The 104,790-nt window shown below is 41.2% G+C and overlaps 4 protein-coding genes across 9 annotated transcripts in view; 1 reads left to right on the top strand and 3 right to left on the bottom strand.

Moving 5' to 3' along the window:
- Positions 1-4,086: 4,086 nt before the first annotated feature.
- LOC311033976 (uncharacterized protein) lies at positions 4,087-16,924 on the bottom strand (the record flags this gene model as incomplete). The annotated part of the gene is made up of 20 exons (XM_084041714.1): positions 4,087-4,899; positions 5,154-5,288; positions 5,726-5,776; positions 5,869-6,159; positions 6,392-6,445; positions 6,576-6,706; positions 7,684-7,882; positions 8,306-8,494; positions 9,390-9,641; positions 10,031-10,906; positions 11,038-11,094; positions 11,208-11,330; positions 11,518-11,634; positions 12,321-12,476; positions 12,585-14,099; positions 14,242-14,619; positions 14,877-15,300; positions 15,475-15,743; positions 16,103-16,250; positions 16,728-16,924. 20 exons carry the CDS (start codon positions 16,922-16,924, stop codon positions 4,813-4,815), a joined length of 5,649 nt encoding a protein of 1,882 aa, XP_083897840.1. The 3' UTR covers positions 4,087-4,812.
- A 2,203-nt stretch (positions 16,925-19,127) lies between these two features.
- jakmip1 (janus kinase and microtubule interacting protein 1) lies at positions 19,128-81,006 on the bottom strand. Its single transcript, XM_084042136.1, has 22 exons — positions 80,693-81,006; positions 41,181-41,511; positions 39,775-40,107; positions 38,721-38,882; positions 37,557-37,769; positions 36,174-36,341; positions 35,450-35,596; positions 33,411-33,581; positions 32,913-32,972; positions 30,393-30,521; positions 30,092-30,217; positions 29,789-29,872; positions 28,722-28,784; positions 27,526-27,624; positions 26,117-26,218; positions 25,540-25,593; positions 25,370-25,435; positions 24,923-24,991; positions 24,629-24,706; positions 22,704-22,913; positions 19,402-19,467; positions 19,128-19,193 (listed from the first exon to the last, which is right to left on the bottom strand). Exons 2-22 carry the CDS (start codon positions 41,334-41,336, stop codon positions 19,143-19,145), a joined length of 2,607 nt encoding a protein of 868 aa, XP_083898262.1. The 5' UTR covers positions 41,337-41,511; positions 80,693-81,006; the 3' UTR covers positions 19,128-19,142.
- Positions 81,007-89,281: 8,275 nt separating this feature from the next.
- Positions 89,282-102,077, top strand: wfs1b (Wolfram syndrome 1b (wolframin)). 5 transcript variants are annotated; one of them, XM_084041093.1, is made up of 10 exons: positions 89,282-89,441; positions 90,777-91,091; positions 93,214-93,287; positions 93,718-93,862; positions 95,569-95,742; positions 96,261-96,341; positions 97,588-97,745; positions 97,944-98,180; positions 98,722-98,840; positions 99,101-102,077. In XM_084041093.1, the coding sequence occupies exons 2-10, from the start codon at positions 90,779-90,781 to the stop codon at positions 100,647-100,649; spliced, it is 2,850 nt and encodes a 949-aa protein (XP_083897219.1). In that variant the 5' UTR covers positions 89,282-89,441; positions 90,777-90,778; the 3' UTR covers positions 100,650-102,077. The 5 variants fall into 5 exon arrangements, with proteins under 5 accessions (XP_083897219.1, XP_083897218.1, XP_083897220.1 ...); XM_084041092.1 differs by having other exon boundaries at positions 90,777-91,100; XM_084041094.1 differs by lacking the exons at positions 89,282-89,441; positions 90,777-91,091 and adding an exon at positions 91,393-91,425.
- A 1,434-nt stretch (positions 102,078-103,511) lies between these two features.
- Positions 103,512-104,790, bottom strand: part of LOC311034151 (serine/threonine-protein phosphatase 2A 55 kDa regulatory subunit B gamma isoform) — a 36,442-nt gene continuing 35,163 nt past the window's right edge. For both annotated transcript variants that reach the window (XM_084041903.1, XM_084041904.1), the window contains one exon: positions 103,512-104,790. This exon is cut by the window's right edge and continues 1,184 nt beyond it. The gene's annotated coding sequence lies outside the window, so the exon portion shown is untranslated.

Below are 104,790 nucleotides of genomic sequence, written 5' to 3'. Positions count from 1 at the left end.
TCTTAATAACTGAAAATACTAAAAATAAAGTTGTAAAGTTGTAAAGTTGTCCATAAACTCCAAAACACAACTCATGTAGGGCTTCAAAGTGTTTTCTGCCGTAATCCATTCAGTGCCTTCCCAAAATATGACCATAGAAGAAGTAACTAAACTTTTAAAAGTTTAAAAGTTAATTTATTTCTTCTGTGGTGATATTTTGGAAACGATTTGCACTATATTTTAGGACTTCACACACAACACAGAACGGACAACATGTGATTTAGGACTTCTAATTTATATGATACTGATTTTAACATTGCTGCTATTTTCAGGCCTTCTGTGCTTTTTATTCTCTCTTCCTTACTTCTAACTCTTTTTTTACTCCTTGAATGGCAAATGTGAAGCCTGCATAAACAAGAGTTTCACCTCACTTTTACCTGTTAATTGTGTTGTGACAATAAAGTTGATTGATAGATTGATACTGTTAATAGTGTTGTAAAATATAGATTTTCAATTACGTTCTATGATCATTTCCCCAGGATATGGGATCTAGGGTAGCAGACACTCTGTGAGGTAACAATTCCATGGTAGGCTTTTACAGTCCTATTACAACCAGGTCGCTCATGGTAAATCTACATTGGATTGTTACGACATTATAGCTGATAGTACAATTCTCTATGGAGAATGAATGAGCTCCACACTGTTGAGCTTTATTGATCTGCGATCAGTCTCAAAATGACATAGTTGTCATTGACCGATTTGAACAATATTTGAGAATTGAGGTCCTTGGCCTGCTGCCAGTGTACACAAGAAATATGATACTCATCCACCAAGTAGTTTGCGAGATTAGCTGTGGGTAGACAAACACGAAACCAGAGACAGACAGACTGAATGCAGGGTCTCTCTACCTGGCGGAGATAATTAATACAACATACTATGCCTACAAAATGTAAAGGGGCGCTCAGCGGAGCAAAAATCTCCCCAGGAGGCATGCCCCATAATACTTGATGCAGTAGCTTTAATCTGTATCCTCTCTCTTTCTCTCACACTCACACACACACACACACACACACACACACACACACACACACACACACACACACAGCCGCATGCACATACACGTTACACACACACACACACACACACACACACACACACACACACACACACACACACACACACACACACACACACACACACACACACACACACACACACACACACACACACCTGAACATATTCACACACACATAGACAGAAAATGGGGGTTTGCATAATAGTACGCACCATTTTTCTGGAGTTGTTCCTTTTATCTCTACATGTTCAGCTCATTTCTCTCTGCCATAATTCTCTCTCTCTTTCTCTCTGTACTTCTCTTGATCAGCTGGCCTACAGGGGGTGAGTCAGAGATGTGCACGTGCATGGCATCATTAACACCCAGCATGGAAAATAATTTACACACAGATCATTAACTCATGTAAACAAGGCCCTCTAAAGACACTTTAAAGCCACTACTACTACTGAGGGATATGTGTTATGCATGTATGCACTGTACATGTATGAGTGTGTGGGGTTGATGTTAATGATGATGGATCTCCTTGGTGGGTGCACCAAGATCCACAAGGGCCTTCTGGGTCTCTCTGGGCTAAATCAGGGTCAAATTAAGCTCCCAGCTGCACTGCAGTTTTAGGGTTATGATATACTTTGTTGCTGCAAGGGCTTGATACTTTGTTTGTGAGCTCTTAGATTGCCGGCACGCAACTAAGTATTACAACTGTATTCAAAACTCACCTCTTTCAAGCTGGTGCAGTGCAGGACAGAGGAACTTTACTCTCCAAAACCTCAGAACTGGCCACCACTCCATCCAGAGCAGTGAAATAGACTATTGGCTTTGAGTAATCGATAGAGGCTTGTAATTAAAAGGTCTTCATCTGCAAATTATGCCTCTTTCAGACAATTTCAGTCTGCTTATAGGTTTTATATTTTTGATTGAGTTTAAGTCTGGCTTTTGGCAGTATTCAGTCCTTGTAAAAGAGCTCCCTTGTTAGAGGGTTTAATCCACCGCTATAAATAAATTAACTCTATCAACCATTAAGTAACAAATACTAATTATTCAGCTAAATTGTAGAAGTGTATGTTTGAAATGTAATAAGACAGGCAGGGAAAAGGCATGAAGGGATTTTTATGAGCACGACACGCGGTAAGAATAGAGGGATAAACATTATATTGTTGTTTTATCTCTTTTCTGTTTGCGTCCTTGATCCTCTCTTCCCTTCTCTCTCTCACTCATTCACTCATTCACACACACACACACACACACACACACACACACACACACACACACACACACACACACACACACACACACACACACACACACACACACACACACACACACACACACACACACACACACACACACACACACACACACACACACACACACACACACACACACACACACACACACACACACACACCTAAGCTGTGAGGATGACATTCTCACAATGAAAATCTTGAGTACACTCAGAGAGTATACAAATGGACCGAGTTAAGTCAGGATTTTACTGTGCAGGTGATTATTAAGCTACTCTGGCTGCTGATACATACTGCTAACTTAATTGTCTCGCTAGCCTGCCAGGCCGAAGGCCAGGGACATATGTTGTTTTCACCCTTGCGTGCGTGCGTGCGTGCGTGTGTGCGTGTGCGTGCGTGCGTGCGTGTGTGTGTGTGTGTGTGACTGGCCGACTAATCTCGCAAACTGCTGCACACAACACATTTTTCAAATCGGCCTCATGGTGATGCTTGCCCGTTTTGGCCTATAACTCTTGAACGATAGGCTGTGCAATCAAAATGTATTTTTCCCTGGATTCCTTTCATCATGATGCAGCTATGGGCCTATTTTACAACACATTGTCCAATAGACCCCATATTTAATCACATATTGAGGGGCATCTACAAAATGCAGAGACAAAAGCCATTTTATTTCGACCATTAGGGGCCACCACAAATGCAACAAATGTCCCTTTTTGTCTTTTTTACCAGTCTTCACCATATTAAGTACATGATCTCTGATCTGTGACAATGCACGTCAAACTGCTTTTTGATATTGAAAAATAATTTAAATAGGCTTACATTGATACCAGAGATGTTGGACTGAATGTGTACCATATCCATCTGCAAGGCAGCATCATCTTGTCCCAAATACTGTGATGAAAACACCTGTCAGATACAATTATTTAGTTCCAATCAGCAGTAAGTACATAACTTGGGGCTACAGGGTATTTGCTTCCACCTAGTGTTGATAAATGGGAAGTGTGTAATTTGTAGGAAGTTGAAATGTTCACTCTTTAGGACAAAATGGTAGAGATTTTATAGTAGACCATTAATTTAGATTTGTATCAGTTTCAAATTCCCCTTTTTACCTTGGATAGCCTATACAGTGGGAGAGAGAGGCATACATGCCTACTGTATCACACTGATGGGACTCAATACTAAGCCACCACAAGGTGAAAGTGGATCCATAGAGGGTGTCTTTTAAAAATATATATTATAATATTTCTTTTTACATTTAATCAGATTCACATCCACATTGTGACTGAATAAGAACAGACTTTACACATGTGCTTTCAAACTCAGTGGCATGAATCCACACACGCATGAACACCAGCAGTTACTATATAAACATTTATTCTCTGTACAGTCAATATCATCATCATCATAATCATAATTTAATGATAGAAAAATACCTTTCCTTACAACACAGTCACTTTCCACCCAAACATAAAATGCTAAATGACAAGATCATGAACATTTTATGAACCTTGTATGAAACTCAAAATAACAATCATACTGCAGGTAATTTCTTTTGAGATAAGCATATATGAACAAAGCAAGTGTGACTCGTACAAAAAGACAGATATACTGTTCATTACTGTATACACCATAGGCATATATCATATTTTAACAATATTCCCTAGAAAAAATATCTGTGACTATCTTTTTTCTTCTTCCCCTTTTCATTTACTAGACCTTATTAGAGACTGTGTGCAAAATTCTGAATTAAAATAAAATCTGGCTTTATTTACAGCAATAACGTTGAGTTGTGAGGAAAAAAACAAAACATCTTTGGAATGAAACATGTCATATTTGGCTTGATGTCTGGAAATCAGGTGAGATGTCCTTCAGGTACAATAATGTTGCTTCAGCGCGTCACATATACTGTAGGTGGTTGTCACAGACACGTTTTGACAAAATGTCCCACGAACCGACGATGCATGTTTGAGTTCACAGAGGCAACAGAATGTCATGGGAAGCAGCTAATTATCCATTTAAACCCTATAAACTTTGTTGACCGGAGTCCCCCAGTGGTCTATACAAAGCCCCAACTTTTATACTTCTACACAAAATCTCTTCACTGAAAATAGCCTCGCAATGTGTCGCAACGTGATACGCTGGGAGCTTTTAGATCTGCTATTTCTGCCAAATATTTGCCCCAGAGTAGGGACGCTAGAGTTCATGTGGCTAAGACACTTAATCCCTCAGCATGTGTCACACAGTGTAAAAGTGTGCAACAGACACACACCTCCTTCCCACTTTTCCTACGGGTCTTTTGTTACAACGTGATTATGAACGGCACATGTTCAGAAATGTTCGTCATAGGCAGCTTCTAATGACATTATTGATCTTGGCCTCATAAACCTTTGCAGGAAAAGTACACATTAACAGTTTTTCTGGCCTTGCACCTGATTCCACTACTTCTGATTGGCAGCCACTCTGGCCATTCACCTGGTAATATATCTGATTGGCAGTTACAATGTCTTATCCGCTCTTTCAGGAAGTGAAGTTCATGGGACGGGACTCTGAAACAGAAAGTTCTTCCAAATAGGCAATGGGCGCCAGTCCTCTCCTGCCATTGACCTTGAAAACACAGACAAACAGAGCATGAAATATGGAACCATGAATTTATCCGGAACGTTATAAGCTATGACTAACATACATAACTTATGACTCTTGAAAACATCAATGAATATTGAATAAGAATATATCATTAAATATTTGAAGGCCTCGGTTGTCTATTTATTCATTCACATCATATGCAGGATTCTAAAATCACTATATACAGTATACTCTTCCCCTGGCAATGTCCTTGACCGTGGATTTCATTGGCTAACCTGAGCCTCACAGAAACCATCATGGCGAGGGTTGCCTAGCAGCGTGACGGTGTCCCCCTCGCGTAGGGCCAGCTCTCTGCTCGGGTGGAGGTTAGGACTGTCCCTCAGAGGGCTGTAGCTATAGATGGCCATGCACTAAAGGACATATGCGTGCGTACACACACACAAAACAGGACAGAGAGGACACATGGAACACAGAGGACATAAAAGAAACTTTGTGAATAGTGTTCTTAATACTTAGCTGAATATTCTTTTATCAAGCATTAAGTGTTTAAAACATTCTCTCAAACCAAACAAAATTGACATTTTAAACAAACATGTCAAGTGCAATCACTAACACTAATCTCTCATCACCACTGCCCTAAACATGTAATGTTGTTGTTAGTAGGAATAAACACAGAAGCACCCGGGAGGAAATGGGCTAAAAAAGGGGAGGAGACAAACCGAGTTCCTGTTTCAAAACAAAAAAAGGAGGTGGTGCATGGCCCCAGAGGCAAAACGTTTCTCAGATTGCGCGCACACACACACACACACACACACACACACACACACACACACACACACACACTTACCGTTTTAGTTTCAGCCATTGGTGGTTTTGAAACAGGAGAGTTGCTCAAACTCTACAAAGAGACGGACAGAATATCATGACGATAATGCCAGCTTTGATGTAATGTAAACAGGCAGTAAATAGGAAGTGAATGTATGTACGTACATGTTGAGTAAGGCCACTGTGTCTGTGTAAAGGGGGAGAGTTATGGTCAGGAGACGCAGAATGAGGAGACATGTCAATGGCAGGATGAGGAGACTGCTCTCTCCTGAAGGAGTCTGTTCTGTCAGACTGCGAGTCAATGGGAGGATGAGGAGACTGCTCTCTCCTGAAGGAGTCTGTTCTAACAGGGGCTCTGTGCACGGTGTGAACCTGATTAGAACTCAGACCGTTAGAACCCAGCGTCTGAACACTGATGTGGATTGGGACACTCGAGTCCATATTCTCCAGAATACACTGAGGTAGAGAGGAACGAACACACACACACACACACACACACACACACACACACACACACACACACACACACACACACACACACACACACACACACACACACACACACACACACACACACACACACACACACACACACACACACACACACACACACACACACACACAGTTTGAGTCGTTTGTGTTTTGATAGGAAAATATGGTAGGCTTAGCCGTCACGCATCATGGATACCTTGGTACACGCTGAACTCATCACAGACTTGTGGAACTCTCCATCTAGGTACACCTTCACAAGGGAAAAGAAACAAAACACAAAAACAAACAATGAGATGAAATCCACATGAAAATAGGGTTTTAAATTGTTGAGTAGTGGTACTTTTTCATATGTCCTGTACTGTCCAGTGAAGGCTGCTTACCCTGTATCCATACACAAATGTTCCATTGCTGCAGCCCAGCTCATCCAGTGGCGGTCTCTCCCAGCCAATCATGAGGCTGCTCTGGCCGACATTTCTGATCACCTCAACAGATCCCACCTCTGCTGGAGCTTCTGGAGGAAGAGAAGAACAACCAAAACAATGATGGGTCATCAATAGGGCTGTCACAATCAGGACATTTTAGTTGACGATTAATTGTCATTAATTGTCAAATAAAAATACAATATATATTTTTTAAATGGTTATGGTGATTCATTGGCTCCAGCTCCAATCGGCAGTGATGGAAGCATGACACCAAGGTAGACACACATTTTCACCCTTCTTCCGGCACGATGCTACAGTATGAGAAAGCTTCTCTGGATTTGAAGGGAAGAGGAAATAAGGAGACCAAAGGGTGAGTATTTCCCTCGCATTTTCCCATAAAAATAGATATGTGCCAACTGGAAAAATAATTTACAAGCACACTGTGTGAGTAAACATTATCTTTTCAATCCAAAGGAAAAGAGAATTTGTTTGAAGTTATTAAACTTTCTTGTAAGCTGCATCCTCTATATAACCCTAACCCCACCCCCATGCCTTTTCATAATCGCAAGCAATGCCAAAACCATTATTGTCATTGCTTTGGATAGTCATTAGTCATAATTATGTATTGCCTCTGGGCAGCACACACCGAGAGAGAGAGAGTGTGAGAGAGAGAGTGAGAGAGAGAGAGAGAGAGAGAGAGAATTAGATACTGTAGCAACAGAGAGAGAAAAAGAGGGAGAAAGAGAGGGAGAGAGCAAGTGCTACTTACTGTATATGCAGGCACTTCACAAATGCACTTATTTCTTATTCTATGGAACACACTCATTGCTGACAAAATAGAAGGACTGATAGAATGACAAACATTCAGTTATTTATAATGGTGGATGTAGCTCCTGGTGTGAGTTTTGTGCCCATATGATCTGGTGCATTGAACATGACGCACGTAAATTGCCTGTTTTAGGAAGTTTCTTTTTTTCTCTCCCTTTTTAAGAGCACAAGTTTGTACAGTGTGTGTGTGTGTGTGTGTGTGTGTGTGTGTGTGTGTGTGTGTGTGTGTGTACTGTACCTGGTTTTGGTCTTTCTCGTTTGGTTTTATCTGGAGGCAGAGTGGACTTCCTGGCGATAGGCCTGCATGATCTTCCAGGAGACGGAGGGGCAGATTTACTGCAGGCTGTCGGTGATGTGAGACCAGCAAAGACATGGGCCATACTGTCCAGGTCACCAGTGATGGAAGTGATAGATTCTGTCATTTCAGAAAGGTTTACCTTGGGGGCAGTTGGTATGCTAGGGGCAGTGGTATCAGTATTCGTAACAGTACAAACAAACACAGTGGGGACAGTGGCTGCAGAATTGACAGTGTTAACTGAGGTAGTTGACCTTGGAGTTATAGTGGTAGCGACTGGATGCTGAGCAGTAGGTGATGCTGTAGGTATAGAAGTGGATTGCCTCGTCTGTTTGAAGGATACTGGTGTAAGTCCACTTGAGGTCGACTTACTAGGTCCCATATCTTTGACAGCATTAGAATAGCTAGAAAGAGCTGCACTCGTGGCAGTGCCTGTGGCTGCTTTTGTGTGTGTCAACTTACTGGGATTGAGTGTAACATTTGCAGACCTAGAGGCAACTGCACTGAAAAGGGTTGCAGACATAGCAGCTTTTATTGGTTTAGTTGATGTTGTTGTTAATGTTACTGTTGTTTGTGTGGTTTGGCCAGGGGCAATGGTGACTGGAAGAGGGGTGGAACTGGTGACAGTGAGGTTCTTAGCCTGAGAGGTCAGGTTCAGGTCTCCTGAGGACAAATATGAGAAGGCTTCCTTAGGGTGCTGTCTTCTCCCTCTGTCACCTACTTGGATGTCTTCTGACTTTCTCCTCACTGGAGCCTTTAAAGATATTAGATATACATGTATTAGATATATTACTTGAAAAAGTGCTCCTCGGAGCACAGGTCTACGACAGGTCAGGTAGGTTAGTGTGGCCTGCTGGTTGCGCAATAACAGGCCAATGTGAAAAGGGTGCCATTTCTTCCTCTGCCAAGTGGGAATCTGCGTGCAAAATGTCGCACGCTGCGTTCATGATTTGAGGCATTTTGTTCAAAACGGACCAATCCTGCAAACTTTGGAAGCCAATCTTAGCCAATCAGGATGGAATATGAAAAATCGGACAGATCCGTCTTGATCACATGAATATAGAGATACTGTATAACGATTTGCATGATGTTTGGACAAAATCTGTAGAGGAATTATCAAAAAATGTGTTTTGTAAAAAAACGGCCTCCTGGTGGCGCTATAACAGGCCGATATAAAAAGATCTGGGCAGAGGTTCTGCTCTGGCATCCAGGGAGTGTGTGTGCACAGTTTCGCTGCGATCGGGCCAACGGTGCCAGAGATTAGCTGGTCACGGACGGACGGACACATACACACGGACCGACGGACAGGGTGCAAAACATAGTCTCGGCCACACCTTCGGCCTGGCGGAGACAATAATCACAATATTAGCCTAATTGATTTGACATTTTACACCTGTGTGTACATATCCATAACAGAGAAAGTCTGAAGTTGACTTACTAGTATGACTACAACTACAAAAAAATGCTAAGATTCACTTCTACTACCTGGCCTGGCAGAGACCTGTGCTCTGAGGAAAAACAATTCAATCCAGCCACCCCTAGTGGAGAATACTAATACCGGTTACTAGGAAATAAACAGTTTTTTGTTTGTTTGTTTGTTTGTTTGTTTGTTTGCAGTATGTCTGCATGTTCAAAGCTCTAAAGTGTACCTGATAGCTGCTGGAGAGAGTCTTCTGCAGTTCATGATGTAAACTAATGATCTTCTCAGGACTACTCAGTCTTCTGCCCAAACTGAAACATCTGTCTGGGGCAAGGGGAGCAGATCTCAGGTAGTTCCTCCCTCTACTTTCTGAACCATTGGCCGGAACTGAGCTGGACTCCCCTTTCATCCCAACATGGTATAGTCCAAGTCTGTCTGGAGAAGTAGGTGTTTGGACTGGTCCACCAGGGGACTGGGGCTTCTGTCATGGAATGGAGGATAGGCTACATCAATTTCACTAGAAACTGTACAATAAACAACAACTACACTGTAAACAAATGGGCTAAACTGTTGGGAAAAAAATAGTTATTCATGGATAGAGACTACTAAATGCATTTTATGTTCTCTGTAGATTTAAAGCTGCACTACGTTACTATCCTGTTCTACACCGGATTTGAACCCAGGTCTCCTGTGCAAGTGCTGACATTTTTACCACTGAGATAATAGAGCCTGCGTTTGACCTTCAGGTCAAAATGTGTGTCAAATCAGAAACAGGATCAGACACCGGATCTAAATGTCTCACTCGAAGAGCAGGGAGACCAATTACAACCGCCCCAATTGTATAAGTTAAATTGTATTAACATACTCTACCTGCGTTATGTTGCATGCTACAGGCAAACTCCTTTTCTCTGCAGGAACAACAGGTGAAGATGGCGTCTGCACGTTGGCATGCTCCGACACTGCTGAAGTTGGCACAGGTGAATTGGCTTGGCTTTTCACTCCAGCCTTTGGTGTAAATTCACTTATGTTTTCCTGAAGCTTTGCAGGGGGTCCAGCAGTGAATAGACTAGCACGGTTTCCCCCAGTGTGTTCAAGGTGTTTTAAACCAGATCCAGGAGTGAGTCCATTTGGATATTCCTGGACTCTTACACCAGGTGGGAAAATGGTGTTGCAGTTTTGATCAAATGTGAATCCACCATTGTAGTCGTGTTGTTGTAAATTTACATCCGGTGTGAATGCAGCAGTATAGTCCTGTTTCTTTACATTAGGTGTAAATGCAGTAGTGTAGTCCTGTTTCTTTACATTGGGTATGAATGCAGTAGTGTAGTCCTGTTTCTTTACATTGGGTGTGAATGCAGTAGTGTAGTCCTGGATCTTTACATTAGGTGTAAATGCAGTAGTGTAGTCCTGGATCTTTAAATCCGGTATGAATGCAGTAGTGTAGTCCTGGATCTTTACATCCGGTATGAATGCAGTAGTGTAGTCCTGGATCTTTACATTGGGTGTGAATGGAGTAGAGTAGTCCTGTTTCTTTACATCCGGTATGAATGCAGTAGTGTAGTCCTGGATCTTTACATTTGGTGAGAATGCAGTAGTGTAGTCCTGCAGCGCTGTGTCACACAGCAGGTGTTCTGCCTGCTGTGTGAGCGTGAAGTCCGCACATCCACTCCTATTCATGGCTCTCATCATCTGGGCCAGTAAACTGTTCCTCTCCTGACACTTCACCACTAGACATGACAGCTTGGCCTGTGTTATATTGGATTAAACAAGGTATGGTATGGTTTTCACTTTCCAAGGTTGAACAGCTTGTCAGTGAAATATTCAATACAATGTTATAGCTGGGTAGATAAATAATATCAAGTCATTCAACAACTTACCTTTAAAGGAGCTATGTCCAAATCTGTCTGGCTCTTCTTTTTCAAGAGAACATCATACTATAGATACAAGAAACAGATTTATGTCAACTGTTGAATAGCCTGAGCTTGTAGGACTTCTTTGACTACAATTCCTACAACAACAGACTACAAAATGGCAGCTGGTTGCCTACTTTAGATCTTATGTCGCCATAGCGTGACCGGAGTGAGGTGAGAGTAGCGCTCCACTCCTCCTTGTTCCCCTGGTCTCTTCTCAGGGATGTGTACTCGGAGTTCAGCTCCTCTAGAGCCACTGTCTGTGGGGTTAGACACATACACATACATCTTTGAAAACATACTGTAGCCATGGATCTACAGTATGGTATGCAAGTGTTTAGAAAAACATACACAGACACATCTCTACCATCAACTATCGGCAACACAATCATTCAATCACAACAATAACGATACAGCCACAACTCCCACATAACAAAACATGGCTACCTTGGCTTTGAGTTGAGCTTGAAGGATATTGAATTGCTCCTCTATCTGGGCCTTCAGTGTCAGAGTATCAGCCTTTTCTCTGGTCAGACCGGCCAGTCTGCTGTGTAGTTCCTTCACCTAAACCAGACCGGTAAATTAATAAACCATCCACAAATCTGCCTTGCAACTTTGTACAGCATGTGTAGAGAATAGTTGAGGTTTGAATACCATATTGTTGCTGTCTGGTAGAAACCTCTTATCTCCATAATTTTTTCCACATCATCATACTGCAGTGTTACACACAAAAAAGTAGCAAAAATAGCAGATCTACAAGCTCAAAAGGCGTGGCATCGCGGCGTATTTTGAGCTTGCAGATCTGCTAATTTTGCTTTTTTATTTTATTTTAATGCTGAAAAGTAACCCTTTGGACATATGAGGTTTGGACAGGGACAATATCTGATGATGTGAGAGTAATCATGCATTCAAGTTGTTGTCATGAAAATAATGTTGGCACATAAAAAGTTGAGGTTTTCAAAGAGCCTCAAGTTCATAATATCACGTTTCCCACTTGCCAACTCTAAAATGAGTATTAACGATATTACTTACTGAAAAGTAATACTGAAAAGGTCCATTTTACAGACCTCTCGTGAGAGAAATCAAATCTGCCGGTCAGCAAAAAGGTGGAAACTTCACTAAAGGCAGCTAGATTTGTTCCTTGGGGGTATTGAAAGAAAGCTAAATAAGCTAAACAAATGTGGTTGGATGCAAAAGAACATTGTGGCGTAATGGCAAAACTCACAGTACAAACTTTTTCATGAATGTACCTGTGCTGTCAAGCTGTCATTTTCCTTCCTGGCGTCTTCCATCTCATTGGTTACATCTGTCAACCTCATCATTTCATTGGCTGTTTGATCTGCCCTCTTCTCTGCCTCCGCCCTCGTAGCTTCAGACTCACACAGTTTACTGTTCAGTCTCTGGATCTGCATGCACAGACAGTTTTATTGATTATGTATAATGTTGCCAGGAATAGGAACTACAGAAGTTTCAACAAACAACATCTTTGCATAATAGTGTGTATGGATGCTCACCTCTAACTGGCTCTGGTCCAGTTCTTGTCGCAACATTCTGAGTTGCACTCCCAAAGCTTCAACCTCCGTCATCAGAGCTATTTGCTCCTGCTTTCCATTCACTTCCACAGTCTTCGTCGCCATGTCAGCATTGTTGAGACCGGACCATTGTTGCGATTGGCTGCAGTGAGCAGCAGCATCAACAACCTGTAGCTCCTCCTCTCTGAGACTCAGAAGCGACAGCCTTATCTGGTGCTCCTCTTTTTTCAAACCAGCGATGGAACGTTCAATCTTATCTTTCTGTTCATTCAAACTGCAAATTGACTGTGACAGCTTGTCTCTCTCTTCCCTGGATTGTTCTTGATCTCTACTCTCTTTTAGACTGTGGAAAGAATCCATAATGTCCTCGCTCTCCTGTTTTAAATCGCACACCTCCTGGCTTAACCGGTCCCTCTCCTTTTGTAAACTTTGCAGCGTTTGTGCGATTTGGTCTCTCTCTGCTTTTTCGCTGGAAAGAGATTCTGACACTGTCTCTCTTTCATCTCTAAGCTGAGATAATGACACGGTTAGCTGTTCCTTTTCATCTTTCAGTCCACTCATGGACCTTATAAACTGGTCTCTCTCATCTTTTATCCCACAAACTGTCCTACTTAGCTGCTCTCTGTCTTGTCTGAGACCAGACAGAGACTGACTGATGCCGTCTCTCTCCTCCTTCAGTCCCCAAACAGTCCGAGTTAGCTGCTGTTTCTCTTCAGTCTGAGTTTGGATCCACAGGGAAACCTCTCTCTGTTCCTCCCTCAGGGACCGTACAGAACCCATCAGCTCCTCTTGTTCTTTTTCCTGGTTCTGAACTGACCTGGTCAGCTGTTCAACCCCATCAGACAATAGACTACCTTGTGGCTTGGCTCGTAGGCTATGGCTTGTTGAGACATCGTGGTCATCATCTTGAGAGCAAAATGCTGAGTCTGTAGTTAAATGGTTTGCTTGTGAATGGGATATGGACTCTGTTCTATCTTCGCTATGTAATACTCTGTCCACTAAAGCGTCCACAATTCCTTCTAAATTATTCTGCTGAATGCCACCAAACCCTAAGTTTGGAGCCATGTGGCCATTTTGTAAATGGACACTCTCAGGTATGTGATGACACTTTGATGATTCTTCTAGGACCTGTTCATTCTCTGCCAGCCTCTGCTGTAACTCCATGATAGTATTAAGGTCATCCTCGGTCTTCCTGGTCAGCTCTGTGATCAGACAACCGTGCTCCTGGTTCTCTTGCTTGAGCCTGGTTCCATCTGCCTCCAGCCCAGACATCTGCTGCCTCAGCTGTGCTAGCTCTTTGGCATTCTCTGCCTCCTGGAGCCCCATGTGGGCCAACATCTCTTGGATCCGCTCTGCTAAGGCCCGGTTCTCCTGGTTCAGAGCCTGGGCAAGGTCATCCTCAGCCAGGGTGAGAATGGGGTCCTCTTGGGTGGACGAACATGAGAGGTGGACAGCGCTATCCTGGGTTGTTGTGTTCTGCGTTGGCACCCTGTGAATCTGAGTATATAGATGAAAGTAGGACTAGATTAGTGAACTATTTTTAGTTTAAAGGCATACATGAAAATGTCTAATTGTTACCAGCCCTGGGGACATCTAAATAAAACATTTAAAAACACAGGTTGAACCCTGAAGAATGTACCTTTTCTTTTGAAGGCCCTTTACTCGGCTCTTCTTCCACTTCCTCTTCCTGTTCCCTGAGTTGTAATTTCAGTTGGCAGTTCTCCTGAGTCAGCGTCTGCAGCTGCTCCTGTGTACGCCGCAGGGTGGCCTCCAGGTGGTCACGCTGCTTTCTGAGGGCCTCCACATCTTCCCCCAGCCCCAGGCTGATGTATGCGTCCCTCAAGGCATCAGATTCCTCACTGGGGCATTCCTCCAGATTCAGGGCCCCTCTGGAGCACCAGGTCCCTAGGCTAAATGCCCCGACCTCCACCGCGTCCGTAGTCAGAGAGAGCGACTGGAGGCTGAGGTTGTGTTTGGAGTTGAGGTGGGCGGAGAGATTCAGAAGGTCTGGTTTGGCCTGGTAGAGACAAGGTTAGAGTGTCCAATTTAGCAGATGAAGAGTGAGATTTGGTGTTGTGTTAGTTGTCTGCTGCGCCCTGGTGGTGAACAGATGTAAGTACAGCTGGGCATGTTTGTTCATTCAGGGAGAGTTAGACCTTCAGTATGTAATTTCAGAGTAATATTTAACACCATATACAGTACGGAATGTTTGTTAGAAAAAATGCTTAGATTAACACAATATTTAGCCATTGCACTTTGGGCCCCAAAACGTACCTTTCCAAAGCTATTTGCTGAACAGTGTCTCATGGCAGTGCCATTTGAGAGGGACAGCGAAGGACAAGAACCAGGTGCTGGACTGGTACTGGTGGGAATTGGGGAGCTAGGCCCAGGGCTTGGAAACGCAGACCCTGCGATAGTGGATGTCTGACTGGGTGTCTGGCCAGTTGCCTCCATATCCTGCTGGAGTCTCTGGTTCTCTTCTCTCAGTTCCTCCACCTGCTCCATCAGAGAGCTCTCGGACAGCTTCAGCCGGTAGACCTCAGCCTTCACCCCCTCCACCTTACAGCCCAGAAAGTGGCCGTTCTCCTGGGCTTCCTGGAGCTGCTCCGTCAGCTCCCTTCGTTCCACCACGCCTTGCTCCTCTCTCTCCAGCAGAACCTTGAGGTCCTCCTGCAGGCTCAGGATGAAACCTTGCAGCCTGACCTCGCTTGAAACATCCCCCTCTTTTCCACCGACTCTTTGGTACCCGGGCACCTGCTTCCTCCTCCTCTCTTCTTCCTCTTTCTTCTTCTTCTCCTCCCCTTCCTCCTCTCCCTCCCCTTCTCCTCTCAGACATGGCAGTCTTTCTATCTCCCCCCTGTGCAGCGCAGACCCAGCAGTGATGCTAACCGCGCTGATACTGGCAATGTTGGTGGCGGCGGCCACTGTCATGTCCAAGAGCTGTTTCTCCAATGTGTGGACACGGCACTGCAGGCTCTGCTCCCGATCTCTGGCCAGGCTGAGTTTGTGCAGGAGCTGCGTCTTGAAGCTCTCAAAGTACTGCGACTGGCGACCCATCTCCTCTTCTTTGACCCTCAGCTGGTTTTGGCAGCGTTGGAGTCGATCCCTCCACACGCGCTCTACTCGCTCCTTCTCAAGAGTCTGGGGAGGAAGGAATGGAGATCAGGGGAGAGAGAGAGAGAGAGAGAGAATGGGAGTGAGGGAAGGGTAAGCAGGGGAAGAGACAAGTGAAACAAATGTTTTGCAACAATGAAATTTAGGAGACTTTCAAAAGCTCACAACTGAAGTTACACCAAAAAAAAACATGGCACGCAAATGTTTTGGCTTCACTGGTACAGAACAGACAGTATATGTGTATTTTGCATTAAAATGTCATTTTAATCAATATCAAATCAGACCCAGATACACTGACAGCAGTCCCTTGTATAGATAGTGTAGTACTGCTAAATGTTCAATTCAGTTATACATAATCTGATTCTGTAGAGACGCAGAAGACTCACCATGGTCCTGACCTCGTCCCTGAGCGTGTGTAGCTTCTGGTCCTGCCTCCGGGTGTGTTGCACGCTGGGCCAGCCGTTGCGTGAGGCAGCGGCGAGCTGGCTGAACTGAAGGAGCAGATTCCTCTCCGACTGCTCCAGCTCTGTGATCCTACCACCAACCACAGCACATGATACACACAAGCTCACATTACCTTAGCGTTAGCACAGAGCAACTAAATCATACTAAATCCACATGCAGCGCTCAGCCAAATTCACACCTAAATTCACGATTACTTACTTTTTACTATTTGAACGCCAAATCGTACTATTAGTGTTTTGCATTCCGGTGTCAGGGAAGTCACGTCATATCGAGGAAGGGGAAAAGACTCGACAAAATTTGGGGAATGATGTGAGCACCGGTGTGGTGGTGTGTAAGCGTGCTGTGCAGTCAGGTGTGTGATATGTGATATCGCCTTGGCCATATGTGAGTCTGTGGGACAGAGTTGTGTTTGTGTGTGTGTGTGTGTGTGTGTGTGTGTGTGTGTGTGTGTGTGTGTGTGTGTGTGTGTGTGTGTGTGTGTGTGTATATGTGTCTTTTAGTCTGTTAGTGGGTCTGTCATGGGATCCCCTCTCCCCAGTCTCTCACCTGTTCCTCAGGTAGCTGCTGCTGTCAGACTGGCTGATTGATGAGGCACTCTGTTCCAGAACCTTCACCCTGTCACTCAGAACCCGCAGGTCCAATAGCGGCTCAGCAGCCGGCGAGCCTATTGCCAAGACGCCGACGTCGGAGCTACCTCCAGTCTCCACGTCCACGCCGTCCGGCGGAGGCACACGATCCTCCATTGGTCAGCCCACTCACACCTGGAGCAGGTGAGCAGCGGTGGACAAAGTACAGTATACTCAAGTAAATAAATACTCAAGTATTCAAAAGTACAAATTACGGAGTACATTTTCTTTAATATCAATGCATTGATTACGGTATTGAAATTCCCTCAAAAATGTACAAAAAAAGTATCATTCAGAACTTTTTGATCTATGTGTTGTGACACGTTGTGAGCTTGTAGATCAGCTATTTTCACTATATTTGAAATAGGGCTCAAGTGGTTAATTAATAATTCAAGTTGGGTCCCAAGAGTCCCTTCCTAGAAATGTAGTGGAGTCAAAAGTACAATATTTCTATTTGAAATGTAGCGAAGTGAAAGTCATGTGTTTGTAATGATTTGTTTTTTTTTATAAATACTCCAAAAATGTCCTTAAGTACTATTCAAGTAAATGTACTTAGTTACTGTCCACCACAGCATGTGAGTTTCTACCTGGAGCACAGAAAACTAATTCATTCAGTTCATGGAGATTACAAATGTTGGTGACAACGATTGACAGTTGTTACCGCACCGCTTCTTCTTCCCCTACCCCCCTTTTAAAGTTCTTTCTTTCCCTATTTATATCACTTATTTTACACTTTAGCTGGACATCAGACAAAAAAAACACACACAGACAAATATATATAGATACACACACATGCTGAGTTATTAATTATTCACAATAACAACAGCTTGGTAGCAAAGTTGCCAACCGCAGGTGTCTATCAAGTTACCCCACCTCCTAACCAGCTAGCCCCGCCCCCTCTCCCCTCCCTACACAGACATTCCACAGATCCCTCTTTTTCCTGGAAACCTTTGCTCTCACATCGCTCTAACTTAATTTGGGTTACTACATAACCTTGTTTAGGACAATGAAACCAATGGATAACTGAGTTCGTAGACTGCATGGGCTATAATGTACAATGTTGTTTTTTTACTATAACCAAGTAAACGTAATTACATACTGTATATTACCTCAAAACATGATATTAGGAAATAGGGTTGGGCGATATGGACAAAATCATATATCCCAATATATTTCACCCAAATACCTTGATATCGATATTGTGACGATAATATCATATTGTGTGATGCTAACATAATTCTATTTTTGGATTTTTTTCCCCCACACGTTTTTCAAAATAGCAGATCTACAAGCTCACAACACATCACCATTGTAAGCTTGTAGTTGTAGATTTTAACTATTTTAGACATTTTTGACAACTTACCAACTTGTAAAATCAGGTAAGAATCACAATATTACGATATCTAGTCTCATATCATGATATCGATATAATATTGATGTACAGTATTGCCCTGCCCTAATAAAAAACTGGATTCTGAAATGATGAGAAGTAACATACTGTACCTGCTTTTTATTCTGGTCCAATTACTGTTATCTCGTCTTCTCAGTCCCAAGGTGAGTCTCCAGTGTGTTGTTTTCTGAACCTGGCTGTACTCTGGTTTCCATAGACACACCATGGACGCTGACCTTTTGCCATGCTGTCCAATGTCCAGGCAGCCAAGCATCTGGGTTTGTCCATTCCTTCACTCCTCTTCATGCCCCAACTCTTTCCCTTTCACTACTCTGTATACTGTACCCATTCCTCCCGTCCGTCCGTCTCTGCCTCTGTGACTGCACTCTTTCATTGCCTGGCTTAGCATTCCGTGTATAATTTCTCTGTATTAAGAGCCTTTTCACTCCGTAAGTCCATACATGTTCTTATCTCAGTTCAGGCTTAGGGTTCCAGGTCCAAGAACCACTAGAGTAAGACATCATCTATTAGAAGAATATAAAAAAAACACTATCACTACCTCACATGTAGTATCTGCAGTTTGTTTTATGTCTTTGAATGCTTCCAGCATTCCAGTTTAGGGTCATCTGCAAAAAAGTGCACGTTTATCAAAAAGGCCATTGGGTATCGACAGCTGTCTAGAAATGCATAAAAAACTAAGCTTGTGTTTTGTCCTCTCTTGCCACCTGAGCGCCTTAGCACCTGAGGAGACAAAACATATTTATACATTTATCATCTTGTACAAATTATTTAGATTCAAATGTCTTACTAGACTGGTATGTGGTATTTACTTAAAGTGCAAATGTACCTGGACAATACAATTCTACACTAACTCTTCATTTTGATTTCTGAAGTGAATTGATGATTATTATGGAATATACCTGATATCGGTCCATGTCTCCTGGATTAAGGCCAAAGAATAAATGCTAAAGAGAAAAACAAAAAGAGGAACAAAAACTAAAGAAACACAAAGGGTTTAACAAACAGGCCAAAAGAAAAGGAAGACAAAGATCATCAATACGCATACAGTATCATCATATGTATGTACACTCTCTGTCTCTCTTGGTATGCATTCTGTAGCTAAACCATCTCCCCAACATGCATGCTTATTCCTTTCGGTCAATGACAGAATTTATTCCCAGAAAGAAACAGAAATAACAAGTACCTTTTCCTCTATATCCTTTATTTGTCTCTTTTGCACATCAATCCTGCCCTCCAACTCTCTAATTCTCTGCAAGGCAAACAAGACAGAAAGAGTGAAATGCTGGTCAGCTGTTCATACTGTATGCATTACACGGCAAACATCGTTACTTTTCAGGAAATGGGAGAAAAGAACCATGTGTTCCAATGGATAAAATGTAGTTATTTAATCAAAAGCTCTTTTTAATATTTTTCAGTGGCCAAATATTTATAAAACCCACAGGCACAGACTTAACCATTTTCAACCTAGTTGAAAACACATTATAGGTGAAAATGTTTTTTCAAACTTTTCCAAATTCTAGCCAAAATATTTCAACAATTTAGAAAATAACTGATCTACAAACTCACAATGCATCACAACAGATCAGCTATTTTCTCTACCTTTGTGCCACTCTATCATAAGACAAAGTATAAAATAGGGAATTAATTCATGGGGGGGAAAAAACATAGAGATACAAGGTATGAGATGTATACAGCAAGGAAACTGCAGCTTAAATGTGACCCTTTCATTCAATTTTATTGAAAAGGCAACTGTGTGGTGAAACAGTTAATGAGAATGTTAAGCCAACCACTTCTGCATCTACTCCCAAATCCTGCCTCCTTCCCACCATGCCCTCGGTCTCCATGGTAGCCGTTGCTCAGTGGCAAGTAAAGCCTAATTTACGCTCGGTCGCGCGGCGGTGACGCTCGCCAAGAAAGGCAGAGAATAGCAGACCTACAAGCTCACAACGCGTCACATCCGCGACGCGTTGTGAGCTTGCCGGTCTGCTATTCTTGCCGCGAGACACCGTCGCGTGACGAAGCATGAATTGGGCTTAAGAATGGGCTGCCATGGCAACTGGAGTGCCAGATCAGTGAATGGAGGAAGTGACTTCATCTGTGAGACGTAAAACCTTGAGTGGCTCATTTGCACACTGGCAGAAAGCAGATTAGCTAACAAGGCCCTATAAACAGTGTTCTTGGCTACAGTGAAAATGTCTCATCCAGCCACTTGTTAAAATTCCCCCTTTTGTTCAACCAAATATGCCTTTCCAATTTTTTGCAAAATAAAAGGGATTTCAATCTCCCCTGGCAAACAAACTAAGATCAGCGTGAAATCATTAAACATGAAACAGGAGCTTTTTAACTCTGAATGAAGGAAAGGACCTGCTTCCAATGAGGCAGGTCGAAAATTGGGTGAAATTCAAAAAGAAAACTAAGAAAGGAATAACAAACGCCTCCGAGCTCGGTACAAGTGAAGGTACGCCACTTCCAGTAGATCACTATGCCATAGAGCCAGCTGGGAGACTAAGGGGGCAGGGGTGTAGCCTACATAAGACCTACAGGGATAACAGGTACCACTTTTATTGGACTTTGAAGTTAGAAGAAATGCTGAATGATAAATGGTCTACATTTCTATAGCACTTTCATCCAAAGTGCTTTACAGAGTGTGTTACATTCACCCATTCACACACCAACCAACGTTGGAGGCAACCATGCAAGGTACCACCCTCATCGGAAGCAGTTAGAGGGCCTTAAGTTAACGGTTTCTAACAGCCACTCTTCCGCTATGTTGTCTAACTTGGGGGGAGTTGCTTTCTATGAAGCTCTATGCAGAAGACATGAACAAGTGACCTGTTGAAAATACTTCCTAATATCTCATTAGCCTGGACTGCAGGTAAACGCCGTACACACTGTCCATGTTAAACCTCTAGTGTTTTGTCCTTCTAAATTCAACATATTGATAGGTTAGTATACTTTGTGGTCAGTTAGGTAGATGTATTGAGTTAAGGGGGTTAGGGATATCATGGTATAGTTAGCAACAAGAGTTTCAAATGAGGTTTGATTGATCTCTTCAGTGCATTCAGGGCATGGGGTCACATGACTATCATGAGGGTTGAGGAGTGAAGGGATGCAGAACACAATAACACACACACACACACACACACACACACACACACACACACACACACACACACCCTCTCGCCCTCCACTTAAACACGAGCAGTCACAGGTAGGGATACTGCATCTTTTTCTCCACACCAGAGGTTTGCTTTTATCAGGATGTCAGGTTGAGAAGTAGGCAGAACTAAGGGGGTGGTTGTTGGGGAGGTGTTGTCTCAGGGCCAGTGGTGGAAAGTAACTAAGTACATTTACAAGAGGTATACTTTTACTTTACTTGAGTATTTCCATTTTTCAATACTTTTATACTTCTATCCACTATATCTCGGGGGCAAATATTGTACTTTTTACTCAATTATCTGACAGCTTTAGTTACTTTGTTGATTTAGATTTATTACACATGCATTAACCACCTTATTTTATACTTCAGCTATTCAAAACTAGCCGATCTATAAGCTCACGTGTCACAGTGCAACGCCTTGTGAGCATGTAGATCAGATATTCTTTTAAAAGTTTGACACATTTTGAAACATTTCTGTACCTTTGCTTCGGTACTTCAAATATATTTTGATGCCAATACTGAAGTACTCTTAAGTAAAATTTTGAATGCAGACCTATTACTTGTAACAGGGTATTTATTTTAAATATATTGTGCTATTGCTACTTTTACTTAAGTTAACCCATTAAAACCAGGAAAGTATCTGTGTCATTTTGATCTTTGCGTTGGTTATTCAAAAGTAGCAGATATATAAGCTCACAGTGCGTCACTTTGTGCCACGCTGCAAGCTTGTACATCTGCTATTTTTGAACATTTGTTCAAAAATAGAATGGAAAAAACAAGTGTTGTAACACAAATCTTCTCTTCTGGGGGTCCCTGGCACAAAACATTTTCAGATGTGGGTCCGCGGCCATATATATATACATTTCAGGGAACTGCTGATTTAGAACATCAGGGCATTTGTAGAATCAGCCTCAGGTCTTAATGGGTTAACCCATTAAAGCAGGGAACGCATGTCATTTTAGATTTATTTTGTTATTCAAAAATAGATCTACAAGCTCACAGTGTGGCACAAGCTTGTAGATCTGCTATTTTAGCAAATTTGTGAAAATTTGTGAAAATCTTTGAATATATTGTGTAAAGCAAACATTTTTAACTCAAATCCCTGGAACAAAGTATTTTGAGATGGGGGTCCGTCGCCAAATACAGATCATTTTGGGGGGGGGGGGGGTCTTAACATGAAACAGTTTGAGGACCACTGACATAGAAACATACGTTTTTCAGAAAACTCTTAGGATTTAGAAGTAGAATCGGCCTTGGGTCTTAATGGGTTAAATAAATTAAATAACCAGAGTACTTGTTCCACCACTGCTCAGGGCCTTCCTTACCTGGTGGGCCTGCTGGAGGAGCTCCATGCGCTCCTGTAAGATCTGACTGTCAAACTGCCGGCTCTGCCGGAGGATCTGCCGCCGCAGCTTGTCCACGGCGAGCCTCAGCTCCTCCCTCTGCCTGTCTGTCAGCGACTCGGCCACGGCCCGACCCGCTGGCTGCTCCTGCTGCAGAGCGCTATACAGCGTGGCCTCCAGCTCCTCGATCCGCTGCAGCCGCCAGCCACGCACGCAAGCACGCACAAGTAGTACACACACACAGGTTCATAAACACCTACACACACCAGGGTTATTATAGTTAACTAAAAGCAAATAACAAAAACTAGACCTGAAAAAAACATTTTAGTTAACCGAAATAAAAATAAGGCTTTTACCAAAAAATATATAACTAACTGAAACTGTGTTGTGTATTATTTACAAAACTAACATCAAAGAGAAAAGTGTCCTTAGTTTTAGTCTTTGTCTGTGTCCAATATGTTTCTTAAAAAATAGCAATAGCTGATCTATAAGCTCGTAACGTGTCGCATTGCAGCGTGTTGTGAGCTTGTAGATCTGCTATTTTCTATATTTTTCGGAGCTTTTTGAATCTTGCCCCCGAATACCCCATATTACAGTAAATAATTAAGCTACCACTAAAATGTATAAAAACTAAAACTTAAAAAAAAAAATATATATATATATATATATATATATAATAAAATACCAAACCCAGTTAAAAAAAATAATCAAAATTGAATTGAAAACAAAAAGTCAAAACAAAATAAAAAACTAATGAAAAATGCTAAACTATAATAACCTTGGAACACACACACACACACACACACACACACACACACACACACACACACACACACACGCACACACACACACACACACACGCACACACACATGTGCACATGCACACATACAAGACAAACATGCACATGCACAGGAAGATGCACAACCACACGTAAATACAGAATTGTGCGCGCACACACAAACACACACCACTGTGACCATGGCAGATATGGAGAACACTGATTCACTGTTTGTAAGTGTTATTTGGGGCTGTTCCATAATGGTACAGTGGCTACACCGTAATAAAAACACCAATATCGTTGTCCATCCCATTCATGTGTGCACCTGTTTGTAGCTCATGGTGCAAATGCTTATAAATACTAAGCTTTCCACTGTTTCCCAGTGTGGGGTTCAGACACCACCGGGGGACCACCATTGGTCCAAATGTAACCTTACAGGTCCATTTGGTTCCATTTGTACACTCTCAGAGTTAAATTAACACATTTTACAGTGTAGATAGGGGTCCCAGAGGTATCACATGGCCTAATGCATAATAAACAGAGGTTCTTGAAATAAACCATAAACACAAACCAACGCGGAAGCAACTGACCAAGTCAAATGGTTCAAACCATGTGGAGAGTGATGCAAGTGTGAAGTTATTCTGCTCGGCTACAGGCTACGTGGAGTCAGTGAGGTTTTAAATCAAGATAACAGAGGAGGGAAATTCATTCACATTGCCCATGCTCTTCTTGAGCTCCAGGGTAAAACTGATTTAGACCAGTGATTGGCTTTATTTGACATACAGCAGCCGTTAGACCAGTGAACCGGCAGCCAAGCGCCCCAGATAAGACCCTGGTGTCTATTGTTCACAGCATGTTGGACGTTATTGGTAAAAGATGCAGTATCCCAACAGAACATGACAAGTTTACCGTTATGGTGTGAATAGGGGGATGATGTATGATGAATTCCTGAAGGCTTATTTTTCATGCTTTAGCCACAATGCACATCTTACGGTGCCAAATTTACTGTATAATAAAGCCATTTGGCCTTGCATGTAACCTTCAATGATGCTGTTAAATAATTGTTTTTTTTTTGTGTGACTGACAATGAACTAGAGGTAGAACTCCATAATGCTCCAGGCTCCGTACCATGTAAGCCTGGTCCAAAGCCTGCTTCCTGTAGTCCAGCTCTTCTTCCAGGAAGCCCTTCTGTTTACTGAACAGCTCCTGCAGAAACACATGGCATTTTATAACACAGGAAATGACATCACAACAGGAAGGCCCAGTACGTATCAGGGGATATAGTCTCAAGTGGACAGACTGTTCACTGTTGCCTCCCACAATTTCCAAATGCTTCCGGTCATACAGCTGTATCAGACTACCAATAAGATCTCTGTCTGGAACTTAAAGATTGTGAATTCCGAAGCTAAATCAGTCCCTCACCTTGTCGTTCTCCAGGTCTATCATCTTCTGAGTAAGGGCAGCCTCTGTGTTGTCTATCTGCTTCAACCACTGGGGGGGGGGGGGGGGGGGGGGATGACACAACAAAGAGACAAGTAAGACAAAAAAAAGTCCTGAGGACTTGTTTCCATTGTGGTCCTATTCAATTCATCAACATAGCATACAAAGATTAACACAATAACACATGTCATCAACAAGTACAAACATTATATGTACAAAGGAGATGGGAAAATTACATGCATCTTCCCTTTTGGTCTCCTGAGTCCAGTACACACACATCACAGCTACATTTATAAACAAAAGTGGCACTGGTATCTGTGCTAGGCAACCAGAATGCTACACATCACACTGGTTCTGTGGCACTACAGTACATGGTGTTTGTCCACTAGGTGTCAGAAGAGTATGTTATAACAGTGGTTTTCTACTGACCTTCTCACACAGGGAGAGCACTGTTCCTGCCTGAATCACTGCTACTTGCTCTTCATTACGGAGATTCTATGGAAAACACCACAAGCTACTGTTGGTATCAGGGTCAAAGGTCAAACACAAGATAACAGATTGATCTCATAGATTTCCATTAGCAGTCTATTTTAACTCACCCCATTGTCTCCCAGGATATCCAATTTCTTCATCAGTTCAGGAATGACCACATCCTACATAGGTTCAAATCCACACATCCCATGTTACTCACTGACTGTGGAGTCTAGGTCAGGTTAGGTCATGTCAGGTCAGGTCAGGTCAAGCAAGCTAGAGTCTGACCCTTGTAAAGCTGCTCTTATGTTTACTGTATACATTTGATGTGTTGTGTGATGGACAGTGAGTGATTGTGCAAATGTGCATGTATATTATTTGTATTGTGGATATTTGTATTGTGGATGTGGAATGAATATCTTTTTTTAGCTGCAATTTGTGGAAAATTGTATGGAAAAGAATTTCACCCAGATCTTTTACACCTGAAACTACATTTACATACATACATTTTTATTTTAAGTAGAATAATATTCCATTTATTGAGGGCAAGAATTAGCACATTTAATCAATAAGACCAATAGCTGAAACACTTTTGATCCGTGAGTTCAGGTAATCTGTTCTCTTATCTTACATTATATATGTTATCTGTTGTTTTTTTTCACTATTTTGCTGAATGTATCTTTGTTTCATGTGAGTATGTGTCACCTTGACCCCCTCCTGCTGACAGTAGACCTGCAGGGCACTGCTGCTGTTTTCAGGGAAGGCAGACATGTGGAGGTTGAGGGCCGGAGATCTGCGCTCCCTCTCCTATAGAGGAGATAGGGCCATGTTACACAAGTCTCTTTCACTCTCTCTCTCACACACACACACACACACACACACACACACACAGAATACAAAGGTTTTCCCTTGGTGAAATGTAAATATATTACAGTGGTTCCAAAACGGTTGGTCAAGGCACATTGGTGAGACAAGTCCAGGTGTACATTGGAATGTATAAATGTTTTCTTTGTGCGCACTTATTTCCCAATACAGAGGCAAATTCTATACCCTAATGTATTTCAATCTGATGTCACTATTTGGGGCATCTTAATTATGTTTAACAACGCTCACAACGCGTCTCTGAGCTTGCAGATCGTCCATTTTCCCTAGGAGTACAGGCGTGCCCTGGAGATCTTTAATTGCCCATTGATGTGCCTTGGACACAAAAAGTTTGAAAGCCACTGCTCTTGTGCAATGTATGTATTATAAATGGTGGTCTGCAGTGACGGAATGAGCACGACACGTAATGAGGATTGGGAAGTGGGTGATTGTAGGATGAAATGTACTCACATGGGACTGAAAGCATGGTCAGGATCTGCCGAAATAAGATGCAGTAGGTGGAAATGCACGGTTTTAAACGGGAGATGCAAACCAAAGCAGTTGGACTTTGAACACACATGCTAAAACTCAAGATAACGATGAATGTGGGAACGCTGTCACTGTAAATGCTCACTGTAAACGCTGTTCTGCCCAGGGATTCAGTTAGAGCAGCAACGTAGATATAGAATAGTATAGTACAGAATTTTATATATAGATATAGATATATAGATATATGTTACGGATATGACAGCTTTTCATTGCCGCAATTAACTATACCTGATATAATATAGTAATATTAGATAATAATAATATAGATATAATCCAAATGAATGGTAGACATGAGATATGATGGTCACTTGAGAACAACTACGTATACTGTTGCATGCGCATTGACTGTAAACATAGAAAACATTTAAAAATGAAGAAAAAACATGCAAGGATGTGAGGCACAAAATGAACAGATAGATATGGGTTGTATGGTGAACTTAAATACATTTTTATTTCATTAAAATTATATTCATCTTCATCTCAACATAAAATTAAAAAGTAAAAAAACAAAACACATTCCAGTTCAGTTGAGGGGGTTGTGTGTGTATGTGTGCAGGCAGATGACATGCTAAAGGATTGCCGTATTGATATGGTCAAAGTGTGTCTATTTGTCTGGTTGGTCACTGTATGTAGGTCCTGCGTCTGGAGGTGTGATTGTTGGTGTCACCCCCTGGTGACAGCTTGATGGGGGTACACTCTCTTACTTCCAGCTCCAGCACCCTGAACTCCAACAGCTCATTCTGGTCCCGGGCATCCTGGACCTCCGCCTGCAGCCGAGATTCTGCCTGCTGCAATGCACTCATCTGCACGCACGCACACGTGTGAACACACACACACACACACACACACACACACACACACACACACACACACACACACACACACACACACACACACACACACACACACACACACACACACACACACACAATGAATGGGCTTAAGAAGGAAATACCACAGTCCTATCGGAGCTCTTCCTGAACTCTGTAATGTGTCCTTGGTGGTGTTGTTTTCTCTTCATTGGGAAGCACATTGGATCAACTCCTGTTGTTTTTAAGTGTGCTATAAAGATAAAAGGTGACGTGACTATTTCCTCCTAACTTAACTAATGATCATTGGGTATTATTATCATATATGGAGAAAGAAGTTCTTCAAGAAAGTGTACAGTAAGTGTTAAAATGCTCTTATTCTGTGAAAACACTGCACAGTTCATTAAGAATTCTAGGTTGGGACCTTTGGACCACCCGATTCATACATATTTCATATTCTGCTGCTACTTGCACAATAGACTCAGGTACTCTGTCATTATTCTTATTTTATTTATTTATTAAACACACACTTTATGTATATTTGATATTGTTTTGATATTTGACATTTTCCTTTTCCCTCTATTAATTTTTCACCAAAGCATAACTCTGTGTGAGGATGGGGACCTCAGGAACACACTGATTTTCCCTGCTGAAAGCAACCAAGCTGTCTTATCACCATTTAAAATTTGGTGCAGACCTATGTTATTGATATTTAATGTAAAGGGAGGTATGGTTTTGGAAAGCAAGAAGTGTAGTCTGATTCTATTTATCCGTTTGACAAAGCACAAATTCATAGGGAAGACATCTTTGCACATTTCCAACCACGGCGGGTGGTCTAAACTCTAGAGGAGTAATGTAGACTCCATAAATAAATCAAAAACTGAAACTTTAATTAAAGGTGTATTCATTGTGCCAAATAAGCCGATAAAATGCTTCGGAAGATTTTAAGGACAAATGAGAAGGTTTAGAGTCTTTTCAATTATTACAGAACATAATGTTCTGACCTATTAACTGTCACGGTAGCAATTATTTAGAAAAGTTGTCAAAATATTGCCCCTCTAAAAGCTTTTGTGTTGATGGTGAGAACCTACCTTTTCAAGGAGTTCTTGGTTAGTCCTGAGAAGGTACTGCTTCTCCTCAATCCATTTGGAGTCCTGCCATCAGAACCACATAAGCACAAAGCCATCATGTAAAACACTCAAAGACACGCATCAAATAAGAGGGAAGGAAGGGAAATTGTGAGAGACGACACTGTGTACCATTAGATGCACAAAGAGCCCAAACTCGCAGGAATGAATGAGTGTAATGAGTATAACCGAAATAAACAAAACCATCTACAGTATACCACTCGTGCATGCAGACAAAGACACAAGCAAACGGGGACAGAATGGCAATAACTCAAGTTTATTGATCCACAGGAGAGACAGTCCACTACCGTGATTACAGATGAGTGAGAGCTCCATTCGCAGTCATTCAGTGTTCACATAAACAGAAGACCAGCTCTCTGGGGTTAACAAAACAGTGGTGCAGACAGTGATGCATCAAGCCACAGAGGAACAGGCGACATGCAGTGAACATGCAGTGACAAGCCAAAGTGCAAACTCATTCAGAACTAAGGAAGGAGATATGAACTTAAATATCATTAACATTCCTCATTATTAATTTATAAACTGTCATTAAAGTGCTCTACAGCAGGATCTCTTATAATATTATAAACTTAGAAACGCAAAAGCTTCTATATTACAGGTATATTACATGCACAGTAACTCAAACAATTTTGCTTGAGTCTCACTGATTTATCATGAACTTTTGTTAGACATGAATTAATTGAAATGTAGTTTGTACAACTACAACTACAGTACAATACGATAAAATTGCATCATATAATTTGTTCAATTGCGGAAATAGATCAAATTGGATTCAGCCTCCTGTTGAACTGCTGAATTTAAAAACCCAGAAAGAAAAAGAAACCCACAAGGAGAAAGAAATGGGTGTGTGAGGAGCATGCAGGCGCAGGGTTGTGACATCGTGAAGGCAGGAAATTACATCACAGGATTCTGCAGCACACCCTGTCGGCATAGTGCCAGGCCAGGAGCAGAGCGGCCAGACAGACAAGGAGCAGGGCCAATGAGAATGGCAGCGAGGACATCTTTGTTACCTGCCCCCTCTCCGCCAGGGCCTTCTCCAGGTCGGCCATCTTGGCCAGGCAGCTGTTCAGTTCTGCCTGCAGTTGCTCGCGTGTCTGTAGGAGGGTCAATATTAACCAATCAGGGAGCCAGTGTGGAAATCGGCAAGGCAACAAGTAACAGTGGTACAGACGATGCCTGGTGTCACTCTATGTGGTGGTACAAGCTGTGCGTGACACCAATGCGCAACTAAGTATAAATCTGGCTTAAAGGTAAAGGTATACAGGAAGTGTGGGACACACATAAAGACACAGGTTAGCAGTGAGAGTACTCACCCTGGCCTCCCTCTCAGCATCCAGAGAGCCCCCCGCCTGCTCCTGCAGGAGGGCATAGGCACGCTGGAGAGCCTGGTACTCCCTGGTGAGCTGGCGGAAACGCAGCTCTGACTCCTCGCGAGACACCTGAGGAAAAGGATGGAGGAGGTCAGAGCACTCACACACATACACTGCATTTGAGACTGATCTATTTACCATAACCCTTTCATGACCTCCACCTCCTACACACACAATTCTTTTACAAACATAATAAAATGAATGAATACGAATAAAATGAATCCAAACAGAGGGATTCTCTTACATCTTCAAGGTCTTCCTCTGGCGTGGCAGGGGTGCGGTCTGTCAGGTCAGTGTTATAGGAGGTCAGAGAGGAGGTCTCAGAATCTATCGACTCCTCATCAAATCCAAAATATGTCTCCACAACATGCCTCTATGAGAGAAGAGAAAATAAAAAGACAATCGAACAAGTTAAATATGCCACTATGCATTCAGTCATTTTAACCACATGAACCCTAGCATCCCTAGTCTGGGCATGTCATAATAGGGGAACATTTAGGTGAAAATAGGCAAGCTTCATGCCCATGGCACGTCGCAATGTGGCACATTGTGAGCTTGCAGGTCGGCTATTTCGGCAAAGAGATTTGGTGTAGACTCGAGGACCCGGGTCAACAAAGTATACAAGGTGGTTAACAGTGGAATTAATACAGAGAAGCCCACACAACCTCACAAACAGTGTCACAGCCTACCAAAACTGTGCTGCTTAGGTCTATTACTCATTCTAAAATGGATGATTCCAGTCCTGGATTCAAATTGGCACAGTCCTATTACTCGCCAACGTCTTGTTTACTGTATAATATTCATAATGTTCCATGGATGTATCACTGATTTCGTTTTTCCTATGGCAAGGTAAGAGGAGTGCTTCTTTTCATCCTGTGTATGTGCAAGGTTTTACAAATCACTTGGCAAGATACAACAAGGCAGATCCGCGACATGTAGCGTTGAGTACCTTCCAAGCATTTGCACATCAACGTCCTTGTTTGTACAGGCATTCACAGGGAGAAATTATTATTGTAGTGAAATTAAATTAGTTATTAAAAACTTTAATTCTGATATGTGTATGATTTTCATGTTGCTGTACTTGGTAACCATTTTAGAAAACCAATAAGCCGTGGTAATGTGATTTTAGAACAGCTAGAGGGTCAGAAGTGCGTTGTGCGTCCTATGCCTCTCAGCCTAAAATCCAGGGTAAACCACAGCCTCTTGTGGCTCATTGCTTTAATAACACTTAAATAAAGAAAACATACATCAAGCATCCAACAAAAACATCCCACATTATTTCTAATCCTCAAGTTGATGCTGTCAACTCTCATGCCTCCCAGTTCTCAAGTTCAACTTCTTCCTCTCAATAAAAATGCAAACAAGATCCACACACAGGCCTGACACACTCCCCTCTTTTGGTTCAACATTTCATAAAACTGGTCTTCATTCAACTGGAAAAATATTATTATTATTGAACATGGCCAAACCAACCAAATGGACCACCAGTCCACCAATGTACTACATTACTACATACTGTACATATCCTGTGCTTACCATCGTGTTTATAGGTCATCTCCTGGCAGCCAGAGAAGTAGAGGCAGACCAGCGCACACAAGCAGATGAAGGAGGAAAAATAGAGGATGAGGAGGATGTACTCCGACATACTGTACTATACACCCCAATGCCAATCTATACAGGAGCTGTGCACCACAGCTCTACCATGCATGGACCTATGCCAGCAGATCTATACAACGCACAACAACCCTTGAATGCTAAGTTGAGAGGCACGCCGTCCAGCCAATCAAACACCCACCAGACACCCACAAACAGTGATAAATCTGATCCTTCAAGAAATTAGAAGACTCAAGATGATTTCTGGCTCTCGTTGGATAGACTGTATGTCAAGTCTTTAAATTGTTAAGCTGCCTCCAGGTAGAAGGCACAGATCTCAAAGAAGATGGAGAGCTAGAGAATGACTGGATCCCATAAACGATGGAGAGGAAAAAATAGTGTGTTGCATGTTCAGTCTCCTCCTCTCCTAGCAACATCACTGACTCTGCAAACTCCCCTGATGAACCAGCCCAGCCCAGCCCAGCCACACACACACACACACACACACACACACACACACACACACACACACACACACACACACACACACACACACACACACACACACACACACACACACACACACACACACACACACACACACACACACACACACACACACACACACACACACACACACACACACACACACACTTCTGTGTTCACACACACAGAGTAGTTCCAAACATAAATACTCAAGGCACAATGCAACAATAATAATGCTAACAGAATTAAGCACGTTCACCCAGTTCTTGGAGGGTTGTGTGTGTGTGTGTGTGTGTGTGTGTGTGTGTGTGTGTGTGTGTGTGTAACTAAGTTTGGTGAACAGGTGCTCTCAATTGTGAAGGATGTTGTCGTCTCTTGAGCCCAATTACACAGACACGCACACAAGCAAGCAAAACACATAGACACACTAATTAACTAACTAGAGCATCAGCACACCCCAGGTAGGGTGGTTGCTATGTGACAACACCACTGGAGTAATTGTGTGTTTGCAAACACACACACACACACACACACACACACACACACACACACACACACACCGTAAGAGAAGAGACAGAACTCAGATCTTTACAGGACCTGAAAACTATATATTTTACATATGTATTAATGTGCATCATCATGTGCACAGCCATAGCCATGCGGACACACACACAGATACACTTACTTTAGATATTTTGAGAGGTTTCCTTTTGTTCTTTTTGCTGATCACCAATCGGTCACGTTCCTAAAGAGAAACATACAGAGGAGAAACATACACAATTTTAAGGAGAAACAGAGGTTTAACCACACTATTTTGGGCATGTCATTACAGCCGAACATTCTCAAAAATAGCTTAGGCCCATTTAATGTATATACAACGGATTGCGTTATTGAGAGCAAGAACTATTTCTTAATTTGCTATATCGGTACTTTCTGCACACTCATTTCCCAATACAGGCACAAATTATATAGCCTAAAAATATATATTTCAACCACTTTCAACCTGGTGGCCCTATTTTAGGCATGTCATTAATAGCTTATGAGCTTGAAAATCATTTTTTGCCATGAATACAGGTGTGCATTGAGATTTTGACTTGCCCATTGGTGTGCCTTGGGCACAAAACATTTGTGAATGGAAGAGAGTGAACAAAAAAAAATTTGTCATATCTGTGAAATAGTTGACCTGCGTGAGTTCGTCGATGATGCCACGTTGCTCGGTAACCTGTAGCTTGAGGAACTCCACTTCCTGTTCCTCGTGCGCGTGGCTTAGATCTGTCAGAGAGCTGGGACGCTTCAGCTGAGGCTGATGGGATTGCTGCTGAGACTGGTGCCGAGAGGAGGAGGCCTTCTCCTTCTGTGTGTGTGTGTGTGTGTGTGTGTGTGTGTGTGTGTGTGTGTGTGTGTGTGTGTGTGTGTGTGTGTGTGTGTGTGTGTGTGTGTGTGTGTGTGTGTGTGTGTGTGTGTGTGTGTGTGTGTGTGTGTGTGTGTGTGTGTGTGTGTGTGTGTGTGTGTGTGTGTGAAAGAGAGAGAGAGAAAGAGACATCCGATTATTTTCTGATTATTATTATTGTATTATTGTATTATAGCGCCACTCCTACAGATTTTGTCCAAACCTCATGCAAGTCTGTATAAATGATCTCTGTAGTCATGTGATCTGTCACATTTCTCATATTACATTACGAAAGGCTATGATTGGCCCTGTGTGAAGGAAGCGGTGCCTTTGGGGCGGGCCTTAACACATTTCAGTTCGTCCCTATTGGTGGTCTAGTCCACTTACCAAATTTGTACTTGGTAGCATGCTGCAAACTGGAATGATGGCTGTTTAAAGCCCAGCCAATGGGCAGACAGAGGGGGCGGGGCTTAAGTAATGACAGTTAGTCCCTATTGCTGGCTTTAGTCCATGTACAAAATTTGTACTCCATAGCATGCTGCGAACTTGAGTTATGGCTGTTTGAAGGCCAGCCAATGGGAAGACAGAGGGGGCGGGGCTTCAGCAATTCATGCTGGTCCCTATTGGTGGTCTAAGTCCACATACCAAATGTGGACTTGGTGGCATGCTGCAAACTGGAGTTATAGCTGTTTAAAATCCCGTGCTCATACGGGTGCTGGGGGTCCCTGGACCCCTCTTTGATAACTTCAACAATTCATGCTCGTGCCTATTGGTGGTCTAAGTTCACATACCAAATGTGGACTTGGTGGCATGCTTCAAACTGGAGTTATAGCTGTTTAAAATCCCGTGCTCATCCCGTGCTCATACGGGCGCTGGGGGTCCCTGGACCCCTCTTTGATAACGTCATCAATTCATGCTCGTCCCTATTGGTGGTCTAAGTCCACATACCAAATTTGGACTTGGTGGCATGCTGCAAACTGAAGTTATAGCTGTTTGCTTCTTTGCCGTGCTCATCCCGCGCTCAAACAAACGGACATCCCGCGCTCAAACACACGGACACGCAGACAGAGTCAAACGTAGAGCGGTTGGCACCGCTAAAAATTTGTGGGGGTGGCCGTCTAGCACAAAATGCCACACATCATGCATGCAGTGCCTGATTGCTGGGAAACTTTGCACTCACATTCCCACTAAGCCAAGGAAGAACAATGTTTCAAATCTCCTCATGGTGGCGCTACAACAGCCCACTTCACGTTTTGGCCAATAACTCTTGAACCGTAGGTCATACAATCAACATCTTTTTTGGCCCTGGATTCCTTGGATAATGACACAACTTATAGGCCCTATTTGTGCCAACACACACTTTTTGCTACTACTCCTACAGATTTTGTCCAAAACTCAAAAATCGGTACACATTATCTCTGGGGTCATATGATCACGATGTATGAGTTAGATTTTTCAGATCCCATTTCAAGTGGCTATGACCAAAGTTTGAGGGCCCTGGGTAGGCAACCCAACCTAGCGGAGACCTGTGCTCCGAAGAGCACACTTCTGTAGTTATTATTAATCTCATGATTATAAGCATTAATCTAATTTCTTCAAACAACCAGTCTTACTTTCTCTGTGTTCAAAATCTCAATGACAAAAGAAAAAATAATACCTACTCTTGAACTCCTTGTACCCCATTTTGGTTCAATAAAACAGAAATATCTGTGTATCTGTGCTAGGGCTAGAAACTGGGACTTCTCACTACTTAAAGACAGAGCCACGTATAGGCTACAGAGGAAAGGAAAGTAGTAGGGAAAAGCCTGTCAAGGCTGGTGGGTCTCTCTCACCATCTCTGCGTTTACTCGGCTCAGGTTCTTGAGTTTCTCCTCCATGCGCTGCAGTGTGTGCAGGTGGTCATCGTTCTTCTTGGACAGTCTCTTGTTCTTCTCAAACATGGGCTTCATCTGGCTCTCCGCCTCCCGCACCCGCTTCACCTGCAACACAGCAGAGGGAATGGAAGAAAAAGTTATCTCAGGTGATTATTATTATCTCACCCTTGGGGGTGAGACGTAAGGGCAAAACAGCCATCATGTGACTATGGTCAATTTTCCAGTTCCTGATGAAAATCATTGCGATCGAAAATTTGAACTAAGCGATAAACAATGGAGCTTATTTCTGCCAGTGTGTGGAGTGGACCTTATTTTATGTACTGTTGTTTGTCCTGCACCTGGGCACTAGGATGTGCGTGCACTAGTTTGTCCTGCACCTGTGCACTAGGATGTGTGTGCGCTATCCTTTCTTTGCTATTTTCCAGTTCTAGCATATTGATTTTCCAGGTCTAGCGCATTGACAAGATAAAGATCGGTTGGGACACCAAAAATCGACTGTGGTCTATGGATTGGTCCTCGCAAGCATAGAGATACAGTACAATGTACAAGAATGTGCATGTTATTTTCCCCCACATATATCTGACTCTGGCATCTACTTTCCTATGCGTGTCCATAGGGTGTGTGTGTGCACACACACACAGGTCTATAATGCATGTACAGTGCATTCACGCGCAGATCTCACCAATTCGTTCCTCTCGTCAGCCAAGAGGGCGTTCCTGTCCTCCAACTTTCTGATGACGCTGTGCAGCTCCGCCATCTTCAGCTGGAAGCGCCTCCCATCTCGCTCCTCTACCTCCTGGGGGGGAGGGGGCAGAGGGGAGGCGGTGGAGGAGGAGGAGGAACACAACAACTGAAATAGAGGGAGTGCATGCAAATGGACGGAGGAGGAGGAGTTGGACGGGGAAGAGGAGTTCACGAGATGGAGGAGGACGAGTTGGTTTCAACGGTGTGTGCATTGTGTGTGTGTGTGTGTGTGTGTGTGTGTGTGTGTGTGTGTGTGTGTGTGTGTGTGTGTGTGTGTGTGTGTGTGTGTGTGAGAAAGCATGTTTTGCTTTGCGTGCATGTGCAAGTTTTGCGTGCATATGAACTACATGTGTCTGTCTCATTGTTCGTGTGCATGTGCTCAAATCCATGCATGCATGAATGTGTTGTGTGTATGTACGCATGTATGTTTTACATCAATGTGTACACAGCATGTCTACGACGTGCATGAGCATTCCACGGATTCCCTGTGCAAATGGTGCTTATCCGCATGCACAATATGGAGACGCTTCTGTATAATGCCAAAATTGCTTCTGTCTTGATGTTTGATTATACGTGCAGGCTGATGTGTAGTAGCATATGTATAGTGTGTACATATTGTATATATTGGCGTATGGTATGTTAATGTGTGTTTGAAGCAATGCACACACTAGGGCTGTAACGAATAACTCAACTCATGAGTCAATACAATTCACGATAGAATTTCCCCACTATTTTGTTTTAACAACATTTTATTCCAGATAAATTATGGTTCTTATGATTACTTTAATTATTTCTCAGACAAAAACTAGAAAAATACTGTATTTTATGAATTTCTTTTGAATTTATCAGAATAGTTCAGGTTAACGTTGGTGTCGTACATCGGAAATAGCAGATCTACAAGCTGACCCAAAATAAACAAAGCATGGTTTGAGCTGTGGGACTCCGTCAGAGTCTGCGAGCATGTTGCTCCACCAGAGCATAAATATCTCAATAGTATTTATGCTTCGGCCAATAATTGTACACAGCGCACTGCTGCATTTATAACTTTACAGCTAAACTTAAAGCCTAATTTATACTTCATAGTACGATGGTATTGCATGCCCAAACAAAACAAAGTGCGTGCTGTGAACAAGCGTACACAAAACTAGATGACGCACTTAAAAAGAGCATTGAGTTTCATCTTTCAATTCAACGGTTTGAATCGTCACACATTTGTGGCAATAATGAGCTGTCTTGCTAACAACTTTAACTGTCATCATTACATACCTAGCATACACACATGCACATGTATGCATTTTTGTTTTTGAACTTTTAAATGTACCTGGTTGTTAAGCAGGTCTGGGGTGTCCCCTAGCCCAGGCACAGCCTCTCTCTTGGGGCTGCCGTGGTTGTATCTCTCGGCTTCCCGGACTTGTCCCAGCTGTTCATCCAGGGCCTCTTTCTGAAGCTGGAGCTTCTGGGCGTAGCCGGCCTGCGCCCCCAGCTCTCTCTCCAGCGCACACACCACCCGGTCCTTCCCCTTCAACTCATCCATCTAAAAAGACAAAAAAGGGGGGTGGGGGGGGGTAGTTGTAGAGGGAAAGAGTAGTGGTTGTGGTGCTGTATGGAAAGAATTGATTGAGTTTCTGAATCAGGAAGATTTGGATGGATTCTGAATCTTTTACATCTGTGTTACAGATCACATCTGACAGCTATTTCCCACCAAGAGGAAATACGCAGTAGTTTGGGGAAGATCGGGGCAAAATTGATTCAATCACAAAAAAGGTTTTGCAGCGACAGTGAGAGCAATCTTTACTGATTCAAGCCCTGCACAATTTCTTGAACAAACATTCGTTATGCGTATAAAACCCTTTTAATCCTTCCATTTCATTTGACTCTCTTTCCATTCAATCTAGTTCTCTCCAGTTTAAACTACAATATTAAATACATATTGTACCTCTGCTATTAATAATTCATGAAGCGTTGTTCCTGGCCTGAGTTTACATGGCTTCCTCTGCAACTGTCCCCGTTTCCCTTGCCTTTGTTCTTTCGCTCCTGGTATTTCCTGCATTCCTCATAAACAATCTGTCTAGTTTTATTTACATGGAATTTAAGCTTACTAGGTTGAATATGTAGAAAATAAACAATGTCCTTCCTTCAGCATCTCCTAGATATCAACAATGTTTTTATATTGAGACCTTGATCTTATAGTTGCCTTGCATAATATAGTTAATGGGTAACTCAAATTGTCATATACTGTAGAACTGTATCTAGGGAGACAAGCAAATAGTGAGATAAAAGCCTGTGTGGGACAGACACTACACTAATTTACCACCTACTTGTACAGTAGGTCAGTGAGATAAACGCACCCTGCACCCAGAGTATGACGTGAGAGCAATATGGCCACCATGAGAATACAGCAGGTGCCAGTGTGATGATGTCACGTAATGCCAAGGGATGTGTAGTTTACGTAGAGTCTGACTCCAGCAGCAGTTTGAAGTCTCACCAGTCGTCGGATGTCTCTCTCACAGTCCCTCTTGATGCGATGCACCTCATCCTGGTGCTGCTGGTACGCTGTGCGGAGATCGGCTGCCTTGGCCTTGTCCGCTTGCAGGGTATTGGCCAGCGCCTCCTCTGCCTGCTTCCTGGCTGTTTTCTGTTCGTGGACCTGAGAGAGAACACGCACACACACACATAAACATAGGGCATATATCATTATTAACACTGTTTGAAGGCATTCAGCCTGTTTATCTTAAAGGTTACAATGAAACAATAGGCTGGCACAGAGAACTCTCCATACTGCTTCCTGTTTTTCAATAACAAAGTAGCGTAACGTCCGTACAGTGCACACTACACAGACAAACACACACACACATTCTCAAATACTTCTCTGGCTGACTAAAGGCAAATTTTATGTGTCCACGACGCATTGTGTTTTTAATGACCCCGCCGTGACGCCATCTGCAACACTGCCTCCACTTTTGCCGCTTTCTTTATTACGACCTCATCCATTTGTTGGAAGAAAACGTTTGATCTGAACTGCACTCTGGTGGATGTATTGCTTCAGATCCATGCCAACGTGGAGTATGTGAGCAGTGACGGCTAAATTGTTTGAAACCGACGTATTTATTTTCGTACGTAATGGGAGCGAGCATAAATGAGAGAGCATAAATCATTTACAGAATGGGCAACCAGCCACACACATACACACAAACCCATAACACATACAGTTTCTCACCTGTGCATTCACACTCCCACACGTTTTTGCCAAGACAACTAATTTATATGCACATGAAGTGGAACTCCACTCAAATAACCCATTAAAACTGGGAAAGCATATCATTTTAGATTTTTGCGTTGGCTATTCAAAAATAGCAGATATACAATACTTCTACATCTGCTATTTTTGAACACTTTTGAAAAGTGTGAAAAAATGAAAAATGAAAAAGTGTAAGAACTACTGATTTAGAAGGCATTTGTAGAATCGGCCTCAGGTCTTAATGGGATAACACACACAATCCCACCCACACGCACCAACATCCTTTGCAGCCACTTTATACCTCCTGTTGCAGTTTGAGCCTCTCCCCGTCAAAGGCCCTGCGGGCCTCCTCCCGGGCCTCGCAGAGGAGGGCGGTCTTCAGCTTGTCTGCCGCCCCGTCCCTGAGGGCGAACACCAGGCCCTGGAGCCTCTGTACCTCCGTGTCTCGGATCTTGACGGCCCGCGCTAGCTCAGCCTCATGCTGGCGGGCCAGGGTCTCACGGGCAGCCGCCGCCTCACGGAGCTTCTCCTCGTGGAGTTTGGCACGCAGGTCGGTGATCGCTACGGCGTGCTTGTGCTGCTCCAGCTCGCGTGCCTGCCGCTGCTCTTGGAGCCTTTCGCGCAGCTTGCACACCTGGTGGGGGTTTGTAAAGTATGGTGTAAGGTTTGAGGTAAGTTTAGACTTTGCTGAATCACAGTGTTTTTCTCAGTTTTGTGTTGAAGAGTGCCTTAGCCTTAAATATGCCAGCAGCAAGACAGTATTAGGTACAGTACAAGGGGCATCGCTCTCGTGATACTGTTTCACCAACAACGCCATAGTCTGAGCCATTATCATAGTATTCATCATCTCCTCTTCCTCACTAGGGCCAAACTGATATATCAGTTTATCGGCCATTCTTTTTCTCTCCATAATGTATAGATTTTTGTGAACAAGACATATGCACACACAACACATCACCAGAGAACATACACAGGGCTGAATAGACCTTACGTGGTTAACACATTGACTGCCATCGGCTAATCTCAGAACGTCCATCGTAGTGCCACGCTATTTCTTACCTTTTTTGTTTTTTTGATTCCGTCATAGGCCCCGCTAAATCCGTTTAAAATCCGCGTTCATTTGGTTCAACACAAACACGGGTCCCGACCGAACAAAACGCTGAAAACCGTGCGGCGATCCGACACTGCATTCTGGAGAACGAGAGGAAAACGCTAAAATGGTGGATGTGGTGAGAAAAACAACAAGCCAGAGATAATGGCGTCCAAAGTTGACCGCTAGACAGGAAACGGAGGCGGGAGAAAAACCGGAAACAGTATTATTTCGTTTCCGGTCCGCCCCCTGGCGGACCGGAAGTGCAAAAAAAATCCGGAATCTGCACCTGCACGATTTAACATGGGAAAACTACGGGACTACGGGCTACGGGAACGGCAGTTAACGGTTGGATTTAACGGCCCGTAGGACTACGGGCCTGGCAGTGGATGTGTTAAATAAAAAGTTAATATTTTTTATAAACACAAGTTAAATGTTCTCATATAGAAACTTTAATAAAATCTAAATTGTTCTAAATTGATTAGAAAGTTTAGCACTTTTTGACAAAATAAAACATCGGTCAAAAGAAACATCAGTAATTGGTGGTCTAGGACTCTCTAAAATTGGGATTGGCATTGGACCCATAAATCTAGCATCGGTCGGGCTCTGATCGTCACCTTGCTCCTCTCCTGCTGCAGCTCCATCTGGCTGTCCATCAGCTTGCTCCTCAGCTCCTCGTTGGCAACCTGCGCCGGGTCCACCATCGCTTCGGCTCTCTCCGGCTTCCTGCCCTTCTTAGGGGGTGGGGCCGAGGGGGGTGTGGTCGATGACATAGCACTCTGACCAACCAATCAGGACAGACATAGAGCAGTGGCTTTGGAGGAAACGGGGGTCAGAGTCAATCGCTGCTCTTCCTCCCTGCGCGGATTATCCCACATATTACCTTCATCGTCATCATCGTCATCTTCTGTGTCATCCTACATCATTGCTCGAGGGCCCTGAAGGTTCCTTTGAGAGAGACAGGGCAAACATAAGACACAAAGACAAAACGGTGAGTCAGGGTTAAAAACTGGGTTAAGACAAAACTACATTCAGCGTGACACCTCTGCACAACACCCCAGGCCTAAACTATTATGACACATTATATTCTGGGAAGAACAGTCTATTTTGGGGACCAACATTCACACAGTCTATCCATCCTCACTGTCTTCTCTCTCACTCTCTCACACACACACACACACACACACACACACACACACACACACACACACACACACACACAAAGAGCACTGCCAGCACTCTTGACCATTTATCACAATTCACAATTCCTCTCCTTGACTCGTGTTTAGAGGCTCCACAGTGCATGAAAACGTGCCTGGTCACAATGGTCTCTTCTTCCCCTTCTCTCTCTCCATCCCTCTAGAAAGAATTACCCCTCTCTCTACGATGTTTTCCTACATCCTTTCACCAGCAAATCCCTCATTTTGGTCTGTTTGCATAAGGAATGAAGTTCTGATCACTAGTCAGTTCACATACAGTAACACAAACCTCTACTACTTTATGTACAGGCCCAGAGCTCTACTATTCTCCACCAGTAGAACTCACAATATTGTAGTGGCTGCAGAGAGCATTTATGAGTGCTTAAACACATGGATGAACAGCTGGAAAAAAAAGGAATAAGACTGTCATCTCTCTTCGCTTCCCGACCAGTTTTAAATTACCTCTTTTAATAGATTTACATCTCATCAACTGGTTTTGTCTGAGACAAAACCAGTTGACAATTTGTTAGTTAGTTATTGATATTATGTTATTTTCCTTTTTTTTTACCTTTTCTTTTCATATCATATCCAGTATTATTGTTCTTGTCGTGTTGTGTTGATGTTATACTGAATTTCTCCCACAGGATCAATAAAAGGTCTATCCATCCATCTATCAGTCTTGCAGACCTTGCCAGACTAGTCATTTTGCTGCTTGTACCTGTAGTGACAAATAAACCTCTTTGATTCTTGATTCTAGTTTGAGGACGGAAAACGCTTTAGTCAAGTTGGAGTCAGCAGTGGAATCTGTACAGCTGGTACTAAAAATGAATAAAAGGGTGGGCCTCATGAAATGGGACAACCCATCACCACAAGAACACTGGCCATTATTTCCTCAGCCTCTGTATCTGTATTAGCCAAACAAGAGTGGATGATGCCACAGCTTAAATGCTTTAGTGGGATGGGTATGAAACACTTAACTTAATGATGTGAAGACAGGGAGGTCTTATGTCTCTGCGCAATTGGATTAACCAGACAAAAACGAAATCACGCATGCTTACAATCAGCAGTTTCTTTTTCAGTTGAAGCAAGATTGCAGTGACATTGGTACTGGTAGCCTTATACCTGTGCCACTGAGACACAAATTCATCACCCTGGCTCATCATGATTTGTGTGCGTGGGAACTCATTTTAAACAAGCTTAGTGCTCTTATGAGTTATCCAGTTTAGTAGACCTTGTATTGTGAATTGTACTTCCATATACTGTTTCTCATGTCTTACTAAATAAAGTACATCAATCAATCGACGGAAAATAAAAGGAAGTGGACTGGTCTTATAACTTCTCCCTGGAATTAAAAACGAAACTGCGGGTTCCATTGTAACCTTGTCTGGTCTTTCTGTTGACTATTAAATAAATAATGCATAAAAACGAAGGAGCCAAGGAGCTGAGGCATTACAACCGCAGGCACTTCCATCTTTTCCCACAAACACATGCACTACTCATATATTGCACACCGACTCACTCATACAATACACACAGATGGCAGCAATAGTTACCACGGCAACCGTCGCTTCAAAGACTCCATCCCTCCCACAGTAGATGGTGATGGGGAAGGAAAAGGAGGAAAGAGCACTTCGGATGATTTGAGACACGTGTATGCTCAAACACACATGCACCAATAGCACAACATTACACTTTTGATTTTTTTTTTTTTTACAAACGTGCACACTCTTCATTTGAAAAGACCATGTGTGCGATTTCATCATCTGGCTCATCCATCTCTTAAGCTGGATTTATACTGTACATAGTTGGTCACTGGCGTTGTGCACTGAAAATAGCACATCTGTAAGCTTGTAGATCGACTATTTTCTACCATTTGTGGAGCCTGTAGATCGCCTGATTTCGGGTATTAGAATAAGTGAGGCATTAGTCAAGGTTGAGAGAGAGATAGAAATGTACTGTTGCCACTGGGGGGTGTATACAATTCCAAGGTGGCCTTCTACCACGCCGTCTTAAAGAGTGAACTCAGTCCACACAGGGGGAATGAACAGACAGAACAGGAGCAGGGAGTCAATGGAAAGGCAAAAGGAAATGACAGCTAAAAAAAGAAAATCAGCATTAGCCCAGGAAAGGCCAGAAGGGGGCAGCAACAGTCAGAGACCCCCCACCCCCACTCTGGCCTACATTCTCTCCACTTCAACCCCACCCCTCCATCCTCCCTGCTAGCTGGTAGGATTGACGTCACAGACCACTTGGAATCAGTGATCTCACTCCCATTCACAAACAGAGACACACACACACACACACACACACACGGATAGAGTGACACGGAGGGATCCTTCATATTGAAGAAGCACAGACAGACATGTATGCAATCTAAATTACACACACACACACACACACACACACACACACACACACACACACACACACACACACACACACACACACACACACACACACACACACACACACACACACACACACACACACACACACACATTAAATTAACACTCCAGATTGTACTGTGTTGCATTATGCAATTTGCACACAATTGTTTGGGGGATATTTTTCTCATCGCAGCATGTTTTGGCATGCCTCTCTGCCACAGTGATAACCAGGTGTTCCTAAGCTGAAGAAGAGGCTGAGGAACGTACATGATGGACATGAGAACGCTAGGAGGAGGCGTGGATGCTCAGTCTCGCAACATCTGGCCTTACTGTGAAGCATATTGTCAATGGAAAGAAATAAGACCAAAAACTTTCAGAACAGAACAAGACAAAGAAAATGATCTTTGATTAAATAAAATGGTATAGAGCCATGGCCCATTAGTTGACAAGGCTTGTGGCGCCATGCTGGTGTGGCACATCAAAAATAGGCAATCTACAAGCTCACAACACATTGTGATCTTGTAGTGTTGTGACTTGTAGCCATTGTGACCGGTGCGCAGCCAAGCATAAATCAGGCTTAAGAATTAACTCATCTCTTGAAATTATCAGATAAATCTGCTGAATCAATCTTTGCCTGATAGAGCAGAGAAATATGGAAAGGCAAGTGCACGCAGTCTGCGCACATACACACACAGGACGCATCCTGGAAGCACATGTTCCTATGTTGGGAGGCAGTAGCAAACTTTATGGTCCATTGCAAACAAGGAATGTTAATACGGGAAACTGGACGTTTTATAGGGGCATGGAGAATCTAATAAGCACCTTTCATGTCCACAGAAGCAAACAAAAGCCAGCGTAGGTCACATCACTAACCTTTCATCCGCTCATAGTATTTCTACTTTACTTCTTACCGGCAAGTACAACCTTTTGAGTGCCCTGTAAAGATGACAGGGGACTGATTCCACAATTCAGTCATCCAATCATCCAGGTTTAGAGAATACTGTATGAGTCTATATTCATAGCTTTCTATTTAATACAGTGACTTGCCAAATTATGACATTTTATTCCCAGTTGTGAAAGGGGAAATGGAGCAAGAGACAGCACTTTAGTACACCTTTAAGGCCTATTCAAACGTCACACTAAGAAAATCTTGAGAGAGTGTACCAAAAGGAAAAAAAAGGAAGTTTTGTAACAGCTAAGGTATTTGCCAATCCCAGTCTTCCCACATTGTTAAAGAACCCAAAATTCCCACAGGACCATATGGCACATAAAAGTTAGAAGTAGAACACATGTCAGGAGGCTCTCGGGTGGCGCAGTGGTAAAGTGCCTGCCCACCACCGCGTGGTTGTGGGTTAAAATCCACAGTGGCCGAACACAATTGGCCCGTGTTCGGGGGAGGGAAGGTGATAATTGTCACTGCACGTAATACTACGGACCTCACTAAACAAGACACTATGGAAACACAAATCAGGAGGAAGAAATGGATCTGGATAGGTCACACACTTCGAAGACATAATGTAGATCAATCACAAAACATGCTCTAACATGGAACCCGCAAGGCAGGAGGAAGAGAGGAAGGCCTAGAGCCACCTGGTGAAGAACCACAGAGCAGGAGATGAAGGCGCAAGGGCTGTCATGGCAACACCTGGAGCAGAGGGCCCAAGACCGAAGGTGATGGAGGCATTTTATCATTTTTTATTTTTTTTTGGGCTTTTTATACCTTTATTTAGAGAGGGACAGGGAAAGTAGGCTGACAGGAAATGGGGATAGAGATGGGGGGTGACATGCAGCAAAGGTCGTCGGGAACGGGAGTCGAACCCGCGACACGCTGTCAGGCTGGCATTGCAGCCTAGGGTGCCTGGACCGTCATGCTACGGCCCAGGCCTCATTTTATTAATAATAAAGCTTTATTTATATAGCACCTTTCGAAACAAAGTTACAAAGTGCTTCACAGAGATAAAATACACCATCAATGGCCTCAGGGAAGGCATAAGAGAAGAAGAGTAATCCTACGGGCTGGAGGTGGCGCCTGTCAGCAGGGAGTGTTGAGCGGGAGGAGTAGGACGAAGGCTCTACGTCCTCCCGGTGGGGGATCCTCACTGGTAGGCGAGTCAGCGGGATACAACACAGAAATGTGTGTGGGTAGGAATCAGTTGGCATAACGACTAAACACATGTCTTTTAAGGCCAGCCTAGGGTGATGATACCAACCCTAAAGAGCAAGTTAAACAAGTCTTACGCCTAAATAATTTGCCTAGTCTTACAGTACCTGGACCCACAGAGAATTCAGGCTCAAGAGTAAGCCTGCTACCTGTAATGATGAGGTGGTATTTTGTTACCATGTCCAACAGAACAGGGTGTATCAAAGTAACTCCAAAAAAAACATTTGCAGGCTTCACAGGGGAGTGATCTGAAATTACACAAATCCGAAACTCTTCCCACTGTCTCCAGACTCTCCACATGGTATCGTTTACAAACTGACATGACCACAGACCACCAATGGATGGAGAAACAGTTCCATTATTTCGTTATGTTTAACGTTAGTGAAACTAGCCTGGGCGTGAATCACAAGCTTCATCACAATAAAAAGAAAACGTTGCCATGGTACAATAACAATTCGATTCACTGATCAACAATCAATATGAGACGATATATTATGTAACAACAATAATGCGTCTAATAATGTGCAATAATTGCTATGGATAGCAGGTTACTAGGTGTGCAGTTTACTAGGTGTCCAATTAAGGTAGGGTAAGTGATTTTTTTGGTTAAAACTAAAAGTTTGTTGTTAAACATTATGAGCAGGGGTAATCGCCGATTCGCCATGCTGGCTTGTAGTGGACATTTTTGTCAAAATTATTTTTTTTGACATACAAAATGAGAAGACAAACACATAAAGAGCTAGCCCTTAATGTGGTCATTAGTGGACTACTAGCGTACTAGTAGACTCCTAATGTGCCATAATGTCATACTGTAGTAAATCAGTGTCATACATATTCTGATGAAAACCTGCAGACTGACATTCAATAATTGGGTCTTATGATCAAAATAAGAACATGTGTAATGGTGTGTAAAAAATAAAATCAAAAATTTGCCATGGACCAGGCCAAGTCTTGCCACGGACACATTTGTCTGTGTACGGACATATTGATGATCCCTGCATTAGAGTGATATAGTCTGATAGTAATCATTGCTATGGAGTGTTTGTTCAGTAACAGGGGTCTCCCTGTCTCTCTAAATAAACAGAAAAGAACTGGAGAGACGGGGAGACCCATGTTACTGAACAAACTATGAATATAGAGCTATTTAACAACACTTATTTTAACAAAATCACTTACTGCTTCTTTAATGGTCAAGAGAATCATCATTGAGAATCAGTGAGAATCATCATTCAACATACCTGGGTAAGAGATTTGGATGGTTAAGAATATTTGATGCATCTCGAGTTGACTTCTCTGTTAAGAGAAAAAATCTCTTAACAGAAAATTAAGAGAACTAGTACTCAGTAACAAATACAATACAAGCTGGGAATAACGCATGTTGGGAATGCAAGCGCCACCCAGGTTATGCAATACCTGTTGTACCCGTTCTATTACAATTAACTGAACTGACACTGAACCGGCCCACTCCATACATACAGCCACATGTTCCGGACGCTGGTCATTCCTCAAATGGGCATTGCACTAGTTAACCAATGGGCATTGCACTAGTTAACCGATGCACAACATGATGTGCCTCTTTAAACATACTCAATTCAAACTTTCTGAATAGGTAATACAAGGAAATAAAACTTCAGCGGTAGAGGGAAAGACGGAAGAGGGATGAAATCCTTATTATGGTTTTCTAGTAACTATTTCTTTCCTTTTGATTTTAGGTAAGAATAACATACAATAAACTGCTTAAGCGTTGGTAGCTAAATGCCTTTACAACAGTCAGGAGCTCATTACCGGAACCCAGATGGACCTCTTCTAGGCTGCAGAGACCACAAATACACATAGACAAACACACACAGACACCAATTGTTAAAAAATAACTAGAAGTGACTTGGGGCAGACACACACACCCAATAAATACATAAACGAGTTGCATATGTGCCTTCAAACAAACACTCCACAATTTTGTCTGGGTTCAAAAACAACAAAGAGAGAGAGAGAGAGGGAGAAAGAGAGAGGGGGTTAACCAGACAGACAGATAAGACAGACACTTTCTATACATACAGTGCATACAGTACATTCACCCACACTGTAGTTACACTATGTGTATAGTGTAGCCCCCCACCCCACCGTTGACACACACAAGCATTATTTTTCCATCAGTGATATAAAACATCAGTAGACCGACTGTGGGGTGACAGAACAGGACCAACCACACAAACATACCAACCAATACACAGGCGCACACACAAATACACACAATAGCCTGGGAGCCAATAGTCCATTGGGAGGCTACATAACCCAGCCAAGTGCAGCACTAGTGAAGCATGTAATATAAACTAATAGGGATATACAGTATGAGTTGAATAAGTACAACTCACTGACCCTGATGTCTAATCAAGGCAGACAAATAAACAATGCCGACACCACCATGACTCCCTCACACACACATGCACACACGCACACAACAGTTGTCTCTATGGACATCAATGTTGAACAAGCAGCAGCATGGAGCCTAGTGTCATAAACTATAAAAAGGAGAAAAGTCTATTACATACATAAACATACATTAGGCATACATACATACATACAATGCATATATGTACAAACAGTAAGTACAATCAGTCACGCATGAGAACAAAAAGTCAGACATTCATGACTCTTGTCTGATACATAATAGAAACTCAGGCATGCTCTGGGACAGCACAGATACTGTGCATCACTTTCGCACACATGCACACTAGGGATGTGTAAAAGTGACCAAAATGAAATTCGATTACTATAATTCTATTATTAACGATTATTCAAATATTCTTTTTATTTTAATGTTTTGGGGGGATTTGTTTGGGTGAAATTGTTCAGGGATTTGTTTAGTTTTTTCATCAAATGACCATCCTAGGTTATACTAACAGCATTGGATTGGCCTATAAACTGTTTTTCATAAATAAACAAAGACGGTAGCATGTGCATCTTTTACATTATTGTGAAAGATATGTTTTTCACACTTTTAGAGCATACCCACGGTCATAATGAGGGAATATATATCAATATATGCTAAAAAAACAAAAAAAACTATGTGTATTTTTTATACAGTCCCTAAAATTCGATTTTTTTATTACTTCCTGTAAATGCAAAATAGAGAATAAATAAATATTACACCCATACTAGGTATCCTCTAAAATGTAGTTACTATGAGCAGGGTTTGGATGACAATATAGCCTTTAAAAACAGAATTTAAAAATAATAATATTTTTTTAATATTCGATTTTGATCCTAACAACGATTATTTGAATATTCAATTATTCTGACCATCCCCAATACACACCTTAGGCATGTACCAAAGCCCAGAATCGCAGGGTTACGTAAACCACACACATACTTTATTTTAATGAATGTTCACTTAAATTCGTTATTGGAGAATGTTAATGATTTATGCACTGACCACAAAAATTACACACTGCTGCCTTCAAAACACTGAGGTATTATAACACAGAGGGGTGGTTTTAGATTCTGAGTCAAGGCCAGGGGTTACTTATGTTGTGCTCACGTGACTCTGTATGTGGCACTGGCAGATACAGATAACGATACAGGGATCTGTGTTGTGTCTGTCTGTCTGTCTTAGCACATCTCTGTGTGTGCTCTCATGCTTGTTAGCACTAGTAGTATACCCTCCTCTCAGAGGCATTAAAGGGCAGTCAATAATGTGATTAACCTTGTTTATTTAAGACTGCAGGCTGTGATACACGTATCCGTTTTTGTATCAATATCAACAAGCGAGTTCAATTTTCAAAGTAACTTCAAAATTTCAGTTTTCTATTGAAAAAAGTAAGTAATGTTCTAAAATTGCATTATGGGAATTCTTTGACAAAAACATTCCAGTTGGAGCTGTTGCCCTGTGTCTCTCTCATCATGTTGCTCACTCATTGATGTTTATGTTGTCTGTGTTGAAAAAGTTGAAACGTGTATCAGGGCCTATAGACTCACAAGTCAATCTCTAAACACTTCACTCAACTGGAGAGACTGATGGCAATCTCCCGCCTTTCATTGCTAAAACTGGGTGATTGAGAGTTAAAAAGAAACTGCATTGCAGATTCAAAACCAAGTATTAAGACGGGATCTTCATTAGAGCTATGACATGATTGGTTTTCAAGGTAGTAGGCACTAGGCAATAGGTTTGTAAGCGGCTGTGTTCCACACCCCCATCCCTCCCCTAAAATAGGTATTGGTTTGAAAAAAAGCTATTTTGGTCAAGCACCACTAATGCACAGTCACACACCAAATACATCACACAAATACACACAAATGTGCGTATGTGCACGACTGCACACACACAGTAGCAAGACTGTAACAAGAACTATTGAAATACAGTGCTTTTAAAGCTATGGTTAAAAAGAGTGATGACGTGAAGAGATATATGTGAGTACAGGCCTCTGTGATTAGCCTTAGACCCATCACTCAAAGCCTTTTGCTGAGGTGGAAAGCAAAATGAAGATGGGATAGATTCAGTTAGAAAATGGAAGGAAGTGAAGGGGGAAGAGAGAGGGAGACATGGTTAAAAAGCAATACCACTACATGTCATGCCAAACAGCAATAATCTATTGCTGCTGGGAATAGAGGGGGAATAATTGTAGGTTATGCATGCCAGTCAACATTCTGACTGTAGAGGAGATACAGCAGGTTAGATGTTAGGCAATTACTGCAGCTGGGGGTGTTTATGTGAGGACTTCTAGCTGTTATAAACAGAAATGAGACGAGAATGAATGAATCTGCCGACCTTAACACATTCAATTATTAAGGAATATCTAGACTACTTTGTGAGTATTCTGCAGGCTAGTATTCAACATATCCATCTCCATCAGTAGACTGACTGTAGACACCCTGACCCAACATACTAACTAACAGACCACCACACATGCATCATGTCTTTCGTACGGTGGCCCTCGGCGGCCAACACACGCTGCCTGCCTGCCCACCGTATGAGTAATGGTCCAGACTCTCCAGGGTGGCTGATAGAGACGTTATGACAGCGACTCCCGACACTAAACCAACTCGACATGCACTGTGCATGGAGGAGGATGTACAGTAGTAGTAGCAGTATATACTGCAGGCTATTATAGCCTGCTAATGCGACGTGGCCAGCTCTCTAATGAGCTGTCAAACGGAAGATTAGCAGCGGCTCGCAAGTCTAGCCTGCCCTGCACGGCCAGTCGGTGAGGCAACCACACCCCACAGCGATCTGATCCCTGTGCGTGCGTGTGTGCGTGTGCGTGTGCGTGTGTGTGTGTGGTGAGGGGGGGGGTCTCCTGGCCGCAGCATCCTGGGGTCGAATGCCTCACACTCACACACTGCCAAAGCAAAACAACCATGCATGATGCACACACTCAATTATGTTGGCATTTGTTGGATGCTGTCACAGAGCCGTTAAGATACTTCGGGTTTGTATCCCATCCCATGCCTCATCAACGGGCCCCCCCCTGTCCCCTGAACCCAGAAGGCGATGTTAACTAGGGACTGAGATTACACACTCGACATGCGAAACGAAACATCCTCTTTATTTGCCATCTGTCTGTGATAGAAGCTGGACTGGAGATGTCACGCATGCTCACCATTAAAACACACGCCGCATCGGTCTCAATCGGTGGTGAAGCGGCGGGGAAAGAAAGCTACTGCCCGTAATAATATTCCTCATACGGTCCGTTCTGCAGACAAGAGGCAAGAACCAGTTGAGTAAAGATAGAACGAGATTCACGGATTCGCAACAGATTCACTCTTACGGCCTCAATAGCTATTGAACAAAACCATCCTAAATCACAAAAAACGTATTGTTCTTATCCTGATTTGATAAAAAAATCACTACAACATGCTGTGAACCCCAGAAGGCTAACCTCCGAGTGTATGAGATTATAATAGCTTTGCGGGCAGCAGACGGCAAGCGGAGCGGTTAGGGACCGTCTCCAAAGTGCAACACCCAAAGTGAAAATATTCAATAACTTTACTTATATGCAAAGTATCATCACCAAATTTACACCACATATCAATGGTGCACACATGACTGCACTACAACATTTATTTACTAAAATAAATAATTTCATTAATTTTGGTGAATTTTAAAGAGGAACTTTGCTCAATAGCGTACCACTTATGAAGTGTAGGACCATGAAAATCCCTATTAATACTAAGGGGCTCCCCCATGTCATACTACAGCAATTAGTTTGTTACATTTTCAATTTGTTTAATTTTGGTGAATTTCTATGTGCAAATTTGGTCGATAGCTTAACACTTATGAGGTGTAGGACCATGAAATTCTATTTTCACCTCTAGGGGGGTCCACCAGGTCAAACTACAGCAATTAGTTTGGTAGAATTTCATTACGTTTACCGAGATGCACAGAAATACACAGTAGTATGCTGAAAAACAGACATACAGTCAGCCCCGAAGGCCCCCTCCCCTCTTTACCCCCCCACTACCCCCCCACCCCCCATGCCCAGAAATATAAGGAAACATGTACAAACACAGACACCTCCTTCCCTCCTCCTATCTCTCCTATCCACCCTTCTCCCCTCTCATCCTCAACCCCCCCATCCACATACACACAGACAGGCACGCGCGCACACACACACACACACGTGGACGCACGCAGGCACACACACACGTGCACGCACGCACGCAGGCACGCACACACACACACACACACACACACACACACACACACACACACACACACACACACACACACACACACACACACACACACACACACACACACACACACACACACACACACACACACACACAGACTGTGGCCCCAAATGACCCCTCATACAGAAATTATACATTGTATCACCTGTGCCCACCCAATGCTCCAGCTATCCAATCACAATAGCTCTGGTACACTTTCTCGCATGCTCCATATCCAATCAGAATAGCTAGGGTACACTTTCTTGCACTTTCTCTCCCACCTACTCATCACATGGGCATAGAATAAGTCAAAGTAAAGAAATCCACCAGAATTTATATCATTTCAGCCTTCAACATGCAGAAGAGATTTAGTGTTGTAGTGGCTCTCCAGCTAGAACAATATGAAGAGCGTCAAAAATGAAATAAAGATCATAAAAACCTTGTCTGATTATCATTTGAATCAACTGAAGCATGAGCAATATTACCCAAAATTAAATAAACTGGTTTATTTATGAATTTAAACTAAATCAGTAAAAACGCCTAGCTCTCTCAGTGTTTAATGTGATATAGTAACGCATAAATGCAAGTATTTGCCATATATATGATATGAATTGTTTGGGATTGAGATAAAGTCAATGTATGATGATCATTTGTTAAGTTAAAATTCATATTAGTATTGTTTTTGAAAACAAATATCCCCCGGGTCAAAATGACCCGCGAACAGAACCAGTGTTCGAACCAGAGTTGAATCCGAACAGAACTTGAGGGTTAACACTTATGGGATGTAGGACCATGAAACTCCTTATCACCACTAGGGGACTCTCCAGAGTCATACTACAGCAATTAGTTTGATAAAATTTCATTTAGTTTAATTTGGGTGAATTTGTACGTGGAACTTTTCTCAATAGCTCAACACTCATGAGATGTAGGACCATGAAACTCCTTATCACCACTAGGGGACTCCCCAGAGTCATACTACAGCAATTAGTTTGGTCAAATTTCATTTCGTTTAATTTTGGTGATTTTTTATGTAATCTAGTGATTTTTATGTGGAACTTTGCTCAATAGCTTAACACTTATGAGATGTAGGACCATGAAACTCCTTATCACCACTAGGGGACTCCCCAGAGTCATACTACAGCAATTAGTTCGGTCAAATTTCATTTCGTTTAATTTTGGTGAATTTTCAAGTGCAATTTTGCTCAATAGCTTAAAACCCATAGGATGTAGGACCATGAAACTCCATATCACCTCTAGGGGGCTCCCCAGAGTCATACTACAGCAATTAGTTCGGTCAAATTTCATTTCATTTAATTTTGGTGAATTTTTATGTAATCTAGTGATTTTTATGTGGAACTTTGCTCAATAGCTTAACAATAATGAGATGTAGGACCATGAAACTCCTTATCACCACTAGGGGACTCCCCAGAGTCATACTACAGCAATTAGTTCGGTCAAATTTCATTTCGTTTAATTTTGGTGATTTTTTATGTAATCTAGTGATTTTTATGTGGAACTTTGCTCAATAGCTTAACAATAATGAGATGTAGGACCATGAAACTCCTTATCACCACTAGGGGACTCCCCAGAGTCATACTACAGCAATTAGTTCGGTCAAATTTCATTTCGTTTAATTTTGTTGATTTTTTATGTAATCTAGTGAATTTTATGTGGAACTTTGCTCAATAGCTTAACACTTATGAGATGTAGGACCATGAAACTCCTTATCACCACTAGGGGACTCCCCAGAGTCATACTACAGCAATTAGTTCGGTCAAATTTCATTTCATTTAATTTTGGTGAATTTTTATGTAATCTAGTGATTTTTATGTGGAACTTTGCTCAATAGCTTAACACTTATGAGATGTAGGACCATGAAACTCCTTATCACCACTAGGGGACTCCCCAGAGTCATACTACAGCAATTAGTTCGGTCAAATTTCATTTCGTTTAATTTTGGTGAATTTTCAAGTGCAATTTTGCTCAATAGCTTAAAACCTATAGGATGTAGGACCATGAAACTCCATATCACCTCTAGGGGGCTCCCCAGAGTCATACTACAGCAATTAGTTCGGTCAAATTTCATTTCATTTAATTTTGTTGAATTTGTATGTAATCTAGTGTTTTTTATGTGGAACTTTGCTCAATAGCTTAACAATAATGAGATGTAGGACCATGAAACTCCTTATCACCACTAGGGGACTCCCCAGAGTCATACTACAGCAATTAGTTCGGTCAAATGTCATTTCGTTTAATTTTGGTGAATTTTTATGTAATCTAGTGATTTTTATGTGGAACTTTGCTCAATAGCTTAACACTTATGAGATGTAGGACCATGAAACTCCTTATCACCACTAGGGGACTCCACAGAGTCATACTACAGCAATTAGTTCGGTCAAATTTCATTTCGTTTAATTTTGGTGAATTTTTATGTAATCTAGTGATTTTTATGTGGAACTTTGCTCAATAGCTTAACACTTATGAGATGTAGGACCATGAAACTCCTTATCACCACTAGGGGACTCCCCAGAGTCATACTACAGCAATTAGTTCGGTCAAATTTCATTTCATTTAATTTTGGTGAATTTTTATGTAATCTAGTGATTTTTATGTGGAACTTTGCTCAATAGCTTAACAATAATGAGATGTAGGACCATGAAAACTCCTTATCACCACTAGGGGGCTCCCCAGAGTCATAGTACAGCAATTAGTTCGGTCAAATTTCATTTCATTTAATTTTGGTGAATTTTTATGTAATCTAGTGATTTTTATGTGGAACTTTGCTCAATAGCTTAACAATAATGAGATGTAGGACCATGAAACTCCTTATCACCACTAGGGGACTCCCCAGAGTCATACTACAGCAATTAGTTCGGTCAAATGTCATTTCGTTTAATTTTGGTGAATTTTTATGTAATCTAGTGATTTTTATGTGGAACTTTGCTCAATAGCTTAACACTTATGAGATGTAGGACCATGAAACTCCTTATCACCACTAGGGGACTCCCCAGAGTCATACTACAGCAATTAGTTCGGTCAAATTTCATTTCGTTTAATTTTGGTGAATTTTTATGTAATCTAGTGATTTTTATGTGGAACTTTGCTCAATAGCTTAACACTTATGAGATGTAGGACCATGAAACTCCTTATCACCACTAGGGGACTCCCCAGAGTCATACTACAGCAATTAGTTCGGTCAAATTTCATTTCATTTAATTTTGGTGAATTTTTATGTAATCTAGTGATTTTTATGTGGAACTTTGCTCAATAGCTTAACAATAATGAGATGTAGGACCATGAAAACTCCTTATCACCACTAGGGGGCTCCCCAGAGTCATACTACAGCAATTAGTTCGGTCAAATTTCATTTCATTTAATTTTGGTGAATTTTTATGTAATCTAGTGATTTTTATGTGGAACTTTGCTCAATAGCTTAACAATAATGAGATGTAGGACCATGAAACTCCTTACCACCACTAGGGGACTCCCCAGAGTCATACTACAGCAATTAGTTCGGTCAAATGTCATTTCGTTTAATTTTGGTGAATTTTTATGTAATCTAGTGATTTTTATGTGGAACTTTGCTCAATAGCTTAACACTTATGAGATGTAGGACCATGAAACTCCTTATCACCACTAGGGGACTCCCCAGAGTCATACTACAGCAATTAGTTCGGTCAAATTTCATTTTGTTTAATTTTGGTGAATTTTTATGTAATCTAGTGATTTTTATGTGGAACTTTGCTCAATAGCTTAACAATAATGAGATGTAGGACCATGAAACTCCTTATCACCACTAGGGGGCTCCCCAGAGTCATACTACAGCAATTAGTTCGGTCAAATTTAATTTCATTTAATTTTGGTGAATTTTTATGTAATCTAGTGATTTTTATGTGGAACTTTGCTCAATAGCTTAACAATAAGGAGATGTAGGACCATGAAACTCCTTATCACCACTAGGGGACTCCCCAGAGTCATACTACAGCAATTAGTTCGGTCAAATGTAATTTCGTTTAATTTTGGTGAATTTTTATGTAATCTAGTGATTTTTATGTGGAACTTTGCTCAATAGCTTAACACTTATGAGATGTAGGACCATGAAACTCCTTATCACCACTAGGGGACTCCCCAGAGTCATACTACAGCAATTATTTCGGTCAAATTTCATTTTGTTTAATTTTGGTGAATTTTTATGTAATCTAGTGATTTTTATGTGGAACTTTGCTCAATAGCTTAACACTTATGGGATATAGGACCATGAAACTCCTTATCACCACTAGGGGACTTCCCAGAGTCATACTACAGCAATTAGTTTGGTAAAATTTCATTTCGTTTAATTTTGGTGAATTTTCAAGTGCAATTTTGCTCAATAGCTTAAAACCTATAGGATGTAGGACCATGAAACTCCTTATCACCACTAGGGCACTCCCCAGAGTCATACTACAGCAATTAGTTTGATAAAATTTTAATTTAGTTTAATTTGGGTGAATTTGTACATGGAATTTTGCTCAATAGTTTACCACTTATGGGATGTAGGACCATGAAACTCCATATCACCTCTAGGGGGCTCCCTAGAGTCATACTACATTATTTTGGTTGAATTTCAATTTGTTCACACGGTCGCAACGGAAAACGCGTCGAGTCGCTCGGCTAGCGCCTCGCTCAGCGGCGTTTTCCGTGGCCCATCATCACCAGAGACGGCGCCGCTCCGTCATGGATAATAAATACCAGGTCATCGTGTCGCTCCGTCATGGATAATAACTACTGGGTTGTCCAGTAGCCTCTTGCCACATATCAAGCGCTTCTCTCCAAACTTACGGTTCTCTCCAAACGTACTATTACATATAAACTACATTGCTCAAACAGTACACACTACCTTAACTACGATATATAGGGAGAGACTCATGGAGAGGACATCAAGTAGAACTAAAAGACATGCAAGCCATTTTATCAAACACACTACCTTGACTACAATGTAGGGAGGGATTAGTGGACATACATATACACACACACACACACACACACACACACACACACACAGAACTTTTTTTAAATTATTCCGCGCCTGGGGGCCGCGGCCTTCCCCTCCGAGGAAAGGCTGCACACACACACACACACACACACACACACACACACACACACACACACACACACACACACACACACACACACACACACACACACACACACACACACACACACACACACACACACACACACACACACACACCTGGTATACTCAAAAATATAGTGGGTACAGCCTTGATGTCCCCATCCTCTGTTTTGGTAACCACTGGCCGGCATCGGCTGATTGAGTTTCAAAGTTATCACAAGCAGTGGTGGACAGTAACTGAATAAATGTACTTAAGTACTGTACTTAAGTACAGATTTTGGGGATTTGTACTTTACTTGAGTATTTGATGTTTTTGATACTTTTTACTCTTACTCAAGTACATTTCCTAGACAAATATCTGTACTCTTACTCAAGAACATTTCTAAGAAGGCTGAAAAGTACTGAGTACTTTGAAGTTGAAGGAGGGAAGGGAGGAGGGAAAGGGAAGGGAGGAAGGAGGGGAGGAAGGGAGGAGGGAGGGGGGAGCAAAGGAAGGAGGGAACGACGGAAGGAAATGTACTTTTACTTTTACTGTTACTTTTACTGTAAGTAATTTTAAAAGCATGTACTCTTCTATACTTAAGTACATTTAAAACCATGTACTTTTTTACTCTTACTCAAGTAATATTGCACTTTTACCTTAGCGCTAGGTATACTCTTGGTTGCTTGTTTTTACAGGAAATGCACTTAAGACCTCTGGTGATTAGTAGTTTCGTTCCCTACCTATGTTGAATGCACTTATTGTAAGTCGCTTTGGATAAAAGCGTCTGCTAATGACTGTAATGTAATGTAATGTAATGTAATGTAACATTGTAACTGGGCTACTTTACTTGTTAGGCCACGGGCACACCAAAATCCTCTGGCTGCGGATTTGTGGATTCCTACAATGCATTGCTATGGGAATGCAGCGGATTTCCGCCCTTTAAAGGGAGTATAAACGTTGGTATTTATTGCAAGGTTGCAAGGTTTTTTCATTATTTGGAAAATTTGAAAGCATGCAACATTTGAGGATGAGTCAATATGCTGTTTTCACTCTTTCCTTTTATTTCTCTTCTCTCTTTTCTTTCTTTTTCTCTCTTTTCCTTTCTTCTGTTCTCAATGCTTTCTCTTCTAGTTTTCCCTTCCCCCCTCTTTTAATTTCAAGGGGTGGACAGGTGGGTGGGGAGGTATAGGGAAGGGGTACTAGGAAGTAGGAGGATAGCTGAAGGGTACGTTTTTTTTTTTTTTTAAACAGAAAAACCACAAGAAAGCACTGACCTTGGAACCACTGGTAAACTACCGGTAACTGTAACTATGCAAAGTCATGAAATATGTATTTACATATATAATGAACTATGTAATATATTGTATATCATGAACTACGTACTCACATATATAATCACGTGATGTATCATTGCATAATTGTGGAATAAAACTTAAATAAAAAAAAATAAAAAATATGTAGGGCTACTGAACAATCATCAAACATATCATTTAGCTGACAATCAAGGACAATATACATATAGCTGTAGCATCAAAACTTATCATGGCAATACAGTATATATAGCCACTTAGAATGAAATAAGGGCTTATTATGTACTATGGGCTCAAAATGTAATAACAGTATAGTACATTATTACATTATAGAAAAATCTGTTATTATGTAATTTTCTCATCTTTTATATTATTTTTTTGATCTGATTATTACATATGAGTTTTAATCATTATTTTAATTACATTAATCCAGCATCAAAATGTACAGTATTAATTACATAAATTACATTAAGCATCAACTCGATGGTTTGGATAAGGTCTATCTAGTCTTCCCATGTCCAATCTTTTGTTAGTTTTCTTTATTTTACATCTCATACTCCTCTTGATCCAAACATTAGATATCCATTTGTGACTCTTCTTGGTAGACTCCTGTCTAGACTAATCAGTGATTACAACAGGTGCTGTTCAATTGGGCTCTGGCTCTCCTTCGAGATTGCTTGCTGTTCACTCAGTCTTACTTTGGAGAAGTACCAGTCAACCACATTATTTTTCAAACATAACCACACTTACTGCTGGCAAGTCTTTTGGATATCTTCAGGATTTCTGGAAACTTCTTATCCAATACAAGTAAGTATTTTTCCCTCCTTTGTCAATTCTTGTAATTGTAAATATGTTTTGCCAAAGAAGCGTTTATTTATTTCAATGCTTTATTTTGATAGTAGATTTGCATATATAATATGCAGGCAGTTCAAAATAAGTGAAAAGCATTGTAGAAAACTAAATCTGTGTGATGTATTAATTCACATTTAGTACAGGCACATTGTTTATTTTCAAACTAAATCCATCAGAAACACAGGGATTTCTTAGGACTGTTTATATATTGTTACTAACCCATTAATGAAACAACACGTTGAAAGTGTTTCTTTTGCAAAGTGTTTGAGGTTAACCCATTTTCATGAACAAACCTAGATTGTTGACTGATTTCTTTCTAAAATGTTATATTAAAGAATATATATATGTGAGGGGAGGGGGTCAGCTCGACCTGAACTACTAATTACTCACTCCACTTCAAAGGGGGTTTGCATTTAGTTTACTGATTGGCCCATCCAACTCTCTTTCTTGTTCTGTACTCGTTAGTGTCAATTGAAGTATCAAAGACACCCGATTCCCCTCTATGACAGGTTTGATGCCTGTCAGAGAGGGGAGGGGTTATTCACTTCTCTTCCATCACTTGGGGAAGGTCATGAATATTTATGTCCATTCAGGACAGGCAATGACAGTAAGGCCTCCAAGCTTGCCCCCAGCAGGTAAATTAAACTGCAGTTCAGGTTAGGGCATTCACGAATAGTGATTTTTAGTATTCGAATTATTCGACCTATAAGTATTCGAATATTCGATTAATCGATTTGATTATAAAAAATAAAATAATAAAAAAATAAAAAATAAAAAAAATAAAAAGTTTTTTTTTTTTTTTTTTTTTTCAATGACATTGATGACTGGACTCAAGGAATGCGAGTTGACGTCACACCAGAGCTCACAGCTGCGTGTCTGCTGCAGAAAAGCCACAAAAAAAACAAAAAATCAAAAAAAACAAAACAAAAAAAAACTTTTTTTTTTTTTTTTTTTTTTTTATCGAATAATCGAATAGTGGTTTGATAGTCGAATAGTCGGTTTGATAGTCGAATATTCGAATATTCGATTATTCTGTTAATGCCCTAGTTCAGGTGAAGTTTACATTCAGGTTGCCCGACCTAGCAAGTGCCTGTTACAGAGGACAGAACCATCTCTAAACACAACATCAGAGTGAGCTAAATTGCTCCCTCCACTTCAAAGGGGTTTTGCATTTAGTTTACTGATTGGGCCATCAAACACTTGTTCTGTACTCCTTAGTGTCAACTGAAGGATCAAACACACCTGATTCCCCTCTCTGACAGCTTTGATGCCTGTACAATCGCTGTTTCTTTTTATTTTTTTGATTTGCTGACTCTGGATCTATCTATCTATCTATCTATCTATCTATTTATCTATCTATGTTAATGATACCAGCTTGTTACGCTAATTATGAATATTGCCCAACAAGTGCTGCTTAGCATTTGTTAGTTTCTAAATGATGGGGACCCTTATTCTACAATTATAAATTAAATAGTAGGGTCTTCAAAATGTCCAGGTCCACATTCCGGTGAAAAATTGAGTAATTTAATATAAAAAATAAGGGGCGTGGACGTAATGGCTCAATGGCGCCCCCTACAAAATGTCAAAGACGCAGCCCTACTATACGGTTTCACGTAGACGTATGAAAATCGGTACACACGTGTATCTTGTCCGTACGTAAAAAAAAAGTGTCTTGGCGTTATGTACGAAACCAAACAGGAAGTCAGCCATTTTTAAGCGTTTAAGCTGCAATTTGGCAAATTTTATGCCATTTTCACAGGTGGTACTTTAACGAACACCTCCTGAGGGTTGATCGGATCAACCTGAAATGCAGTCAGGACACACAAGACACCTTTTTTAGGCTATAACTCATGAACCGTTTGTCGTACAAACTTGTAGTTGGTGTCATTTGACTTGGTTCACAGTCCTTGAACTTAATTGGTGCAGCTTAGCTCCGCCCCCTCTTCTGATTGGTCGATATGTGATTTTGTTTTAGCTTTAACTCATCAACCGTTAGTCGTAGAAACTTGTGGGTAGTGTCATTTGACTTGGTTCAGAGTCCTTGACCTTAATTGGTGCAGCTTAGCTCCGCCCCCTCTTCTGATTGGTCGATACGTGATTGATCCTTTTTTTGGCTATAACTCATCAACCGTTTGTCATATGAACTTGTGGGTGGTGTCATTTCACCTGGTTAAGAGTCCTTGTCCGTAATTGGTGTAACCTAGCTCCGCCCCCTCTTCTGACTTGTGGGTGGCGGCGAAGGCCCGGACAATGCTGCTTGCAGCTTAAATTTAGTTTATTTTTTGATATTTGGGCAATTCTTCTTGGACACCAAGCTCCAATGGTGTTTTCCATCCACCCAAACACACAAAACCCCCACAACACACCCACAAAGACGTCAAACCATCGGAAATAGCTAATTGAAAAAAGGAAAAGCTTACAGGAGCCAGGGGGAGAACCCTATATGTGCTTACCTCTCTGAATAATTATGGCCTCACTGTCTATATATCTATATATCAATCAATCTGTCTATCTATGAACATGAATATGATCCTTTAGAGTTGGTATTATACTAACCTGAACCTCTTTCCTCCTGTTTAAAGGTGAGCACAATGCGATTTAAAAAAGGAGGCAAAATCCAAAGGAAGGACTTATGGAGTGTTGCTGGAGGGACACAGGTTGTCGTGTCATCGATGAAGAGTGTCAACCTTTCCAAAAAGGACACAACTTACTCTTCAGCTATATGGACAGAACTGTCCAGAAAGTTATTTGGCACCACCAACAAAAAAAATAATCATTGGCTGTGGGTCATTTGGACCGAAAATCGAAATGGAGTCAGAGATTTGGTGACACATGAAGAAAACACAAACCCACAGGATAAACATAATTCACTAATACCAGAGGACTCCAACCAGCACAAACAAGACACAAACCGACATGAGGAACATGAGACACTAACTCCAAGGGACTCCAACCAACAGGGGGAACAAGGCACAAATCAAAATGACGAACAGGACACACTAACACCAAGGGACTCCAACCAACAGGTTGACCCCAATGCAAACACAAACCCACAGGATAAACATAATTCACTAATACCAGAGGACTCCAACCAGCACAAACAAGACACAAACCGACATGAGGAACATGAGACACTAACTCCAAGGGACTCCAACCAACAGGGGGAACAAGGCACAAATCAAAATGACGAACAGGACACACTAACACCAAGGGACTCCAACCAACAGGTTGACCCCAATGCAAACACAAACCCACAGGATAAACATAATTCACTAATACCAGAGGACTCCAACCAGCACAAACAAGACACAAACCGACATGAGGAACATGAGACACTAACTCCAAGGGACTCCAACCAACAGGGGGAACAAGGCACAAATCAAAATGACGAACAGGACACACTAACACCAAGGGACTCCAACCAACAGGTTGACCCCAATGCAAACACAAACCCACAGGATAAACATAATTCACTAATACCAAAGGACTCCAACCAGCACAAACAAGACACAAACCGACATGAGGAACATGAGACACTAACTCCAAGGGACTCCAACCAACAGGGGGAACAAGGCACAAATCAAAATGACGAACAGGAGACACTAACACCAAGGGACTCCAACCAACAGGTTGACCCCAATGCAAACAAAAAAGAATGGAGAAAGTTGCCATCCGTGGAAAAGAAATTTACAATTTCTATAGACCCAACAAAGTGGAGAAGAATCACACCCCTTGCTGGTACTTCTAAATTGAGGAAGCCATGGACAAACATATTTTATAAAGAATTCCGGAAAATTAACCCATGTTGCACCCTAGTATTCAAAGGTCACCACATAAAAGCTCCTGAAAGCCGAAAAAAAACCAGTCCATATCTCAACATCACAGCCAATTGCACATTCCCATCTTGCAGTGCAAGGTACTTTTTCAAAATCCAACAGGAGCCACAAGCCACAAGACCGGTAAAGGTTATGGTTTGGCAAACTGGCAAGATAACACATAAAAAAAAAGAATTCAAGAAAAGACCAGCAACAGGGAAAAAAAGAGCTAAAATTGCCAAAGCTCTCAGACAAGGGGTTGGAAACTACTTCTACAGGAAACTGAAAGAAACACCGCATGTAGAATTAGTCTCAGGAAATATCAGCAGGAGTCTGAACAAAAACGTCCTGAAGGTCATTAAATCTGAGTTCTCCAAAAGGAATAGGATGCATGACGATGTGTTTATGGAGATGTATCTAACCCAAAACATAATGCGAGAGTGTGACACCGGTTTCCAGAAAATATCAGGATATATCCAACTCTTGCAGGTGGACCCCTTTTGCATCCACATGTACACAGAGACAGGGATCAACATTCTTGTGCACCATCTGCGTGAAAAGAAACCACGCACCCCAGTGACCCTTTATTTGGATGCCACAGGAAATGTTGTCTCCAAACTCCCCAATCAGCCAAAAAGGGTACTGTACTACTGTCTCACACTTCCTGGTGGTGGTCCAAATGCACCCCCCCTTCCTGTCTGCGAAATGCTCACAAACGAGCACTCGATACCACCAATCACATTCTGGTTGATGCAATTCCTGCGAACCCTGTCCCAGTACACCAGTGTACGAGTCCATCAGGTGGAAACGGACTACAGCTGGGCACTTCTACAAAGTGTGGCTCTATCCTTCAATAAGGAGAGTGTAGTCGGCTACCTGGACAGGGCTTTTGCTATTTGCTCTAATAGTAGGACATGGGAGGACATCAGACAGTATACGGTCATCCATATCTGCTCTGCGCATGTCATCAAAGCGGTCACAACATCAATTGGGAAGAAAACACCCGATCGGGGGTTGAAGGAGTTTGCTACTTTTGTATTTGCCAGGTTGCAAAACACAACCTCTCTGACCACTGCACTGGATATATTCCGGTCTTTGTGCATCGTGTTTCATTGCAAATACAAAAGTAGCACTCTCCTCACCCACCTCAAGACTGTCCAGGACCTCATCCAGAACAGCAAGATCCCCAACTTAGAGGAACCTGACGTTGGAGATAGACCCTCTATTGAGGAGGAGGAGGAAGGAAGACAAAATGCCCACACCATAGTTGGCAAATCCCCCTTCACCCACCTCTTCAAGAGGGTCTTGGGTGAGGCCCTGGAGGAACTGGCGGATGCACAGTCCACGCAACAGGAAAATCCGTATTATTGTCCTGGCATTGTTGATGTCCTATTTGACAATTATCTTGGGATCTTCCCACTTTGGAGTGGTGTACTGCTGGGAGACCTAAAACGCTATGCATCTGACAAAGACAGCGACCTAACAATTGACCCAATTAAAACCAGGGACACCAACTGTCATGTGGAAAGGTGGTTTGGAATTGTAAAGAATTCCATTCTTCAAAAGAAGAAGCGCCTGAGGCCAGGGGCATTTGTCCGGAAACTGTATGGCTCCCTACAGGGAAGATACAGAGAACACATGATGTCCCATGATCTCTCTGATACACCCCCACCAGCAAAGAAATCCAAAAAGGACATCTCTCAGTCACAGGAGAGTTGGGCCAAGAGAGATGACACAAAGCCTCCCAACGCGCGATCCAAATATTTCTCTCCTCCAGAGACTGTCCCAGTTCCTCGGATAGCAAAATCCAAAAAACGGCAGAAACTGGGTGATGAGAAGAAGACCGGTAGCAAGGGTTCAATTTTGGATCCTGTAGCAGAGGTACTGATGCTAAAAAACAATTATAAAAGTAAAATTGATCTTATTAAAAAGGGTATTATGACATTTAACTTTAATGAAACATTTCATTTTTGTGGTAAATGTGCAAAGATATTAAAATGAATGGTGTACCTTTTATGTCCTGTAAAGGTTGATGGCCTGCTGGTTGATGGAACACTCTCTGGAACAAAGACTATACAACTGCAGAAGAAGAGCATCCCTGACCTTGATGGTTCAGGTCCTAATGAAGAGGTATTTTATTCTTTGTGACTGTTGTAGTGGTGTAGCATTGAAGGGGTGTAATAGATTATTAACACTATGGCGTAATCTCTGTGACTGTTTGGAGTAGTGTAGTGGTGTAATAACACTATAGCCTAATCTCTGTGACTGTTTGGAGTAGTGTAGTGGTGTAATAATACTATAGTCTAATCTTTGTAACAGTTTCGAGTAGTGTAGTGGTGTAATAATACTTTAGCCTAATCTTTGTAACTGTTTGGAATAGTGTAGTGGTGTAATAATACTTTAGCCTAATCTTTGTAACTGTTTGGAATAGTGTAGTGGTGTAATAGATTAATAACACTATAGCCTAATCTTTGTAACTGTTTGGAATAGTGTTGTGGTGTAATAATACTTTAGCCTAATCTTTGTAACTGTTTGGAGTAGTGTAGTATTGTAGGACTTTAATTGATTAATAACACTATAGCCTTACCTGTGTGACAGGTTGGAGTGTTGTAGTATTGGAGAAGTGAAATAGATTAATAACGTGTTGTGTAATAATAAATGCTGTATTATTATTATTTTTGTCCTGTAAGGGTGATGGCCTGTCCCATACCGGACCAGTCTCTGATACAAAGACAAAGACAACAACCCAACTGCAGACTGCATATAGTTCAGATAAGGAAGAGGTGAATTGCATAAAAGAGAAATGGCATACAGTAAATCCTTTTTACAAGGACAGTATTTATCATGAGAAAACATTCACAAATTTTAAAATTGTAAATACTATGTCGTATTATTTTTTAAATCTGTGATAGCACGAGTATTCACATTCTCTACTTGAGTAAAAGTATCATTGCTGCAATGTAGAAATACTCTGCTACAAGTCATATTCTTGAATTCCAAATGAAAGTATAAATGCGTTGGTATGAAAATGTAATTAAAGTATCAAATGTAAAAGATAATGGCACACCTACAAACATGTAGATTGTATAAACTTGTAGATCGTATATTTTCAAATATACTGAGTATGAGATAGTGCAAAAGTGGTTAATGTATCTATTATAAAGTTAGAACTAAAACTAAGAACTAAAGAGTTCAAATGAATGTAATGTAGTAAAAATAGCATCTCAGATTTTTGGATCTGAGATGTAGTGGGGTGGAAGTAAAATAACTGGAAATCGGAAATACTCAACTAAAGTTCTAATACCTCAAAACTGTATTATGTATGGTCGTATAGTAAATACACTTCATTGCTATACACTGTTTTTTTTAATGTTTTTATCCTTTTAGATTGATGCTCTTTGGGGACAAGCCGAAGCAACTGAGGTTGTTGTGGCTGTTGTGCGAAATTCTAAACAGAGGCAGAATTTCACCCTGCGGCACAAAGAGTTCATGAGTTTACGGCCTGATGCTTTGATCATAGGCGAGGTAAGTAAAAGTATAATATTTTTCTCAAATGACTGTTTAACAATAACTTAATCATTCAGTTGCACATCAGTATAAGTATAAGTAAGAACGTAACAAAACAAGTTGTCATGTTGGTCTATAACCTTTCTCTAAAATTTGTCCCAAAGGTACTAGAGAATTACCTCTGTGTGACCCTCAACTCGATGGGCAAAGTCGGCTGTCTCTTTCAGTTGGATCACTATGTGACTGGTGTCATTATAAATGGCAACAGAGAGCAGGTGGCCAGACAAAGCTTACACAGTGTGAGTTCATTGTTTAAAACACTTTCATAGTTTAATCTACATAATTAGTATTGTGCTCGAAATATCGGAAAGTGCAGTTTGTTAACACCTTCATGTCCCTGGAAATGTGTGTAATACATATTAATATAGTATAATCTTATCTGTGTGGCCAGTTGGAGTAGTGCAGTATTGTAGGAGTGTGTTAGATTATTATTACTGTTGTGTAATCGAAGTTTGTGGTTGTAGCACTATGGTAGGATTGCAATAAGATTAATATTATGTCTTAATATCTAATCTAATTAATATCTATGTGACTGGTTGTAGTAATGCGGTATTGTAAGTGTGTAATAGATTAATAATACTGTAGTGTCATCTATGTGACTGTTTGTAGTAGTGCAGTATTGTAGGAGTGTAATAAATTAATATGACTATAGTGTGATCTATGTTGCCGGATTGTAGTAGTGTAGCATTGGAGGAGTATAATAAAGTAATAGTACTGTAGTCTAATCTGTGTGACTGGTTGATATACACTATTAACATGACATCTCAGCTATGCTTCTTTGAATTTCAAATCGAAATTGATGTTTATATGCATTTTGACAGGTTTCATTCGATGACTATGACGGAGCCATTGGGTTTTTGAACCAGGACAATGTTCACTGGAAGTTTGTCGTAAGTAGATAACTACCCAAATGTGGATGCATCACCCGGGGTAAAACTCTCCCTCTCAACCCCTGGGCACAGATATGACCCCTGTGGGCTGAGGATCTTCAAGCTAACAATATGTGTTGTGAAGCTATACATGATGTGTTTTTGTCTTTGTTTTCCCCTCTAGATCAAGTCTGTATGACAAATAAGTAGTGTGGTTAAAGTATAATACCAAACTACGCTGTAGTATGGCTTTAAGACAGTATCTATAGTGTTTAATGCATGTTAAAACAAATATAATTTCTATATTTAAATTAACTAGTAAATAAATGAATGAAGTACATTTTGAGGCAAACACTTTACATTATAACTGTGTTATACATGAACACTAGGTGTTGTCTTTCCTTTGACTACTTGTGTTGGGTTAGGGTAATTATTCTCGTAATAAAAATTGGAAAATAGATGACAACATACTATTCAATATGACATGGCTATCTCTTCACGAATAAACCTAGTTATTGGCTCCAATCAAGAAATGTCAACATATTTCCATAAAACACACACACACACACACACACACACACACACACACACACACACACACACACACACACACACACACACACACATGCATTTTTAATCTTGTTGAACCCATTCCTGATGAACCAATTTTACAGCTTGAAATTATTGTATACTTTTTCCATACAGTATCTCCATGCCATCTCCAAAACAATATTTGTTGTGGATCCACTAGAAGGAGGAAAAGAACTGGAGGACTCAAAGTGTGCTTGCAACAAATTTGGGTAATAATAAATAGCTTATGGCATTAAAAAGTATACATAGAAATAAAACAATAATGTAAAATATAATAACAAATGATACTTCAAAAACTGTAGGCAGTACTTCAAGATGCGCCGGAACTGTTATGGAAAGGAGGATTGGGTGACCATTAAATGGAAACCCGGCCAGATTCCTCACTCCTTTCAGGAAGATGGCACGAGCTGTGGAGCATTTGTAATGCAGGTGATTCTATAAAAATGTCTACAATAAATTTACAACACCTAGAGTTACGGTCCAGATCATACAAAGTATATGTGTTACTTTCCCTCCTGACAGATGGCAAAGCAAGTAGTGAGGGACTTTCCCAACATCCCCCAAATGTTGGACATTGATCCATCTAAAGACGGCCAAAATCTTATAAGAAGAGAGATGGGAGCAGAAATACTTAGGGGATCAGGTATTGTTCCCATAAAAAAAATATTCTGTTTAACACCTTAAAGGTTTGCCATTAATAATGTGGTTGAAAATATTTTAGATGATTCGCCAAGTCCTGTGGTCAGAGTTCTGGTCAGTTTTTGATTGATATAAAGTAGTTCTGGTTGATTCGTTGGGGCCCAAGAACCTAAAATTAAAAATAGATGAATCCAAAAATCTCACATCATTTCTACTGTTGAACTATTTCTAACATATGGTGCTAGTTTTGTTCATCAGAAATATCACATGCTACTATTTTTGGTGACCAGTATAGACCTCTCCAGCGTGACGTCATACCACTCGATGGCAATGTTTGCCGGGTTCTAACAGATTCTAGTTGCATTGAAACTGCCATAGGGAAAACTTAGATCGCCTAATATAACAACTGTGTTCCAAACACAGACTCACCATCCTCTCGACTGGACTACATTTTCCATGAACAGTGATTTAAAACCCAGACGTTTAGTTTCTGACTTTTTTCTGCAGAATTAGCCAGAAACAGCCTATATATAATGTGAATGAATATCATAAATGAAGCAAAGCCACCCATCCTCACAGGCACGAGTGGATGATTTGTTTGTGTTTGGAACACAGTTGTTATATTAGGCGATCTAAGATTTCCCTATAACAGTTTCAATGCAACTAGAATCTGTTGGAACCCGGCTAACAGCAGTATGATGTCACGACTGGTGAGCTCTATCACTACACCACTGCAGCGTATTCCCCCCCAAAAGAGGCGCTTTGCAGTTAGCAGATCAGAACGAAGACAGCACTTTAGGTTAGAAATAGGTCCACGATACAAATAACACTAGTTTTGTGGATTAATCTATTTTTAATTTTGGGTTCTGGCCAAATGACCCCCGCCCCATCGGAACTACTTTATATTAATGAGAAACGGAGCAGAACTCCAACCACGGGACTCTGGGAATAGTTTAAAATATTTGCAACCACTTTATTAACGGCAAGTATTTCATACAGCTTTTTGTAAAAAGAAACGTGAACTAACCATTTTAACCTAACCAATGGCAAACTCAACGTGTCTCTTTCAGTGTCCAAAAAGAATTTCTGCTCCTATTGTGGTGACCATGATGTGCCCAAGGAGGCCATCAATGTGATTTGGGTGAGTGCAGTTGCTACTGTATTTGCTTGTACAGTCAGTTTTTTTTTTTTTTTTCTGTATCATATTACTTTGTACAAGTAACCTCCATTGCTGCCTCTGAGCTACTGTCTTTCCCCCTAGGCATAATAAAGGTATCTGTCTGATGATGATGGTGGCACTTTGAGAGACATATCTATTTTTATTTGGTACCTGGCGTGAAATGGTCGAGATATTCGGTTTACATATTTAACCGCTGTTTTGTAATTTCTTGGAGGAATTCTGCTCCCAACTCGTTTTTCTGCTGTAAGCAGAATTGCGAAACACAACCACTGTTTTAGACTGGCCATTAATGAATTACTCATGGGAGACAAGGGACAAGAGCTAAAGTATGGGATAGTACAAGATGATTTAGTATAGAATAATATTAAACTTTTTAATTAGCAATTATAAATTACTTGATAAACCTGAATGTAGTATGGAATAAACATAGTAAATAGCAAATGTGGAGTGAAATACGAAGAATGAAGGTAGTGCATGCTGCATCTTGTAATACCTTTTAGACGTTCTTTTCACATTTCTGTGTTTTTCATTTATATTTTTTGGCAGGTTCAATGTGATACCTGTGACAGATGGTACCACACACATTGCCTGGGAATGGAGGAGGCACAAATTCCAGAGGAAAACATCCCATGGCAATGTGTCTTGTGCACCAGCTGTTTCCCTCACAATCGGTAGGTTTATTATGGGTGAATCCAGGAGTACAAGAATAGCCAATCTGATGTGAGGATTTCTGATTTAAGTAGCCGTTTATTATCTATTTCTGAGTGGTACCAGACCGTCCAAGGTATGGGTCTTTGTGTGGCTCCCTGCCTGGGAGTAGACCCTGTTATCAAGGTCAGGGTTATTGTGTCCAAAATTGGGCAGAAGGTAAAATCACATGAACAAGACATAGACAAGGACATGATCACAAGATCTACATAACACCAGTACAAGTGTAATTACAACAATACAACATGTAACCTTCTCTTAACCAGTCCAGCAAATGAAAGCATGGAGTTTCAAGAACCAGAATACGAAGAGGCAGAGGGAACAGCTCAAGGCATATTAAAAGTACGTAGTTATACTGTGACTACTGTGACACCCTAAATTTCACCCACCCTTTAACTTTTCATCAGTGCGTTAGTAAACAAAGGTCTCACAGTATTATGCTCATATCTCCATACATGGAGATCATCCATTAGACGGAGAGGTATTGATTAACATACGTATAACTAAAGTTATTTGGTGTACCATAGATGACTCAGATTATTAGAACATGTCTTGGATGATCAGTTGGAACAGTATGCACCTCAACTCAATTTAGGTGGCCAAAACAAATATAGTTGACACCTGACCCATTATAAATTGATGCTGGAGAAGTTTTAGTTGAAGTAGATTATGTAATGAAGCTCTCTGTTTCCACAGCTGCCTGTAGAGATTTTACGTATGATCTTCCTCCATGTTGTGCACGAGGGAGGAGACCCCGCTATCCGAACCCTGGCTCTGACTTGCCGAAGATTCTGGGAAGTGGTGGGACAGGAGAGCTTTTTGCAGAAAGCTCACTTTGCCTGGCTTGACAGTAAGTTCTATCTCTCTTGTTTAGATGTGTGGACAAACTCAACAAATAAAGGTATCGACCATAATTATTTGGGTTGCCAAAAGGACAAGCAAGCTAGTTCTTATTTGCAGTATTAATTCATCTAGAGTAACCCCAAAAGACCATCGAAATGAATTTATGGAGTGGTGCCCTCCAGTAAAACAATTTATCTTTTCTGGATGTATAAACTATAAACTATAGATAATGGAACGCACAGTCACAAGCATTGATTTTCTTTAGCTTTATTGCGTCTTTGAATAAGAAAGTCAAGTTTTCATTGTATGAAACTGCATGGTGACTGATGTCTTTAAAGGATGCTGTGACAGGTGTCCAAGTCGACACCATCAAAGCAAAACCCTGCGTGAGGGTGAAACCTCGCACCTTGTAGCAACTCTTAATGTAATAATGGCTCATAATGTAATAAAGGCTCATAATGTAATAAGAAAAAATGTAATAAAAACTCAGAATGTAATAATCAGCTCATAATGTAATAAAAAAGATGAGCGCATAAAGTAATAACGGATTTTTCTATAATGTAACAATGTAGCCTAATAATGTGTTACATTAAGAACCTTCACATAGGAAACTCATAATGTAATAGAATGTCATAATGTAATAATGTCCTTTTTTATTACATTATGAGCTGATTATTACATTATGAGTTTTTATTACATTTATTTTATTACATTATGAGCCCTTATTACATTATGAGCCATTATTACATTATGAGTTGCTACACACCTTCCAGAATGATTCCGCATCACTGATGGTCTCAATGAACTGGATGCATTTCTTGTTTGGAGTTATTTAGCAAACAAATGCAGACGTGCCATTTTCATTACCAATGTATTTTTGGGCAGACCTTTTTCTTTTGGCCGCTGCAGGGAAAAAAATAACAACCCATAACTTTCCATTCTATTTGATTAAAGTGTCAAGTCGTAACAATTTTTCTCAAAACACTTAGACATAGAATGGGTTGGGAGTCGGTCTAGGTGGCTAAGGAGACCCTACCTTGAGCATCCATTTCTTGCGACGTAACCTATGTTTTTTATATGAGTGCTACTGTTCTTGACTTCTCAGGTTTGGGGATAACCTGGGACCACCTCAATCAGAAACACAGGAGGCCATGTACAATTGGATACTGCCGGCACTGCAACAGAAGGTACAAGGACATGGAAGGCTACCAGGGGGGACAAGGGAAAAGGGGACAATACACCAAATTTGTCTCCGAGAACGATTTGGCTGGATACTGCAGTTTGGACTGTTTTTACAATGATGGACGTTCTTTCCATGACCATGTTTAAGGCCGTTTATGGAGCAATCTATGCTTTACAATTACCCTGACCCTGGATTTGAATAATAAAGTTGGTAGGCATGAAAGAAATGTTGTCATGTTGATTGTTGTTGATTATGAAATTGCTTGACAGAGCAGGTTAACACATTTTGGTTTGACGTTATAAAAAGTCTTTGCTTACTGCTTACATAGCAGTCTTGTAAATGTATGTAAATAGTTGATCTACAGGATACTATATAAAAGCTCACAGTGCATACCTGGAAATTATGTGATTTTCCTTGTTTAAGCCTTGTGGGCTGTTTACATTCATTCACTTTAATACGTTAGGGAACCGTGCTTTAGATTACTGGGTCCTAATACGATCCCATCTAATGCATTTAGATTAATAACGCTAATCTACTCAATGTTATACTAATTTCATAATAAAATTGTAAACATAGTGTAATGTTGCATAGTCATATTAAGAAAATTGCTAACCCGCTCATAAGGTAAGTTCATATTGGAAAGAAAATGTCATCAGTATCTAAGTCAGGGTTATGTTGGTATCATATATCATGGTGAGTAGCATGTCATGATACTGACCCATATTAAGTACTGTCGCCATTGGGCATCCATACCATATTCATAAATAACATGTAGTACCATACACAGACATAAAAGGTTAGCAGGGCCAGCCAGGCAGTACCTTATATGTATAGCATTACACCAGGAGCCTGATCAGAGGTGGGGGTCACCCAAAGTAACAAAATCTGTACGGTAACGGAGGGATATACGTACTTTGAAACATGAAAGCCTTTTCAGATGAGAAAGATGATCTAAGAGACTAAGTCCATGTTTATGATGTCTACAAATGCATCTGTTACCATGGCACAATCATGTCACCTGTTTTAATTTACACAAAGTATCAAAGACATTTGTTCTAAATAAAGGTCATGTTTAGTCAATATTGGCCTTGGGTCTATTACTCTCTGAATCTGTCCTGAAGTTCTTATCTTGCCATAATTCAATTATTCAACCTAAATGAATGTGCACCACACTATATAAACCAAATCAGATGTATTAGAGTTGTGCTGTAATATTAGTAATGAAAAGGTATAGGGTGAGTAATGATACAAAATAAGTTACAGTAAGGTGTAATAATCATGTAACATCAGGTTTCGTGTAATAAAACAATACCGACATCACTCTGACTCATATGGCAACGGGTTTTGTTGCCTTGACAGATGGAGGGACGGACGGACAGACAGACAGACAAGATCTAGAGGTTTTCATAATAAACAAGGACCCTTCCCCTTAATCTCTCTTCTCCTCCTCATCCCTTGGTGTTGGTCTGTGTCACATCAGTGCAATTGTAACTAACACTGGGCTGACTCAGGTGCACGTCCCCAGTAAGGCCTGCCACTAACTCCACTTCCAGGGACCCGTTCCCCAGAGTTTCTGTGTGTATGTTCAGAAGATGTTGACCATTATCAAGAGGTGGAAAAAGAATAGCAGGCCATGTTAGCACAAGACAGTCAGTAATCCTCATGTCCCTTTATGACATGGGGAACTTCGCCTGTCTTCTCTCAATGTGCTATGCAAGCACTCTTTTACTCATGACAAGCAGATGTATGGATGGATGTATAAATGAAGGCACTGCAGGCCACAAATACATATACAAGTAATTCTACATTGGACATTTAAGTTTAAATAAGACTTAGATGCCATTCGATGCCATTGGGTAGATAATGCACTTGGGGATAACCATACATCACTGAGGCCTTGTGGACATTAGCTACTCAGAGAGAACAAGGTCTTGATACCACAAAAGATGTTCAACAAGAAGAGGACTAGGGATATAGAGGACTTGGGATATAGAACAGAATGACCCTGTTAGTGAATAACAATAATGCTTAGAAACAAGTCATAACATAACATAGTCATTTATGTTGCCATGGTAATATTTATAAGCTCTTATATGACATTAATGGTTAGTGCAGACCGCAAATGCGCACATGAAATTTTACCAAACTAATTGCTGTAGTATGACTCTGGGGAGTCCCCTAGTGGTGATAAGGAGTTGCATGGTCCTACATCTCATAAGTGTTGAGCTATTGAGCAAAGCTCCATATAGAAATTCACCAAAATTAAACGAAATGAAATTTTACCAAACTAATTGCTGTAGTATGACTCTGGGGAGTCCCCTAGTGGTGATAAGGAGTTTCAAGGTCCTACATCTCATAAGAGTTGAGCCATTGAGCAAAATTCCACATAAAAATTCACCAAAATTAAACGAAATGAAATTCGAACGAACTAATTTCTGTAGTATGATTCTGGGGAGCCCCCTAGAGGTGATATGGAGTTTCATGGTCCTACATCCTATAGGTTTTAAGCTATTGATCAAAATTGCACTTGAGAATTCACCAATATTAAACAAAATGAAATTTGACCGAACTAATTGCTGTAGTATGACTCTGCGGAGTCCCCTAGTGGTGATAAGGAGTTTCATGGTCCTACATCTCATAATTGTTAAGCTATTGAGCAAAGTTCCACATAAAAATCACTAGATTACATAAAGATTCACCAAAATTAAACGAAATGAAATTTGACTGAACTAATTGCTGTAGTATGACTCTGGGGAGTCCCCTAGTGGTGATAAGGAGTTTCATGGTCCTACATCTCATAAGTGTTAAGCTATTGAGCAAGGTTCCACATAAAAATCACTAGATTACATAAAAAATCACCAAAATTAAACGAAATGAAATTTGACCGAACTAATTGCTGTAGTATGACTCTGGGGAGCCCCCTAGAGGTGATATGGAGTTTCATGGTCCTACATCCTATAGATTTTAAGCTATTGAGCAAAATTGCACTTGAAAATTCACCAAAATTAAACGAAATGAAATTTGACCAAACTAATTGCTGTAGTATGACTCTGGGGAGTCCCCTAGTGGTGATAAGGAGTTTCATGGTCCTACATCTCATAAGTGTTAAGCTATTGAGCAAAGTTCCACATAAAAATCACTAGATTTCATAAAAATTCACCAAAATTAAACAAAATGAAATTCGACGAACTAATTTCTGTAGTATGATTCTGGGGAGCCCCCTAGAGGTGATATGGAGTTTCATGGTTCTACATCCTATAGGTTTTAAGCTATTGAGCAAAATTGCACTTGAGAATTCACCAATATTAAACGAAATGAAATTTGACCGAACTAATTGCTGTAGTATGACTCTGGGGAGTCCCCTAGTGGTGATAAGGAGTTTCATGGTCCTACATCTCATAATTGTTAAGCTATTGAGCAAAGTTCCACATAAAAATCACTAGATTACATAAACATTCACCAAAATTAAATGAAATGAAATTTGACCGAACTAATTGCTGTAGTATGACTCTGGGGAGTCCCCTAGTGGTGATAAGGAGTTTCATGGTCCTACATCTCATAAGTGTTAAGCTATTGAGCAAAGTTCCACATAAAAATCACTAGATTACATAAAAATTCACCAAAATTAAACGAAATGAAATTTGACCGAACTAATTGCTGTAGTATGACTCTGGGGAGTCCCCTAGTGGTGATAAGGAGTTTCATGGTCCTACATCTCATAAGTGTTAAGTTATTGAGCAAGGTTCCACATAAAAATCACTAGATTACATAAAAATTCACCAAAATTAAACGAAATGAAATTTGACCGAACTAATTGCTGTAGTATGACTCTGGGGAGCCCCCTAGAGGTGATATGGAGTTTCATGGTCCTACATCCTATAGATTTTAAGCTATTGAGCAAAATTGCACTTGAAAATTCACCAAAATTAAACGAAATGAAATTTGACCAAACTAATTGCTGTAGTATGACTCTGGGGAGTCCCCTAGTGGTGATAAGGAGTTTCATGGTCCTACATCTCATAAGTGTTAAGCTATTGAGCAAAGTTCCACATAAAAATCACTAGATTTCATAAAAATTCACCAAAATTAAACGAAATTAAATTTGACCGAACTAATTGCTGTAGTATGACTCTGGGGAGTCCCCTAGTGGTGATAAGGAGTTTCATGGTCCTACATCTCATAAGTGTTAAGCTATTGAGCAAGGTTCCACATAAAAATCACTAGATTACATAAAAATTCACCAAAATTAAACGAAATGAAATTTGACCGAACTAATTGCTGTAGTATGACTCTGGGGAGCCCCCTAGAGGTGATATGGAGTTTCATGGTCCTACATCCTATAGATTTTAAGCTATTGAGCAAAATTGCACTTGAAAATTCACCAAAATTAAACGAAATGAAATTTGACCAAACTAATTGCTGTAGTATGACTCTGGGGAGTCCCCTAGTGGTGATAAGGAGTTTCATGGTCCTACATCTCATAAGTGTTAAGCTATTGAGCAAAGTTCCACATAAAAATCACTAGATTTCATAAAAAATCACCAAAATTAAACGAAATGAAATTCGACGAACTAATTTCTGTAGTATGATTCTGGGGAGCCCCCTAGAGGTGATATGGAGTTTCATGGTCCTACATCCTATAGGTTTTAAGCTATTGAGCAAAATTGCACTTGAGAATTCACCAATATTAAACGAAATGAAATTTGACCAAACTAATTGCTGTAGTATGACTCTGGGGAGTCCCCTAGTGGTGATAAGGAGTTTCATGGTCCTACATCTCATAATTGTTAAGCTATTGAGCAAAGTTCCACATAAAAATCACTAGATTACATAAACATTCACCAAAATTAAATGAAATGAAATTTGACCAAACTAATTGCTGTAGTATGACTCTGGGGAGTCCCCTAGTGGTGATAAGGAGTTTCATGGTCCTACATCTCATAAGTGTTAAGCTATTGAGCAAAGTTCCACATAAAAATCACTAGATTACATAAACATTCACCAAAATTAAATGAAATGAAATTTGACCGAACTAATTGCTGTAGTATGACTCTGGGGAGTCCCCTAGAGGTGAAATGGAGTTTCATGGTCCTACATCCTATAGATTTTAAGCTATTGAGCAAAATTGCACTTGAAAATTCACCAAAATTAAACGAAATGAAATTTGACCAAACTAATTGCTGTAGTATGACTCTGGGGAGTCCCCTAGTGGTGATAAGGAGTTTCATGGTCCTACATCTCATAAGTGTTAAGCTATTGAGCAAAGTTCCACATAAAAATCACTAGATTTCATAGAAATTCACCAAAATTAAACGAAATGAAATTTGACCGAACTAATTGCTGTAGTATGACTCTGGGGAGTCCCCTAGTGGTGATAAGGAGTTTCATGGTCCTACATCTCATAAGTGTTAAGCTATTGAGCAAAGTTCCACATAAAATTCACTAGATTACATAAAAAATCACCAAAATTAAACGAAATGAAATTTGACCAAACTAATTGCTGTAGTATGACTCTGGGGAGTCCCCTAGTGGTGATAAGGAGTTTCATGGTCCTACATCTCATAAGTGTTAAGCTATTGAGCAAAGTTCCACATAAAAATCACTAGATTTCATAGAAATTCACCAAAATTAAACGAAATGAAATTTGACCGAACTAATTGCTGTAGTATGACTCTGGGGAGTCCCCTAGTGGTGATAAGGAGTTTCATGGTCCTACATCTCATAAGTGTTAAGCTATTGAGCAAAGTTCCACATAAAAATCACTAGATTACATAAGAATTCACCAAAATTAAACAAAATGAAATTTGACCGAACTAATTGCTGTAGTATGACTCTTGGGAGCCCCCTACAGGTGTTATGGAGTTTCATGGTCCTACATCCTATAGGTTTTAAGCTATTGAGCAAAATTGCATTTGAAAATTCACCAAAATGAATCAAATTGAAATGTTACCAAACTAATTGCTGTAGTATGACCTGGGAGAGCCCCCTAGTGGTGATATGGAGTTTCATGGTCCTACATCTCATAAGTGTTTAGCTATTGAGCAAAGTTCCACATAAAAATCAATAGATTACATAAAGATTCACCAAAATTAAACAAATTTAAATTTTACCAAACTAATTGTTGTAGTTTGACTCTGGGGAGCCCCCTACAGGTGATATGGAGTTATATGGTTCTACATCCTATAGGTGTTAAGCTATTGAGCAAAATTACACTTGAAAATTCACAAAAATTAAACGAAATGAAATTTGACCGAACTAATTGCTGTAGTATGACTCTGGGGAGCCCCCTAGTGGTGATATGGAGTTTCAGGGTTCTACATCCCATAAGTGTTAAGCTATTGAGCAAAATTCATCATAAAAATCACTAAATTACATAAGAATTCAACAAAATTTAAAAAAAATTAAAATGTACCAAACTAATTGCTGTAGTATGACTCTGAGGAGCCCCCTAGTGGTGGAATAGAATTTCATGGTCCTACATCTCATAAGTGTTAAGCTATTGACCAAAATTGCACATAAAAATTCACCAAAATTGAACAAATTGAAAATGTAACAAACTAATTGCTGTAGTATGACATCGGGGAGCCCCTTAGTATTCATAGGGATTTTCATGATCCTACACTTCATAAATGGTAAGCTATTGAGCAAAATTCCTCTTAAAAAATCAACAAAAGTAATTAAATTATTTATTTTATTAAATAAATGTTGTAGTACAACCATAAGTGTGCCATCGATGTGTGGTGTGAATTTGGTGATGATACTTTGCCTATAAATTAAGTTATTGATTTTTTTCACTTTGGGTGTTGCACTTTGTAGACGGTCCCTAGCGAATCTGTTGCGAATCCGTGAATCTCGTTCTATCTTTACTCAACTGCAAGAGAACCACATGTCAAGCCACACAGTCACCACCAAGCGCTAAAAGGTTGCAAACGGATTAAACTGTTATCTTACCCCGGATACTGAGATGCATCAGCTATTATAGCCCGTCGCGTTTTTTAACATCAACGATGTCTGTTTTAAGTCACTCTCCTTTCAATAATGAGTAAATGAACTTACTTACCTCAAATCAAACGGAGGTCCAGTGGATCAGAAGACAGTTCTTGGACAGAGGTTGAAATGTTGCTTCAGATCCAGGGAGGCTGGGCTTGGATCTGAACACCTCATGTCATGAAAGCACCTACAGATGCCGTGCCATTTCAAACATGCCCATTACACTCAACTTTTTGCGCTTTTAACGGTACAACAAAAGCGGCCAAAATATTATGTTGCCATGATTATTATCCACAAATCGTGGTGGCGCTCATTCAAAACTATAGATTCAAGATATTCTCCTCTTGTGCACGCTGACATATTCGTCCACGCCCACACACGACGTCACCTGGCAAATTTTCACCCACGGATGAAAAAAGCGAGCAGCCTATGGATGCGAGTGCTGCTGTTACGTGGACGTGGGGAAAAGCCGGGCGTCGCCGGTAGCGTGATAGAAGCGCGACACCTGACTGCGTGTTCAAGAATGACACCGCGCACGGTGAATGCGTGCACACGGTGCTGGAGGAGGAACGCGTGTCGTCATTGCGTTTGGTGGTATGGTTGGTACAGAGCAGATCAAAAGAGTGAGAGAGACCTTCAGATTGATAAACAGAGAGAGAGTGTGTGAGAGAGAGAGAGAGAGAGAGAGAGAGAGAGAGAGAGAGAGAGAGAGACACAGAGAGAGACAGAGATGATGAGTTACTTCCTACATCCTCCTACAATATTGTCAATATGTGCAACTGCTGCAAATATGCATCAAAGAAAATGGTGTGCAGAGTTTCTAAATTCATCAGTATCTAGCCCAATAAGACCTGAGGCCGATTCTACAAATGTCTTCTAAATCAGTAGCTCTCACACTTTCAAGATTTTTCAAAAATGTTCAAAAATAGCAGATGCACGAAGTGACGCGCTGTGAGCTTGTATATCTGCTATTTTTGAATAGCCAACGCTAAAATCTAAAATGACACAGATGCTTTCCCGGTTTTAATGGGCTAGGCCAATGTGACATGGCATATAACAAAAGTATGTTGAAAAGTGATATGACAAATATAGAAGAGTGCATAGTAAAGTTGTATCTGGCGAGTATGACCCAGATTGTGGGGGATGAATTACTCACGCCCAGCTGCCTGTCTCTGCCTCACTACACTGTGCCTGACTGCATGGCATTCAGGCACCACCACACACATCACTGCACTTCACGGCTGCAGCATATGCATTCTACCGCTGCAGGGCTTGGCCTAGGATATAGGAGAGGATGAGTCTAATGAAGGGTTATCCATCTCACCTCCTCTACATTCGTTCCCTGGTGCCAATAGCACGTGCCAAATTGGAGTCCTTGTAGGCATTCCATATACATACTGTAATATTTAAGTTTATTCTATTTTTATTATTTTTTATAGGAGAGGAGACAAGGAATGGCGGCCACTTTAGAGTATTGGTATGCAGCCCCTGGTAGTGATTACTGCTGAGGCCAGCACACAGACTCACAGATAGACTGATAAGATGAATGAGGGATGGATGGTGTGGAGAGAGAGAGTGAAGGAGGGGGGGCTGGATGTGTGAGTTGTGTTTTGTTAGTGAAGATTAACCTAAGAACAGAAGAGACTGTGTGTGTGTGTGTGTGTGTGTGTGTGTGTGTGTGTGTGTGTGTGTGTGTGTGTGTGTGTGTGTGTGTGTGTGTGTGTGTGTGTGTGTGTGCGCGTGTGCGCTGGTTAATGGGTGTGCTTCTGTTTATGGGTTTTCACCTGAGGTACTTTTTAAGCCAGTGTTGGATTTCACGAGTTTCTTTTTGTACCATGTTCCCAACAACAAGAATAGCCTACAGCAAGAACAGAAGGATCATTTTATGGAGGAAAAGGGGGAAAAGGAATCATTTGTTTCTACAGTATGTCTAATTGTGATAACCATGTGGTCAGCCCATGTGACTTCTCTGCCTCAAATGAAGAAATTGCTCTCAGCATCTGATGAGACTCAGGTGATCATGTTACTGCAGATGTAAGCCACGGGAGATGTAAATGAAGAGAATGCCTGTATTCTAAAAGCTTACAAAGAAAAGCAGTGCTCATCTAGGATTACAGGTCAGGACAGGTTGCTTATTATTTTCTTGTCTTTATCCTTTGTTGTGTTGTTTTAAGTTGTGTATTGTTGTATGTATATGTATCTTGTTTTTGTTTTGTTTTGTTTCTATGTATACCTATGTATACTGGCATAATTGTACTGCTGTTGTGATATGATGAATAAAAACAATTGATAACAAAAAAAAAATACTAGTCAAGATCTGTGGCTCTACACCTACAATAAAGTTTGGTATGAGCAGCCACTGTTTTAATTAATATTCATGAGAATAGCAGATTAAACTAGAAAATGTGCTCCTAGAAAATTAAACTAGAAAATGAGCAGGAGCCAGGGCAGGTAGCTTATTGTGGGCCAGCAATGTTTCACGGCAATCGGGCGCTGCATTCATGATTTGAGTAATTTTGTTCAAAACAGGCTACTCCTGCAAACTTTGGAAGCCAATCTTAGCCAATCAGGATGCAATATGAAAAATCGGACAGATCAATCTTGATCACATGACTATAGAGATAATGTGTACTGATTTGCGTGATGTTTGGACAAAATCTGTAGGAGTAATATGAAAAACATTGTTTTGCAAACATCGGCCTCCTGGTGGTGCTATAACAGGCTGATGTGAAAGATTTGGGGCCTCCATGGAGTGTGTGTGCAAAGTTTCACACCAATCTGGCCAATGGTGCCGGAGATTAGCTGTACACAGACGGAAGGACGAACACACACACACACACACACACACACACACACACACACACACACACACACACACACAAGGACGGACAGACGGGCGAAAACATAGTCTCGGCCACGCCTTCGGCCTGGCGGAGACAACTAATAATATAGAGTGGTCTATGGTATTCATAGGGGACATGAATGATTATCAAATAAGGATTGCAATGCTAGCTCCCTTTATCCACATAACGGATTTATTAGAAACACACACAAACTCATACATTCATGTACAAAAATACACAAACATCACACACACAGATACACGTACAAACCACATAAACTTAATCTGTTGCTCAACTCAGAACTCAAATTCTGAGGACAGACGCTGTCCTATTTTCCAATGTGTAAACCCAAGTCCTTTGGTTGTGGGTTTGCCAGGAGTGACGTAACTCTTTCATATGAAGGTAATTAAGCTTACCAGGCATGACTCATCCTATTCATCAGTCTACAAAAGTCTGAGTCTGATATTCCATGTCCGTTCCCTAAAAACAATATCCAAAACATGCAACAGTACATTTCAGTTTGGCATGCATTTAGAGTTCTGAGTAATACCTGAGGAATTATATGGAAATACTGTCATTGAGAGTTCCATTAGTTAGACAGTCCAGGGCTTTACTCTACAAATACACTATTATAACGCCCACACTGAATCATAATACACGTTGCCTAATGGAACTAAAGTAGAAAGACTATGCCTACAGCGTGACAGTTATTGTTAGTTTTGCTGTTGTGCTCACGTGTATGTGGCCCTGGCAGATACAGGCATCTCTGTGTGTGTGTGTGTGTGTGTGTGTGTGTGTGTGTGTGTGTGTGTGTGTGTGTGTGTGTGTGTGTGTAGACATTGTGACGTCTATTCCCCATCATCTCTTTGGATAGAGGTGTCATATTTATCATACAAACGGAGGGAAAAATTAAGCCTGAAAGAACAGATTCACAAACAAGCATAAATCCAGAGCTGGTGATCTGTGAGATTGATTAATTGATTGAGATGCATTGGGAAACTTTCATGTGGCATCATTATCTTCTCAATATCTTAATCGTCCTCCTCCCCTTCCTCTATGCATCCAGACCAGTGCCTCAGAATAGGAAACAGCTTAGAACATTTTGAAGTAACGCCCCTTTGTGTAAGACTGGGGATGTTATCCCAGTCAACAATCAATACGGAGAAGGCTGGCAACATAAGAAGGAGTCACAAACTGACAAGGGAATATAGGAGTTCCCCTTCTTGGAGAGTCAACAGAGCAATATCAACATGATGGTCTCACTTCCTGGATTCACAAATAGGCATTAACTTCATGCGACAATCTCAGAATATATCACTGAAACAATATGGTCTATGAAGTAATCAAAGGTTTGGATAGATGTTGTGCTGCTTTTACAAAGGCACGGCTTCTCCACAGTGTCCGTTCCACGCAACCTACATACTGTAGTTTCTATGGTTACTGACCATACCTCCTCTTCTTCAGGTCTGCTTCCTGTGCGTTATGTCATTCGCGTCATCAGGGGAGACCATGGGCAGGGCTTGTGTTTGGAGGGACCTGTTACCTATAGAGACAGGGACATGGGGCATGCAGACACACTGCATGTAGGGGGACATGGTGTATTTGGTGTATTCAGTCCTGAACCTAATGCCATGTAGTAGTCTGTCAACACTGCAGTACTCTGAGTAAAACAAGCTGTTGTTAGATAATTGTTGCCAGATGTAAGATTACGTAGATGGACGGAGATGGGGAAGCTGCTACAACTGCAGCTGTGTTTTCTATGAGAATTAGTGATAATGTATTGGAGGTAATACAGACAGGAAGTAGGGGCTGAGGAACCAACTGTCTGTAATAGAGTTGTGTAACTTTAATCTTCTCTCTCCAAAGTAACCGCAAGGGAAGTGCTGCTGAAGGAAATTGTCTCACAGGCTTTTTCTTTTTTTATTCATTCATAAATATTTAAATTACTAGAAATAACTCTGTTTAACTCTGTCTGTTTAGTTTGGGTGATCCTGCTACTTTAAATTATGTGTTTCCTCCCTTAATGACTGGATTCAGACTGCCCTGATGTTAGATAGGAAGGTATTGGTCAAGGACTGGAAAGCCACCTCTGCACCTTCGCCGTCCACAGTGGCACACCTCTCTTGGGCAATAGAGGATATGCGTGTGACATCATCATCAAACCCGGAAGTTATGCAGGAATGCCTACTGAGTGTCAAAAAAATACTTTCTGACCTTGACAGCCCATGCATCCAAACAGAAAAGTCATATCTGATTGCATTGAACAACATTAAACAATGTTAAACTCATTTTGCATGTTTCTTTGCCACTCGATTTGCCACTCGATGTGCCATTCACTTTAAGCATGCGCATATCCTCTATTGGCAGCCTTAAAGCGATAGTCATACAGACTGCTTGACAGGAAAGTATGATTTGAAATGGGGGCAATACCATTTATGATGGCATTTCCGGCTCTGAACAAGCCAGCCTAAGGAGAAATAAAGGATAAAATAAAATAGAGTACTAAAATAAAAAGGTCAAGTGCAATTGTAAACTTGTCTTCTTCAGGACTCAGGAGTATTATACAAGTCTCTTACAGACGTACAGTACACTATGTGTATGAGCCTTTATCTTTCTTCTGCTCAGCCAACATACGGTATGTGGAAATTACGAAAATACGATTACGAATTATGATGTCATTAGTGGTTTTGTGCTTTCAAAAACACTTAAACATATTTGTGAGGGTCACAGTATGACCTTAACAAACTTAATGGAAGATTTGCATAATCAAAGGGATTTGAATGATAACAAGCTCATCATTTAAAAGCTCCAGCTTGACTTGCATTACCCATTTAAGGAGACAATAGTGCATGTGTCTGCCAGCACGGGTTTAAGTACATTTGAAAGACAGATTGCTTAACATAGATTCCAAGGTGTATGTGTGAGAAAGAGGAAAACCAGGAAAGGGCCCTTATCCTCTCAACTGGATTGAGTTAATCTATTCATCAGGAACTATTTACATAAGTGCCTTAATGTGCCTGCAGCAATTAGTCTCCCAATTTCCCATTTCTCTCACTCCCAGATCAAATTGCATGGATTTACTTAATCTCACACATGGCATTAGTCTCATCAGGAGCATTGTAGTGTGTAGGAGCAGTTATCCTTCTGTTGAACCTTTGTCCTGCTGCTTCGACAGCAAAAAACGTCCACCCATTACAGTGCTTGGGACATACACCACAGAGACTCAATGCGCAAGGGTCAGACCCTTGTACAATTCACCATTTTACATTATTTTGTACAAATCTTCAATCTTCAGTGTAACTTAAACTAATTTCAACAAAGAGCGAGACCAGTAGGCTATATGGTGAATAAATCAGCCTTTAATAGGAGCTCCTATGAGAAACACACCAGAAAGATTCTCAGTGTAGATTATGCCCTCTCCAAACTCACAAGCATAATTGTACATTTCTTACAGCACAGAGAGGGAGTATGATGAGGGAGGAGTAATATTGAAGTAAGTTCTCTGATAGGTCCGCGGCCAGGCAAGAGGGCCTACCGTAGAGTCAAGACCACTAACGGCAAGACCACCAGGTTTCTGAACAGCTTCCACCTGGCTTCCATCAGGTGAACAAGGCATGACCACCGCCTGTCATCAGGCTGGCCTTGGACTTCACTTTTCCTTGTGAATCTACCATGTGGCTTTTACCTGTGAAAGTTACAGCCCTTTGAGGACTATGTGGTTGAACCTGACAATACGTTGACACTCTGTTTGCACTTTATCTCATGTACAATGCTGCTTTGTGGATCTACCAAGTGTACCTCATGTACATACAGTTCAGCTATGCTATGTGTATATATGTAGATATCTTTGATGTTTGCATATCCCTGACATGTTTCTATTTACTGTTTGATTTATTTTTTCTACTGTGCTACATATAATGAAATGCTGCCTCGACCTTTATTCTGGGAACAGTTAGCAGCGAATTGTTCTGGATGGCCTGAGATGTTCCTGACTCTTAATCATCATGTGTTTTAAAAAACACTTACAGTATATTACACACTGGAAGTGATCTGAGAATCGGTGCAATGTGTTCAGCTTCCTTGGTTCTTGTTAGAAATCTATAGTGCTGTACTGCTGCTGCATTCTGAATGAGCTGTAGCTGTCCAATAGCTGGAACAACCTGAAAGAAGACCATTATTGCAATAGTCTAACTTACTTAAGTTGAGATAAAAGCAATACGACGTGTTTGCACAATAATGCTTTAAGATATATATTTGATGATGATAATAATAGACTGATGTTGTAATGAATTGGATGTGAATATGTTTCTTTTCTTCTTTTTTAGCCTTCAAAGACAGGGAGTCAAGGTGAGCACTAAGCCTTTCTTCCTTCCTTGCACCAAATAATTGTGTCAGTTTCGGCTTTATTTAGCTGGTTCTGGTTCATGCGATCATTGATTTTCAATATATATGTGGGCAAAGAGCTACAAGTGTAAGGGTCTAATGTCCATGCATTTTTCCATCTTCAATTTTTGTCATGGACAACATTATTTGGTCTGATATAGCCTATAGATAATAAATTCAGACTGCAGTGAATGATAGAAATCCATCACCCTGAGGACCACATATTAGGTTTAAATCATAGCCAAGCTGAATCATTTTCTCCAATTATGCTGGATCGAGAGAGTAGCCTATCTACTGGTACACCTCCAAACTGCTCATCTATTTCTCTACCATCACTATTATAATACTTTTCTGAAATGCCTGCTTGGCTTCACAAAGCAGTCAATGTATAAAATAGCGAGCACATTCACGATTCTTCACAGTTAGATGACATCTACTGGTGGACATAGGAATAACATACACACACGCACTTCCCACACATGCACGCACAAATGAGCACGCGCGAGCGCGCGACACACACACACACACACACACACACACACACACACACACACACACACACAATCGAATGAAGAGATATATATAGATCCAAACATAAAGTCTGAAATAAAAACATATATATATATATTGAAGCAGAAGTATTCAGGAAACAAATTAGTCAATGAAGCATGCAATATATATTATAAAACATTGTCTTGACATCGCACTACTAATTAAAGATTTAATTCAGCTTGACTGCATAGAGCTGAAACAGAGTGTTTTCGATATTCGACTATGTTTGACTGGAAAAGAGCTGGCAAGTATAATGTTCACTTCTGGTCTTGATGGCCAATCAAAATGATGTAGCGATGAGAAGCCACAGCTGTGACCAATCACAAAGTCAGGAATACGAAGGGGGCGTCTTCATGGTGTGGAACAACCGCAAACAAACAGTGTTGCCATGTCCGCTTATTATAAGCGACCTTTGGCTTGTTTTTATGTAAAGTTGCTTGTAAACATTGGTATTTGTGGGTTGCGGGTTTTTGGGCTTGTTTCTGAAGTGTAGTTGCTTATTTGGGCTTTTTTTCCCTAATGTTTAAACCAGTGGTTCTCAAACTTTTTCAAATGGACCCCCAAATTAAATTAATATGTATTTGTCCACGGACCCCCCATCTGAAAATATTGTCAGATTTGTGTTAATCTTTTAGATTTATAGATTCTTTTCAAGATTTTTTTGAATATCAGATGCATATACAGGTAGGTTAGTGCTCATGTGGCCTATTCGCAGATCTACAAATTCTCGCTTGTAGATCTGGTATTTTAAAATGTCCGATGCAACAGGTACATTTGGGCTTGTTTTCATGGACCTGGTTGCTTATTTCTCTCGCAAAATATGGCAACACCGCTAACAAACCTTCCCACTTGCCTTGTGGAGTTAGTGCAGTTTAACATACACATCAGCGGCAGTGCATTGATACACAGTACACACAGCTCTCAGAACTCAAAGACATGAATGAGAAAGGCCTTTGAATAGAAGGGGGACTTGGATATTTCCTAGAAGATTTCTCACTAAGCAGACTAAACATACACTGGTGTACACCACTTATCCTAAAGGTGAGCGAACGACACACATGCTAGGAGATTCGTGCTAACATTAGCAGCACCAAGTTCAAGATTATGGGTGAACATTGTGTACCTGCCACCTCACCCACCACTACTGTCTGTTCTGTTTAGGGTTCTCTTGTCATGAACAGTCTAAACATGTTATGTGATTAGTGCTGTATCAACGTGCCATCTTGCCATTACAGATAGGGTTAGCTCCAGCCTCCAGGCCTGTGTTTGAATATTATTGGATGTCTTAGTAATGTCAAAGTCAGTGCAACTTCTTCTTGCTGGGCTAGCCAGAGGGGATTCCCTGCTATGAGGGTAGGGCACGTCACGTTTGTAGGTGGGTCACCGTCTTAATATAGCCCCATGCCCCCATCCATCCCATGGTGGGATCAACTGACCCCAATGGAAACACGCCATAGTGCTTTTGATGGGAAAATATGGCACATATTTTGTCAGCATCCATTTTAAAGGTTAAACATCACTTTACATTTTCTGGACCTCTGCATATTCAAGTGCCTCGAAAAGTGGAAATTTCCATCTCACCTTATGAACATAACATTGACTAAAACTACCTAAAATTGGGTAAAAACAGGATACGAGGCATAGGCTGAAAAGTAAAAAATGATACCGCCTGAGGTGCAGACTGCAGATATATATATGCAGATACTGTGTATAGCATCGGGGACTGCAAAGCTGTTTGGATGACTGCTGCACTTTGTGACACAGTGGCACACTGTTCAATTTTTTAAACCAAAACAAACTGAACAACCCGCCATGTATTTGTGCCATTTGAGTGCAGAGTATGCAAATAAGCTATCAACACCACGATTTCATAGGTTGTTTACACTGTGAGGAATATTTTTTAAAAACAAGACACCATGAAGGAGAAGTGGTGAGCTATGCTGAGAGTGGAGTGACTCACTGTTGGCAGGCGGAGAAGAAAGTAAAACATTGTGTGCCTAAGACTGCTGCCCTAAGACAGCTGTCAGTGCAACACAGGTGCAGTGCACTCTGCACTGACACTGGTGTCCCCTCATGTGTCCCAATACAAGCACAGTCTGTAGTCTCTCCCCTTCTGCTTTCTCCTCCTGGCCCAGCTTTCCTCCCTTGCACCCTCTGTCCTGTCAGTCACGTTTAGAGTTGAAGCTGTGGGTCCATGATCAGGTCTATGTTATGGCCAGACCACCACGACATGTTTTGTGGCGTGGCTCTGTAGGAGGCGAGCCGTCTAAACAGGTGTCTGTGTTTTATTTGAGTATTGTTGTTTTTAAAATATTCTGAAAGGTTATGATTGAAGGCAGCACAGGTTTGAGTGACTTGTCCGTTTCCATTTTTCAGATATGGAACCATCACCGCCTGGCACCCTCACCAGCTCGTCTGCCCCAACCCCATCTCCAATTACCTCAAAATCGACCCCCACCACACCCAAACCAGCCACACCTACCAGTCCCTCCACATCTTCTCAGTTTGCGCCTGTTTTATCTCCTCCCTCTCCTGCGCTCTCCACCCCTCCTGCCTCCCCTCTCCGGGGTCCGGTTAGGACTTTCGCTCAGGTGGGCAGGTCTCAGCTCAATGCAGCTTCCACAGAGAATTCCAGACCCCCGGCTGTAGCTGCTGCCTCCCCTCTGCGGTCTACTTCGGCTTCTGAACCAGGTGACAGAAGTACGACATGTGCCCACAACACACATACACATATTATGCATACAAATTAGACTGTATCCATATACTTTCTGCAATTGTATTCCCCAGACAATCAGTACTGGTTTCCACTTCCTGCTTTCTCACCAATCATTGCACGACCGTCCTACCCTGACTCATCATGAATGTGCCATGTCTCCATGACAACCCTAGACATTTACCACAACATGTAAAAGCAGCCTCTCCCTGTCTCCTATAATGCTGACTGAGGGAGAAAATCCTGTTCTTACCCCTATATTTCCACAGGCAATTTCTCCACTACTCCAGTTCCACTGACAAAATGCTCTTGGTAAGGTTCACATTGTAGGAGAACTCTCAGTTCCACTGGGAATCGCATCTTAATTAGTTACATCTCTGGCACTGGTGTCTAGACATGCAAATAGACTATGCAATCTAATACTGCAGCATTTGAATTTGGAATACATGTTGTACATGTGTATAAATATAGAACTGATACAAGTAAACCTTGGCCTTTCCCTGTGTGATATGTGTCTTGGTGTCCTGATTTATATGAACATGCTGCATTCTACTCTCGTGGAAAGTTGATGAAGATGCATGGGAGAAATAAGCAGGATGTATGTGTGTGTGCTGCCGTGTGTGTGCAAGTGTACTGTGTTACTTACATAAGGGCAGCATGGTGATACTTTGTGCAAAACAAAGTTATTTTAAAGTAGCACATCTCTGTTTTGAAACAAAGCCTTCATATTGTTGAAACTATTTTGGGGGGGATATGCTCACTGGATTTTTTGTTTAATACTCCACAGCCATTGTTGAAGTGCTACAGTACCTCCTTTTCCAACTCAGTTATTTTAAGGCTCAGGCAGAGCAACAGGGCAAAAACACATTCCAATATTAAAGGAATACTACTGCTTCTAGTGACGGACAGACATAGATAGACCACCAGTATCACTAAACCTTTGAGTGTTATCATACTTCTTGCCTTGCCATCCCTGTCATAAAAGAAAACTTAAGTACTCATTGGAGAGGTTTCAAGCCATGTGTTTAAGACACAAGTAAAATGTCACTCCAACTTGTGGCATGCTGACACAACTGCCATGCCACAGTAGGCATTGACATGAAGAAAATGATGAAGATCTATAATATTATAGAACTATGACAAACATTTGTTTTGTCTACTACCATAGGTAGGCTTGTATTTAATGTGGGTCGCTTAAATCATCGGTTGAGAAAACGGTGCCAAAGCCTACAACCTTAAGTAAGACAGATTCATAAAAAGCTCTGTTAATGCCACCGGTCAAGAAAGAAAGTGGAGCAGTTTCTAGAAGCACTTGAGTCATGCTGTGCAATGGCTCGCCACATACAGTACGCTGTTGCAGTCACTTGTACTATATACTGGCACAGCACCGTCCAGGGTGTCAGGCCTGTAGACCATCTGAATGAGCATATACAGTACTACAGGATATTTTTGAGCCAGTGCTTGATAGATTTGGTGTTGACTAAATCAAGACATGCATGACTTTTTTTAAAATAAGGATAAGGATAATTCCTTTTAACAGGTCGTTCATGAAAGTCCTTGCGGTCTTGTTGTTTCCAATGAGAACCTGTGAGCAATTAGGGGTTAAGAGTCTTGCTCAGGGACAAATTTCATTTCATCGACACATATGCGGGCCTGGCCTGGAATCGAACCTGGGGCAACAAGGGCCTCTGGTTCCCTAGGCGGGTTCACTAACCACTCAGCTATGGCCGCCCCCAAATATGAATTAAAAAGTACAGTGAAGAGCGAGAAGAAAAGGGGTAATGTGGCTGTCATGCTAAATGGTTTCTGCAGGAATCAAGCTCAGAATGTTGATGTTTGACTTATTCTTTTCACTTGTTATGTATCTGCAAAGAAAAATATGCTCCTTTACATCATTTTGGTCAGGCTTACACAATAAGAATGGCTGATGCAAATGACATCTACAGGTATAGGCTGCCATAGGTAAATTCCTAATTAACCACACAACTGAACAGAGGTCAATCGCAAAATGACAGATCATTTATTCTGCTCAGTTATACCACAAGGCTTGCTTATGAGTCACCAACTGCAGACCATAAAGTAAATGACTTGTGTTTCCAGAGCCAGAGGAGGAGCTAAGTTTTGAGATCCTGGAGGAGAGGGCAAAATCTGGAGATGCCAAATCACAAACCAGGGTGAGCAACAACAACCACGGTCACAAGAACCTGTGTTCCAATGAATCCAATGTAGTTATTTAGTCACAAGCTCTTTTCATTGGTTAAATATTTATAAAAACCCACAGACCTCACCACTTTCAGTGCAACACAGTCCCTGTGACGTCCCTATTTCGGGAGAAATAGGGACTTTATGAAGAATTTATGAAAAAACAAAGATTAAATATGGAGATACAAGGGTTCTTACGAATCCCAACAGTGACAATCATATTAATGGCCATATTAGTAGGTAGACAACAGGTCCTTGTAATTGTAAAAGAGCTGAAGCCAAATCAGTTGGTATTATGACAGTATGTTACTAAAAAACCTTAAGGTCAAGACTGCAAAAAAAAAGAAAATACCTACTTTCCTAGACTAGAGATTAAGTGTGTGTGTGTGTGTGTGTGCCTAGATGGGTCGTTACTACCTGGCGCTGGCAGAGGAGAGAGATGAGGAGCTGAACAACTGTACCGCGGTCACCTGGCTGATCCAGGCTGCTAAACAGGGCCGCAGGGATGCTGTCAAACTCTTGCAACGCTGTCTGGCCTCCAGAAAAGGTACCAGGATGTTCCACCTTTACCGTGGAGGCCATAGCGACGGTCTACTATATGGACTACTATGGTTGGAAAGAGTAAAATGACAGATTTGCTACATTTATTTGAAGTATTTTATTCTATTTTCTTTTAATGTATTGGTTAATTAGTTTTATGCTTTATTTCTTAGGAGAGTGTAGAGAGGTGCGACTTAAAGGGCAGAGAGGGAAGAGATATGCTAAACAAGACCAGGAGTCGAGTTTAAACTGGTGTCCTTGCGGCTCACAAGGAGAACAACAAGGCAACCTTATTCAGTTTGGCGCCAAAATCTATTTGACATCAAAATCATGGGTACATGATTGAGTTGTATGACATGACCTAAGTACAAACACTATTATGAAACCCAGTCTCGACACAGAATGGCTTATTCTACAGTATATCAACACAGATTTGGTTAGTAGAGAATGAAGCCATGAGCTGAAAAACTGAAGGCTGTTCTTTTTTTTGGGTCGCTAAGGTACAGTACAGCACAATGTCTTACCTGCAAAAGCCTGTAAATTTCTCAAAATCCTTAGTTTATCTCTCAAAAGTATATAATAATATCAATGAACATCTGAATGACAAGTCCTTGTGTCATTGTTCATAAACAAGGTGGGAACATTCTTAGCCATGTTGACAATGTAACGGTGTACTCGAGTATTTTCTGGTGTACTTGTATTTTCCACTGTAACTGTGGCTAAGGTTTTGATGACAATGACACAAAGCTGCACTTTCTGTATTGCATATCAATTTCAGCAGTACACAAAGTTCCACATTGACACTTTTACTGTTTGTACTGTAATGTTGACAATGTCATTGCGTTAAAGAAAAGAAGTAGACAAGACAGCACTGCATAGCACAAAGGAAATGCATTACAAATTAGAAATGTAAACATCCCAAACCCCCCTTTGGCAGAACTGTACATGCAGCAGTGTATGGGGAATTACAATGCAGTCTTACTATACCTCCTGACATTCCTGTCTGCTGGACCACAGATGCTCGTCCACATCACAACGGATATCTTCCCTTGCAATGCAGCGTGGAACGAATCTTTCGGAATGGCTTATCCAGCCTCTGCAGGCGTTTGGTGCGAGGTCCTGACATGCTGCATCCATAGCAGCCAGCAGGGGTCACCTGAGTATGTGGCTCGTAAACCTTCCACCTCCATGCTGAGTAGAACTCCTCAATTGGGTTATGGAATGGGGTGGGCGCTATTCCATCAGCATACTAGGGGTCAAAAGCCATTGCCTGATGGTGTTTGAGTCATGGAAACTCACATATTTTGGTAAATCATCTCAAGACCTCTGTCAACATCGGGATGAGATCCATGTATAGAGGGTGTCTAAGAAGGTGAGGAGATGCACCTCTGAGGTATTCACGTTCCCCTTTCTTAGTGAAAGTCAAGATGACGCCTGAGAGCAATTAATCAACTCAGACACATATACATACATAATATCACAGGTTAAAGGTGTGTGGACCTTACAATTCTTTTCAAAAGTACCAAATACCTTTTATGATATGCACAAGTGACTACATGATGTGGATGTTGAACAAGTAGTTTTGAGAATTTCTAATATTCTGATCAGAAAAATGTACCAAAGCGACAAGATTTTTGATTTTGGGGAATTGTTTGCCCTCATGTTCTGTTGCTGTCTATATCAAAGTGTTCATTCACATTTTGTCTTTGCCAGGCATCACATCAGAAAACCTCGAGGAGGTGAGGAAGTTGAGTTTGGAGACACGCTTCGAGAGAGGAGTGAGGAAGGCTGCCCTTCAAATGTACTGGAAGCTAAACCCAGAGAAGAAAAAGACAGTAACCGTGTCTGAGATGCTGGAGAACGTTGGACAAGTCCACACAGAACCAGGTAGAAGGAGATAGCAGAGATGGGGACATACATACACACGCGCGCATCATTCTGAACGATATAGTTCTGCTTTAACAAACTATGGTTTAGGGTTTCACTGTGCATCCGCGAAATAAAAAAAAATTAATCGCGACCATGTTCGATTTTACACGCCTTTGAAAATAGCATGTCTTGGTAAAAGAAAAGTACACAGGAGCCGAGATACAGGATTTTTAAGTAATAAGTTAACCAAGAAGTGAATGGAGCAGCAAATCTTCGGATCACGATATCTTGGGTTCTGTGTGAGAAAAACAGGATTTTTAAAATGTATTTATTTTTTTAATTACGTTTTTTACGTCAGTGGCAGTATTGGTAATCGGTAAAAATTTTGTTTTTTTACGTCAGTGGCAGGGAGTGAGTTAAGCGCACTATCACATTTTTGGGTTATTTGGGTTTTCTAGGGGAGGCGAGATCTTGTCCTGCCTCTACAGTGGGTACGCCTCTGCCATGTCATGCTGTTTTCTTTCCTTTTCCCACAGGCACACCACGCTCCCCAGGCCTTCTGCACAGCGGTGCCCAGAAACAGAGGAGAGTTCTACAGACCATGGTCTCCAGTGAAGGTACATTAAAGTGTTTATCATATAGCCAGTCAGCGGAACTACAAGCTACAATGTCAGGTGTTATCGGTTTGTCCTGTGACCCTGTTAACTGGCTACAGTTACTTGTTTTTGGTTTCTTTCTGAGAGAACGTTTTTATTTAGAACAATTATTAGATAGACAGTCATAGGAAGAACTGTCTCTCTTCTTGTTTTCAACAACAACTAGCAGGGTGTCATTTTACGTGACATTTCTTCAAGACTCCAAAAAAGACTGATCCGTATGTTTTGACATTATGATGAAACCTTGAACAAAGAGGCATTCACGAGGACAGCTAATGTACGTCTCATCTTCCCGTGTTCAATAACTGTTGTTACTACAGCGACCACAGACAGTCGGTTTCTAGTTAAATAGGGTCACAGGACAAACCGATACACAGGGATGTGATACTTTTGACTTTTTATGGTGTTTATGGTAATGCTAAGCCCCATTGAAAGAATACTTAGTCGCTTTTTGTTTTAGTTATATTCATCATTTTTGTCAGAGCATCTTGACAATGTTAACCAGTGTTTGGGGTATCTATAAATTGGCTGATAAACACGTCTGTAAGGCCAGTATGCCTTTATTCCAGAATAATTCACAACATGATCACACTTGGATTGTCCTGTTGTTTAAGTTACTCACTGTCAGATGAGGTTGAGTGACGATTGTCTGATGGAAGATGTATGAGAGAAGTGTGTGTTTGTGTAAATGATGTATCAATTAAACGGGGATAAATCAAACAAAACATAGCAGGGATCCAGGCTCAAACCCTGCTCAGATTCTGCATTCACGTCCACACACACCTGTGTCTTGATTAAGTAAACTGTGCTGCTATTTCCCCATGCAACCAGTTGGTGCAGCATTCAGTCTTAACCCATTTAAGACCTGAGGCCGATTCTACAAATGCCTTCTAAATAATGAGTTCTCAAATCTTTTTGTGCCAAGTACCCGCAAATTGGTATGTATTTGGCCGCGGACCCCCCGTCTGAAAAGATTTTGTGCCAGGGACCACCAGAAGAGAAGATTTGTGTTAAAACATTTGAAGACACTTTCAAGATTAAAAAATAATGTAAATGTATGTACAAGCTTGCGGTGCGAAGTGACGCACTGTGAGCTTGTATATCTGCTATTTATAAATCTAAAATGACATGAATGAAATTCCTTCCCGGTTTTAATTGGTTAATATTAAATGGCTTGAACAATGTCTCTCTCTATCTGTATTTGAAGCTACTGCCGATGTGGGTCTGGACGACTTTGTGGAGATGACAAAAAAGTATGCTCAGGGTATTGCTCCTTCACCTGTCATGGCCAGGGATGATGATGATGACGACGACGACGACGATGATGTTGTGAAGAACCCTGATGATCTTCCCCTGCACCAAAAGGTACCATGCTCTTAACCTTTTTTTAAATTAATGTTATTTTATCATTAAAATCTTAGTGTTGTGGCAATTATCAGGGGGGCCACTTACAATGCCCAAGAGCTGGGAATTGCTGTTGTAATGCACATTTCCCTGGTGCATCTTTCAAATCCCTGCGTCTCTGCCCTCCTCCCCTTTCCGTCTCTCTCCTGCAACCATCAGGTGCTGAAGTTTCCTCTGCATGCCCTGCTGGAGATCAAAGAGCACCTGATTGACTGGGCATCGCGGGCCGGCATGCAGTGGCTCAGCGCGCTCATCCCCACGCACCATGTCAACGCACTAATATTTTTCTTCGTCATATCCAACCTCACCATTGAGTTCTTCATCTTCCTCATCCCGCTCCTGGTCTTCTACCTCTCTTTCTTCTCCATGGTCGTCTGCACGCTACGTGTCTTCCAGGTCAGCAGCCGCACTCAGAGGTTATCTGCTGTCACTCTAAACCGTTTCCTGAAGATGAAGCAGAAATGCTTTGAATTTCTAGGGCTAGGTTGTCAAAACTGAGCAAATACAATGATATTGTAAATAAAACATTGTACAGATATTTCTATTTTTAACATTTTGTTTGAATTAATCTAGCATTTGAAACCAAATTGTTCATTATTATTTGTCCTTTTTAATTCAGTAGCCTATATGAGAACACAATTAGAAGAAAAATACATTCAAAGAAGTGCATTGAAATAATAATTTAATCGGTAAAGATAATGAGGTAAAAGACAAAATAAAAGTTTGACAGTTTAAAGAAACTATGCATTCAGAAACTATGTGGGTTTTCTGACTTGTATACAGTTCTTGTGTAGCCTTTTAACTCTACAAGCATTTTCAAACTTTTTGTCGAATACAACAAAATATTATGTTACTCCCCACGAGCAGAAGGGGCAGAAGGGGTAAGAGAACATTTCATGACATTAAATTAAGTTAACATAAATTATGTTCTCTGTAGAATTCCAAGGCTTGGGAGAATTTCAGAGCCCTGACAGACCTGTTGGTTCACTTTGAGCCAGGGCTGGACCTGGAGCAGGCAGAGACCAATTTTGGATGGACACACTTAGAGCCCTACTTGTAAGCATACTCTGTTCATTCATTATTCATAGTATGGACTTAGACAGTTATACATGAATTTAGGACTGTTATGATGACACAACGATTGACACTGTTTGGATAGTTACGTTTTCCAATGGGTACAACGGGTATTGCATAACCAGGTGGGGTTTTATTTCATATTTTATGTATAATAATGTCTAACCTAAAAAGCAAAATTAATCTAGACTTTCTTTCAAACAATACAAATGTACAGCCCTAAATCTGCCTTCTTTCTCCAGGTACTTCATGGGTTCAGTGGTCTTTGTGGTTTTCTCCTTCCCTGTGGCTGAAAAGACCTGGATCCCCTGCTCAGAGCTAGCTACCGTCGCCCTCTTTTTCACTGTCACCTCCTTCCTTAGCCTCCATGCCTCCGCCCAGCTCTTTGCCCGCAAAGCCCTGCTCACCGAGGTCCTCTCTGGTGCCTGCTCTCTCACATACCTCCTCCCCGACTCGTTGTGGTTCCTCCGCGCTTTGGGGATGACATTTATCACCATACCGCTAGGGAATATGGTGGCACTTAATCTGGGGCTGCCCTGTCTCTTATACGGACACCTCTTCTTTCTGCTATTCCGCATGGCCCAGGTAAAAGGCTTCAAGGGAACCTACCTATGTCTGGTTCCCTATATAGTCTGCTTCACCTGGTGTGAACTGTGCTTGGTGTTCCTCAATAACTCCTCTGCTATAGGACTCATCCGTACCTGTGTGGGCTACTTACTGTTCCTCTTTGCCCTTCCTATTGTCTCGATGGGCCTGGCAATCATGTTCCTCATCCAGATGATCCAATGGTTCCTAGCTTTGGAGCTTACCAAGATGGTGGTTACCGTGACAGTTTGCTTTGTGCCAGTGGTGTTGAGGCTATGGACCAAGTTCAGCCTCAACCCCAAACAAGTGTTTCGGTCACTGTCGCGAAGTAGCATCGTCAAGCTCATCCTAGTGTGGCTCAGTGCAATGTTAGTCTTCTGTTGGCTGTACGTGTACAGATCTGAAGGAATGAAGGTTTATAACTCCACCTTGACTTGGCAAGAATACGGCAACCTCTGTGGCCCGCGGGCATGGAAGGAATCCAACATGGCCCAAACTCAGATTCTCTGCTCCCATCTCGAAGGCCACCATGTCACTTGGACGGGCCGTTTCAAATACGTTCGTGTGACGGAAATTGAGAATGGGGCTCAGTCAGTCATCAACCTGCTGCCAGTGTTTATGGGTAACTGGATGCGGTGTCTGTACGGTGATCCTTATCCATTGTGCAATGAGGGGGAAAATGGCCCTGCCGAACCCCAGCCCCTCCCCGCCCCAGAACCAGCTCCAGAAGACACGCTCTGCAAGCTGAAAAAACTAGCCAAGCACGAGTGTCATGTCAAACGCTACGATCGATACAAATTTGAAGTTACAATGGGTATGCCGCTAGAAAAGATGACAAAAAACGGGACAATGGTAGAGAATGAGGACGCAACTAAAGATCTAGTTCTAAAGGCCAGTAATGAGTTTAGACCGGTTCTATTACGCTTGAATACAGGGAGCCTTGTAGAGTTCAGTACCATTCTGGAGGGTCGTTTAGGTTCCAAGTGGCCCGTGTTTGAGCTAAAAGCCATCCACTGTATATTGTGTGCTGATGCCCAAATGGCCAGCCGCCGACAGTACAAGATTGAACATGACTGGAGACGCTCGGCCCAGGTTGCACTACAGTTTGCTTTTGACTTCTTTTTCAACCCCTTCTTGACGGCTCAGTTGGAGCAAGAGTGGGATGCAGAGAAACAGACTGAGACTGGGTTACAGGAGGCTGGATAGACAAGTGTATGTGCTTTTGCAGAAGGAATGAATGAATACTCTATACCAATACGAACGACTGAATAGTCTTTAGTATTAAAAGAAACAGACTAACTGTAGCAGGTGGTGTACGTTTACATTTACACATTATAAGTGGTATTGGTAAATATGTACTGTAGTCTGGAATTAAATTAAATGAACTGTTGACTCTAAGATGTGTGATAATGATATGGTCATGTGACATGTCAAGATGTAAATGGCTGACTATAGTCCTATCACAGGATCTAATAGGAATGTAATTTAGCGCACATACAGATGGTTAATGTGTGCCACTGTAGACATGCTATTGCGATTATGCTGTTTGAGTATGTTTTTTGTTTATTTGTTTGTTTGAGCCAAAGTGTGTGAGATTACAGAAGAGTTTAAGTGATTTTGGGCCTATATAATGTGTCGCTTACATACCTGTAATGTTGCAGTTGAGACTACATGCTGGATCAGTTACAGAACTAGTGGTCAAGTTACTAGCTATAGGGCTAGCGAGTTCACACAGGGTTTTACAAGGTAGTTAGTTCTAGTTCATTTCTAGGTTCCACAGGGGAGTTTTTCTTTTAATTGAAAAGTTAGAAAGCACATAATTAAAACAGTCTACTGTGTAGTTTTAACGCAAGTTCGTTGACAATCTATCTGCAAAAATCTGCAATTTATTTCCCATTATTTCCTGTGTGTACTACTTTATAATAGTTGATATGATATATAGGTCCAAAAGATTCAGAGGGGAGAGAATAATATGTACTTTTTACAGTGCAAGACACTACATTAAAACACACACTACATAGCTCATCATTTGTGGTTATGGTGTTTCTATGGACTTTAATTATGTCATTTTGGCCTCTGTGTAAAGTTATAAATGGATTAGCACCCATTTCCATGTATGATTCTGATGAGTGATTTTGAATAGTAACTACATGTTGAGTAACACATCAACAGTGTCTGCATTTTACAGCTTCATTTCAACTTTTCAAGCTTTAATTATTATAGTTTTTTTTGGCACTGTCATTTGTGAACTTGTGAATATGTGGCTTATACAGTATATAAGTGCCTTATAAGATCTGTTTTCAAAATAGCATTGATATTCTTATTATATTGTTCAGAATTGTAATAATATATAGTTTGAAATTGTTGAAGACAAACTGCCAGTAAGCCTATAACCACTGAGCTCTGCTATTTTGACTAAATCGTGTCTTTCATCGCCCGTCTTCAGGAGTACACCGGTGTCGAATCTCATAGAACTTAACTTAACTGCCTTTGTTCTCATGTGCCTCTAGCCATTTCATCACTTCCCATCCCTGCTGTGCAGGATCTCAACATATTGAACATTTGCGGTCCCTCACTTATGAGGTCTGTTTCAGGCTGTCTTGTCACTACTGTAACAAAATACTGTGAGCAATAAATAAGGAAGAAAAATGTATTTGGTTCTTTTGTCTTGTAATGCTCAATGTAATGCCGGTCCCTCCCTACCCAAGGATGTGCACACCCAAACTTTGTGCACAGACTGCAGACTTGATGAACTGACTTGGGACCACAACTGCCACTATAGATCCCATAGCCTGTGGTAAAAAATGTTAATAAACAGGAAAAGAAAAAATCTGCATCAATCAATTTCAAATCAATATCTGAATCAAGGCCGACTGGTCATGTGACTCATGTCACTGTAGCATGCTGAGTGCTACTGTGGGTTGATCTGACAGTTTTGTAATTAAAGCTTCTTGCGCTTTATTGACCAACTCACACATCCAAGTCTATATAGGCTATGCGTAGCCCAGCCTTGCTGGGACAGCAGCCTGCTATGAGTTTAAATCCTACGTCCTTTATAACTTACCTCTCTCTCTGGTGGTGTGTAATAGCCCTGAGTCCAGGTACAGCATGGTATACTATAAAGAGGAGAGCACAATTTGTCAATTGAAAACACCCCATCCATTAACCCTGGCTGCCGATGCTCCCATGAGTCACTTCCCCACCCACAGCAGTCTTAATTGTAAGAGTTCATGCTAATAAACAGCTTCAATTTAGGGAAAGTGAAGAATTGGCTTCCTCATTCCCTTATTATGGTCAATGCCCATGTGCAAGTTCAGATCGATTGGTGGAGAGGTAAAGTTGTAAACCTCTCCCCATTGCAGCCTACGCTTCCACCGATCGTTTTCCCTTACAGTATATACTCTGCAGATTCCACCCAATTTCTAATCAACCAACCGCAATACAATAGCAATCCACCCAAGATGCTCCCCATGTTCTAATCAATCAGCTATAGGCACCCCTCAATCAGATCTTCAGTCACAAATCACCCATCTACACAGCTAGGCTTCAACAGTGTCTTTCTGTGCAGATAAACAAAAAGATATTAAAGACATTCCAGTCACAACAGAATGTGCACCTTCTGTGGGACTGGGAAGATACAAGTTACAAGCACAACATACATTTCAATATGAACGTGTACTGATGAACAGAGAAAATGTGTCTGTAAGAGGTTGCTCTCTAACACATTTTCAGTACACGTCCCTGCCGCAAATTAAAACCATAATCCTATCTGTAGCTTTATTTAATACGATAAGTACTTACTGAAGTGAGATTATTCATGTTTTAAATGGCCCTAAATCCCCTTCATCGAAGATTTGTGTGACTAAATTAATAACAAGGTGCTGACACTGGGTGGTGCTCCCGACTAGAGTGATTTCACTGCTTCCAACATACTGTTGAACCATCATTACACCAAATAGACTGGTAGAATTTAATCTACACAGGACACACAAGTTTATGATCATAATATATCTATTACTGTTATTCCCTATGTCTGATTAAAGACAACACAGCTGAACACCCATCGGATGCAATTTCGTTGAAATCTTTATTCAGAAAAAAACCCAAATAACTGTCCATTTGACAGTTTTTGTGATCAAAATACAATAACAAAAAATACGTGAGTCAACATTAGTTCGGTCAGGACATGGAATCAAACTGACAGATGTTTCAAAAATAGGATAAATAAAAGAATAAACTGTGTTCTAAAAATAAGAGAAAGAAAGACTATGCACATCAGCAAAATAATCGGTGGAGAAGGCTAACAAGAGATCAAAGTGCAATCTCTCTCTGCCGTTACCTTAGAAACGATCACAGACGATCGGGTCCACAGTCCGTCCATTGATTATTGATGAGCGTTCTTTTACAGCAACAAAACCTTGTACATGTCAAAAAGAGAGTGAGTCGGTATATACAGACACCATTTTATGCCCTTTAAAGTTTTTTTTTTCTTCTTTTCTATAAGAATTCAACATTTATCATAAAACATTCCCCATTCCACTTGGTTCACAGTTTCACGCAGTTGGAAACTGAATCTTGGGACAGCTTCATTCAGAATGTACATGTAAGTGTATGAGCCGAACACGGGTAAACATGCTTCAGTGTCCTGAGACACAAAGAAAGGTAGGAGAGCTCGGTCGTCTATGGTTACTAGTGCTGTACAGGGAGGGGGCTCTGACCCCTGAGCCCCCCCAAGCCTTTGTACAGCTGAGTCTAAATGGTTAAAGCCAGATTTACACTTTGTCGCACGGCAGTGTCGTGCACCGGTCGTGGCAGATCTACAAGCTCACTGTGAGCTTATAGATCTGCTATTTTAGGTGTGCGACACCGTCGTACGACGGAGTATAAACTAAGCATAAGAAGGCAGCCAAGTCAGTCAGTCAATTTATAAATAAACACAGACTCAATTTGTTTGACATGCAGCATATTTTTTGCTTGATTGTTGGAATTCCTTAGTAACTTAATTTTCCTTCTTTTTATATATTTTATTTCTTTTTCTTTTTTTTTCTTTTTTGCTTGATTTCAGTTGTGTTTAACAGCAAAGTAGCACATGACACGGCCCCCAGTTCAACTGGAAGCAGAATCCACAATCTCACAGAAAGGTTGACAGGGCCCTGAACCAGCAGATGAAACATTACACAATGCTGAGATCAGAAACATACTCCATTCCTATCTGAAACATTGGGAATGTTTGAACCCGCTGAACACACCCCAGTTGTACAGAGTTTCTCCTGGCTACGGAGAGCACTGAGGCTCCTGGGTGCATTTGGGGGAAGGGGCGGTACAGAGTTCATCCTTGGGGTTCATC

The sequence above is a fragment of the Gymnoscopelus microlampas genome (genome assembly GCF_963454915.1).
Source record: "Gymnoscopelus microlampas genome assembly, chromosome: 18".
Lineage (NCBI taxonomy): Eukaryota > Metazoa > Chordata > Actinopteri > Myctophiformes > Myctophidae > Gymnoscopelus > Gymnoscopelus microlampas.
Note: the sequence above shows the minus strand (reverse complement) of the source record. Positions and strands in the feature narration are given on the sequence as shown.

Bases quoted from the DNA above. Each gene is read 5' to 3' on its own strand.
- jakmip1 (XM_084042136.1), bottom strand. From the start codon at position 41,336: ATGTCATCGACCACACCCCCCTCGGCCCCACCCCCTAAGAAGGGCAGG. The intron at 30,218-30,392 runs GTAAGAGAATCC...CCTTTTCCTCAG, and splicing joins CAGAGGAAGACCTTGAAGAT to GTGTCTCGCGAGGAGTCAGA. The intron at 24,992-25,369 runs GTCAGTAGAAAA...CCCCCCCCCCAG, and splicing joins TGCTCTCCCTGTGTGAGAAG to TGGTTGAAGCAGATAGACAA.
- wfs1b (XM_084041092.1), top strand. From the start codon at position 90,779: ATGGAACCATCACCGCCTGGCACCCTCACCAGCTCGTCTGCCCCAACC. The intron at 93,288-93,717 runs GTGAGCAACAAC...GTGTGTGCCTAG, and splicing joins ATGCCAAATCACAAACCAGG to ATGGGTCGTTACTACCTGGC. The intron at 93,863-95,568 runs GTACCAGGATGT...TGTCTTTGCCAG, and splicing joins CTGTCTGGCCTCCAGAAAAG to GCATCACATCAGAAAACCTC.